Here is a 143,391-nt window from a genome sequence, read left to right as displayed (position 1 = left end):
CCTTGATTCTCTATCTGAGTATGGGGTTATAGTGTGACAAGTATTTTTTCTTTCTGACTTTTAAAGACATTGCTTAGTAATCTTCTGTCATCCATTGCTATTCAAGTTAATACCCTTTTATTTTTAGTTATGTTTATGTGTATGTCCATATGTACAAGTGAGTACAGGTGTCTTCTGAGGCTAGAGATGTCAGTTCCCACTGGGGTTTGAGTTATAAGGGGTTGTGATCTACCTGATGTGAGTACCGGCCACCTTAGTCACTGTGCCATTTCTCCAGTCCTATTTTTTTTTAATAATTTAAAATACGATTTATATACTTACCTGGCAGGGGAGATACCATGATCATGAAGGTGGTATTCCAGGGCGAGGCTTATCCATTGCACTCTGGTTGTGCTGACCCCTGAGATTTCTCCAAATGTAGGAAACTCGGCTGCATAATTTGTGGTAGTGAGGGACTACATTCGCCCTCTCCCCTAATTTAAAAAAAAAATATGTTTTTATTTATGTGTCTGTGTGAGTCCATGCCACACGTGTGCAGGTGCCTGAGGAGGCCAGAAGAGTCCCCCTCAGAGTCACAGGCAGCTGTGGGCCTTCCGTGTGGCTGCTGGGGAAACAACTAACCACTGAACCATCCCACCACCTCCTATTTTAAAACTTCTGTTCTTGTTTTGAGGAAGCAGCTCCCTAGGTAGCCCTGACTAGCCTTGAATTTGCAGTGATTTCCCTGCCTTCCTAGTGCTGGGATTACAGGCATTTATCATTACACCTGATAGTTATTTTAATCTTATCTTTCTGAATGGCATTGCTTCTTCCGGATAATGGAGATGGGGAATTTTTCTGCGGAGGGTGGGGTTCAGGAGGTGAGGATTCTAACTGAAAAGGCATGTGTATGGCTGTGAACCACACTAATTTAGAGCAGGAGGCTTTAGCATATTGACATAGATGCTGGAATAGGAAGTGAGTCGTACTCTGCTTCTTCCTCAGGTGTTCAGACTGGCTTATGGACGAGTCTAAGACTTTGCTTAGGGTGAAATAAAACTGAAACGTAAATATTTCATTTTAAAGCTGTTAACTGATGTATTTGCCTAGAGTAGGAAGTTATAGCCTTGTCTGGGGTTTCCAAGTCTAAGCTAAAAATTGTCTGCACATTCATCAGTTTAGCTTCTGTGTCATGTTCAGATAGGAAAGGTGGATTAGAGATAATGCCTTGTTCTTCACTTGCAGTGGGTGATACCAGAGGTGGTCGGCCATGCTGCTGTCACTGTGCTCATGCTTGTTTCGTTGCACTGGTTCATCTTCCTTCTCAACTTACCTGTTGCCACTTGGAATATATATAGGTAAGTATGGTTTGTTTACCATTTTGTGACAGGAGTTCTTACGAAACTAACAGCTGGGCCTGGTGGTGTATGTCTGGTAGTAATCCCAACATTTGGGAAGTAGAATTAGGAGGATCAGGAGTTTTGAGTCTAGCTTTGTCCATTTAGTAAGTTTGAAGACATCCTGGGCTACGTGAAATCCTAGATAAAAGAAAATAATTAAGAACATTTCCCCCAGAAAATATCCCAGTGAATAAAATAACAACAAAGTACTTATGAAATCAGAATAAATCATTGTTTAATCTGGTATATTGGACAGATAGTAGTTTGCATGACTCAGTCACGTGTTTAATTAAGAGTGATCTGTTGCTAACTTTGGTGGGCAGTTCCCAGTCAGCCCCAGGGTATGTGGGAAAATCCACCAAGGTGACATGGGCTGGACTTTTCTATCTGGGGGTAAATAAGGAAACATGCTTTCTTCTGGTAACCTAAGAGAAAAGGAACATGCACACACTTTCCTGATGGTAGCTAATCTTCTCCTTTACTTTATCTTAATCTGTTGACAATCTGTCTTACATACATACATCTCTCCTGCTCAGTTATGTATTTCAGTTTTCAGTTACAACATCTCTATCACATGACTGCATATCTTTTACATACATTTTTCTTCTTCATCTCTTTTCTATACAGCTTCGTTTTCCTTGTCTCCACACGGTTACAGACCTCTACACAGCATAGTTGTACATCTCATTTACATATCCTCTTCCCATACAGCACTTTGGACAGATCCTAGGCGCAGCTCCTCTACGGGCAGCAGCTCCCACACATAACTCTTTCTCCCTCACACTTACTCACTCACTCACACATACTTCTTTATCATTCATTCATTTTCTCATACTTCTCTCATGCTGCTGCTGCTGCTTCTTCTTCTTCTTCTTCTTCCTCTTCCTCTTCCTCCTCTTCCTCTTCCTCTTCCTCTTCCTCCTCTTCCTCTTCCTCTTCTTCTTCTTCTCTCCTCTCTCTCTCTCTCTCTTTTTTTGGTTTTGGTATTGGTTTTTCGAGACAGAGTTTCTCTATAGCTTTGGAGCCTGTCTTGGAACTAGCTCTTGTAGACCAAGCTGACCTCAAACTCACAGAGATCCACCTGTCTCTGCCTCCGGAGTACTGGGATTAAAGGTGGGCGCCACCCCTGCCCACCTGGCGTCTCATGCTTCTTCATCTCTCCCAGCAGTCACTCTTTCTCTGCCTTCACTGCCCTCTCACAGCCAAACTCTGGACAATTAAGTTACGCTTTTAGGGCCTGACCCCTCTTCCCAAAACCCAAAATAAGTCACGTGGTTTCTCTCAGGCTAGGAATGTCACAATGACTGGACAGTGAGCAGCCATGGCCCTACACATAGCTCTCAGTTGGTGAGCAAGTTTGGGATATCCAGGGCTACACAGAGAAACCCTGTCCTTGGAAAACAAACAACAACAACAAAAAAATTAATCATCCTAGGGAATTTGTTCAGAAATAACCCAGGGGAAACACTCATATTCAAACTGTTGTAGTTTGTTATCTAGTGAAAAACTGTGGAATAATATTTATTAGTGTGTGTGTGTGTGTGTGTGTGTGTGTGTGTGTATCATTTGTGTGGATGACCATGGAGACTAGAAGTTATTGGGTCCCAGGGAACTAGAGTTATAGATGGGTTTGAGCTGCCATGTGATGTTGGGAACCAAACCTGGGTCCTGTGTAAGAGTAGCCAGCCAATGAGTTAATGTTTTTAACCACTGAGCCATTTCTCCTGCCCTAGAATTATTTTTACATTAGTAGATTGCTTTGCCTCTCTGTTTTTTTTGTTTTTTGTTTTTTTTTTAGCTTTTGTTTACTGAGGGGCAAACCCACTTATTGGCTGATTGTTAAATATGTTATAGAATACTATTAGAATAAAAATGAATCCTGTGTGATAGCATACACCTTTAATCTTGTTACTTTGGGTGTAGAGGCAGATAGATTTCTGTGAATTTGAGGCCAGATTAGTCTACATAGAGAGTTCTAGACAGCCAGAGGAGGACACTGAGACCACCACCTCAAACAAAACAAAAAGAAAGGTAAGGAGTGCTAATGACATGCTCTGTGTGTAAAGGCACTGGCTGCCAAGCTTACAACCTGAGTTTGATCCCTGGAACCCACATGGTAGGACAGAGCGAATTCCTGCAAGTTGTCCTTTAACCTCATGTTTGCCGTTACAGAAGCATGTGTCTGCCCCTGCATCCCCTCACACCTGTACTTGTGCTTGAACACACACATGCACACACACACTAAATAATAGAGGAACAAAGGGCTGGAAAAGAGTAAAGGGTTGGAGTAGGCGTGGTGGAACACATTTGTGATGCCTTGGGGGAACTGAAACAGAAGGATTTTGAATGTGAGGCCAACCTGGGCTACACGCAAGACCCTGTCTCAAAAAATCAAACCAAAGTCTTTCTAGGACTGGCCTTGACCAGATTGTAAGGAATCTGTTCCCGGGATGAAGTTCAGATTAGAATATTGGTATATATATATATATATATATATATATATATATATATATATATATATATATATAGATTAATGGGAGAACAATAAGAGATTGAAAAAGGAAAACAATAAATAAAAATTTTACCAGGGAAGTGTATGCTATGCTATAGAAAGGAATTACAAAGACTGGCCAACTTTTCTACAACTGAGGCAGGAACTAATGGAGAAGTCAGGGAGGACTGCTGTCTACTGGCTTGCTTTCCCTGGACCACCCTCCCACATCATCATTAGTTAAGAAAATGCACCACAGGTCAATCTGGTGGGGCCATTTCTCAATTTAAGTTCCTTCTTCCGAAATGACTATCTTGTATCAATGTACCATCTAGTTTTATGTTAACTTGACACGAGCTAAAGTCATCTGAGAGGACGGAACCTCAACTGAAAAAATCCATCAGCCAGGTAATTGGGACGTACACCTTTAATCCCAGCACTCTGGAGGCAGAGGCAGGCAGATCTCTGTGGGTTTGAGGCCAGCCTTGTCTACAGAGCTAGTTCTGGACATCCAGGACTACACAGAGAAACCCTGTCTCAGAGGGCAGAAAAACGTCTCTATAAGATCAGGCCAAAGGCAGGCAAGCCCGTGGGCTGTATTTTAACATTAGTGATTTGTGGGGGAGGGCCCATTGTGGATGGGTACACCGCTGGACTGGTGGTCCTGAGTTCTATAAGAAAGCAAGTTGAGCTAGCCAGAAAGTGGCACTCCTCCATGGCCTCTGCATCAGCTTCTGCCTCCAGGTTCCTGCTCAGCTTGAGTTCTTTCCCTGACTCACTTCATTGATGAACTGTGATATGGAAGTATAAGCCAAATAAACTCTTTCCTCCCCAAGTTGCTTTTGGTTATGGTGTTTCATCAGCACTAGCAATACTAAGACAATCATGTTGATATAAAACTAGCCAGCACAGTAGATGAGGGATGTTCTTGAATCTCTCTCACCTCTACCTCCCAAGTGCTGAGATATCAGGCATGTACTAGTGCTGGGGACCAAACCCAGAGTTTTGTGCAAGCTAGGCAAGCACTCTGCCAACTGAATTTCATCCACAGCCCTATCTACTTGACTGCTACATTTACAAATTCTGGAAAGACACATATAGAAATGAGTGCACAGTCCTTTCTGACTGGCCTCTTAGCATGTCAGAGTTTATGTGTAGCTTGTATAAGCACTCTTTTTTTTCTCCCCAATCTGGGATTGAAGGTATGCTTCCCACAACCAGCTGAACTCAGGGTTTTGTGTATGATGGGAAAAAAGCTGTTCCACCGAGTCACATCTCTACCCTACATTTAATTTTTTTAAAATTTTTAAAATTTTTTTTTTGTTTTCCGAGACAGGGTTTCTCTGTAGTTTTGTAGATAACCAAGGAACTAGGCAATGGAATTTTAAATTGTCATCTTTTGGAGGCTTTTTGGGGGTATTATTTGGATATTCAAGTAAAAATACCCTCTATACAGGTATGGTTAGGCCAGTAGGATTTAGGGGAGAGTTTAAATCTTGTGAAGCTCAGAGAGGCTTTTACATTTCACAGAAATGACATTGAGAAACTGTATGTGGCAAGACTGACAGAATCAAGAAGCCTGGATGTGCAAGTGGGAGGAAGCTGTTTATGGTGCTGGGTTCAGATGTGTGTTACACATGTGGCACAGTCTGGATGGTGAAGTGTAGGCATAAATGTTGGTTCTCTCATAGTTTTCCTTCTCAATTTACAACTTTCTGAGAGCCAGGTGTGATGTTCATATCTGGAACCTCAACACTCAAGAAGCTGGGAAAGAATGATCCTCAGGTTCAAAGCTAGACTGATTGTATAGTGAGTTAGAGGCCAGTTTGAGCAACAGAGTGGAACCCTGTCTGAAAAACAGGGCCGAGGGAGATGACTCCGTAGTCAAAATGCAAGCATGACGGCTGAAATTGAGATCCCAGCACTCAAATGCATGACAGGTGGGCATGTTGGCCTGGGCCTGCCTGTAATCCTGACTCTCAGGTGGAGGCACGTGATCCCTGGAAGAAGCTGGCTATCTAAACTAGCTGAATTAGAGAGTTCTGGATACAAGTAAGAAACTCTGCTTTGATACGGAACATGGAGAGCAATTGAAGAAAGCACCTGATGTCAGCCTTTGGCCTCCACATGTTCATCACACACACACACACACACACACACACACACACACACACACACACACACACACAAAGACCCTAAGAAGTTTCCAAGAACTTAAAAACATTAATTTGGTTTTGGAACCTCTTTTAACTTGTATCTAATGAGAAAGAGCTAAAGAGAGACGGACGATGTGTTAAAAGTTCTCAGAATTTACTAGGTATTACTACATTTGTTTTAGTGGGTAGAAAATTAAATGAAGAAAGGAAAACCGAATGGTAGCCCAAGATGTCATTATACTGCTCTATTTTGTTTGAATTTAAGGCTGCAAGGACTGGTCTACATTTGCGGGTTGATTACTGTTTTTCAGTATTCACGCTGAGATTTAATTTCCTTCTAATGTATGTATCTTTTATCAGGTTCATTATGGTGCCAAGTGGTAACATGGGAGTGTTTGATCCAACAGAAATACACAATCGGGGGCAGTTAAAGTCACACATGAAGGAAGCCATGATCAAGCTTGGTTTCTACCTGCTCTGTTTCTTCATGTATCTCTATAGGTAAGTTTAGACTCCTTTTTACAACATACTGGATGCTGTGCCTGCTTTTGGTTCATGAGGTACTATTGTACTGTAAGATTTTGTCCTGGCGTTGTAAAACTTTATTGTGTCTGTGGAGATTTTTTATGTATGTCATTAATTTAGTGTTCTATCTAACCTAAAAGAGTTTCTGTAATACCTAAGCTGTTCCTTAGCTGTTGAGGCTGTTAATAGGTTCTAAAACTGCCATTGCTGTTTGTCTTCTGTCTTAGAATCTAGCTAAGAGTTTTCACTCTTCCGTTACAAAAAGCTATGGATGTGTGTGTGTGTGTGTGTGTGTGTGTGTGTGTGTGTATTTATTCCTAATGATTAGAAACTCTTGTTCTGCCAGGTATAGTGTTAGCCTGGTGTTATATGCTTTTAACTTCAGCACTCAGAAGGCAAAGGCGAGCAGATCTCTGAGTTGGCCTACATAGTGAGTTCAGGCGAGGAGGGAAGGAATAATAGAAAAAGGGAGTTGAAGAGTTGGCTCAGTGGGTAAGAGCACTGACTCTTTCAGAGGATCCAGGTTCAAGTCCCAGCACCCTCATGGTGGCTTATCTCCATCTCTAGCTTCAGTTTCAGGGGATCTGATGCTGTCTTCTCACCTCTGTGGGTACCAGGCATGCATATGGTGCATAGACATAAATGCAGACAAGAAAAACTCATTAAGTAAAAAATTTTAAAGTGTTTGTTTGTAGGTTGTTTTGTTAGTTTTATTTTGGTTAAGACCGGATCTTGCTATGTAACCCTGGCTATCCTGGAACTCACTATGTAGTCCAGTCAGGCCTAGAACTTAGGGCAATCCTTTTATCTCATCTTTGTGGTGCTGGTATTGTAGGTGTGAACCTCTATTTCTGGAAAGATAATAGTTTGGTTTTGGTTTTCAGTTATTATAGTTTTATGTGTTTGTTGTTTTGCCTGCATTTATGCTTGAGTACCACATTTATGCCTGGTGCTCTAGAGCTCAGAAGAAGGCTTCAGATCCCCTAGAACTTGAGTTACAGTTAGGAGCTGTCATATAGGTGTTGGGAACTGAAACTGGGTTCTCTGCAAGTGCAAGAAGTGCTCTTAAGCACTGAACCATGTCTCCAGCTCCAAGATACTGGTTTTTAAAAACCATTATTTTAGCCAGGAATAGTGTTGCACATCTATAATCCTTGCCTTTGAGAGGCTGAGAAAGCAGAAACAACTTCAGGACCATCCAAGACTACTTAGTAAGTTATAGCAAGATACTATTTCAAAAACAAGAAAACAAGGGCAGTGGCTCACAACTTTAATTCCAGCACTCCAGAGGCAGAGGACGGTGATGTCTATGAATTTGTCCTCCCATCAAGTTCCAGAACAGCCAGAGCTGTTACACAGAGAAACCCTGAACTGAAAAGAAAAGCAAACATAAAACCCAAAACAAACAAGTAAGAAAACAAAAAAATGGAAGTAGCATTTTAGGGGCAGGTTTAAGATGTAATTCTTTAGAGCCTGTGTGACTCTTGTCTAGAGTGCTCTCCCCTTTTCTAGCCTTCCTTTCCCCTTGTTAGCTTAAAAGCTTGTCATTTTTAGCCACATCGTTGTTGCTTTACCTCTGAATGTCATTCATAGTTGAAAGGGTTAAAATGGATGCCTTTGTTCAAAAGTGATGTATTACCAATTAATCAGCTTTTATTTCAGGGGTTTTATGTTTCTCTCACATCTGCTACAGTAGCAGGCATTCAGGGATTGTTATATGGAATTAAAGTTTTGAAAAAAATTTTCCCATGTTTAGAGAATGGTGGAGTTCAATGGGCCTTTGGCTTGTAGGTCAAGGTGTTCACCTAGTGGGATCTGGGCTCTCCTACCTAGTGTGAGATTTAGGAAGTGCTTCTTAGCCTCTGTGTGCTTTGGGTTTTCATCTGAAATGGGCTGTTACTAATTTACCTAGTGGATTATAGCATGAACGAAATGCATGTAAAGTGCCTAAGTTACCTATAGTAAACTCAAAAATCTTTTCGCCTTTAATCTGCACTGTATACCGAGTAAGTTTGAATTCCTGTTTGTTAGTAGCACCAAGATTATTTCTGAGCGTTGCAGTAGTTTTGGTATGTTAATCAAGATTGATCTTGGTCAGTTGTTCAAGAGCAAGGTTGATCCCTGTCATTGAAGGGAAGGATTATATTTCATTGTGATATTCTTGAGTATTTCCTGTCTTTATGTCAGCTCAGGTGACAAGAAGGAGCAGCATAAATTTCTGTGTGGAAGCATTGAGGTTGGTAGTTACAGTCTGGAGTAGTATATAGAATGGAAGAGGGGGCCTGGGTCTTGCTGTCCTCACAGCTCACTAATCAAGACTAGCTTGCAAGCCATACCACACAGGAGCATTTATAAGGTCAGCTTCCCAAAGGAGGTGCTTCCAAGGCTCCTTGTGAATAGAAACTACTGGGTTAATAGCAGAATGCTGGGACTCTGCACAAGGCAGACATCTGGATAGGGAGTTAATGTGTGCGGTTGACTGGCCTTAGCCTTTATTTTTATTTTTATTGATTTTTTTGAAACAGGGTTTCTCTGTGTAGTCTTGACTGTCCTGGAATTTGCTTTGTAGACCAGGCTGGCTTCTAACTCAGCGATTGCTTTCTTCTGCCTCCTCAGTGCTGGGATTAAAGGCATATGCCTGGCCATATTTTATTTGTAAAGAGTTTATTGTTATTTTTAGTGTGTGTGAGTGCTTGTGCATGTGGATATGTGCATGTGAGTGCAGGTGCCCTTGGAGGCCAGAGGCACTGGGTCCCCTGGAACCGGAGTTACAAGTAGCTGTTGCGAACCACCTGACATGGGTCCTCTGAAGAGAGAAAGTGTTCTTACTTAGCTGCTGAGCCATCTCTCTAGCCCCACATATTTTTTAATGACAATACCAAATTGGTTTTAGATTTTACTCTCTTCCTCTTATCTCAGTTTGTTTACTGTTTTAGTGAAAACATTAGAGGCTTTTACCTGAGTATTGCTATTAGGTTTAAGTGACTGCAGTGAGTGTGCCTTGGTGAGCCTGGGGATGCAGGGCTGAATAGACCGGATTCCAGGAGAGTCCTAATGAAACATTAGTAATTATGGTTTCTTCTTTCCACAGTATGATTCTAGCTTTGATAAATGACTGAAGCTGGAGAAGTCGGGGTTGAAGCCAACCTACACTGCACTGCACAATTGAGGAGCCAGAGACTACCTAAATCACCCTTAAAACCATGACCATAGCAGTATATATTTTGGTCTTTGAACAAAAAAAAAAAACAAAACCTATTTTTGCTGTATTTTTACCATATAAAGTATTTACAAAAAATGAATTGAGTTTTTGTAGATTTCTGATTCTTAACCCCAACACATGAAGGTGTTTCGTGTCCTTTGTGGCTGTTTGGTAAAGGTAGGAATGTGTGCCAGTTTTGCATGCCAAAGAAATAAAGGACACACCTAAAAGAGCCCTTACTAAATGAGCTGGGTTGCCTTGAAGTCTGAAAAGCCAGAGCAGAGAGCAATACAAACCTGGACAAAAGAAGAAAGTTAATTACCCCTTCTTTATATTGTGGCAACTTCATGTTAATGTGGCTTAATGATTTTGGAGACTTTTGAGCTAAACCTTTCAACAGAAGATGACATTTTAAAATATATTTCTTTACAGTATTTGAAACCTTATAAGGCATGTGCCCAGGTACAATGTAAGTCCGGCATATAGAAAGGAAAAATAAATTTTAAAATCAAGATTTTATCAAGAGCTTTCATTTTAAAGCTTGTATCTCCATGATTCCCTCCCCATCCCACCCTCACACATAATTGTTCCATTTGTATTTCATCTCTAGTAATATTTTTTAATGGGTTTGGAGAGGTGACTTGGTAGAAGGCACTCAGAATTAGGAAATTGGTTGGTCATTGTTAGTGAAACAACCTGTGAGTACTCACTTGGTGCAGGGTTAATCTCACCTCCTTTTCTTCTGCACTGATCACTGTGTGGATTGGGAAACCTAGTACAAGCCACTGCATGCACACGACAATACCTAAGCCCTCTTTAAACTCTGGCTCAGGCAAGAGCAGTTCACTTCCTACTCTGTTTATCAGGTCTTGCAGTGTAGCGTGAATCTGGCAATTCTTCCTCGGTCCTATTTGCACTTTAATGTTGGTATCTTAAGCACTGATATTTAAGAAAACATGACTGTTAACTTTGGCATGATGAACCCTAGTGGTAAAATAGTGTGTGGTTTCCCAGAAGATTAAATGTTTAAATGTTGCCTGTCTTATTGAGTGAGAATTGGTAGAAGCAATTCAGCCAGGAAGTGATATTCCCTGTCAGAATGGGAGAGGTGCTCTGTCTACACTGGACAAAAGGATTTGGGATGGCATGCAAAATAAATTTGGATCTTTGGGACTTTGAAATCATGGAAATTCTCCCAACAGTAATCTTGTGTTTCAGCCTGGGAACAGGCTAAGAAGCTTTAACATTGTTACAGTTACTTTGTGTTTACCTTTTCATACTTTTCTCCCTGGGATACCTTCTGCTTAACGTCCTACCTGCCATTGCCTGTCAGTGTTAGTTACTCAAGCTTCCCAAGCAGACCTGTTGGAGAATTCATACAACTGAGACAGGCTGTCATACTTCAAGTGGCTCCAAGGTATTGAAGGACTTTGGGCTAAAATGTTTCATCTTCTCCAAGTATTCTTCACCCGAACTGAAGGCAATGTAGTGGGGCACCCATGGGCTGTCACTTGTCTTTCAGGCACAAGCTGCCTAGTCTTTAATAACCAAACTTTGTTCTTAAACACTAGTTACAGACAAAACCCCTTTGTTTCTCATATTGCTTGTGTATATCAAAGCCAGGAAGGGGTTGGGAGAGCATTCCTCTGGAATTTTTGGAGAGGGGTGTTTTCTATAAACACTGAAAATGACGTAAGCACTGGCCCTAAGTGGTTGTGCCTACAGTGCTGCTGTACAGTGATGAGTGTTGCAGGGGACTGGTGAGGCTCTACATCCTAGCACTCTCATCTCCAAGATGGAGACAGAGGTCTCAGAGTGGACATCTGAACTTCAGTTCAGTTCCTGTCTTCCTGTGCCTGCTGTAAAGGCTTTAGTGTCAAGGGCCTGGCCAGTGCAGACTGCCATTGCGTGCTTCTATGCTGGGCCATATCCCTTTTCATGCCTGCTACTCAAGAGCAGAATGTAGCAAGAACCCAGAGGCCTCCCTCTGACGTGGTCTCACTTTAAACCTCTGTACTGTCTCCTGGGAAAAAAGTGCTCACAACTTTCCATATGCTGTCACTTGTATGCAATTGGTCTCTCTAGATTGTGCGCTCCTGGAGAGCAGAGTCCACTCTGATCATGTTTGTGTTGTCTTCCTTTCTCTCCTGGCGCCTAATACAGTGCCTTGCACACAGAAACAATAAATGGCTATTGAATAACAAGCTAATCTGATTGTGTTGTTCTAATGCTCTTTCATTAAGAAGTCTGATTGATGTCCTTTAATCCAGAGAAGCAGCAATGGAACAGCAGAATCAAAGCCCACCACTATCTTTCTCTTTTTTCAAGGCAGTTAACTTTAGAAGTATTCTTTTTCTAAAATGACATTTTTATTTTAACCACATTGATTGTCTAGCTTGTATGTATGTCGTTGTGAGGGTGTCAGGTCCCCTGCAACTGGAGTTACAGACAGTTGCAAGCTGCCATGTAAGTACTGGGAGTTGACTTTGGTTCTCTTGAAGAGTAGCCAGTGCTCTTAACTACTAAGCCATGTCACCAGTCCAATAATGTGCTGCATACTAGAAGTATTGTAAAATCTTCTGGGCTTATAAGGGAAACTGTTGTATTGGATTTACTTCAGTCTGCTGAAATTAATTTTGCTTACAAGTAACATTTTATCAGATTATGCATTATCACATACTAGGTGTAACTCCAATATCTAGATAAACTTGTTTTAATAATACAGAAGTAGCTGGGCAGTGGTGGTGCATGCTTTTAATCCGAGCACTCTGGAGTCAGAAGCAGGTGGATTTCTGAGTTTAAAGCCAGTCTGGTCTATAGAGTGAGTTCCAGGATAAACAGGACTACACAGAGAAACCCTATCTTGAAAAAACAATGATGATGATAGTAACATAGAAATAGGCTGAATTGGGGTGTGGCTCGGAGTTAATGCAATTTTCCAGCATGAGCACGGTTATGGGTTTCCTCTCCAATATCACAGAAGGGTGGAATTTGAAATTATGTTTGCCATCTAGGGTCAGCAATCGAAGATCTTTTTTTTTTTAAAAAGTATTTTTATATGTATAGGTGTTTGGCCTGATTGCGTGTCTGTGCACTGCAAGTGTGCAGTGTCCCTCTTAGAGCCAGAAGAGGACATCAGGTCCCCTGGAACTGGAGTACAGCTGTTTCTTGGCTACTGAATACTGACAATCAAACCCATGTCCTCCAGAACTGGAGCGTCATCCCCCTAGACTGGTCTAGAACTCGGTATCAACCAAGCTACATCCCACATTTTGTTCTTTAAACCAGGTATAGCCTGTAGTAGAATAGATTGAAATATTTTTGATGTAGTAAAGTTGGTTAGGAAGGCTGTTCAAAATATGGCTATCCTTGAAGATTTTCAGTGAAGCCTTTGGATTTAGCCTACTTTTCTCAAATATCTTAAAAGGCAGAAAGCTAGCTAATGACTTGGTCATTCAAAGCCTCAACTGTAGTTACCACATAAGCCATAGCACTAACTTGGTACTACACTCAGGTTGCTTTTTAGAAAGGTCATTTCAGTTTAGAAAGACAGCTTTTCATTTGCTCCCTGTGAGGCTGGGTGGAGAAGAGGGTGTGATAGGTGGGTGATCACAGTCCACTTACTGAAGCAGAGGTTTGGCTTCCTGTTGTCAATCTGCTCTGCCATATCTGTTAAAATGCCATTTTTTATCTTGGGTCCCACTTATGTATCAGTTTCCACTAAATACTAGAACCTAGTCAAAATGTGTGATTTAAAAGCTAGTGGAAGAGGTGGACACCTGTAATCTCAGCACTCCAGAGGCGGAGGCAGCACTGCTTCAAGGCCTGCTTAAGCCACACTGCTCAAATATGCTAAGTTCCTGTTTTTTTTTTTTTTTTTTTGAAAAAAATACTTGTTTAACTTTATTTTATGTGCATCTGGTATGGTGTTAGATTCCCCGGAACTGGAGTTACAGGCAGGTATGAGTGCTGGGAATTGAACCCATGTCCTCTGGGAGAGCAGCCAGTGCTCTCAATCGCTATTTCTCTAACCTTAAGTTCCTCTCTGTATCAGATTGGAAGGTTAAGTTTTTGTTTCTGCATTGGTAGGCAATGAACCCAGGGCCTTGCACATGTAAGGCAAGTATTCTACCACTGAGCTATACACCCCAGCACTGGTAAGATTGAGTTACTATTCCGTGACTCTCCTGACATCTCTACCTCACAGCCCACTCCCTGGGATCTGTGATGTCAACTTAGGGGACTTGACCTCACCTTACATCCATTACCCCCTAACCATTTACTTGTGGTTGGCACTTGAACAAAGGCATTTTGTCCATTCCCAAAGCTAGCTTCACACTGATCATTCTCAGAGGAAGAGAACATGGATCCAACTGCGAGAAGTTTCCTTGAAATCTCTGGAACTGGTCTACCTCTGGGCCTGCTTATTCCACAGACCGGACTGAACCTTATTTGAGGGCAACACATTGGCTGCTATGACCGACAACAGAGATCTGTGGAACAAGGCAAGTCCTCTAGCAAATCTGTACATTCCTTTTCTGGGGCAAAGGGTTATGGATGTCAATGGACAACTCTGTGGAGTCAGCTCTCACTGTCCATCTTGTTGAGATGGAGTTGTCTCATTTGTGCCACCGCACAGCATACTCCAGGATAGCTAGCCTGCTACCTTCCGGATTAGTCTCTGCTTCCCAGTCTTCCCAAGATTACAGATACACAGCACCATATCCGGTTTCTTATGTGAGTCCTGAGGACTGAAGTCAGGCTTATAAGGAAGTGCTTTTATCTGCTGAGCTATTGCCTCCATAATGTGTTTTAGTGTTGGGAATTGAGGTTGACTTCACAAATGCTAGTAGGCAAGTACTGAAGTCACCAAGCTCCATCTCCAGCCGCTATAGATGACCCCCCGTGTTTCTCAGCTGATATTTTCTACCAGTTGTAATAATCAGTGCCTTGTACTGATAACCTACCTCCTTCCCTGCCTACCACACTCTGAAGCAAGTTCAAGATCACTTTAGGTTTAGAATCTTAAAGCATACACAAATATAATGCCAATACACTCTATATAAACTATCACGGGGGGAGGGTTCCTTATGTAGCTCTGGCAGGTTTAAATCCACAAACCTCTTACCTTTTCTTCTAGAGTTAGACTGTTTACCATTTCTTTATATTAAATAATCCACGAGGGCTCAAAAGTTGTGTAGTTTGTTAACATAGGCATCTAAACAAGGCCTATACATTTGGAGAATGTCTATAAAGCTTTCATTTCACTGCAGAAGTCAGAAGGACTGGAGTTAAAGACACTTGTGAGCTGCCATGTGGGTGCTGAGAATTGAACCTGGATCCTCTGGAAGAGCAGCCGGTGTTCTAACCTCTGAACCATCTCTCCAGTCTAGAACTTGCTATGGAGACTACTAGGATGACCTTGAAGTCTGCTTTATCCCTTTTGTTAAGTCTTAAATCACTGTTTTTGAAAAGTTTTTTCAATTCTCAGTTCAATGTCTGGTGGGATACTATTAGTTCCCTTCTAAGATTAGTGACATAGCTTTGACATACTCCAGGATAGTAGATAGACTGGGGACTCTAGAAAACTGAAGTATTTAATTATATGGATACCTCCTGAAATCTTTTGTCATTTAATTTTAATGACACTAACAAATTTTGATTTTTTTTCCAAAGTGGCCACCTGCAGACTAAGGGGAGACTATGGTATGACTAAAAACATTAGCTCTAAACTAATTATAAGTTAAATTATATCTCTTAAGGTATACAGCTTCATACCTGTTCTCCCTTATCTGTAAGCTGGGAATTACCATCTCCTTATACACCTGTGCTTATATTATCAAGTGGCTTATTCTAGGGGCTGGAATACACTAAGAACTGGGTATATGAGCAGTTTATCAAGATCATATATGCACACACAAACAGATTTTCTCCTATTATTTATTTCGGGGGGAGGAGGGAGGCGGGCACATATTGTTGCAGGAGTTGGTTGTCTTCATGTGTGTTCTTAGTAACCAAACATGGGTCATCAGGCTTGGAAAAAGCCCTGCTGAGCTATTTCAATGGCTTTTCTAAGTACAGGGTCTGGGATCTAACCTTACCATGACTGGCTGCATAATGGCCTTCTTCAAGGACACTAACAACTGTTTCCTTAGGCTCCACTCACAAACCCTAGTCAAGATATGGCCACCAGTTCAGCAAACTAGTCATCTGAGATGTAATACAACAAGAATTAATTATTCATTCTGTTTATTGAATTGAGAGAAGGGAATACAAAGGACTGGGCAAGTGCTGTGCACTGACATGGAAAAGGTGTAATTAAAATAAAATTTTAAAATCCCAATAAAGCAAATCTAAGTTACTGTAATTTCAACCAAACAAAAAAATTTAAAGACATTTAATACACCACACATTTATAAAATAAATGTCAACCAAAAGGTGTTTTGTAAATAATTAGTAGAACAAGTGAAAATAAATATGAGACCTGAAGTTTTTAAACTTTAATGAAATAATAAAGAAATTTAAACTACTAAATATAATCTGAGAGGCAGTTAAAAAAGCAAACCCCAAAGTTTAAGAACACAATCCTCTGGAAACATCCATCAGTCCACACCCACAGCTGTGTGAGCTGCACCACACAAGCCGTATCACTCTCCAGAGCAACACCAAGTTCTTCATGGGATCTCTACAGCATGGTTTGTAAGCACATACATGCTTTTGTGATCCACTCCCCTAAACACGCCACCCACACACACCCACACGCACCCACAAGCACTCTCACTCTTTTACTTTCAAGGGACCAATAACATCCCCCCTCTGAGCCTAAGAATGTTATGATTAATTCTAGCATATTGATCCTGATAACGTAAATGTCTAAGTCAGATGGGACACAATTTCATTCTTATAAAAATAGACAAGTATTAACCAAGTCTTAAACTAAAGAAAGTGCACTTTACATGTGCACTAGACTTTCAGTAAAAATGACAACCTAGTTGTTTCTAGGATATTTTATGAATCAAGTTCTTTCTCAAACACACAAAATTTTATACGATTAACTTCATTAACCCAGGCTGTCTGGATTAAATAGATAGGGGATGGGTTTATACAGCTTGTTTTTTTTTTTTTTCAATTCTAGAGCAGCTACTTTAACAACAGCTCAACACCGCAAAGTTTAGATTAAATTCACCCTGTTTTTAGAAAGTGTCGAAGTGTAAATGCAAATTCACCTCTTTAAGTTAGCAGTTTAAGTGAAATCAGGTATGGTTTTGGAAATGGAGATAATGCTTTGGCCAGCAAACAAAGGGAGATTTGCTGAAGTCTAACTGAGACATTAAAGTAAAATTACTGATATATATTTAAAAACTGGGACACAAAGGATATTAAGACAGATTATCTTCTTTCCTCCCCATTCTTCTGCCGTAAAGTAAATGACATGGATATGTTCCCTTTCAAGAGATATGCGATATACATTTACCCAATGGGAGGCAGAGGGTCAGTTCTTGTTTGCAGGAACCAATGTCCTAAAAAAGATTTCAAGGTGGGGAGGGGTGGGGAAGAAGAATTTTCTATTAATGCCACAGAACGCCAGTTGAGGCAGAGCATTCCTAACCACTGACCTTATTGAATTACTGTTTGCATTTTCTCAGCCTAAGGAAATAGTGATAAAATTGCTCTTGGTTTGTCTAGCAGGTTATTTTAATTACTTATAGTCAGAGAATTCCTTTTTTGTTCTCCCACCCAATAAAATGGGCCAACATATGGGGACATTGTAAACAAAACTTCCTGTCTTCAACTACTTACCTGAATTACTATACTAGACTATATACTGGCCAGCAAGAGCACTGAAATACAGCTGGCATGAATACTAATAAAGTATAAACCTCAGTCTGAAGCTCTGTCATCTCCCAACTCCCATTCATTTGCTCACCACCCACACAGCAACCTCAGTGACTCCCAAATCCAACACTTTACCACTAAAAACCAGTTATTTAGAGGAAAAAGACATTTAATTTCATTCTTGCTCTAGCCCTTAATCAATGCAATAACAACAACAAAAACATTTTTAAGCACATGGAATTGAGCCTACTAACCTGATTTTTGGAGCCAAAAATTCTCCACTATTTTGATCTATGTGCAAAAAGTATTGGTACTTTTCAGTTTATACATTGGTTAGTATCTTGTGACAGGGTTGACAGAACTTTCCCTCTTAAGCCTTTGTGTTGTTTATCACATTGTCAGAAAATTTCAGTTAATAGGTAAGGGTTAGAAAAATCCTGCCACCAGGTTCTTCCATCATAAAAGCCAGGGTTTCTTCACCATCGTTCTCACATATTCACTTCAGGGGAAATATAGGAAGCAGACGCTTACAGCAAATTGGCACAGTGAAGTACCAGTATATGCAGGAAACTGCCAGTTAGGACAGACCTGACAACCAAACTCACCTAGCTGCTATGAACACCTTTGCATAGTTGCAACTCCACTTTAACAGGAGTTATGGTCTTGTAAAATGTCCCTCCCTTTCAGTCCATGTTTTTACTTCGAGGTGTTTTTAGCTGTACTTCAGACAGATCTAGGTGCGGCTTGGTGTACTAGTAGAATCTGAGTGGGCACAGATCTCGGAATATTCCTTAGGTACCATGTAGGACAATGTAACCACATTTGTAAACATCTGTGGAGTTGTTTTGCCCACATTTTGTTAGAGATTGTTACTGTAGAGACTGGGGTGTATGTATTAATGGCTTCAGGGTATAGCAATCAAAATACGGTTTAACTGCACTGAGGTAAAGAGGAGTTGCCACTTAATTATATACATTAACAAATAAAAGTTTTTATTCAAGCTTAAAGTAAAAAGTAACTTCAGTCAGGAAATGAAGTACCAGATAAAGGGTAACATACTATTTTAACTTAGAAGTATCAAAACAGGATTTCTCTGATTTTCTAAAGTGGTGGTCTCTGGAAAATGAAGCTTAAAGAAACCTTTTTACACATCAACTTGATAAAATAATCACCGACTACGATCTGCCATTTTCTTACTATGGGCTTTGGGAAAATGAACACTATTTTAAGGCCAAATGTGTTTTCTTCTCCCTTTTCCTGACTTTCTCCTCCCTGCTACCACCCCTCATGACCTCTACCATCCAAGCCTCTCTTCTCTTAGGGCTGTGAAGGGTATGATCATGGTGAGAATGCCATAGATTTGGCTCAGCCTCAAGGGCAACTTGGTACAAGACGTTTTTTTCTTCACTAGGATCTTACTTTGGGAGTGATTCCACTTCTCCTCATAGCTGTGGTCACCCTCATTATCCTCTACTGACAACAGGGCAATTCAAGGGAGACTGTTAGAGCCAGTGGCTGTGGGTTTAAAAACACCGTGAACATCAGACGTTGGATGTAGTCTTCAAAATGAATAGTCTTTGCTCCCATAAGGAAACCGTCCCTTAAACTACAAGGGGGAGGAGAGGGAAAGACTGTCCACAGCACCAGTTTGAATGAGGTTCAGTATGGCAACATCTGAAAAGCTGAGAAGGAATCTTCTTTAAATTCCAGTGTCCCTATGTGTTGGGCATTAAGGGCAACTCGAAGAAATGACTGAGGTTTTAATCCCAGTTTATTTATGTTTGTAACCTGCTGAATTCTTCTAAGTCTCAACTACACTATAAATTCCCAAAGTAGCCTATCTTCTGATCTCTACTTTTACTAGATCACACCAAGACCAGAAGAACATGGAACAAGCTTTCTTGAAAACCTAGACTGATGGCTGATTTTTATGTTGGTATATTTATAAAATTCTCCTTTTGAATCTTGAATTTCTTCAACATCAGGTACTGATGTCCCTTCGGGAACAAAATAAAAAGGGGGAACCTTCCAAGTATCTCTCTGGCTCTCCTGTGCCATGTCCTTCTGAGCACTGTCTTTGACCATGCCATTTCAGGTGGTACTCCAGAAGAGCATCAGTCACACTGCATATCTGAGTCACAGAGGAAACTCTTTTTAAGCTGGTTTAGATTCCAAATGTATACAAATGAAGTCACTTTAATCCTATAAATACTTCTTAATTTATTTTTAAAAAATTGTGCTGTTAACCCTTTTACGGGGCAACAAGCTATGTGAAAAGTACAAAACTTTTTGTCAAATGTAATATCGAGAGTGCTTTTGACATAGTTCACTGTTTATCATCTGATCAGTATATACTGCGCAACGGGCAAGGCTAGAATCCATGAACCAAGCTGCAAAGATCTCAAGCTAAATAAGGCGGAAAGATTTTAAGAAACAAAAGGAAGTTCTTTCCTGTCCAATGTATACTCTTCAGACTAATGAACTCTTCCTATCAAGCCTTCTAAACTGTTAAATAAAGTTTCCAAACAAGCATTTGAACTTCATTACACAGAAGAGCAACAAGAATGGTATCCCACCAGACAAAAGGCAGGAGGGAAAAATATATATATACTGAGTTCAATGGGTAAGCCTGAATGTAGCACAGTTCTTCACAACCGATGGGGAATAATTCAACATGGTGTCCAACAACGTTCTAACGACGTGCTTCATCAACTGGTTACTATGAAGCAAGGTGTAAATGTTTGGCCCCAATCGGGCTTCAGAAATGGTTCTTTTTTCATGACGAGCATGTCTGTCCAGCTATCAATCATGTTTGTTTGCACCAAATCCCAAGCCATTAAAATACGACTAATTTTAAGTTAAACAGAAGTCGTCTGCTCCAATTCGCCATCAACTATCCATGCTACTGCATTCCTCTGAATGAAGACAAGATGAAAACATGCAGAGAGAAAAAGAAAAGATAAAAAGATACCAGTTAGAAAGTTTCAAAATCTGCATTAGTATATAATAACAGAATAAGTAACACAAATAAATAAATTCTTGATACTTTCATATTCCTTAATGTATCTCCCTCAGGTTTTAGGTTATATCTTAATATAACCTCATGATTATTTTGAATAATGCAGAAAAGGGATGATATAACATTAGAATTTTATAATTTTGTTACTTTTTGACCATCTCACTGTGTAGCTAGCTCTGGCTGGCTTTGAACTTTGAATTCTACCTGCCTCTGCCTCCAGATTAAAGGCGTGCATAACCATGCCTGACAGAATTCCCTATTTTATTTATTTTATTTGGTTTTTCTTTTCTTTTCTTAAGACAGGGTTTCTCTATGTAACAGCCCTGGCTGTTCTGGAACTCACTCTGTAGATCAGGCTGGCCTCGAGATCAAGAGATCACCTGCCTCTGCCTCCTGAGTGCTGTGATGAAAGGCGTATGCCACCACTGCCTGGCAGAATTTCCTATTTTTAAAATTAACCTTGAAATAGATAATTGGGATAAGAAAATTTTGCTAGTTTACAACAAAAACAATGAAAGAAAACTAATAATACAAGGCAGAGCTGCAAACTCTACATATTCAATCCCTTCAGCTGCTAAAGCTTGACTTCTCCTGCATCACCCAGCTCCATTTGGGAGCAGTGTACATTATGACCTGTATAAAGACAGAGTTCACATACCATAATAATACACTCATTTAAGTACTTAAGAGTTTTAATATATTGATAGCTTATATAACAGCAGCACATAATTTTAGACCAACTTTACCATCTTGTAGCAATCACACAAATCCCCATTTAAAACAAAACAAAACAAACAAAACCAAATATTCTTCTAGTCTCTGTGGATTGGCCTATTTTTAAACCACTTCAATATAAAATACAATTACAGCATATTGTGTGTCTGTATGTTTTTTTTTCTGGTGTGTTTCATTTACTATACTTTTTCAAGATAGCATGTATAAATACTTCATCCTATTCCATTTTATACACCCCACACACAAACAAAACCCAGAAAAGTAACTAAGGCAATCAATCTTGTAACTCATTACAAAAGATTACAAATTAAGCCAGGAGGTAAAGTAATGATTCAGCAGTTAAAAACCAATGGTTGTCCTTTTAGAGGGCCCTGGTTCAATTCCCATAACACACATGGTGGGTTTTTAAAAGTTTCTAACTCCAGTCCCGGGGAATCAGACAGCCTCTTCTGGCCTCCGTGGGCACCACACATGTGGTTCAGATTCACATTCAGGCAAAAAATCCGTAACACATAAAGACAAATTTAAGAACAAATAAGAGGGGGCTAGAGAGATGGCTCAGAGGTTAAGAATGCTGACTGCTCTTACAGAGGTCCTGAGTTCAATTCCCAGTAACCACATGGTGGCTCACAACCATCTGTAATGAGATCTGGCACCCTCTTCTGGCATGCAAACATACATGGAAGGAATGTTGTATACATAATAAATAATTAAATCTTTAAAAAAAAAAAAAAAGAAGGAACAAATAAGATGGCACCACCGGTAAAAGCACTTGCTGGTAAACTTGAAGACCTGAGTTCAATCAACTGAACCCATATACATGGGGGATGGATACCAATTCCAGCAAGCAGTCCACTGATTCAACATAGATGTGTATCCACCACCCTCCTGTACCCAACAAATGTACAAACTTTTTATATCACATATATGGTTTTGTGTTAAGTATTTAAATGACATATAACCTTAGACTACATTCTTTGAGTGTTATTTTTAAGCCATTTATACTTCCAAATTCTAAAAAGGTATAATTTACAAAAATGTTTTCATTGTATGTGGGAAAAAAGGCTACAAAGGATATTCTCAAAAAGTACTTCCTTTATTTGAAATGAGAATGGCCATATCTTGTAGGGTCAGACCTATGTTGGTGTAGCATAATGAACATCGCTGAATTTGTCCTGATCTGGGAACTGAGCCAGTATTTGGCACACCCACTGAAGTGAGTCACATTAACCAAAGTCACCAAGTACAAAGTGCAACTCTAATCCCACTGTGCTGCCGGCACCTCTTATGAGACGAAGCTGCTACGTAGACAACTCCTGTCCTATTTCTTCCAATCGCATTCTGACTGACTAAGAAAATAGAAAAGTACAGATAATTACAGATGCAGATGTCCAAAGATCATAATTTGCTCTGCAGACCAGCTAGCCTCAAACTTAAGAGGTCCGTCTGCCTCTGCCACCTCCCAAGTGCTGGGATTAACGGCGTGCGCTGGCTTCAACTCTGTCATTTAAACATTTAAAAAAAAAAAAAAAAGAAAAAAAGCTAACTTCCCTCCAATGAAAATCATTAGTTGAAACTGTTAAATGTTTTTATTCCTAAATCGTTTAGGTGGGAGGTTGGAAGAGATAGATGGCTTTAGCAGTTAAAAGCACTTGTTGCTCGTGCAGAAGACTATTATTCTGTTCCCAACATGCACATCAGGTAGCATGGGCACAAAGCACACAGGCACACACAACAAAAACAAAACAGTAACAATCATTTGGTGGAACATACTGAACAAAAGTTCAGTAAGTTCTGTAAGTTTTTCCTTCTAAATGAGTCTTTTACTTGTTCTCTTTCAGTGAAAAAAAAAGGACATTTACATGTCTTATTCTCTCTAATACTATTATATTTAATCATCTGTTAGCTTTATGACTTTCTTCATCAAGTATCAAAGTGGTGGGAAAAACCTTCTAGACCTAGACTTGCCAAAATGGCGGCATTCAACAAATTAACGAGATCTGCCATATTTTGGTTCCTTCCCTATAAAGTGAAAGTAAAAATGTTTCTCTTATAAGACCATGAACACACGGAGAGCAAATATACGCTCAACATGCTACTTGGCACATAAGCAGCACAGAAATTTCAGTTCCTTCTTTCCTTCGCCATAAGACAGTTATAGTTAATGTTAGTATGGGGGCTGGAGAGATGGCTCAGAGGTTAAGAGCATTGCCTGCTCTTCCAAAGGTCCTGAGTTCAATTCCCAGCAACCACATGGTGGCTCACAACCATCTGAAATGAGGCCTGGCGCCCTCTTCTGGACTGAAGAAAGTTAATGTTAGTATGATATACAGTGCTAACATATTAGTAAAACCCCAAAATGATGATCAATAAAATGAAAGTTTCTCAGAATTTACACACTGTTTAGTTCTCAAGTACATAAAACATTTCATATAGTATCACATTTACATAATAAGATGAAGCATCATTTTAGTAAAATCTGTATGTGCATTCAAGTGTATACCTGCAGGTACAAGATGTGTGGATGTCAGAGGAAAATCTTGGGTGTTAGTCCTTGCCTTCCATGGAGAGACAATCTCCCTTGTTCTCTGCTGTACATGTCTGCCTAGCTGGCCTAGCAGCTTCTGGTGATTCCCATGTGTCCATCTACCATGTTCCATAAAAGCAAAGGGATTATAGACTCACACTACTATACACCAGCATTACATGGGTTTTGGGATCCAAACTTAAGTCCTCGCACTTATGGTGCTAATACTAAGCATGTTCCCACCTCTTAACCCCCAAAATTCTTAAGTACACTACAGTTAACTTGATTCAAGTAAGAAAGTACATTGTAGCTTACTTTCTTCATTGCCTAGCCAAAACAACAAATAAAACTTAATCTTAGATTTTTCAAATTCTTTTTATAAAGTGAAAAGGTGAAATAAAAAAAATCATATTCTATATTTAAGCTGCTATTTAAAAGTACTGTCACTCAGAGCACTGCTTGTTTGTCTGGAGAACACAAGACTGTGTGCGCCTTACCTTCAATATTCTGGTGGTCTAGAAAAGGTGCTGGTCCCCATATTCTAACAGTGCCATCATCTGAGGCACTGGCCATCATAGATGGAATCTGTGGGTTCCAGCTAACACAATTAACTGTGCGCGTGTGCCCTGTCAGTTCTGCAATTGGCAGTTCACTTCGTTTGTGCCAGATGTAAACCTTGTGATCTAAACGTAGAGCAATTCAGAGAAGTGTTAGAGAGTTATGCCATCAATAAAATTACCATTTACTGTACACAGAACACGATTCTTCAATAGCATATCTTAAAGGGAGGAAAAAATAAAATAGTTTATTTAATAACTTCTGTGAAAAGCCATGTTAATACCTTGTAATTTGTTCTTCCTGTTCAAGGTACCTAGCTCTGAAGCCACAAAAACAGCTACTCGCAGTAGTCTGTTCATTTGTAACTAATGCTAATCACAACCAGTTAATGCTTACTGCTCTTGTAGAGGACTGGAGTTCAGTCCCCAAGCACCCGTGTAAGGTGGCTCCCAACTTCCCAACAGTCCAGACCTACACAAGACACATTTGTTAACAGAACAACTCCAGATACAAAGAAGGTATCTGAACATAAACCAAACCAGAATAGAGATGATGATGTACTCTGTGGAGGTGACAGAGAAACAAGGTATCCAAACTGAAAAACTGCAACAATTAGAGGAAAAAGCTTTACTGGGAGCTTACAAAGTACTTGATGTGTGTAATGAAATTTTCCTCATGCTAGGAGGTGGGTACTCTGCTTCTCCCACACTGTAGAGATGGGGATTGAAGTAATCTGAAATAATGGAAAACTGATCTCTCTACTTTGCTGTTCAGGCACATGTTTATCTAAAAACACAAGTATCTGTCATCTACAAACCAAGTTTACTAGAAAGACAATTGTGTTAATTTGAGGTTTTTCTGAAACCACAACAACTATCAGCATAAATGTGTTGCTCAGACACATATACTATCTTAAAAAAAAATCACTATTATTATTTTCCATAGCCTTAGTAGAAATAATGATTCTGTTAAAATATAGGCAAATCATAATAACCAACTTTTGGTTTTTGGAGACAGGATCTCTTCTCTATATTGTCCTAGCTGGCCTCAAACTCACAAAAATCCACTTGTTTCTGTCTCCATCTCTCTCGAGTGCTAGGATTAAAGGCACATGCCACTGTGACCAGCGAGCCTGACTTTTCTGACCAATTATATAAAGACATAATGATTTAAGTAAATTTTGATTTGATTCAAACATCAAACGCATGTCTAAAACATGATTAGGACAGGTTCCACTAATCTGGAACAGGCACACAACACTAGCAGCTTAATGCCCTGGGTTCCATCACCAACAACATAAGGGAAAATGAACAAACAATCAAAAACAAAACAAAACATCAAGGATTCAAGCCATTCCCCAAAAGGTAACATTAAGACTATATTGGATAATCTACTAAAAACTTTAATCTTCTGTCACCTGCTGAGAAACAAGCTACCCTGATAAACTGGGAGAGAACCACAGACCTACGCAGTGAGCCAACAGCGACAAAAACACTTTACCTTCACTGCCACTAGCGATGAAGTCTTCATTATGGCCTCCAAAACATGAATGGATTGTATAAAACCCTTGGGTAACACCTTGGTATTTCCTTACTAAAACTCTGTCTTGCAAATCCCATAAATGAACTCCCTGCAGACAAAAAGAAAGAAAAAAGAAGTTTTTGTTGCTTTTTTTTTAAAAGATAGGGCTAGTTCTACCTCCCATCCGTGACATACATACATTTATTTATTTATTTGTTTGTTTGTTTATTTATTTATTTATTTATTTATTTTAAAAAAAGATGGGACAATCCCACCAAATACTCTAGGGTAGCCTGGAGCTGATAGATCCTCCTAGGTTTGTTTGCTGTGCTTTTTTGTTTGTTTGTTTATTTTATTTTGTTTTTGAGACCAGGTTTCTCTGTGTAGCCCTGGCTGTCCTAGAACTTGCTCTGTAAACCAGGCTGGCCTCAAACTCAGAGATCTTCCTGTTGTGCCTCCTGTACGCTAGGACAAAAAGTGTTTCCCACTATACCCCACCCTCAAGTTTTTTTTTTTTTAAGAGTTCAGGCATGTATGACATCATGAAGCTTAGTAGTTTTTTGTTGTTGTTGTTGTTTTATTTATTAAAAGGCAGATAATCTAGCCTAGGGCCTAGGGTCTTCTAATATAGTGCCTCATGTTGTGGTGACTCTAACCATAAAATTATTTTCGTTGCTACTTCATAACTGTAATTTTGTTACTGTTATGAATCGCAATATAAATATCTGATATGCAGGACATCTAATAAGTGACCCTTGTGAAGGGTCATTCAACCCCAAAAGGGTCTTGACCCACAGGTAAGGAACACTAATCTAGTCCAATGGCTTGGAAACACTCTTAAATTCAGAGAGATTGACTATTCTGCCTTCTGAGCGCTGGGATTAATGGTGCAGGCTATACACCCAGCCTCAACAGACTCTTTAACAGTAATTTGTGAATATTCCATTGCCCACTGGAACATTTTTATTTTCTATTTGTGCAAAATGCTATTATTTCAGTAAAATTATTGCTTATTCCTACATATTTAAGCATTAAACACATACATTAACAGCTAGACTAAAAACAACAAAAGCACATTTTCACTAAGCTGAACTTTTCTGAAAGTTGTAAAAAAAAATACAAAAAAACATACCTGAGTTGCTACATTTAACAAAGCTAATCGGCCATTTTTTGAAATAGTAAATGACATAATAGGATGATCTTCTTGTACTCTGAAATCAGAAATAATTTTTCAGGAAAAGCAAATGAAGAGTAAAGAACTTCAAATTATGAGACTATATAAACTATGTTAGCTTAAATGACATTTTTGCCTTACATACATGTCAATAAGAATGAGTTAGTAAGTACCCCTGAACACCAATTCAAATCACCAATAAAAACAATAATCAAACAAAATCCCAATTATATACGCATTTTTTTTGTATAAATTAGACTACCCCCCCCCTTTTCGAGGGGGGGAGGTTCAAGACAGGGTTTTTCTGTGTAGCCCTGCCTATCCTGGAACTTGCTCTGTTGACCAGGTTTGCCTTGAACTCAACAGGCTGGCTGGCCTCTGTCTCCTGAGTGATGGGATTAAAGGTGTGCCTACCACTGAGTCCTGCTAAATTAGACCATTTCTACTGGAAACAAAATAATAGTTACATGTTCCTATCTGTAAGGTCCTCAAAGTTGTAGCCCCGGATTCTCTGGTGTGTGTCAGAAGCCAGTACAGTCTTGCCGTCACTCAAGCACCATAGGCATTGCACTCTCACCCCCTCCCAGGAGTCCAAAAGATTTCCATCCAGGTCCTAAGCAGGGAAACAAAACAAAAAAAAAACCAAAACCACTCAGAAAGCAAACCAGATGTAAATACTTGACAATGACTTACGAAAATAGCTTTGCTTTTTTTCTGAGGCTGATCTAGTCAAACTACTCTGCAAGTATTTTAACTTAAGAGAGTTTGACTACAGGCCTGCAAACACTGTACTCTGACATGCAAGGCTGGGATATGAGAAAAAGAGAACTAGGAATAGCTTATAACCTACTAGAATAAACCACAATGAATTCCATAAGATTCATTTTACTAGAAAGGGGCAGCTTATAATACCAACCCAGGGAGGTATTAAATTGTCAGTGAGCTGCCCTGGAAATAGTTTAAATGACCTACCCAGAAGAAATGAAGCCTACTGTACAGCCTAGTAAAATGTGTTTTATTCCGTAGAGGTCAACTACAGACAGTTTATCTAAATAAACACCCAACTGCAGTGATGCAGTGGGGGAAAAGATCTGAAAACATGTACTAGAACCCCGTGAGAAGAGACAGGTGTGACATGTGGGCCCTAGACAAAGCTTAGGGACACTGCATTTGTATGGCACAGGACAATTTACCTTAGTTTAATCAAATAATTTGCAATTGCCAGGTGTGGTGGTACACGCCTTTAATCCCAGCATCTGTAGGAGGATCTCTGTGAGTTTGGGGTTAGTCTGGTCTACATGGAATGATTGGATAGTCAGGGCTACATGGTGACCCAGACTCAAAATCGACATCAAAATCTCAATCAACACAGCAGCTATTGACCATAAGATTCTTTAAATCACTGAAAAATTGTCAGTAACCATCGCTTTTTAAAAAAGGGTTTATTTTTTTTTAATTAAGTCTGCGTGAGGTTGTATGCACATGTGTATAGCTACCCACAGAAATCAGAAGAGGGGGACACTGAATCCTCTGACAGCAGCAAGAGTGGTTGTAAACCACCCAACATGGGTGTTGGGAACCCAACTTGACTCCTGTAAGAGCACTGCATGCTCAGCAGCTGAGCCATCTCTTCGGCCGCAGCATTGATTACTTCTATTCCTCAGATACTTTTCGGCTCAGTCGATTCATGAAATTCAACCTTCTTGTGGGTTTGTTGCTGTTCCACAGTGGGTCTCCTATAGCCAGAGCTGATCACAAAGCCAAGGAAGACCTTGGACTTATGATCCTATTGTTCCTATCTCACAAGTGCAATTAGTGTGTGCCATCATGCCCTGTTTGAGCTGAGCCACACCTTCAATTCTACAGCACTGTTAACTGTTTCTGGAGACAGTGGTCTCACTTTACAGTCCAGGCTGGTCTCTAACTCACTAGAGCCCAGGCTACTTCTTTTTTTCTTTTTTCTTTTGGTTTTTCGAGACAGAGTTTCTCTGTAGCTTTGGAGCTTGTCCTGAAACTAGCTCTGCAGCCCAGACTGGCCTTGAACTCACAGAGATACACCTGGCTGGCCTCCCAAGTGCTGGGATTAAAGGCATGTGCCACCACTGCCCAGCTCCCAGGATACTTGTTAACTCTTGGCAATATTCCCACCTCAGCTTCCCATACCGTGCCTGGCTAGCACCGTTTCTCTTACAAAAGCCTAACCTCACTTAAAAGTTATTGCTGAATTTTTCAGTCCTATAAATTAGTACATTTTTTTTCTGAGACACAGTCTCACTATGTAGTCCTGGCTGGCCAAAAACTCAAGAGATCCACCTGCCACTGCCTCTCAAGTGCTGGGACAACAGCCACCACGCCCAGGTAATTTTACATTTTTTATGAATACCAGAAATGGTTTTAAAAGTACAAAGAAGTAATAAAAATTCTACTAAATACTCATAAGAGGTTGGTAAGTAGGTTTTCATATTCTATGTGTCGAGTGAACCTTCATTTTATTTAATCTTTTTTTTTTTTTTTGAGATGGGTCTTACTATGTAACCTTGGCTAGCCTGTAGAACTTAGAGATCTGCCTGCCTCTCATATGTAATTTGAAGTATGTCCCACCATGCCCGGCAACTGTAAATTTTAAACACCATTAAGCAAACAGTTCAATTGACTTTTAAAATAGGAATACCCTGGTGAGGAGACACTCAATACTTACACACTGATAGAACTGCCCGCGCTGACCTCCAGTCACAAAGCGTTTCCCATCTGGATTCCAGGCTACACTGGTCAAACTGTCTTCATGAGATTGGCTCATTTTTGTTCTTAATTCTCCCGTCTATAAGAAAATAAAACTGTGGATAAGATGCTCAAGATGTCTCTCTAAGGGTATGTGCAAAGAAAGAAGAAGACTAGAAAGAGAGGAGGGGAAGAAGAGGAAGGAAAAAGAAAGGGGGAAGGATGTAGAAGGGAGCCAGAAGAATGGAAGGTGACTGTGTATCTTGCTAAGGTACCAGTCCTATTCAGAAAGATGGCTATTTTAAATGGCCTTACCAAAAAACAAGACTACAACACTCAAATAAAAATTAAAAGTTCAGATGCAGTAAGCTTTAATAATCTTCTCATCTTAATAGAATTAAACATGTAATTTTTCACAATCAGGACAATGAAAAGCCCAAAGCTACAAAGCTAATTCTTCTGAGCTTCTCAGTGCAAAATTCTTTATGAATTTTATTCTAAAACTACAGTTAATGCAATTAATAATTCTTCAAGAACACAATTAATAGGTAGTAAGACTATGCCCTTAAAACCACAAAGGGCAATTATAATTATGATAACTATCATATTCAAATGCTCATAATAACACAGCGAAAACGGAAAAAACCTTTTTTCTAATATGTAACTTTACTTCAATTAAAAAGAGCACAGAAGGGGCTGGAGATATGGCTCAGAGGTTAAGAGCATTGCCTGCTCTTCCAAAGGTCCTGAGTTCAATTCCCAGCAACCACATGGTGGCTCACAACCATCTGTAATGGGGTCTGGTGCCCTCTTCTGGCCTGCAGGCACACACACAGACAGAATATTGTATACATAATAAATAAATAAATAAATAAATAAATAAATAAATATTTTTTTAAAAGAGCACAGAAATAATCTCTGTACTGTTTAGCATAGCATTCTACAGTGCTTCCAACTAAACAAGCTTGTTTAGTGCTGAAACCTCAGACATCCTCCTGTTACATGTTCTAAGTTATTCAACTTAGGTGACATTACACATACCATTTAATCTAGTCTTGTTCCATTTTGTTCAGGGATTAGAAACAGGATCTGAGAGGTAAAGCTGCCCTTGGTATAAAAAAAGTACATGGGCATAATTTTCCTGTGAGAAATGGGTAATCAAAAGTAAAAATCAAAGAGTGAAAACAAAGGGTATGATTAGGAACCTGGGGCCAAGTGATAAAGGCACAAGAGGCACAAAATAGAAAGCTAAATGTCTCCCTTACGTGAGAGGAACAAAAAACAATTCAACATCTAAATCCTTCCCCAAACTCTTCACTAGTCTCAGCTATTTAATTACCGTTTTAGTCACTTGACCTGTACAGCTAAAAGTTTAAATGCAAATACAAAAAGCATCCAAATTGGGTGTTTACTTTTAACAAATATGTTAACACAGTAAGTTCTGAGGCAGCAATGTTTTTCTTCTATTTTGCACAGAATTGTGAGTATGAGGTTATTAGGTTAGAAACTTATCTGAAATTCAACAGAAATAGCTTTCGGACTTCTTAAAAGACAACCCTACTAGAAAAGGCTTCAACTTATCAAGTAGTGCATAATGACAGTTAAACATAGACATGATTTAACACCCAGGAACTAAAATCTGACTCAAGTAAAGACCACACAAGTATCAGCCACTGTGTCTCTAGTAAGGTTGTATAAAGTTAGGAAGAAGAAAAAGAAGCTTTAATAGAAAAGAAGAAAAAAGTCTTCTAAAATCAGATTCACTTTAATCTATATTTTATTCCTATTTAATTCCGTGCTTCGCCATTTCTCTAAACCCAGTTACAAATACAACAGTGGCTAATTGCTAGCTTGATTATAAAAGACGTTCTTGGAACAAGATGAGATGTGGGTTAGGTATGAAAAAAAAAATAAGGGCTGGAGAGATGGCTCAGCAGTTGAGAGAACTTATTGCTCTCCCAGAGGATCAGGACTTGATTCTTAGCACACTCACTGTGATTCCCTACCATCAGTAACTCTAGTACAAGGAGATCTGATGCCAGTCACACAAGTGATGCACATACATACATGCAAGCAAAAAATAATGTTATGAAGGATAATGTTATTTTTGAGGATACATACTTGAATATTTAAGAATTAAACATATCTGTAATTTACATTAAAATACTTTGGCTTTGATGTTTAAGTGTTTGTTTGTGTATTTCTGTACATTGTGTACACAAATATCACAAACATAACAACAACTATCAAATCCAGGGTGGTGGGCATATATGATCACTAGACCACCATTTCCTTTCTCTGCTTTTGGGAAACATACTGGTCTCTAACTTGCTACGTAGCTGAGGATGACTCTGAACTCTCAATCCCCCAGCTTTCTCTCAAATAACAGGATTACAGGCAAGCAGTGTCACAAGCATCTATACCATTTCTCAACTTTTCTGATTCCCAAGCTGGATCACTCACTCTATAACAGGTCACCCGGGATTCACTTTACCTCAGTATTCCCTGCCTCAGCCTCCTAATAGATGAAGGATTATAGGTTCGAGACACTATGTTTGGCTTCACCATTTCTCTCTCTCTCTTTTTTAAGATTTTTATTTCCCAGAGCTGGAGTTATAGGTATTTGTACGGTGATTGATTTTGGTGCTGGGAACCAAACTCTGGTCTCCTGAAAGAGCAGTATGTGCTCTTAACCACTGAGCTATCCCTTCAGCCTCTCAAATTTTCAGTATTTGAAAATTCTCTTCAAAAGTTAGGGCAAAGCTGGGCATGGTGATACATGCCTTTTTGGTCCCAGCACTCTGTGAGTTCAAGGCTAGCATGGTCTACAAAACGAGTTCCAGAACAGGACAGACAGGGCTGTTACAGAGAAACCTTGTCTTGGAGAGAGAGAGAGAGAGAGAGAGAGAGAGAGAGAGAGAAAGAGAGAGAGAAAGGACCTCTTACTAAGACAGCACTAGGAGTATGTATTGTACTTGCAGGCCCACCTTAGTATTCACTCTGTTCACGCCACCCACACAACTGCTTGAGTCAGCTCTGTGGAGTATTATTATTACTACTGAATGTAGTCCCAGCTGCCCCGGAGCTTGCTATGAAGACTAGGATGGCCTTGAACTCAGAGACTCTACCTCTGCTTTCCAAGTGTTGGAATCCAAGGTGTCCACTACCACATCCTGGTTGTGGTATTGTTTTCACTCTGGTATTGAAAGTCCCATCCATGAAGCTTTACTTTTAAACTCACACCATGGATTACCATTCCTTTACTCAAAGTTTACATTTTAAATAGGATATTCAAAACCACATAAAATGGAATGAGCCTAATACCAAGTTTTTCTAAGATGGGGTCATAAAGTCTAAGTAAGTTTCCAGTTAGAAACTGTAACATAAAGTATGTTCTGAGCTGGTGGAACTAAACAGGCTCAGACTACTAAATGTAGGTGAAGAGACTGCATACTTGCCATTGAGGTGTGAAATTTTATTTAACACTGAGATTTTACTGCTTGAAAAGTTAACCTTCGCGCACAATGATGAAAAGATAACTACTATAGTTTTTTTCTGGCTAAACAGTATGAATTCCACTGAACAAAGCAAAACATGCTGGAAATGCTTGTTGTCCATCCTTTTAATAAACTTTACTATCCATAATAAATTAAATTTATAAATCTTAACATGAGTTCTAAACATTTGAAGCACTGTAACTTACAAGAGACATGTTACAGTAATTTAGCTTAAATGGTTCTGTTGTAAAAATATTTTTAATTTCTAATATTGTCTTTTATTTTTCTTCTCCCTTTCTGAGACAAAGAGTTTCTCTGTGTAGCCCTTGGCTGCCCTGGAATGTGCTCTGTAGACCACGCAGGTCTTGAACTCAGAGATCCACCTGCCCCTGCCTCCCAAGTGCTGAGATTAAAGCTGTGTGCCACCACTGGCTGGCTAAGAATAAAGTTTTAACAAATGTGTGTTAAGATTATGCTGGACTTAAACCAAGGATAGAACTTGCTCACTTGTACATTCCAAAGCCAAAGCTCAGAGCAGTCATCTGGTCCACAAGCAACAAGATAGTTGTCATCTGGACTCCATGCAATATAAGAAACACCATACGCATGTCCTTCTAATGTTTTAAGCAACTTTAGCAGGTGTGTATCCTAAAAAAAAGAAAAAAGAAAAAAAAAGACAACTTAGTTAACTCCCATTCCTAAAAGCTACCATTTGCTAGCACAACAATTTAAAATGTAAAGAGCTACACTGATAGTATCATTTATTCTGTGAGGTTCTCTGTGTCAATACGGAATAACTAAGCTCAGGCAACGGGCTTCATAGAGATTCGCTCACACCTATTAATCACCTACGATACAGAGCATATTAGGTAGAAACATGAAACTGTCACAGAAATTGACCTTAGGGAGCTTGAAAGGAACTGAAAGTAGATGTGCACACCAAAAGCTATCTCTTTTTATTTAAAAGATGTAAATAACTTCATAGACACATAACAGCACAGAATAAACACTTTCAGGTTATAGAGTTCAACAGTTGATGTAGATCCATAGTCTCGTGGAACAGCATATAAGAGGTTATAAACTCTAAGTGTTATAAGGTTCTCTAATTCTGTAATGTTTTTAACACACACCCCCAAAAGAAATTCCATATCTATTGGTAATCAATTCTCTCCCTGTAGTTCCCAGAAACTACTACTTTATTTTTATTGATTTGTGGAGTCTGGGCATTCCGTATAAATGAAATTAAATATAATACAGTCTCTTGTAGTTGGTTTATTTCATTCATTCCAAAGTCTCTATGCTTCATGCATGTCACAGTATATATTTTCTCTATTTGGTTTCTACATTTTTGAATATTAAGAATAAAACGACAAACAGGTGGTGGTGGTACATGCCTTTAATCCCAGCACTTGGGAGGCAGAGGCAGGTGGATCTCTGTGAGTTTGAGCCAACATGGTCTACAAAGCGAGTTCCAGGACAGCTAGAACTGTTACACAGAGAAACTCTGTTCTCAAACAAACAAACAAACAAAAAACCCACTAAGAATATGTATGTGCTTTTCTGTGGACATGTTTTTATTACTCTTAAATATATACACAGCAGAAGAATTCATGGGCCATTTGCTGTTTAATACTTAAAAAATTGACTATATCATAATATGTTTCCACTAACAAACCAATATCAATACTACTTACGGATATTCACTGAATGTTTATTAAGTCTTTTAAAATATGATAGCAACACAATATTATTAAGAACGACATATCCCAGGGAAGAAAACTAAGTTTTAGTAACATTAAAAAAAATCTCTGTGGGGCTGAAGCGATGGCTCAGCAGTTAAGAGCACTGGCTGTTCTTCCCTGAGTCCAATTCCCAATTACCACATGGTGACTCACACCCATCAGTAACGAGATCTGGTGCCCTCTTCTGGCCTGCAGGAATACATGCAGGCAGAACATTGCATAAACAATAAACAAACAAACAAATAAAATAAAATCTGTACAGGAAGAATTTTCATTTGGGCTTCCTGACTCAAAGGACTATTGCTCTAAGGGCTGAACTATATAGTGCAAATGTGTAAGAGACAAGACTGGAAGAGGTGACATGGTTACTTCACAGTAATGATTTGGTTTATCCAGAGCAAAAAGTCAAGACAGTCTAGGGAATATCTAATAAAATATTAAGTTTTAGCAAGCGATGGGAACAACAATGCTGAAGATGAATCAGAAGGAAAAGACTCAAGAAACCTGTAACAAGCAAACCTAGCAGTTAAAAGAAAAAAAAATCCACCTATCAGAACTAAAGAGATGCGATAAAGACACTTTAGAGATAAAAAATGCAAGTTAAAATTCCAGCTAGCATGTATATTGCCTAGGTCCAATCCCCAGCACTCGGGTGGGGTAGAGGACAAACTCCAGATTTCTGGTTAAGTGAAAAGAAGAGAAATTTTGAAAAATCTAATTATCAGGCAGTGGAGTGCATGCTTTTAATCCCAGCACTCAGGAAGCAGAAACAGGAGGATCTCTGAGTTTGAGGCCAGTCTGGTCTATAAAGCAAGTTCCAGGACAGTCAGGGCTGTTACACACAGAAACCCTGTCTTAAAAAACCAAAAATCTAATAATATAGAAAAGTACTGAGCATAGCTAAAAAAGTCTTATTTATGTGTTTGTATGTGTGTAGAGAGGGTTTGTATATTCCTGTAGAGGCCTTGAGCGAGTAGGTCCCCTGGAGCTGAAGTTACATGCAGTTTGGAGTAGCCTGAATAGACTGGATATTAGGGCTGAGAGCAGAACTGAGGTCCTCTGGAAGAACAGGAAGTGTTCTTAAATACTGAGCTGCCTCTCTAGCCCCTTGTGCCTAAATTTAAGCCTGGGGGTAGATAAAGTCCACTAGCGATGACCTGTAAGAAACTATAAACAGGTCTTAAACTAGTTTGATAAAATTGAAACCTTCTGGCTTCAGAAACTAACTATGGATTGTTTATTATGCTGCTTATTCATAGGACTAAACTCATCTTTTATGACAGTACATTAACAATGCAACTGCTGATACCTCTTTGAAGAGCTAAGAAGCACCTATATCACATCAACAATAAGAGGTCAAAATGGCTTGCATAATTTTACATCTTTTTTGACTAGCTTAACATTGCCAAAGAACAAAATTTAGACAAAACAATACTCCAGAGGAACACAAAGATTTTCTTCTAAATTGACAATAAATTACTTTAGAAATACTTATCCAGAAAACTGATTGTTTGAACATGCCTGCTTTTTTCGTACTGGAGAGGTTAGATATAGAAGACCACAAGTTAAAAGGCCTGGGTGGGCTACACAGCAAGATCCTGTCTCAAAAAAATCTACAGTAGGGTGGGGGGGAAGAGAGACAAAAAAGGGAGGAAAAAAACTCAATTGTTTTATATACCTCAATAAGAATGAACTCCATACATCATAAAGATATTGCTCTTCCACAGGACTCCTGTTGGGGAATATTATTTTAAGGTGTGTTGCTTTTGTTTATGTTGCATTTGATTAACTGTGAAGCTGTAATTTTTTTGCCTAAAACACCTGACAGTCATAATAAAGAGATGAACGGCCAATAGCAAGGCAGCAGCAAGGATAGGCAGGGCTGGCAGGCAGAGAGGATAAAAGGAGAGGAACAACAAGAGAACAAGGAGAGGAGGACATCAGCAGCCAGTCACGGAGTAAGAAGGAAAGAAAGGTACACAGAAAGAGAGAAAGATAAAAGCCCAGAGGCAAAAAAGGTAATCGTGATAACATAAGTTAAGAAAAGTTGGCAAGAAACAAGCCAAACTAACAAGCCTAACTAAGAATAAACCTCCATGTGTGATTTATTTGGGAGCTGGGTGCTGAGTCCCACAAAAATACAAGGGAGTAAAACAACACACAACAGACTTCGTTTGATTCCCAGCACCAATAGGGCAACTCACAACTACCTAACTCTAGTTCCATGGAACACAACACCCTCTTCTGGTCTCCACAGGTAGCAGGGGCACAGATACACACACACTGGGCAAAATACCCATATACATTAAAAACAACAGCAACAAAACCTTAAATTCTTTTTTTCTACACACTAATCCCAGCATTGGGGAGGCAGAGCAGAAAGATCATGAATTCTAATTCAACCTGGAATCCAGTTTAAACAAAACAAGTAACAAAAATGGGCATAAAAAATACATATTCAAGCCGGGCGGTGGTGGTGCACCCTTTTGATCCCAGCACTTGGGCTCACAAGTCTTTCACCCCAGAACTAGGGTGGTGGAGACAGGAGTGATGGGCAGAGAGAAATAAGGGAAGGAGTGCAGTCCAGTCTGAGGTTTGCTGGAGACAGATGCAGTCTGGAGAAGCAGTCTGGAGAAGCAGTCTGAGGACAGGATCGCCATCCCCTTCGGTCTGACCATTTGTAGAGGTAAAAGAACTCTCTAGTTGCTGGGCACCCTGCTTCTCTATCTTCAGCATTAACCCCTATATCTGACTGGGCTTTTTTTTTTTTTTTATTAAGACCAATTAGAATTTGTGTTACAAAGGACAATTAGGGCCTAAATAAAACTATTGTCTTAAAAAAAAGAAAGAAAAGACAAAGAGGAAAAACAGTGCAGTCAACTTTTCTAAATAGTATCTGACATAAAAAAAAAAGAGTTCACCAGTCTCAGAGGACTTTTTCTGTAGTACGGCCATCTGAAAGTCATCCTTCTCATTTCAGACTGGAATCTAAATATTAATTCTGCATTCCTAAATTAATAGGGCCAAGAAAAAAATTCCTTTTACCATAAAAGAAAGAAGAAAATAAGACAGGCAGACAGACAGACAAAGAAAACCCTATTATATTCTGCACACCCAGTAGTCAAGAAAAACCCATTCTGCAAACACTGGCATCAAGTCTACACCCCTCAGCAAGAGATGCAGAAGATCTGCTTCATTGGTTCACCTCCTGAACTTCCACTCTTCTTCTCCCAGACGGCCCTAGGATATTCTCAATCAGTTTCACCTAAGCAGTTCTTTGATCTTTCACCTAAATTCTTTTCTTACTTTCCTTAGCTTTCTAGATGTAGCGAGATCTCTTCTGAGCTCCCACAGCGTCCATTATAGAATCATCAGGGTTTATTATCATATGCTTAGTTGCCTAGATTAAAAAAAATTAACACACAATAGGCATTTTATACTGGCTAAATAAAGTGGGAATCTCACAACTGCTAGCAAAACAAACTTAACAAAATCCCTCAGAATTCAAAGGTCATGTGTACATCCCAGAGTCTTTCTAGTGTCATTTGTGACTCTTTGCCATCACTAAAAATAAGTCTATTTTATTTAATGAAGGGGTCAAGTCACACACCTTTTCTACCAGAATGTCTTTGTTGTGTCCCCATCTGTATGCTATACCATAGCTCTAATAAGGTTCCTTTATGTCCTCATACTTCAATTGAAAATAAACATAGTAACATTATTTAATTGCATCTTATTGTCCTTTCTAACCTGTACAATCCTTTGATGGGCTTCTTAACCTGACATCTACAAGAAAGGGTCCATGGACAGGAGCAGGGTCTTGGAACACAAATGATTAAAGGTATTATCTCTAAGCAACCACTCCCTAAAATTCAGCATCCCCCCCCCCGCTTTTTTTTTTTTTTGAGACAACAATTTCTCTGTGTAGCTCTGGTTGGCTGCAAACTCAGAGATCCACCTGCCTCTGCCTCCCACGTGCTAGGATGTGCACTTAAAGGTGTGTGCCACCACTCAGATTCCTTCCATCTTGAATGTAGGTAAGAAACAAAACAACAGTTTATTAGCATACTGTGGTGATAAATTATAACAAAATTATCTCTTGGTAAGTGGAGGGAATAGGAAGGAGTGGGAACTTGGATTTGTATATATAATGAAAAAAGATAAGTTTGTCTTTTTTAAAAAAAAAATTAAAAATAACAAAAAACCCTCCCAAAACAAACAACAACAACAACAAAACCCTATCTCTTACATTCTAAAGGACTGGAACTTCTGCTGGACCTTAAGGTCATTTATGATTGAAGATTGCTGCTCTACTGTGTACTCAGCCCATGTGTTTACTTAAGAGCACAATGCTACCAGGCATGATGGCCTAAGTCTTTTAATCCCAGTGCTCCCGAGGCAGAGGCAGGTGGAGCTGAGTTTGATGCCAGCCAAGACTACATAGAGACCCCTCCCCAAAACAACGAAACAGAGAGCCATGTAAATAACCAAACTTACTGGCCTTGCCATGGAATCGACTTTCACAGCCTAAGCTGACATTTTAAGTGACAATTTTTAGTTATGTACTCTTCCATACCCAGACCCAAGGTAACACGTGTGGACATATGCTATGATAATCATTTGCTGAAAATAATATGAAAGTGGCCTTATAAAATAAATATCTACCATAAATGTTGATTACAGCATACAGATATTATTGCTGTTAGCCTTTGATATCTGTGATGCCTTTGTTAGAGATAGAGTCACAAAACAGCATTAAAGCAAACAGATCAGATTCATACAGCAGGCAGATGGGGGAGAGATGAGAATTCAAATCTGGGCTCATTGTTGGTTAAATTACTCCAAGGAGAAGCGTTTATTATTTCTTTTCATTAATGGATGCTGTGGCAGTGGTCTGAAAGAAAATGGTCCCCAAAGGGAATGGCACTAGGAGGTGTGGCCTTGTTGGGGTAGTTGTGTCACTGTGCGGTGAGCTTTGAGGCCTCCTATGCTCAAGCTATGCCCAGTGTGGACAGATTCCTGCTGCCGCCTGCTGATCAAGATGTAGAGCTTTTAGCTACTTTTCCAGCACCTGTCTGTCTGCATGCTGCCATGTCCCCCATGGTAATAAACTAAACCTGTGAACTGTAAAAGTCATCCCAATGAAATGTTTTCTTTTATAAGGGTTGCTGTAGTCACAGTGTCTCTTCACAGAAATAGAAACCCTGACTAATACAGAAGCCAATGAACTATTTGTGACTTAATCTATCACTAATGTATTAACGAATCAATCCCACACCAGTTATGTTTTAAGGGGTTATTTATTTGGCGGGGGGTAAAACTTACATACACCATAAACCGTCAGGAAGGGAGCCTAGTCGCTGGAGCAGGAGCCGGGAGCAGCAGCTGAGACCGAGCACCGGAACCAAGAGCCGGAACCAAGAGGGCCTATTCCGGATATGCTTCTCTTTTTAAAAGAGAAATATACCACGCCCCAGTGGGCTGGTATTTTAGCAGCTATTGGCTGACGGAGCAGAAGTCGCTCCCCGCTGCACTGTGGGCTCGTATTTCAGCGACTATTGGTTGAGGCAGCGGAAGTTACTCCCACAACACTAATGCATTTAATCTGATGCAACATACATAGAAGTATTAGGTAACAGTAAATTCAGTATGCCTTAACAATAAATTTCAAATACTCTTATTTCATATTGAAATTGTTGCAGATATCTTACAATATTATTTAAGTTTACTAATTCAGAATGCTGGTAATCATTATCTGCTACTAAAATTATTTAAGGAATATAACATATTGTACCTTTTTATTCTAGGTAGAGAGCCCACATTTCAATATAATTAGGTTCCTTAAATAATTAGTGCATAGTTTATAATTAAATCATATATGGAATTATATGTGTGTGTGTATATATGTCAAACACACACCTGAGGTCAGCTATGTGTACTTAACAGTATTATTTTAAGATAACCAGTAAGTCTGTCAGGATGCTAACTAGTTATTAAGGCACAAAAAGGTAAGAGCTCTTTTTTTTTTTAAAGAAAATTATTTATTTATTTTTATTTTGTGTGCATTGATGTTTTGCCTACATGTACGTCTATGAGAGGATGTTGGATCCTGGAGTGATAGACAGTTTTAAGGTGCCATGTGGGAGCTGGGAATTGAACCTCGGTCCTCTGGAAGATCAGTCAGTGCTCCTAACTGCTGAGCCATCTCTCCAGCCCCTAAGACCTCCTTCTTCATAGTAAGGAATGCTGTTCTTTCCTGTCGCCAGTTACAGCATATCACAGGAAGGTATTCAAGAAGTATCTGTCTCAAATTTGTATTTTTCCTTCTATGGTGCCTTTTATTAGTTATGTATGTTGTATGTGCATGATACTTGTATGCGGGCTGACATGCCATGGCCTGTATGTCAGGACAATTTTGTGGAGTCATTACTTTCTACCTTACAAAAGTCCCAGGGAACAAAATCAGGTCTCCAGAAAGCACATGCCTTCTTCAGTCGCTGAGCCATCCTATTGGCTTGTAAGACTAATCTGTTGTTGTCTTACTCAAATTTGGGGACAATATATTTATCCAAAGGCAAAAGTCTTGCTTTAGTCCTAAACCAAGTTTTATTTACTTTAGATCTTAGGTGAATGGCTCCTAAAACAAGTGTAGTTCCTTAACCTATTTGGATTTATGTTCTTTTTGACTAGTAGATAATGTTCAATTGGTTAAAAGAAATGAACATGTTTATTTCTACATATCTGTAGGTTATCTAGTGATAAAGACTCTTCTGATTAGAGAAAATTTAGTTCTTAAAATCCATATGCAATAATTTTCAAATATTATCATTGGGGAAAACTAGGTAAGACTCCACAGGAGATCTGCAAATTATACTGGGGACTTTAACATTTCTACCCCAGTTTCCTCATCTCAACACAAGAGGTTTAGCACCTCAGAGTCTTTCAGAGGATGAAAGAATGCACAATGACTTAGCACAATCTCTAGCATAAACCCTGAACAACTAGGATAATATTAACCTACAAACATATATATATAAACACAAAGAGGAAAAATTTATAGAAAAAAATGATCAACATAGACAGATATGATGATACATCTCTATTTGCCCAGTGTTCAGGAAGACTGGCTGGGGCTGGAGAGTTCCACACCAGCCTGGGAAACTGAGTGAAAACTTGCCCCCCAAAATAAGTAAATAAATAAAAACAAATCAAATGACAAACATGACCAAAAAAGGCACTTGCAGAAGTCAACTACTTCTACATCTGTATATTAAAAACGGTAAGTTCCTGGGTGTGGTGGCACACACCTTTAGTCCCAGTACTCAGGAGGCAGAGGCAGGCAGATCTGTAGTTTATCTACACACAGCAAGTTCCATGACAGTCAGAGCTACAGAAAAACCCTGTCCCGAAAAACAAAAACAAACAAGTGACCAGTGAGTTAAGATTCAAAAGTAAAATAGCCCGGGTTTGACTGCTATCGTCTGTACCATGGCTCACAACCATCTATAGAGCTCTGTATCAGAAACACTCCAGTCCTGTGCAAAAGAGGCACACACGTGATACATACACTTATGCTGGCAACACACATAAGATAAACCTAAACAAATAAGTACCCCTTTTTGCGGTCTAAGAACTCATACAGGAATACATACCGGATCAACTTGCCATATGATAACTGTGGTGTCCTTTGATCCTGTTGCTAGTTTAGTGCCATCATTAGAGAATTTACAGAACCACACTTCATTACAATGCTCCGTAAGTATCTGCTGAGTGTAACAGGGGAATTGCCTCCTAAAACAAACAGATCCACACATAATTACTCTTTCAAAGCATTTTTAGCAATATTGAGAAGGGCATTTTAACAACCGGCAAAACTCCTTTTGGAGTTCTCAAGTATAAAATATGAATGAATGTATTTACAAGTCTCAAGAATCAAATTTATTTTGGTTATGCTAAAATACTATGATATCAGGCACTTTTTGTTCAAGTCAACTTTAGTTAAAATCTGTAATATAGAATCTACTTCCACCTAAAGTTTACTTTTTTGCTGCCTTTTGAAAGCTTCCTGGTCTGATTAAGGCAATTCATATAAGTAATTATTATTATTCAGGAATTATGTTTACCACTTTATAGATAAATGGCTTTAGTTGGTTGTTCTACAAGGAGTAAGAAATAATGTAGCATCTTGAAGCATATAATTCAGTTAAGCTATTATTAAAAGCTTTGGTATGACATAAAGAAAACGGGGCCAGTGAGATGGCTCACAGGGTAAAAGTGCTTGTTGATCAGCAGACAATCCATCCTTAGAACCCACACAGTACAGAGAACCGACTCCTGAAGTTGCCCTCTGCCTCCACACATGCGCTGTGAATCACATGCACACACTCATTAATAAATAACGAGAACTGGCCAGATGGCTCAATGGGGGAAGTGCCTGCTGTCAAGTCTGATGACCTAAGTTCAATTCCTGGGACAAACATGACGATGGAAGGAGTAAAACAACTCCTGCAAAGAATGTGTCATGAGCATTTTACCTACATGTATGCATGTGTACCATATGTGCGCCCCATGTAGCATATGACAGCCAAGAGAGGGTGCTAAGACTCCCTAGAACTGGAGTTAGACAGTTATGATCCACCATGTGTGTGCTAGGAACCAAACTCAGGTTCTCTGCAAAAATACCAAGTACTCTCTTAACCACTGGGCCATCTCTCCAGCCCTCCTGCCCATTTTGACACCGGTTCTTATTACTGTAGCCCAGGCTTGCCTGAAACTCTTCATCTTCCTGCCCTGAGTCTTCCAAGTACTGGATTGATAAACAGGCAGGTATGATCTTGCTCAAGTCATACTTTTAAATTTATCTTCAAAAGTTCTTTTTAAGTTTATCTTCCAAAGACTTCAGTCTTCTCTATTTTTCCTCAACCAATAGTACTAAGAGTCCAGCAGAGTGGAGTGAGCCTACAGTCCCAGCACTCGTGGAGCTCCAGCAGGAAGACTGACTGAGTCCGAGAATTTGAGACCAGCATGGGCAACACAGCAAGATCCTGTCTCAAAAGACAAAACAACTAGTGTGCACCAGTATGCACACAAGGAAAAGTATACTGTCAACTGATCAGCCTGACAGGTGGCAGGCAATTAGCCTTAGCAGGTAATACTTGGCAACTTTATATTTTTAGGTTACTTAACTAAGAACTGCTTTAGTATTAAACTGTTATTTTACTCTGAACATAAATAATGCATAATTGTATTTTATTAAGCACTTTACTAGGTGACAAGCACTGCATGTGACACTTTCTATAAGATAGTCTTTTATTTTTTTCTTATGTATATGGGTGTTTTGCCTGCATTTCTTTCTGTGTACCTTGTGTGCAGTGCATCCACACAAGCCAGAAGAGGGAGCTGGAAACCTGGCAATGGAGTTATAAACAGCTGCTAACCATGCAGGTGCTGGGAACCACATCTGGGTCCTCATCAAGAACAACTACTCCTAACTGCTGAGCCATTACTCCAGCCTCCAGAATACTAATTCTCGAAACTAATTTGACAAGAGAAATTTTATCACTCCCATTTTTACAAGACTCAAAAAGTCATTATCTTACCAGATTTTCACAAAACTAGCTAAACTAAATTTTGAACCTATAATTGACTAAATTATGTTTCCAAATGTCAACTTTAAATACTATTTTCAAAGACTAATAAAATTGTAATAAAAATCATATGCCTGAAGTTGATTTGATTACAGTAGAAAGATTCATTTAGATTAGCAAATAACCTGTAAGGACTGACTCAAAATTACAGGGCATTAAATCACTTAGTCTCTTGACAGCTGTCAGTCAATTTAAAATTATCACTTTATCTTCTTGTGTTGTTCCTCTCTCCCTCCAAGACAAAGTTTCTTTGTGTAGCTTTGGAGTATTGTAGAACAGGCTGACCTCGAACTCACAGAGATCCACCTGCCTCTGCATCCCCAGTGCTGTGATTAAAGGTGTGTGCCTCCACCCCCCAGCTAGCATTTAATCTTTTACTAAGTCTAAGGGGGGCTGGAGAGATGGCTCGGTGGTTAAGAGCACTTGCTACCCCTGTAGAAGGCCTGAGTTTGGTTCCCAGCATCCATATAGCTGCTCACAGCTGTCTCTAACTCCAGCTCCAAGAGAGCCAGGAATCTCTTTAGGCTCTGAGGACAGCAGGCACACACACAGTGCACGAAGGCAGAACATTCACACACAGAAAATAAAATCTAGAGAAAATTAAAAATAAAGGCTACAGTAAACTGCAAATTTATTAACATCCTTTTCAAATACATAAGTGATGGCTGATGTCCTTGTTCTCAAATAAATTCAAAACTTAAGATGGTATTAAAAACCAGTACTGTATGAAAGAAAACAGTAAATGTAGCACTTTGAACAAATTCAATCTTTAACTTGTGTCTACAAATATTTTATAAAAATCCTGTACTAAAAAAATTGTACTTATAAAAGTAGTATATAAAAACATACTTCCATTAGTTATCAGTGTGAAAAAGTCCAGAAAATTCTTTCTTTAAAATAAAAAGTTCCTTACTGATCACATTTAAACCAAAAATATGCACAAACTAGTTGATAAAAACTTGTGTACAATCTAATAAAAACTCTTCAGTGTTTACATGGGTTTCTCAAAGTCATAATCAGTTATTCATAATCAATTCTCTATTCACCAGAGAGGAAAGAATGGATAGTATGTTTACATTTTATTTCAGAAAATATCTTTCTAACTCCAATGCTAAAATGTAGTTTCTAGAAGAAAATAAAGTAGATGGTTAAAAATGATCAAATTTTCTTTTGAAGACCTCCAGCTAAACTTAAGGAATTAAATTCAGGCTCTACTTTCCAGTCTGGCAATGAAGGGACAACTTACTGAGTTAATGCCTGGTGTTACTCTCTTAGTCTCCTTAAAATCTACCTCTAGAATGAACAGCTGGGGACGGCTCCTGGTTTCCGGCTTGGTGAACTGGGTAGGTAGATCCTCCCTGAGATAGAAAATGCAGGGGAAGATGGCTTGGCAGCTGAAGTTCTTGCAAGCAAGCAAGAGGATGGGAAGTTCAGATGCTCTGAACCCCATGTAAATGCCAGGTTGACATGGTAACCCGTCTGTAACTCCAGCCTCTGAAGGTGGAGACAGGGGATCTCTGGAGCAAACTGGCTAGAGACTTGCTGAGATTGGTGAGCTCCAGGTTCAGCCAGAGACCCTGTCTTAAAAGAATAAAGTGGAAGAACAACTGAGGAAGATTTCCAGTATCAACTTTGGGCCTCCACACAGATGCACCCATATGTACATGTGTACCCACAAACATGTGAAAACACATATACTCAAGCACATACATCATACATGTGACAAATAAAAAAATATAGAACTCAAGTGTAAAAAAAACAAAAACAAAAACAAGCAGACTTAGCAAGCCTGAGTAAGAGGCAGAGAAAAATCTATTTGGATCTGCTGTGTTTAACTAGAGCAACAGCCAAACTGTACTCAGACCTAAGGCTCAGGAGAGAAAACTGTAGCTCTGGCCTATTTCCAGGAGACCCTAGATTCGTGGAAGTATAACCTATGGAAGGAAGATGAGAAAAGAGGAACCCTGGGACAAACTATTAAAAGGACAGACAGAGAAAAAGAGCCCTTGGAGGGTTCAGAGTATCAATCTAGAGCCTAGAATATTTATAGAAAGCTATAATGCTGTAGTAGTGTAGAAAGCTTGAGAAAACCTGGAAGGCAGCTGCTGAATCAGACAGACTATCCTCGCCAACATCAGCAGCAGTGACACTAGAGGGACTTGGTGAAGAAAAACAAGGACAGACCAAAGAACTGCACAGCGAGCAGGGAACGATTTGAGAAGTTACCCTTGAAGGAGGGAAGTGATAAACAGAAGGAGCAATGCTGTTTTTAATTTACTGTTATATGTATGAGTGTTTTGCCTGCAAAAGTAAGTCCATGTACCACGTGTGTGAATTTTTTTAATCATAAAGAAGATCTGAGGAACACTTTTAAAAAGCAAGAGTTTCAGTTTTAGTAAAATGTCAGAGTGCTTTACACATGGTCTGATGAGCACCCCACCCGAGGTGAAGGACAGAAAAAGGACTAAGTATTTCTCATACAGTTCTCCAAATAGTGACATCAGGAACTAAGGTGTGCATACAGGGGGGAAAGATCCTCCTGTCATGGGTTTCTGTTTCCATGCATGTAGGAAAGGCTCTTATTTTCTGACACTTCTGGCACTATCAGGTATACTTGTCACCTTTCAGTTCCCTCAGCAGAAATGAATTTATGAGCCACAAAGAGACCTTGGTCTACAAGTGACCTAATTTTAACAACAACCTAAAGGAGCTATGAAACAAGGGACAGACTATATAGCCTTTAATCTATCCCCTACCCACCTACTCATTCAACTTAAACAAAAAAGCTCTAAAAGTTCTCCCAAAGAAGTCAAAGAACAGTGCCAAGGAGTGAGTCGGGCTAAGGGAAAAGGATTACTAATCACGTCCTATGCTAGCACAACAGTAACTCACACCAAAGCACAATCCAGTACTTCAAGAAGAGCACCATTTCTAAGGCCAATAGCTCAGACAAGTGCAGTCAGCGATGACACAACTACACACACAAGCAGATTATAGGGCTGGGGAGAGGGCTCAGTGGTAGAGCTTTTGACTAGCATTTGAAAAGACCTATGTTCTGTTTCTAGCACTGATGAAAGAAAAAACAAAAACAAAAAAAGCAAAGTAAAACACTTGGTTTAAACACACCTCAAGGGACTGGAGAGATAGCTTGGCAGTAAGTAAGAGCAATGGCTGCTCTTCCAGAGGTCCTGAGTTCAATTCCCAACAACCACACAGTGGCTCACAACCATCTGAAATAGCATCTGATGCCCCCTGTTGGCATGCAAGTGTACATGCAGAGCACTTATACATAAGATATAAATTTTTAAAATAAATAAATATTAAACATTCCTGAATATTATTTTAAAGCAGTATCTACATGTATGCATAGCATTTCTGGTTATTCAAAAGCGCCTTATTGATTAATATATACACTCTGTCTTTCACCATCAAAATTCATTTCTTTCATTACTTCTTCAATGAATGTGAGAAGGAACGGAGTATGTGCACTACAGCAGCCTGCTTTCAGTGTTTGACTGATCAGAACCAAACCACTTCTTTCCTCAAGTTTGGAAGGGTTCACAATTTCTATCTTGGTATTTTAAATTTAAAGTTATGATTTAATTTTGGAGAGCATCATTAACATAGAAGGGAAATTTTTACTAAAAAGTATTCAACACCAAAAGACAAGCTTGAATTCTTCCAACTTCAATTATGTACATGGTTTGGTAAACATAAACACAAAGTTAAAGCCTATTATTCTAGCCTTTTTGAAGCCATTCTACAAAAAGCAGAACTTTAACTTAAGAAAAAAGCATTTCAATGATTTATATATGTAGAAAATAACTTTGTACATAGTTAAAATGTTGAACACAGGAAATAACTAACCAAACCCACAGGTAAGAAAACGAAAAATTGGCTTTTGAGCTTCAGGTCCCAACTGTGACTTACTACACATAAACATAGGCTTACATAGTAGAAGCTAATTTTCTATTTTTTTCTACTAAGTTTCAATTTTAGCAGTACTGGGTTTTACTGTGAATAAATAGTAAATCAGATATGAACTGTTGTTATACAGCTACACAAAGAAACCCTAGAAAGTTCATAATTCCATCTGTAATACACTAACATTTGAAAATGTAGGAAAATTTTCTCTTACCTACTACAAACATGATCTATAAGTAGAGACACAGAATCTAGATTATTGTCAAGTTTGGTATTGTGATATAGGCACCGATCCCTTTGTAGCTCCACCGCCTGCCGCAGAAGAGTCTGTAAACGCCGTGGGGGAAGCATCACTGATGGTGGTAAATAGGCTTTAATAAAAGATATTTTAAAAAAGAGAAATAAAAATAATAATAAACTGTAAACTTTTATTTAAGACATTCAGTTCTCTTCTGCTGTACCTTTTACCTCAGTATTACTGTTTCTGCTACACAGACAAAAGCTCCAGGGACATGACATAAGGGAAGTCGGAGGGACATTTTCAAAAACTACAGTGATATTCCCACTAGAAAGGAGTAATTGGGCTATATCCTGTAGGCGGAGTTTCTGCAGGGAATAACACCACATACAAAACACACTACAACAGTAAAAAAAGATGGGACAGAAAATACAACGATGATTATGTATCAGTAGACGATTATGTATCTCAGGATGAGATAAATTTTTACTTAACAAAGAGTAAGCCAAAACTCTGAGGCTACTAATGCCAAAGGTACCATGTTAATTCAGAGAATAGAATCAATACAAACTTATTCTAATTCTCTTATGCTTTACATTTATCCCAGGTATATGGAGTATGTATTTTCTGATTCTTGAGATTTCTACTCTGTATTTGAATAGAAAAGAGGTATTTTACATAAAGATATGGTAAAAAATGATCCCCTCAAAAAACTAGAAAGCGAGCTAACACAGCTGGGAGAAGCATAAAACAATTTACCTAAAGAACAGAAATTGTAAAATGCATAGGACTTGAAGCTGTGGTTCACTTTTTTTTCCTCTATCCTTAATACTTTTCATCCAAAGAAAAGAATTTAAGAACATCACTAAAGGGGCTGGAGAGATGGCTCAGTGGTCAAGAGCACTGGCTGCTCTTCCAGAGGTCGTGAGTTCAATTCCCAGCGACCACATGGTGGCTCACAACCATCTGTAATGAGATCTGGTGCTCTCTTCTGGCATGTGGGCATACGTGGAGGCAGAATGTTGTATATATAATAAATAAATAAATCTTTAAAAAAAATCAGTAAAGAATACAAGCATGCTAGGCATTGGTGGTGCACACCTTTAATCCCAGCACTTGAGAGGAATAGACAGGTGGATCTAAGGAAGTTCAAGGTCAGCCAGGCTCCAAAGCTACACAGAAACAAGATAAGACAAACAAAGCACTCAAACATAGGGGAGTTGATATGTAAAATGTAAAGAAAATGAAAAAAAGTTATTTTAAAAAGAGAAAACAAACACAAGGGGTTGGAGAGAGTGCTGGCTGCTCTCTGAGAGGACCCGGATTCAATTCCCAGCACCCACATGGCAGTTCATGACTGTCTGTAAATCTAGTTTCAGGGGATCTGACACCTTCACACCAATGCACATAAAATAAAGTTAAATAAACAGTAAAAAAAAAACTATAAAAAAAAAGATTACAAACCTAAGGAGAATGCGGAGTCCAGCACCTCCACATTGACTCCAGGTTCCATCTGGTGAATGTGAGACTCTTTGGTGTAAAGGGCTCTTTAATGGACCCCTTCCACAAAAACTTAGTGAAAGTGTGTCTAAGTACAAGCTTCCTATTTGATCTTTATTACCTTACCCACTTCCAATCTAAGAGGAAATAAACATCAAAAACTCTTACTCTGAAGCTTGTCCAGCAGTTTGGACCGAGAAGCTGTCCCCTTGCCTTCCCATTCAGCTTTTGCCCTTAGGTCTTCTGCATGGCTACACATTAGATACCTATAATAAAAAAAGCACCAAATCTCAAACCCTTTTGAAATATAATTTAAAAAGTAGCTGATTATATTTTCACAATCAAGTTCTTGTTCATGTCAATCAAGAAAAAACATTTTTACAGTGAATTCAATTAATACAAACTGGTACCTTCACAAATTATTAAAAGGCAATAGACTATTATCAAAATACGCAATGCAATTAAAAGAGTGCTCCCTTCTGCTATGCATAATATATGTAGCTTACTTTATGTCAGGTTATTCCAAATCTTCAGCACATGCTTCACTGAATGCCACAACTACCCCGTATGAAGCAAACACTATTATTCTAATTACATAAATGAAGAAATTGAGACGTAAAAAGCTTAGGAAATAGGGGAAGTTAAGCAGTGCAGGAACACAGACTGCATCTTGTTCTTCACAACTGAGCCAACTTCACAGATTCTCTGTGATGTAAGTACCAAAAATCACAAGTCAAAACAACATAGAGGCTGAGAAAGTATTTTAGTGGGTAAGAATGCTTGTTTGGCATGAGGACCTGAGTTCAAGTACCCAGCATCCACCAGGGAGGGCTGCCTATGCCTGGAATCCAGCATTATTCCTCACTATGTATAGATAGTGGTATAAATGCTCCATTTCCTCAGCTCTGGGGAATATATAATGACCTCCTATAGGGAGGATACCTCCAAACTGGCTTTTCTCAGGGAATAGAACTGTATAAAAGAAGTAAAGGCCATATTCAACTCGGAAGTTAAATCTGATGGGTAACTCTCCTGGGTGCTCTGCCAATATACCTTCCTTGTCACTTATATAAAGGACAATTAAAGCCGGGAGGTGGTGGCACACAACTTTAATCCCAGCACTCGGGAGGCAGAGACAGGCGATATCTGAGTTTGAGGCCAGCCTGTTTACAAAGTGAGTTCCAGGACAGGCTCCAAAGCTATGTGGAAAAACCCTGACTCGAAAAAACAAAATAAAACAAAACCACGTATTCACTCTGCTCCCTGCTACACAGGTAAGGCAGTGATACCTCTCAAATACCAGGGTCAACGCCCCTCCTTTCCTTAACTGAAAAAAGTATCAGAGTCTAAACAAACAGCAGAGTGCCTTGCCTTCTTGCTGTAAGTATGGATGTAGCATTTTGGCTAATGGAAACATGTTTTAGAAAGTGTAATTATACTTAACAAATCTCTGAAGAAACTGGATTATGAAAAATTTTGTCTCTTAAATAATTTTGGGGAACTAGTGAGTCAAGGCTCCACAAGCCTGCCTGCCAGCCTGAGTCTGATCCTTAGAGCCCACGGCTGGAAGAACAGACTCATGAGTTGTCCACTGACCTCCACATATGCATGTGCACAACACAAGAACAAGTGGCGGTGAACACCTTTAATCCCAACACGCGGGAGGCAGAGGCAGGTGGATCTCTATAAGTTTGAGGCCAGCCTGCTCTACAGGACCACCAGGACTATTATGTAGAGAAACCCTGGGGGGTGGGGGGTGAGGTGGATAATGAAAAAAAGGGAATACTGAGGGAGAATTAATGTCAGTAGCTAGGTGGGAAAATTGTTCACGTTTTAAATTTTGCAAAATTGACATGTGGTGGCACAGGCGCACAACCCAGACTGCTCTAGAAGCTGAACTACTCAGGAATATTTGTTTCCACTGTGAAAATATTAGGTGTGAGACTTCTGGGGACAGAGGACTCTGGGAAGAAAAAAGGAGCAGAAGTGAGGAGAGGCAGAACACACGAAATACAGGAGGAAAGGTAACAGTCACAAGCCATGAGGCAAAATTTAGATTAATATAAATGGGTTAATTTAAGTTATAAGAGTTAATTAGAAACAAGTCTAAGCTATAGGCTGAGCTTTCATAATTAATAAGTCTCTATGTCATTATTTGGGAGCTAGCAGGACAGAGAAAGACTTGTTACACTGAACCAGCCAATTAGGGAAATTGTCTAAAAATAAAAGGAGGGCTGGGGACATTTACCTCAGTGATAGATGCTTACATGCTTACCCATCACATAAAAATCCTGGGTGGTACACACCTTTAATTCCAGCACTATAGAGGTAGGCAGATCTCTGTGAGTTCAAGGGCAGCCTGGTATACAGAGCAAGTTACAAGACAGGCTCCAAAGCTAAACAGAAAAACCCTGCCTCACAAAACAAAAGCCCCAAAACTAACAAAGTCCTTGGTTTAATCCCAGTATAGCCACTAAAAAAAATAAAAAATAAAAATAAAAACAAAGAGGACCTATGGTTATTTCTGTGCCTTTACAGGAATATGGGTTTAGACAAATGTGCTTATGCCAAGTGACATGGTAAAACGGAAAAGATACAGCACGAGCAGGAAGTAATTTTTTCTTCTTTCAAGATCACTTCAAAGAAAAAACTATGAATTAAATCGTATGTTCTGGCCCTGTGTGGTGGCGTGTACTTTTAATCCCAACACTTGGGAAGCAGAGTCATGTGGACCTCCCCCCACCCCAACAGGGTTTCTCTGTGTAGCTCTGGCTATCCTAGAACTCACTCTGTACATCAGGCTGGCTTTGAACTCAGATTCAGCTGTCTCCATCTCTTGAATGTTGGGACTAAAGGCGTGCACCACCACTGCCCAGTTGCACATTCCTTATGAATCTTAGGTCATCTATGTAGGGAGTTCCAGGCTAGCCAGGTATATGTGATAAGACCATGTTTCTATATAAACAAACAGATAAATAAATGTAGCAGATAAAGGACATGCTAACAGTTAAGCAAATAGTTTTGTATGCAGCACACTTGTATGCTGTTCATTGCTTGCTGTGATCCAAAGCCATGAAGTTTTCTTTCTTTCTTTCTCTCTCTCTCTCTCTCTCTCTCTCTCTCTCCCCCTCCCTCCCTCCCTCCCTCCCTTCCTTCCTTCCTCCCTTTCTTTCATTTGTTTATTTATGGTTTTTCGGGACAGAGTTTCTCTGTGTAGCTTTGGAGTCTGTCCTAGAACTTGCTCTGTAGACTAGGCTGGCCTTGCCTTCACAGAGATCTCTACCTGCCTCTGCCTCCTTAGTGCTGGGATAAGGGTGTGCACCACTACCGCCTGACTGTTTTTATAATTTTGAGCAGATTTTGAAATAGTATCACATTGGCTATATGGATTTCTTCTCCTTTTCACCTATTAAGTATCTCAAATCGTTTTTTGTTTTGTTTTGTTTTTTAAATTTGTTTGTTTGTTTGTTTGAGATAGGGTTTCCTGGCTGAACTGGAACTCCGTCAGTGGACCAAACTCAGAAATACACCTGTCTCTGACTCTGAGTGCTGGGATTAAAAGTGTGCCACCACTGCCCAGCTCTCAAAACTTAATACAGATAGCTAAATAGCTTTGTGCATACATAAGTGAATTTATCCAGAAGAGTTTAGCAAAATCCAGGACTTTCTCAGTAAGAAAGTTAATTAATGAAATATAACTTTGATTATTAGTAAACTTCTATAAAAATAACAGACCCTTCATTAATCTGGAGTCTTAAAAACTCCACTTCCTTACCCACTAAGAACATGAATGCGTTCTGTATTGTATTTCAGTGGCGTCAGTTCACAGCGTAGAACTTGAAGTGCCTCCAGGACCTTGCCATCCTCCAGGTATTCCAGGTACTTCTGCTGCAGCAGCAAAAACTTCATCCTCTGACATGACAGAAAGCAGCAGTCAGGGGAAAAAGGTTGATGGAAGGTTCAGAAAATGTTTGTGCCTAAACAGAACAGTAGAAACCATTCTACTATGCCTTTTGAAAATAATTTTATAAAGCTTCAAGATGACTCAAAATAATTTGTTTTACGAGTCATAGTAGATTAAATGAATGTTCAAGTCTACATATTAATAAAACTCTTTGAAAAATCTCCAGTTAGGATCATTAGTGACCAAGACATTATCAACTTAAGAAAAAACCAAAAAACAAAAACCCAAATTCTGCTCCTAATTTCCTTAGAATTTTATGTGTCAACATTTAAAACTATACCAAGTATTCCTTATTTGTTCTCAAAATTTCTGACTATCTTAACAGGGCAGTAAGAGCGTGCAGCAAGTTTTGAAAACACTGGTGAAAACAGTTCCAGTTAGTGGAAGTTATTTTGAAGCTATGATGTAGCAGGGGTATAGCTCGGTTGTATAGGACTTGTATAGTATGTAGAGGTCTGGATTTGATTCTAGCATCACAAAAACAACAATTAAAAAAGAATCAACAACAAAAACCCCAAACAAAACAAATCAAAAAGAGAATGTGGAAGAGAAACTAAGGTGACTGGAAGGCAGAACTACAGTCACTAGGCAGAAGTTGAAAGTACCCAAATTTGGCTTATCTGAAATAAAACTGGCTTTCTAGCAGATGCATACTGCAGGCTGGTCTGCAAGCATCTGCAGACCCTGTGACTAAACTGGGAGAACACAAGCTCATTCTCTCTGCAGTTATGAAGAGACACCCACATGAGAAGGTTGGATTTAAGGGTCTTTAGAAGATTCAGCATCTACTATGTCTGTATATTTGTAATAATCTGCTCATTGATGTGTTTAGCAACAAAGCACAGATAAATATTATTTATTACTTGCCCACAAGGATAAAGCACTTTTCAGTTATGAGACACTCTCCCATTTATTCCTACAGAAATGTTTGGTTTTAATATTTTTAATGTTACATTGCCATCTTACTCTAAACTTGAAAATGAAGATCATAACCCTAGCAGTTTTTCCACTAGGCAAGCAGTTTATCTATGAACTATTCTATCTATAATGTCTTCTAAACTTGAAGCGTAACTGAGGACCACTGATTGGAGGACCCGCTCATATTTGTTACTCGTGCGTCAGCAATCATAATGACAAAAATGTCTATCACATTTAGAAGCTCCACTGAATGTAGATCTAATGTCCATTTAAAAAAAAAGTAAATTATCCTGTAGCAACAGAATTAAGAGTGTGATGAATTGCTTTGATTTTATATTAAATAATATCTATAACGGGGTTGGAGAGATTGGATGTCCTTCCAGAGGACCCAGGTTCTGATCCCAACACCCACGTGAAGTTCACAACTGTCTATGACTCTAGCTCCAGGAGATCAGACACCCTCACATAGACACACATGTAGACAGAATACCAATGCACATAAGAGAAACATAAGTAAAAACTAAAACTTTTTTAAAAAGTAGTATAAGATATAAACTATTGGCTTATTCTTACTGTGACTCAATACAACAGTTTACTTAAACCCTCTTATATAGAGCAGGACAACTATTTAAATGTATCTGCTGTGAGACCTGTTACTCCTGTTTGATAATCTAATCTTAAAGCTTTAGGTAAGACAAAAACAAAACCCAACAACAAACTTTAGAAACTGAGACATATTCCTGTAACTAGGAAAACTGCACTTACCAATTTTACACATAAGGCTAGGCTAGCTGGTTTCAGAAGCAGACTAGTCAGCAAGATATTTGAAAAGTACACTGTATAGGTCCACTTAAGATTATTTTTATAAGCCAAGTAAAAACACTTTCATGTGACAAAAGTCCCAAAATTAAATTTAAAAGTCTTAAAATGGGGGGAATTGGGCTCTATATGTGAAGTTATTAGGCTATTGTCTTCACCTTCTGAAAAAACCATTTAATTTTACAAAACGAAGCTTCTATGCTATCAACTCTGTTGGGTTCATTAATTTATCGTATTTCTAAGTCAAACTTAAACGATGTCACATTCAACTAGTCGGTATGGATTTCATTTCCTCACTAAAGTTTCTCAGTAATTGGGAATTTGAAAACATTTTTTCCTTTTAATTCCAGGCAAGTCTTGTTCATTTACTATTAATCACAAGGCCCCATACCCTCTCCCTCCCTCAACCCAGTGTGTACAGGGACATTGCTAACCTCTCCCTCCCTCGATCCAATGGACAGAGTGGCAGCGCCCAATGCTATTTCTCCCTTACTTTCTCACCAAGACCCTGGCAGAACATATTAGTGTGTTCTATGGGCAAAGATGGGGCAGGAGAAAAAAAAAAGAAGGCAGACTAAACCTTTGAGCAAAGACAATACAAACTCATATTCCTGTATATACAGAGAATGCTATAAAAGCAATACAAGAACATTTTTTATGAGTCATTTCATCTATCTAAGACAATGAACACCCTCAATGGGTACTAAAGCTTGGCTGGAACACTGCGACTGATACGCTGCTAGACAGTCACAGCTGGAGAGCTTGAGGAAAAGGGTTACCCATCTGAACCTCAGCTCAAGTAGCTGACACACGGTGACAATAAAAGCATATTTTACCTTCCCAAATTTAAAGCTCAAAATTAATATAATCTCAAGAAAATAAAGATCTTTTAATGCATAAACAATGTTGATCCCTGAGAAAGTTAAAAATCAGGCAATACTGAGTCTTGCTTAGACAGGGGTCTTCTTTCCTCTCTTTTATAAAGATGGAAACTTCCGAAAGAAGCCAGAGGGCGAGAAGCAGGACGAGGAAATAACGCCCTCCTGGGTGGAAGTTAGACCTCTACCAGACTATTTCAATGACTTCAGTCCCAGCAATGTTTTCTTTTCTTTCTTTTAGAATCTAATAAAAACCTGAAGCTGAAATCTCTTCTTGGACCCTTCCCCACACCTTACCCAGTATCTGAACCACTGCTCTTTTCCCACATTGTCAGAATGAATTTCAACACTGAAGAAAAACTTTGAAATAATAGTATCCATGGAGCCTAGTTACTGAAGGCAATCTCCTAATTTTGCGATGGCTTTAATACTAAAATAATGTTATAAGCAAATTTTGCTATTAAGTCCTGATTCCAAGGAAAGGAGAAATTATATTTACAGTAAGGATCTCAGAACTCTTATTTGACTTTACGAGTTAATTTTTGTCAAGTCCATATTTGTCCTTTTTGATAAAATTATTTCTATTACATTAAAAAACAAAAGAATGAGACTTTGTAAACATATTGCAATTTTCTGTTGTTGGTCTCAAATGCCTACCTAGATTCTCAGACATGGCATTATCAACTCAAACTGAAAAATGTTGATTCATGACTTTAGCATCCAAAAACCCCACAACATGTGCTATTCTGAGTATCATTTGACTAGAAACCATTTTAAAGTGTAGGGGGAAAGTGAGGGACGTCAACTAGATCAATAAGTGTTCAAACTGTCTTCAGGGCAGGGATGCAGCTGAGTGGCAGGGCACCAGCTAACCCAGCCAGGCTCTGGCCTTAGTCCCCACTACTGGGAACAGCAATCGTGTGCACTCTGAGACTGTGCTGTCATCAAGGGTCTGAGTAGATAATTAAGTAATTATGTTAAAAACCCACAAGGTTGGTGTCTAAGATACTACAATTTCAACTTATATGATGATCTTCTAGCAATAAAATCAGGAAGAAATAAATGATATTAGAAAGGTAAAGAATGGCTTCAAAAAATGTTGAACTGTATCTCTTAAAGCAATTGATTCATCAATGCTTACGGGAGACAAAAGTGGGACCCTTGCTTTGTATAAATACCTAAACAGTTTGATGGTGTGAGGCTCAGCCAGAGATTTAATCTTCATCTTTTATTAGATCCTAGAATGTTCTACAGACTGAACAGGCTGTAAAAAGAAAGGATTCCTCCTTATTATCTATAACTACCTTTTTCCAAAATACTTGTTGCTTCTATTGAAGTTTCTAATGAATAATCTAAATCCAAGTCTCAAATTACTACAAATAAAATTTTAAAGGAAGTGAATCATTAAAATTTTACTATTAGAGTACAGATACAATTTGGATAAACTTAAAAAAATGAAAGCATACTGTAAAAAAAAAATCACATCAAAATACTCCACAAATAAAATTTCTTTATAGTCACCAATAAACTTCAATTCTTATTTTGGCCATTTTATTTTCTTTGTTTTTGCTCATTCAGACTGAGCCAAAAATTTGTGAAAAACTGCTCAATTAAAATATACTCAGGTTTTAAGCCCCAGACATACCAATTGAGAATACTCTATTTCCTGGAAAAATTGAATTCCTTCAAATATGGATGCTAACTTTAGTTCATTTTTATTTTTAAATTATCCTATGGAATTGTTTATTTCTTAGTTAAATCATTTGACTTTATACTCATTTAAATTTTTTAATACTTTGGGTATTGATTGAAAGACCAGAACCATGAATTTACTATACCTTTATTGTACTTCTTTAGACATTTAATTTTCCTGAAGTCCACTTTCTAAGATTATATTATTGTACAGAATTATATGGAGAATTTGAAACTATTTTGTAATAAGATTTTTTAAAAAAGATTTAAAAAAAAAACCACAGCTCTATTCAGTTTATAGACAAAGGTAAAAAAAAGTTAATGTTTGACCCAATTTAAAAAAAAAAAAAAAAAGAACCAAAATACTAATGGTCACTAATAGTTAACAAACTACTACACCTCTATCCCACTTCCTATTCTCCTTCTCTCCCCTCCCCTAGCAGACAGGAAACCGCTTTTGACAATAAATGAATCAGCTAGAAGTTTATAAGCCAGCAGCTGATTTTTCATGCTTTCCAATCACTAGTGCTTAAAAAACAAACAAAAATGTATCCCTTCCTAAAGAATTAAAACCCATCAGCATGAGAAACCAAACCAAACCAAACAAATAAAGGCTAATGAAGGTTAACAGGGTAAACTACTAAGCTGATTTTGACAAGGAAATAAGGGCGGCCAGCAGGGCCCAATAGTCAAACTTGCACCTAAACTCCTCAAAGTGGCACATATTATGCAGACTCTGGCACTTATCAATTCATATAACTTGAAAAAAAGAAAATGGGGAGCACAACAACAGTAATAATTTGGCTTAACTATGTAATTTCAATGTTCAAAAAAATAATGTACCAGCTTCTTCAGGCTGTATGGTATACACATACCCAAACATTTTCTCTTCAAGCATATTCAGTATTTTGAATGATATAAAAGTATAATTTATCCTTGATCCTAACAATATAAGGCTCCTATTAACAGCACTAAAAGCAGGAAGATGTTTAAGTTTTTAGAGCTTAAATTACAGTTTCAAATGACACATTTACTAAGTATGACATAAAACATTTAAAGTTCATAGCTTACAACCATAAACAACTCATCCTTATTTATAAATTATATAAAATTTACTTTCAAGCCTCTTAAGATCAGATGCCTATAGTTATCAATAACCTAAAATAAGCATAAATGTGAAACTAAGAACAAAAGTGTATTTACCACAATTATTCCCAACAAGGTTTGAGAGATTTCAAGTGCGCCTCTTACCACAATCGCATGAGGAGAATGCACTAAAGGCTTTAGTTCATTCAGGTCATTTTCTGCCTGCAAAAATTGGCATAAAGAAAAACAAAACTGTCACAACATTTCCACCAAATACATAATTTTAGCAGCAGTCACACAGCTCTATGTGCCCTACGTTACCTTATCCCAGTCTCCTTCCATGACATGATTTCGGAATTTGGTAGCAGAAGGATGTTCTAAACGACATCCTGACTCTTGCATGAGGAGATCAACAGTCTGGCTGCAGGAGAGATACAGTGTAAAAAAGACCTGACCAACTTTAGGGATTCATGCTTCCTAATACACTAGTATCTACAACTTCATGAAGAAGGAAAAAAAGCTTTGAAACACTTGGTTAAGTAAACGATTTCAAATGCCACCTACATTTAAAGTTGAAAACCTTTCTTGAAACCATAATGAAGTTCTTCCTACTTCTGCCATCTAATGCTTCAGAAGTTTAAAGGAGTATACAATTTCTAAAAATGTTCTCTAACCAACTGGTCAAATAAAAAGTAGGATCCAGAAACTATCTATGGCACAGCATTTCGAAAGATAAAATGCAAGGTGACAGATGGCCTGTGTTAGGTAGAGCTTTCCTTCCAGATATTTTGCTTGTATGGAAATTCTGCTAGGTCAATCTTTAAAATTAAAACAAATCTAGCATCAGAAACCATTTCCTTTCTCTCCACACTAAAAATAGCCAATTTACTATGGTGTAGATTCCAAACAGTCACGGGTTATTTCCGCCTGCTGCTGTCAGCTTGCAGCTTCCCTCAGTAATATGTTCTGTTAGCATTCACGAGATTTATTTTCACGCTTACCCTTTTCCTTTAGGGAATAAAGTGAAATCTTTCTAGATTTTTCTTTGGGAGCTTACTCATCAAATGAGGTTTCATTTACCAGATACTTTGGCATCTAAGAACCTTCATTCAGCAGCCATGTATTTGTGTTCATGGCTTTACTTATGTGGTTTTTTTTAGTGCTCCTCATTTTTCAGCTCAACAGTGCAATCAATGCTCAGCATGAGAATTAAAATACTTCTGTCCCTCTGAGTAAGAGCAGTTCTCCCCATTTTCCAAGAAGTACATGCATGTGCACACATCCACACACACACACCCAACAGCAACAATCCCGGCACTTCAGCCTAAGAGTTTATTTTAAATTTCCCTTTGGGGCTAGGAAACTGCTGTGTGTTTACTCCCATCAGCTCCTTCTGGCTCTGGCACCTTCATTCAGCTCCAGGACACTCCCACCAACCCTACTTCAACTCCCTTAGTTTTTCTTTTGTGTGTGTACAAAACAGTGAGTTTTGGTTAAACCCCCTGCCTATCTTCACCCAAAGTTAAATGCCACCCAAACTGTGTTTGAAAACAAATGATTCACCAGACCAGACATCACTTTTTCAGAGGCAATCTTCTTGGTTTGGAAGTGGGATTTCACTAGTGCTAGGCCTTCAGTACACACAGCCTCGGCATGACTTTTAACTCGTATCTTTCTTCATTATTCCCATCAGATTTACTCTGACAGTCTATTTCCAAATTACCCCAGCCCCTTAGTTCCCATAAACACTTGTAGGCGACTGTCCTTCCTGATTGGTAGTTTGCCTGGGCTGTTGTCGGTCAGGGGTGGGGGTGGGGAGGTGTCCCACAAAGATGCCTCTGAGACACACTTGAAAAACAAATCCTCCAAGGTTCATTATTTCCACCGCTCTGATCCACCCCTCCCCCAGCATAAACACCCTCGGTGTCCGCCTCCTCGGACCGACGACCTAGCTCTGGAGGTGCGAGGGGAGGGGTCGCTCTGGGCTTCCACCACCCCTCCCTAGCCCCGACGGTCCGGCTGGTCTCACGACACTAAGCCGATTCGTTTCCCTCGACCTCCCTTCCGTTCCTCCCGGGGCTGTCTGTCCGCGGCCTCCTGCGCACTGGGCCCCGGGGCCCCCCACAACCCTCCCGGCGGCTCGGCCCGGCCTGGCCCTCACTGGTTGTCGGACGGACACTTACTTGAGCCCTAAGCCATTGAGGTGCTGTCCTATGAGCCTAATGACATCCTCATCGGACTGCGAGAGCCGCTTCTTCTTCTTGAGGCTGCTGCCCAGCTCGGGGGTGGCCAGGGCGGCGGCGGTGGCGGAGGCCGCGGCGGCCCCGCCGGGAACCCCGTTATTGACACTCAGGCTGTTGCTATTGTTGCCAGCGGCGGAGGGGGCGGCAGGCAGGAGCCCGTTGGCGTGGGCCAGGTCCCCCGCGGACGTCGCCGAGGGGGACGACTCCCCGTTCTGCGCCGACAGGCAGGCGAGCTCCGGGGTCTGGCCCTGGCCCCCGCCGCCCCCGCCGCCGCCTCCTCCCGCCCCGTTGGCCTGCATGCTGCCGCCACTGACCAGGCTGTGGCCGCTGCTCCGCTGAGGGGCGGCGGGGGCGGCCGGAGGCAGTCCCACCACCACCACCACGGAGGAGGAGGCGGCGGCCGGCGAGGGCGAGGGCGGGGGGGGGAGGCCTGCTCGGCCGGCCGAGGCCCCGGGCTCTCCTGCTCCCTCCGCCGCCGAGGCTCGGGGCTTCTTCCGCGGGGGCGGGGAGGCTCCGCCGGCGTCCGAGTCGGAGGAGGAGGAAGCGGAGGCCAGAGTTTCCTCGCCGAGAGAGGCCGTGGTGGGAGGCCGGCGGGGCGCGGCGGGGGTCGGTGGGGCGGGAGGAGGGGGAGAAGGAGGACCGGGCCCTTCCCCCCCCCTCCGGAGGCGCTCGCGGCGCGGCCCGGGGACTCGCGGGCACTGGGGGGCGCGGGCCCGAAGCTGGAACCCCGGCGGCAGCGGCGAAGGCGGCGGCGGCGGAGGCAGCAGCCGCCTCGGTGCTCGGTCCGTGCCGCTCCGCTCCCTGGTGTGTTGATTCTTCCCCCAGCTGCTGCCTAATGGAGTCCGGGCGCTGGCGTCACAGGAAATGCCTATACTGCCCTCCTCGCTCACTTCCGGCAGCAGGTATGGAACCTATAGGGGGCTGTCACCCAGCACGTGTGTGTCCGGCAGCCGGGGTAAGGCCGTGGGGGTGAAGGTGAGGGCCGCCGGGGGTCCGGCCCCGGGTGGGATGTGACCCAGCACGACCTGGCCCAGTTGTGCGAGGGCCGCCCTGCTACCCGGGCCTGGCGTGCGAGCTCGGCCCGCAATGAGTTCGCAGCCAACCTCCGAGGCCCTGCGGGGTGGGAGGTAGAGTTCGTGTCCCCGCCGCGCACCCGGAGTGACCCCGAGAGGAGCGACCAGCTGGCCTGCAGGGGACCGCAGACGCACTGGCACGGGCCAGGGTGTGGCCGGCCGGCGGCCTGCTTTTGCAACTGCAACTTCAAGCACAAGGGTGTGCTAGGCCCTTGTCCCCTGGCTTCAGGCTCTGCACCCAGGATTAACAACTGCCTCGTTTTAGGGCGGAAACACTTGAACTTCCCTCAGCCAAGCACTACACACACTTGTACCCGTGTCACCAAAGGACAGGGGAGGTGACGAGCCGAGGAGACTGTGCTCCACCCCGAGAAGGCGAAGTCGTCTGTCACTGCCTGTCTGGTGGGGCAAGAAGTTACAAAGACTGAGGGTGTGTAGAGGAATGGAGGCACTTTACTGGGGAGTTTTACTGTTTTTGTTCTGTTTTTCTTTTAAGCGTTCGCCCAGATGCCTTAGTCCTGGTTCCTGCGCCTTCTCAGACAGGGAGGATTCAGGCATTGATGCAGATCCTGGCTTGACATTTTCAAGTGGCCTGTGTTTCACTGTTCCAGTGCTGTATGCGGCTTTCTTGGTTGGAGAAATACAGCAACAGAGAACTGAGCTGAATGGTCCGCAGGACCCCCTCCCTCATCAGTTACATGTATATGGGTGGTGGCATGTAGACCTGCTACGTACAAATGTTTTCTCTGAAGTTTAGCAAATCCTCGGTGACTTCCCTTTGGGAGGAAAAACAAAACAAAACAAAACAAAAAAAAAAAAAAAAACCCAGCCTCGAGCAATACATCCTATGTTCCTAAAATTTACAGTACTCACAGCTCGGTAATTTTGAGGCCTTTGGAGGCAGCCCTTTTCAAGTTAGAAGTGCAATAAAAATTATCCTATGATTTGTCAAGAATCCTGAGCTCTATTCATCCTGAGACAGGGAAGAGAGACAGGAAGCTACCAGGGCCGAGTCTTCCAGTGTTTCTCATGCTTTAAATATGCTTTCAGGTGTCAGCCGTAATTGCAAGGTGACTCATACCGCGTTTGTCTTCACCTGAGACAGACCTTCGTTCTAGCTGAGGTTCAGAGGGCACAGACGGTAGGTATATCCAGCAGAGCCAGAATTTCTAGGTAGTTGATGCCTTCACAGAGTCTTGTACAGTACCTTCAGAAATCTCATTATCATACAGGTTGTTTTTGTTTAGGCAAAATTTGCGTTGTGCAAAATGGTTTATAGTAATCTAGTAGTAATCATGAAGATGGACCAGGTCTGCAGCCTAGTTTAATTAAAATCTATAGGTTTTATAACGAGAAGAACCATTTAACACCAGACTAGGCTCACACTCAGTAACAAAAGGAACAGGATGAAAGGAACAATGAATAGGATCTCATTGCCACCGACATTCAATATGTATATCTTGGCTTTTGTTCCTTTTGGGGAACCAAAACTTCTAAGAATGTTTGAATTTCTGAAGTTCATATATATGTACACATTTTTATTTATAGTAAAATAGAGGTTGGAAGCGTGTTGTCTAAACTCTGGGCCTTTTCAGAGAAAGATTTTAGCACCACTTACCCATGAATAATTTTGAAATACTACTCTGCACATTCACAAACCTTGAATAACATCATGTTACCCACAGGGTTTAAAGATCTATGCTTTCCATAGATAGATCCGGTCTTATCTCAGTCTTTCTTTTTGGCTAACTCTCTTCTTAAAAGCTTCTTATTTTTATTTTATTTTTAGTTACCTCATAAATTATGTGCTACATATTGTACACTGTGCATATTATTTATAGAAAGGTTTTATCTCTTGCCATCTCTGTGAACCCTTCTTCACTGTCACTGAATGTGCTGGCCTTGTTTCTTCTGAAGACCTCCCGTCTTCTCTGGCAGTCTGATTGTATGGAGCTTCTCTGTCAAGACTCAGCTCCTTTTGAGCCTCCTTTGTGGAGCAGTTCCTCCTGACTTCCAGCCTTTACTGTGAGTATGACCTATTGGTTCTCCCCAATACTAAAGACTGCATATAGTCTCATTCATTGACACTCCTTGAGGTCACTAAGGGGACCTTTTTGAGACCTCTTGTCTCCTGGCTTTCTCTTTCTATTCTCCTACAAAAGACTAAGCTGTGTCTAGGATTAAGTCCAAATTATCCCTCAGGAAAAAGTTACATGTTTGTTTAGGTGCTTGATTAACTTCTGCACTTTTGTATGGGACTCTATATAATGGTAAGTACCAAATGAAAGGTAGCTTCTTGTCCTGTTTGTTTGGTAGTGATAGGGAAGCAAGGACTTCGTTTGTGTAAGCTGTGTTCTGTCTCTGAGCTTTGCTCCTGCCCCTGGAAAGCAAAAGCTTTGGGGTGTGTCGCCCTGTAAGGGATGCTACAGAATCTGCTACACAGTAGGTTACTGAATTAATTCACACTAAGGCCATTCCAAGTCTTGAGGTTGTCGAGGGGCTGTGTGTATTTGAGACTTCCAGCAAATACATGAATACTTCCAGGTAGGAATATGTGTGTACTCATCTTACTGCAGTGCTTTTCAAACCATTTGTGAAATCAATGTGCTGAGCCAAGTAAAGTAGAAAATTATACAAGCATAAATATACAAGTAAATCACCTGAGGTGAGGTGGTTATTTTGTGAACCTTTTGTTTCAGTGATGGATGCGTGTAAAATAAATGCATTTATTTTCCCAGAAAGGTTTGAGGGTTGGAGAGATGGCTCAGCAGAACACTTTGTGCTCTTGCTGAAGACCCAAGTTTGATTCCAAACGCCCGAAGCATCTGTAACCCTAGTTCCAGGGGACCCAACAGGCATGCCCATGATGCACATACATTCATTCAGACAAAACATTCATACACATTTAAAGGGAAAATAAATAAATAAACCTAAATTTTTTTTTATCTGAAGAGTTTGAAAAACAGTCGATGGGTGGTGGTGTACGCCTTTAATCCCAGCACTTAGTAGCACAGAGTAGAATCTCTGTGAGTTTAATATCAGCTTGATCTGCATAGTGAGTTCTAGAACAGCCAGGATCCTGTTTGAAAAAAACCAAAAGTATGAAAGAAAATGACAACAAACCCGTCTGTATCAGTCCTGATTGGCCAGAAAGCAACTCAGGAGACAGAAATGACAAATAACTGCTGTATTCCAAGGCAGCATTTCTCATTCTTAAAACTAAAACAATATAAAAGCTTTGAAAGCTGAGATGTTTTGAATATGTAGGTATTTATAATAAGACACAAAAGTAAATTTTCACAGATGTTGGTAAAACTGGTAATAATTATATTTCTTTCAAGATTTAAGTTTTGGAGTTGGAAGTAGAGTAACTTCTGTTTGGCGTACAGAAGCCGGGTCTAGCATAGAACTCCTGTCCCTGCCTCCCCTTCCTGAGTGCAGGAATCCCAGGCACGCAGCAGCACACACCTGTACAATGGCAAGGCCGACTGGTCAGACTGGGGTGGGCGGGGAGAGTCAGGGGTGAATGTGGGAGCATCCTGGAGCCCGAGGACTTGGTCAGTTCCTGACTGCAGAAGCCCTTTGTCTTCACTGCCCTTCACACACGTCATTGTTTTACATTTATCTTTATTTCATGTGTATAAGTGTTTTTGCCTGCATATATATCTGTAACATGAGGGCCGGCTTGTTGGGGTTTCTGTCCCTCCTGGTACCCCAACAGCCGGCAAGCAACAAAGAAAATCACACACAGGACTCCATAAGGTTATAAACTGATTGGCCCATTTGGTCAGGCTACTTATTAGTTCTTATGACTTATCTTAACCCATTATTCTGATCTATGTTAGCCACACGGGCTCAGTACCTTTCTCAGTGTGACAGCTTACATGTTGCCTCTTCGGTGGTCTGCACAGGAATGGCAGAGGAACTTCTCTGCTTCCCAGAATTCTCCTGTTCTCATTGCATCACCTCTACTTCCTGTCTGGTTTTCCCACCTATACTGCCTGCCTGACCAATCAGTGTTTTATTAAAATATGATTGACAGAATACAGACAATTCTCCCGCATCATATATCTGTGTGAGGGTGTCAGATCTCCTGGAACTGGAGTTAGAGATAGTTAGGAGCTGCTGTGTGGGTGCTGGGAACTGACCCTGGGTCCTCTGGAAGAGGACTCTTAACCAGTTGGCTCTTAACCACTGGGCCAACTCCTCAGCCCACAGTGTCATTTTTTTAAAGTAACTAATAATCCCTATCAGTTTGTGTGATGGAGTTGGTGGATGGGTGAATGAGATTGGAAAAGGCAAACACACAAAAAAAAGTTAAAATGTTTCAAGATAAATTTAAACCTTCCATCATTTAAGGATTCGAGGGCACTAAGTACAAAGATATCAGATAACTTTATTATTGAGCTAAGGACTTGAGCCCCTTTCCTACCCAGTTCTGCCATTCAGCCATGGTCGTGTGCAGCCACATGCAGGCAGTCTGTCTGTCACACTTCATGTCAGCCTTTGTGAGAGGAGGAGGGTCCAGTCACTAAGCTGGTTCGTCCCCTGTCCATGTGCGGCTCTCCAGCCCTTGCTTATGTCCCTCCTCTCTGCAAACCTCCGTCCATGCAGTGAGCAGTTAGTAAGCAGGGGCTGAGGACACCAGGTGTGTCCACCTGATTGGGAACTCACAAGTGAGCATGCATCCACCTTTGTCCCCGAGAGAAGTAGCCTTTTCCTCAGTAGTTGTCTCCAGCTGTTGAGAGCCATTTGCTATAAACAGTAATGTCTAGGGAAGTTTTCTGAAGGATATGAACTACACTAACAAAGTAATTATTCCCTACCACACAGCTCTGAGGGATGGCTTGGAGTAGTTTTATAATTGTTACTACATCCTTGTAGGTTTATGTGGGTTCGAGGCCATCCTGGTCTACAGAGCAAGTTCCAGGACAGCCAGGGCTACACAGAGAAACTCTGTTTCGAAAAAACAAACAAAATCCAAAACCCAACAACTAGTTTTTTTTAAAGAATACTCAAAAACAATCAGAATATGAGAAGTTAATCCTAATAAAAACATGATAGATTGATAGATAAAGCAGTGTTGTGTATTCTGTATTTGTTTTTAAGAACCTCCTCTCCATAACCCGACTCTCCTATATCCTCAGGCTGCTGCCTCCCACATACACATTGTCATAGACACACACCATCACATGTGGCTAAATTTATCTTGGGGATAAAGAGCAGAAGGACATTTCTATTTATTAACTTTGAAAAGTAGATAAATAATTAATTGCCCTGGGAGTCCCTGCGTAGATTCTTAGACAACAGGTCCTTTGGGCAACTTTCCTTATTCGTAGCTCAGATGTATCTTTATCTTCCTGGCATTATCATACCTCATAAATAATTATGGGACAATTATAACAAATTCTGGTCATTAAAAATATGTATACACAGTTTGTATAGAGATACTAAACTAGTAGATATTTAAAATTGAAAATTTTGAAGTAAGTAGTTGTTTATAAAGTTTTTAAAAGTTGGATGGCGCAGTGGTGGCTCACATCTTAGTCCCTGCACTTGGGAGGCAGAGGCAGGAGGATCTCTGTGAGTCAGAGACTAGTTTGGTAGGCTACCTAATGAGACCTGTCTCAAAAAAAAAAAACCTTTGAAAACATTGAAAGGATATCTAGACTTTCTGGTTCATTATTTTTATTTTAAAATAATGTAAGGGTCTGGAGGGTTGGCTCAGGGGTTTAGAGCACTTGTTCTTACAAAGGAATTTGGTTCCTTTCCCAGCACCCATGTGGTGGTTCACAGATACCTGTAACTGCAGTTCCTGGGTGTCTGACTCCCTTTCCTGAACTCTGAGGGTACCAGGCATACATATGTGGAGCAAAGCATTCACACATATGAGATTAAATTTTAAAAATGTAAGATGGTTGCTGGCGCTGTAAGTCAGTGGTCCAGCATGTATAAGGCCTTGAGTTCAATCCCAGCACCAAATGAAATATTAGAACCATGCTCTTCAATATTAAGTGTGCTCTTTAATAATATTAAACATATAGGCAAATGTGAAATGGAATAGCCTAAATTAAAAGAGATAGTTTGTTGAATGAGAGGTCATCAAGCCATTTCTGTGACACTGGTCTAGTCCTTGCATTTGGGAGCTCGAGGCCGAGAGGGCGAGAGGCACAGAGTCATCCTCGGCTGTAGAATGAGAATCCCCTGCATGAGACATAGTTCTGAGTGCTTTGCATGGGTTTCCTATCTTAATCTTTCTGGGTCTTTTTTTTTTTTTTTTTTTAATGAGGGAGAGAGGCCATAATGCCAGTGAATGACAACAGACCATAGCTGGGCCCTTCTTGGGGCTAGGTTAGACTAGGGCTTACAGATCCTATTTAACAATGATGGGAGTTGCTTCTTCTGAACACAGACTTTCTATATGCATTTCTGAAAGGTGAGAATGCCTAGTTTCCTGATACTCCTTTGAGCCCTTATAATGTCTGCTTCTAATGTTAGGTTATTGTCAAATACTATGGCATAGGAATAAATGTGTTGGTAAGGTTTAGCCAGAATTGGAACAACACCATTCTTGTTTCCTGGTGTCTGCAGGCTCTGCTCTTTTTTAGCAGCGTGTTTTGTTTATTTGTGTGTGATGGGGCCATTGTACTTGGTGGAGGTTAACGACAACTTTGGAGCCAGCTCTCTCCTACCATGTGGGTTCTGGGGATCAAACTCAGGTCCTCAGGCTTGGCAGCAAGTGCCGTTATCCCCTGAGCCATCGTGCCAGTCCCTGCTTTCATTTTAGCCTTTGTTTCCTGTGATGGAAGATGTCTACAACAAAGCTTCCATAGTAATTAAATAAGGTTAAACACCAACACTATTGGCCAGGCATTGTTCTAAGCAGCTTACATATATTCTATTTTGCTTTTCCCATCAGCCTTATGAAATAAAATTGGCCCCATTTTACAGGTGAAAACTGAAGCCCAGAAGATTTGAGGCCACACAGCTTGTGTATGGCAGAGTAGGGTACTCAACCCCACAATATGCTACTTTTCAGAGCTAGCTGCTGGTAGAATAGGAAAAAAGGAAAGGAAGGAGTAAGCCCTATAAATTTTTGTGCCTGGCTGTTTTTGTGTATTTGAAGCCTTCGATGCCCATACCATTTTGCCAGACTGCTTAAATAAATAAGGTGACCACTGAGCGACAGTACAAGGATTTTTTTCCTTCAAACACTGCCACGGGGCGCCTGAGGTGCCTTTTTGGAAATGCAGCTCACTTCTCCAAGGAATCCTGGTTGGAATGCAGCTGTTCTGCCTGGCAGAGACTATACAAGAAGCCAGGTGTAACCCGTTGACTCAACCAACTCAGGACACCAGAAAGTGACAAATGAAAGCAGGAAGAAATTCCTCTTCCCTGTAAGTAGGAAAGCTCTTACAGCTGAAGTCTTCCTGAGAAACACTAAATCAGGAGGCCCCTATCAAGTCTGTTTTGTGTTTGCATCTGTCTCTAGACCTCGTGTTTCAACGTAGGATTCTGGAGTTGCAAACAAGTCAGACTAGATTCATTGAGGAACTCATACTTGTTTTCTCTTCCTTCCTTCCTTCCTTCCTTCCTTCCTTCCTTCCTTCCTTCCTTCCTTCCTTCCTTCCTTCCTTCGTCCCTCTCTCCCTCCCTCCCTCCCTCCCTCCCTCCCTCCCTCCTTCCCTCCCTCCAAGGGGTTTGTCTCTGTAGCCCTAGAACTCAGCTCTGTAGACCAGGCTGGCCTTGAATTCAGAGATCCACATACCTCTGCCTCCAGAGTGGAGTGCTGGAATTAAAGGTGTGCCCCTCCAACCCCCCCACCCCCCTGCTCATACTTGTTCTGTTAGCACCTTGGCCAGGTCGGCTTGCGGAGGAGGTTCACTTGTCTGAGATGAAGCTACTTAGTCTAAGTTTGGTGTGTAGTCGCAATGTGTAGGCTAGGTCAGTTCCGGAAGCTGTGGGTGCTCAGAGCTCTTAGAATGGTGCATACCCCAAAGAAGGTAACTGTCTTAGTTTGGTTTTTTATTACTATGGTAAAGACCATGACCAAAAACAACTCAAGGAAGAGAGAACTTAGTTCATCTTACAGCCCTCAGCCCATTATTAAGGGAAGGCTGAGCAGGAACTCAAGGCAGGAATCGGAGCAAAGGGCATAGGAACACTGTTTACTGACTTGCTCCCCCTGACTTGCTCAGTTTGCTTTCTTATATATCTTAGGGCTGTTTGCCCAGGGGTAGCACTGCCCACAGAAGGCTGGGCCCTTCCACATCAATCATCAAACAAGAAAACACACTGAGTAAGCTTGCCTACAGTTCAGCCCGATGGGGACATTTTCTCAGTTGAGGTTGTTCTTGTGACTGTCTAGCTGTGTCAGGTTATCAGAAACAAACAAATCGTCAAATCGTAAGCAGCACAGGGTCGGTGGTCTTTCTGTTACAACTGGATTCGCCCTCTAAGAGTAGTCACTGTGCCACTGCTGTGCAGATCCATGTGCAGCTTGGTTTATGCTTTCTATTTCAGACATTCTGAAAATGGGTGAGAGTGAAGATGCATTTAAAAATATTTAGTTTATGTGTATGAGCGTTTGCGTGAAAGTATGTGTGTGTACTCTGTGTGTGTGTAGTACCCATAAAAACAATGTATAATCCCATAGAACTGAAGTTATAGGCAATTGTGAACTGCCTTGTGGGTGCTGGGAACCAAATCCTGGTTCTCTACAAGATCAACTAGTACTCTTAACTGTGAATGATCTCTCAAGTCCCCAAAATGCTCTTTCTTTTCTTTCTTTCTTTTCTTTGTTTTGTTTTGCTTTGTTTTGCTTTTCAAGACAGGGTTTCTTTGCGTAGCCCTGGAGCTCACTCTGTAGACCAAGCTAGCCTCGCACTCATAGATCTGCCTGCCTCTGCCTCCAGAGTGCAGAAAATAAAGGTGTTATTTATTTTTTATTATTATTTATTAAAACCTGAATTGGGTTTTGTTATTGTTATTGTTTTGTTTTTGTTTTCCCTTTTGAGACAGGCTAACACTACATAGCCCTGGCTGGTCTGCAACTTGCTATGTAGACCGGGCTGTCCTCAAACCGCAGAATCAGAGCTGCCTCTGCTTCTGCTTCCCCAGTGCTGGGTTAGAGTCTTGCACACGCCAGGGAAGGATCCACCACCGAGATCTATCCCTCAGCATGCTTTACTTTTCATTTTGAGACAGGGTCTCTCCAGTGTGCACATACTGACCCTGAATTTACTCTGTGACCCAGTCAAGCCTTGAACTTAAGATCCTTCTGCTTCAGCCTCCTGAGTAGCCTGATTTTGTAGAATGCTGGAAGCTGTAGGTTCAATTCCCAGTACTGTCAAAAGCAAAAAAAGAAACCATTGCCGTAGCACCATTATGACACATAAACAGTTAATAGCCCCTTGATTATCATCAAATGTGCAGTTAGTGTTCAGAATTCCCCCAACGGCCATAATTCTTTTAAACAGTTGGCTTGTATGAAACAAGATCCAAACAAGGCCCACACATCACATTTCTTTGAAGTAGTAAGTCTCTGTCTTTTTTAGTAATGATTTTAATTAAAGTACCATATATAGAGAGGAGTATATAAATCCTTAAGTGTACAACTTGGCTTTTTTTCTTCAAGTGAATATGTATGCAGCCATCTCCCAGGCTGTGAAATAGAACAGTACCCAGATGCTGGTAGTAAATAGTTGTAATTTTAGTGTGCATTTCCCTTAGGACTGGTGTTGACTACGTACACATATGCATATATGCTTGCTTTGCTTTTAGCACATTCTCATTTTCTCTTGTGAAATCTTTTTTTTTTACTACCCATCCCTGCCTTTTTTTTTCTTTTCCTATTTTTATTTTTTATTTATTTTTTTGAAACTGAATTTCACTATTTATCCCTGGCTAGCTTAGAGCTCGATTTATAGTCTATGCCATGAATTCACAGAGACCCTTGGACCCCTGCCTCCCAAGTGCTGGGTTTAAAAGGGTGTCACCATAACCAGTCCTTACTCCTCCCCTTTAAAAACTGTTACCTTACTGATTTTTATTATTTTATGGAATTTTAAAAATGTTATTCTTATTTTGCACATATGAGTGCTTGTCTTCATGAGTGCACCACATACGTACTTGGTATCCACAAAGGGCAGAAGAGGTGTTGGATCGCCTAGAGCTGAAGTTATAGACAGCCGACATGTCAGTACTGGGACTGAGTGCATGTCATCTAGACGAGCAGTCATGCTCTGAACAGGAACCATCTCTCTAGCCCGAGTTGTGTAATTTTTTTTTTAAGCAAGGTCTTATGTAGCCCATGTTGGTCTTGAACTTCCAGTGTAGCTGAGGATAACTTTGAATTCCTGATCCTCCTGCCTCTACTTCTTGACTACTAGGAGTATAGTGCTGTAATTACAGATGTGAGCCACCACTTCTGGTTTTTTGTGGTGCTGGGATGGAACCCAGAACTTACTGCATGCTAGATGAGACTGAACTACACCCCCAGCCCTGAATTGTGGAATTCTTTGTATATTCTGGTTTTGAATCCTTTTGTAGATTTCTTCTCCTATAGTGTGATTTGCTTTCACTTTTAATGGTGTCTTGATGGAACACCCCCCCCCCCCCCAGCCGCCTTTGGTTTTTTGAGATGGGGCTTTTTGTGTATTCCTAGCTGTCCTAGAACTCACTCTGTAGACCAGGCTGGCCTGGAACTCAGAGATCTGGCTGCCTCTGCCTCCTGAGTGCTGGGATTAAAGGCGCGCACCACCACTGCCCAACCGGTTTGTGCTTTTTATGTTCTACTTTAGAAGCCATCCTGTCCTCAAGGACGTGGATACTCTACTACATTGTCCTCTAGGTTCAGCATTTGTCCTTCTGTTTCTGCAGCCTTTGTGGACTAATTTTTTGACAGGTGTAAGATAGGAAACTCATTCTATTGCTTTTCTACATGGGTGCCCAGCTGAACATACCATAGTTTTTTAAAGGAAAAAAAAAGCCCTCTTTCCCCCATACCTTTCAAGTGCAGACGTTATGATAAACAAAAGGACAGCATGCACTGAGCAGGTTTCTAAATGAGCTTCACAGGTGTGCTGTGTATAGCTGTGGTCACTGACAAAGTACCCTCCTGACTCACACCTGGTAGTGAGGGAGTCTCTTTTCCTTTAAGATCATCTTGGCTATTTTTAGCATTTGTGTTTTATATAAAATATAAAATCATCTTGTTAATCATCACAAAAACATGCTTAGATTTTATTGTGGTTGCAATAAACCTGTAGATCAATTTGGGGTAAACAAGTTTCTTTGTAATGTTGAATCTTTATTTCAGAACATGGAAAGCCACCCTGGTGGTGGTGTACACCCTTAAACCCAGCACTAGAGAGGCAGAGGCAGACACATCTGAGTTCGAGGCCAGCCTGATCTACAGAGTAAGTTCTAGGACAGCCAGGGCTACACAGAAAACCCTGTCTCAACCTCCTTCCTCCAAAAAAGAAGATGGAATATTTCTCTGCTTTTATAGCTCTCCTTCCCCTTTTGTTTTTCTTTTTCATTTCTCTTCTTTATTGTTTTTTGACTGAGTATTACTGTAAGGTTATGCTCCCAGGGCTGGGATTTCAGGGGTGTGTTCCATGGACATCTATTTTTCTTTTATTTATTGTTTTATAGGGAAGGGGCATATACATGCTAAGGTGTGCATGTGGAGGTCAGAGGACAGCTTGTATGAATTGATTCTCCTCTTCCACCTTTCTGAGGGTTCCGAGGCAAACATATTCATCTCTCGAGCCATCTTAGTGGTCCTAACTCTGCTCCTCCCCTCTTTTTCTTAATGATGCTTTATGGTTTTCTTTCTCTTCTTTTTTTCCTTTGGTTTTACAAGACAAGGTTTCTCTGTCTTAGCTGTCCTAGAACTAGCTCTTGTAGACCAGGCTGACCTCGAACTCACAGAGATTGCCTGCCTCTGCCTCCTGAGTGCTGAGATTAAAGGTGTGCTCCACCACTGCCCCGCACTTTATGGTTTTTTATATAGGAATTTCACATCTTTTATTGGTGTTTTTTCTAGGTGCTAGTTAAATATATCACATTTGAATTTTCAGTTTCTTTTCTCTGTCTTAGTGCTAGGCTATGGACAGGTACATACTTCATCATCAAGGATAATTTAAAAGCCTGTATCAGTACTGTTCTTCAGTCTTGAATTCATTGTGTCTCAACAATTTATAATTGTCTTCCACTGCCAAACTTCAGTACAGATGGTGCTGGTTCTTCTCAAAGCTCCAGCATTCAGTTCATCCTTTGAGGAGATTGAGAAGAGGGACTCTGGAGTCTGCTAAGGATGAAGGAGTTACCGATGGGCCAAGTGCATCCTGAGGGAGCTGGAGCCAAGCTGACCCCACTTGACCCCTTAGCAAAGCTCTAGGAAACGGAGGACTGCATGGTGCCTGTCACTCTTGCTTGTCTTCTAGCCTAGGTGTGAGTGGACTTCTGTCTTTCTTAGGTCTTCTGGAAGTGGGTGTCATGAGCAGGATTAGGGGGTACAGCAGGTGAAAGGTCAGCTGTTGATAAGTTCAGAACACACGGTGTAAGCTGTGGTGTTTTCTTATCCCCCTGGCTTCATATTACAGAAGGAAGTGCATTGGCTCTTACTTCATGATGAGCTCCTAGAGCTCTGGTACTTTGTGACAGGGCCAGCCAGAGGCGTCCCAGGGCCATCAGGCACCACGGCAGTAGCACAGTAGCTTATATTTATTGGGTGCTTGCTATGTGCCAGGTGCTTTATTAGCTACTTTATAAATATTAGTAATTTTAGTCATCACAGTTACCTGCATAAGGTAGGTCAGCTAGCACTGTTCATACACACACACACACACACACACACACACACACATATATGGATGTGTCTGTGTGAGTGTATGTCACATGTGTTGGGGTGCCCAGAAGAGGCTGTTGGGTTTTCTGAGGCTGAAGTTATAGGCCTCTGTGAGCTTCAAGCATTGGTCCTGGAACCTGCGCTCAGATCTTCTGCGAAGGCAGCAAGAGCTCTTACCACTGAATCATCTGTTTATCTCCACTCCTCCTCCTCTTCCTCTTCCTTTTTTAAACAAGGGCAGAAGCTGCATCTTAGAAAGGCTAATGACCTGTCCCCTCCAATCACATAACTCATAAATGGCAACATCAGTATTCAAACCCAAGGTGGCAGGTCCCAGCGTCCATGGTGTTCAAGTTAGATGACCTTGCAGTGGCAGCTGCAGATGAAGCCAGAGGAGGACTTAGGAGAATTTGAGGATCCCTGCAGGGTGTCTGCCCAGACAGCCTACTGCACTTGCTCTGAACTTGGTTACCACCAGTGAGGTATCCCATGAGGATTGCCAGGAATATCTCCCAGTGGGTTGAGGCTGTAAGAAGGCAAAGAGTGACTTTAGCCACCAAGGTCAAGAGAAATGAAACATAATGGAGGTAATCCTAACTTAATCCTTAGATCAAATTGACAGGTGGGAGAAGTAGTCATTGATTTATCAATTCTATCACCTTAAAATTTCCTTGAAGTAACTGGAAGCCTGACTTCTGGTCCTTTGTTTCTCCAAGGCTACAAGCACATCTATATTTAGACCAATAGTCACACTTCTGTGGTGATGGACCAGTGTGTTCCTCCAGAAGTGGCTGTGAGCTGAAACCACATGTGTGTCCTTAGCAGAGAAGTCGTCAGCATTGTAAGTCTGGCATATCCACGCCAGAGGGACTGCGGTACAAACTTACTCTGTAAACAGATAAGCAGCTTCGTGAGGCCAGCAGAGCACAGATCTGTCACAAACAGGACAGACTCCGAGCTTCAGAGCCTTTTATGTTGAAGAAAACATCAAAATTTCTCCCAGTGGCACCAGCAGACCCTGGAGTCTCTTTAGCCCCATTCTCCCACTCCCATGTCTCAGGTGTCGCTGAGCTCTCTTCCTTTGCCCCCTCAGCTTTGAAATCCGACTCTTTTGTCATCATTGCCATTAAGAGATTGCATTCTTTGCCATTTTTTACTCATCTGAATTAGACAACAGCCTCCTAAATGCTTTGTGTTTTTTTTCCTAATTAGTTGGCCTTTACTACTACCGAGGTCATCACAATATGAAACCATCATGTCACTTGGAACTCGTTGGGTGGCTCTTTGTTCATAGAGATCACAGTTCATTCAGTGCTCAGAGACTTTTCTAAGTTAGCTCACACCTATTTTTTTTTTTTTTTTTGTGGCCCTCTGTCTCCCACAACAGTCATATCAGATCTCCTGGGACTTTGTGCTTAGCACCTCTGTCGTGATTGTCCTCACTGGCTGATTCCTAACCTTTCCATGGAGATTGTTCTAGAGTCATCTTGGGAAGAAGGGTTGGTACACTTTGGACACAGTCCTCTTCCCTTACCAAGGTCTGGCCTCCCTGCTAGGTTGTGAGGCCCCTGAAGGAGACTGCCCCTTCTTGCAGCCCCAGTCCACCACAGGCACCTTGCAGGCACCTGCCAAATGGATTCTTCTGTCTCCCAGCCTTTATCCATTCTGTCGACCAGTTTTTAAAGTACTCACTATATATCTAAGGCAGTATTCTAGACCCTGGAAATATGAACAAGACACAGACTCCAAATTCCTGTGTAGCTTATGTTTGTATGAGCTCATATCGGTTTAAATTGTTGCATTCGGTTCTGTCTTCTAAGGAAAACTCAAAACAAAAACAAAGTAGGACATCCATCAGGTATTTGGTGTGAGGTGCTAAGCTGTGAGTTAAAGGTTGGATCCCATGACACATGCTTTATGTTGGAGGAGCTCTCCTAGAGGTACCCTGAAGGCTAGATCTGCATCGACGGCTCCTGAGATCATCACGTAAAGAGCATTCCAGGCAGAAGGGGAAAACTATAGAGGCTTTAGAGCAAGCACCCCAGCTACCAAAAGGCAGGTAGGAGCAGAGCACTGTGAGGAAAATGCCTCCAGGACATTGAGAACTGAACACGTGGATCGCAGCTAGTCTGGGGACCAAACACAATTGTTCTTAAAACGCTGGATTCTTGCTGGCAGCTGCTAATAGCAAAAGAAAAGGGCCCTGTTGTTCCTAACTGATGCACAAAGCCTCCGAGTGATGTAGATTCCATATGCCCTTTTCTTCATGTTAAAAAGACCCATGTGAAGAAGGTATCTGGGTATAGTTCACACACGTTTCCATCATTCCATCCCTTGGGCCTTTATTTTGCCTAAGATACATGATTACTATGATCACGAGGAAGTGAATACCTCCATTTGTTTGGCTTATTGTATTGTATTGTATTGCTGCAGTGAGTGGCTTCCAGTTTAGTATTTTTGTTTCCTTCCTGTACACTTTGTAAAACAAGGTACCATCTCCTCCATCTGATTCACTGGTGTGCAGGCCACACCACGTACTTACACATGTGTGGGCTTTGTCTGAGTCTCAAATCACATGAGCCTCTCCTACTGTAATTGGTCCCTGCCAGAAGCCCCAGCGTGACAACACTCATCACAGGTGGCTGGCATGAGTTGCCAAGCAGGAGGCCCAGCGTGGTGGGGGAGGGGAGGTTGGTCAGATTTGTTCTGATTGGGAATTTTCCTTTGAATCCTTGGAGCTGGCCTCACAAGACCAAGAGGGTCTGTCACAGAGAAGGAGTTTCCACTCAGTGACAGTGGTCCCTGATGGCTGGTGGGTATCCTCCGGGAGATCTACTCTAATGAAAGCATGTTTATTCCTGTGATCCTATTAACCAAGTGTTTGCCACACCCAGGCTGTGTCTCTGCTGCATATAGAACCCCTGTGGTGCAGGAGCCAGTTTTTAATTTGTTTTTCCCTTCTACCATGTTCTAAGATGTACTTGTGGGACTGGCCTCCTAAAAAAGTTGTTCAGTCCAACACTATAGCAATTAAGGATTGGAAGAAATTTTGAACTTCTAAACTTTTGAGACATGGCAGCTGAGGCACAAAACAATGAATGAGGTGTCTTGCTCAGGGGAAGCGTGGGCTGGTATCAGAGCTGGATCTACCAGTCTTGGGTTCTTGGTTTCCAGGGTGGTGGTTCTGTCTCCACTCATACTGCCGCCAGCCAGTAGACACATGGGTAAGCCTGGTGGAAACAGTCAAGCCAGGAGTCCACATGTCAACATTCAGAGAGTGAGTGCACGTGGGAGTCTGCTTCTGACAGGTGTGTGGTTCACACTTAGTCCAACGCCTGGGAGACAGACACGGGAGGATAAAGAGTTCTAGGTTATTCTCGACTATGTAGCCAGTTTGAGGCTAGCTTGGGCTACTTGAAACAACCTCTCAAAAACAAAAGAGAGAGAGGATTTGAATTTCTGGTTTTTCTCTTCAAAGCCTTGAGTACAAATATTTGTGAGATAAATGATTGATGTGAGCAGTGGCTTCTGCCCCTAACAAGCGATGCGGCTCCTGCTCACCTGTGTCCCTACACCCTGCCACCTTCCAAACCTCAGATTGGCTGGGCAGTGGCAGCACATACCTTTAAATCGCAGCACTCGGGAGGCAGAGGCAGGCAGATCTCTGTGAGTTCGAGGCCAGCCTAATCTATAAGAGCTAGTTTCAGGACAGGCTCCAAAGCTACAGAGAAACTCTGTCTCGAAAAACCAAAAAATCAAAAAGTAAAAAAAAAACACCCTGATTGACAGTCAGCTCAGATCTGTGTACTTGCACTTTTGTATTTGTGATGGCCAGAGTCAGAAGAAAGTGATTGATTTCCTCTTCTTGTGTCTATTAAATGTAGGCTGTATTTCAAGAAGAAATGGGTAGTTTAGAAAGCACAGTGTTTGGGGCCAGAAGAACACAGGTACTTAGGAGAGTGATGTGAGCACATGTGCAGGCACCGGGAGGTGCTGAAGGTTGCCACTGTCTTAACCTACAGCACCATGATCTGAAGATGGCATCTGAGTCTATGACTTGTTTATTTTTACTGCGAGGCCTTTGACAAGTGTTGAAAGTGGGTTTTCATAGCATGAGAGGAAGAGGAGGAATGGAGCAAGGAAGAAATGGGACGCTTCTCTTGCCTTTCACCTAGGATATTAGGACCTGAGATCCATTTCTTTAGACCCTGGGTAACACTGTCCAAAAGATGGTGGGTGCAGTGAGAATTTCTTAATTTCTATGGGATTGTCTGGAACTGTGCTATTGTGATCCAGCCAAAGTCCCAGAGGAAGTGTCATGAGGAATTGCACTGTATAACTCTGAGAAGCAGAGGGTACCTGGAGTGGCCCATTGAGTAAAAGATGCTTTGCTCTGCCCATCCACATCAGAATAGTGCTGTTTATTGGCCTGTTTTATTGGCAAGCCCCGCCTCTGCTTCTGTCTATCCTTCAACTCCCTCAATTTTCAAAAAGTCGGAAGGCTCTATAAGGTTAAAAATAATCCAGCTGTATTGTATTGAGCGTAATTGAAATGTCACAAGGCACCCAGCAAGCACAGGGACCCATTCTCTCCATTTCCACTGGTGTAGTCGGTTTGCTTTTCTCGCTGGCATGCTGGCACGACAGCAGAGCTTGAGCTGAGACCTGCTGAGGAATGCTTCCTTCCGCATTGTTGTGCATGTCAACAGGCACAGCTATTTGTCACCACCTCAGAAGCTGTGACTGTAGCTGAGGAAGGCCACCTGCCCGTGTGGGAGGGATGCTCGTGACCTTGTGTGCCAGGCTGGCATCGGATGCAGGAAGTGCTGTTTTGTTCGTTGCCCTCGGCAATTTCCTGACTCACTCTCTATAGGGACATGCCCCACGGTCCTCACTAGGAAACTTTGGAGATTGTGATGCTGGCCTTTGCCTGGCTGACCATGGGATTTGTAGATGGAGCCACTTAGGAAGAAGGACTGGCAGAGGATGGAGCTGTTGTCATTAGGATGCCACACGTGACAAAGTCAACATGACTGCCCCACCTCTTGGATGACTCACAGGCCTAAAGCATGATTAACTAGGAGGGGGGGCAAGCAGGTATTTGATTCAGCAGGGTGGGGCTTGATCCCTTCCTCTCCATTCAGCACCCACTGCTCCTTCTCCAGAGTTCAGGTCCATGTGGACCTGTGAAGTCTCTGTTGGCCCGTGGAACCCTTGTCATTTGAATGGCTCAATGAAGTGGCACTTGTGACTGAAAGCAAGGCTTTTCAGATCTCTGGATGCTCTTTGGCTTTCCAGGGATCTGACTGGCTCAGTGTCATCCAGGGGTCACCAAGCAATTGATACATGGCCAGCAAGGGGGACAGCTGGATCGGCTTAGCCTCCCTCTCTTCGTGGAGCACATTCTTGGCACCCTCATCAGGGCTCGAGTGTGGGTGATACTACAAGAGGTTCTTTCTCCCACACTTCATGCCTCACATGTGATAGGATAATGGGGGGTCCTAGTTGCCATTCCTTTGTAGGCCACATCAAAGCAACAGCTATTACCCTGCATGGTGAGTTAATGTCCGTCCCAATGTAAGCATTGTTTTATCCCGTTTATATTATTACATGAAGCACTTGGCTCGTACATTATGTATGGGGCATCAAACATCCTGTGTAATCTTATTTCGGTGTGAATAGAACCTATGTTTTAATAATAACCAGCATTTTTACTATGTGTATGGCATCACAGATGTGTCATTGTAAATTATGTATATAGCTTTTAAAGTGTAGTGACTAAAATAATTACAGTGCTTCATGTGGCCTATATAGGATATGTCAGTTAGGCAGATATGGACATTCAACTCACATAAAAAGGTCACCTGTCATGCCTGTCAGAAAGCATGCAGGTCGCATCTTAAGCAGAACTAGGATGACCATCTCCTGTAAGGAGGACTCCTCTTACGTCCTCCTCATACATTCCACCAGTCCCTGTCTTTCCACAGGCATATGGTTTTGCTCTCCCTCAGTACTAGTGGGTCTGAGTTCTGTGTGCATCATCTAAGGTCCAGAAGTAGTCCAAGGAAACCCCTAGACAAATGCCCACTGGGACAGCACATAAAAATTTGCCTGCCTTGCCCATTGTGGTGGCACATGCCAGTAACATTTGCTGAAGGAGGCAGAGGCAGGAGGTTCACAAGTTTGAGGCCAGCCTGTGCTACACATTTTACAGCTGAGAGGTGGTGGTGCACACCTTTAATCCCAGCACTCAGGAGGCAGATGGATCTTTGTGAGTTTGAGGCCAGCCTGGTCTACAGAGTTCCAGGACAGCTAGGGCTACACAGAGAAACCCTGTCTCAGGAAAATAAAAAAAAAAAAAAAGAAAAGGCTGCCTCTTCAAGACATTTCTGCTGTTCCCCAAGGGCCCACTGTACCCTCCCAGAATGAGGTCTCTCATGCTGGAGCCCCCCTGTAATTGTGCCCTGTCCCCCTTTGGATGCTGGCAATCCAGGGAGGTGCAGGAGAAAGCTTGCTTCTAGGAGTCACTGTTCCCCACAACGGGTCAGCTCTATAGAGGGACCCGTCAGGGGCTCAGCAAAGGAGGACAGAACAGCAGCCTGGGAGTTGTGAGTGGGATGCCCCCGTGCTGCCTGTGGGGGTTGGGCACTGTTCTACCAGCATCTGGAGATGGCAGCCTGGGCCTGGACAGGAAACTTGTGCTGAGTCAACTAGGAAGTGGCAAGAGCTTCTGTTCTGCTTACACAGAGCTCTGTCTACCCAGAACGGGATGTCCCTCCTGAAACAGGCTGGCTGTGGGTGAGCCCCTCCTGTTCCCCAACTTTGGGCAGGAAAGATGTCTTGACTTCAAAAAGCAGCCTTGCAGTGAAAGGAGGACTGAGCCCGGGGATGTCCCGGAGATTTGACAATTTTGAGCAGTTTCTCTGGAGAGCAGGGAGGCCAGCTGAGTGTGAGTGCATGGCCTGACAGCCTGGTGTTTTTCCGGAGCTTCCTTTGCTAGAGCACCCCTAGGCCAGTGGGTGAGACATTGGGGCAAAGGGCCCAAGCAGCTGCCTAGGGAGGCGTCGCCCACGGTTTCGGTGGATGCTTTCCCTCTTGTAACTTTCCAGTCGCCGGAATTCCTACCGGCAGTTCTGACGCCTGGTGGTCACTTCAAAAACTGCACTCTGGGAGAATTGTCCACTTTTATTGTCCTTAGCTTCCAAGTTCAATATAAATAAGCTGCATCTTATACATTATCAGTCATTATTGTTACTAAGTGAACCATTTATCAGAAATATTCCTGCAAATGCAGTCAACAAAATTCACGTTTGTAGAAGATTCTAGAAAACTATGCCAGAAACTTTGTGATGAGCCCCAGGGAGCATTGCTGTGGGAAGGAGAAACATTTATTTTGCTTTATACCTGTGCTTCTCTCTAAAATGTATTTCATTTTTCAGTTTTTAAAAATTTCCTTTTAGATTTATTATTTCATGCACGTGGGTGTTTTGGCTGCATATATGTATATGTACTGTGTACATGCCTGGTGCTCATAGAAGTCAGAAGAGGGCATCAGATCCCTGAACTGGAGTTGCAGATGGTTGTGAGTGACCATGTGGGTGCTGGGAATTGACCCATGGTCCTCTGCAAGAGCAGCCAGTGCTCTTACATGCTGAGCCATATCTCTAGCCCCCATTTTCATTTCTCTCTCTCTCTCTCTCTCTCTCTCTCTCTCTCTCTCTCTCTCTCTCTCTCTCTCTTTTGAGACAGAATCTCTTTATATAACCATAGCTGTCATTGAACTCACTATGTAGACCAGGCTGGGCTCAAATTGACAGAAATCTACCTGCCTCTGCTTTCTGTGTGTTGGGATAAAAGGTGTGAGCCACCATGCCCTGCTAACATCTATTTTAGACAAAGGCAATATGCTACTCCAGTATTACAGTTAAGTGCTGAATTGGGCAGGCCCAAAGTCTAGGGCTGTCCCTTCCAGGTCTCCAGATTTTGTATTCAGGAGCCTCTGAAGTGTTAAGGGAATGAAGTGTAGCTGGATTCTCTAGTCTCTTTCACTAACAGCAACAGAATAGCTCAGAGCTGACGAGGACAAAGCAGTTTTGGAGAACACTAGGACCAGAAAGCCCAAACCAAGAAAATCTTCACTATTGAACAGATCCTCCCATCTCCAGCCATGGGTCAATTCCCAGCACCCACATGGTCACTCACTAATTTCTCCAGCATTACTCTTTATGACAGCCCACCTTTATGAACTTGTGGACCCAATAACACTTTTTGAGACTATGAGTGGGTTGGGGACTTACTCAGTGGTAGAGCACTTGCCTAGCAAGTTCAAGGCCCTGGGTTTGGTCTCCAGCTCCGGAGTGGCAGTAAGGTGGGAAGTTTTGTTGAAAACAAACAAACAAACAAAAAGAATATGATCATAGACAAGAAGCCCTCCTTCTGTTTCTGCCCCATAGCCTAGAAGCCCTGTGTGGCTTTGTGTGCTCACAGCCTAAAGGCAGCATGTGTTCAGAGGAGGTGAAGGCCATTGGGACTGCACATCAGTACAGGCATCCAAAGCCAGTTTCCACTGCAATCCTGAAGGCTGGTCCACAGCTTGGCAGAGTTGCTCTTTCTGCAGCTGCTCTGCAGGGAAAGAGAAGCCCCCTCCAAAGATGGGGTTCTCATACTGGAGCTGTGCTGTTTCAGAACCTACCTGTTCTGAGTCTGCCCTGTCTCTGACCCCAGTCATTAGACACCTGCCCTTCTGATGGAGTGGTACCATTTCCTCCTTTTCTTTAACCTGGCAGTGTCTGTCAAGGTGATCAGGCACTTCCCTTAGCCACTCCCCGCCCTCCAGCCTCCTATTGCCACTCAGAGCAGAACCTCAACAGCCATCATGTGACCTTGAAGATGGAAGTCACATGCTAGAGAAGGCAGAAGGCAGAGACTCAGATAACTTCAAAGAGCCAACTAAATAGCGCCTGACTCCTGGTGTTTGTAAAGTGAAAAGAATAAATCCTCGTATGTAAACGACTAGATTTTCCAACCCACGCAGCTGAACCTGATTATAGCAGATAAGGTGATAGCCAAGTGTTTTCCTGTTCTCATCTACACTTGTAAAAGAGCAGAAATAACATGACTTATGACTTCAATCTCTGGTGGGGCCTCCCCTCTGGCAGAGCTCTGTAAACACTGTAAAACTGGTCTGTCTGTGCTAGATTTCATACAGTCGTTGAATCTGATGCCTTTCTCAGAGTAGGGGTGGGGTGAAGCTGGGCTTTCCTAAGAACATACCGTCTCCTAGCTGTCTAAACATGGGGACAGGATGAGGAGGAGTGATAAGGATTCAGAGCAGGGAGACAGGCTGCTCGGACGGCCTTTGTGAAGTGTTCATTTGGAGTCTGCAAGGCCCTGGCACAGAGCTCAGAGGAAACAGGGCAGGACCAAGCTCCTGGTTCAGCTTTCTAAGCACAGCCTGGATGGCAGGAGGTGGCGAAGTCAGAATCACGAATGCACGTCTTTCTTGATTGTGGAACCATCCTTTCAAAGTAGCTTTATTGGGGGTATGGCTGAGAGACAGCAAACTAAATACTAAAGTACTAAAAGTAAATAATCTGACATTTTTTTCTTATGTATTTGGGAAGGTATCTCTATAGTCAGTAAGTATTCATAACCATTAGTCCTGAAAGTTTACTTAAGCCTCTTGTAATCCATCACCCTTCCGTTGACAACTAAGCCACTTGCTGTCTATGACTATGAATTAATTTGCATTTTCTTTTGTAAGTTTTTGAGATTATAATATAATTACATCATTTCTTCCTTTCCTTTTCTTCCTTCAAGCCCTCCAATACCCCCACCTTGCTCTCCTTCAAATTCATGTCCTCTTTTACTTTAGCTGTAATTCCATACCGTGTGTGTGTGTGTGTGTGTGTGTGTGTGTATGTGTATGTGTGTGTATACATATTCCTAAATACAACCTGCTCAGTCTGTCTAATATTTACTTGTATGTTGTGTTTTCAGGGTCATTGTAGTATCATACAGAATAGTTCACTTCCCTGAAAATCCATTATGCTATGCTTAACTTATTTGTTTGTCTGTTTCTTTTTGAGACAGGGCTCTCTCTGTGTAGCCCTGGTTGTCCTGGAACTAGCTCTGTAGACCCAGGCTGGTCTCAAACTCACAGAGATCTGCCTGCTTCAGTTTCCTGAGTGCTGGGATTAAAGGGTGTGCCACAGGCCTGTGCTTAACTTTAAAAAAAACTTCTTAAAGGTTTTGCAAAGTGGCTGTGCTATTTTACATTCCTTTCAACTATGCAAGAGTCCAGCATTCTTTTTTATTTGCTTTCTTTCTTTCTGAGGAACTGGGGATCAGCCCCAAGCCTTTTGCATGTTAAGTAAATGCTCTGCCACTGAGCCGTACTGCCAGCTCTCCTCTATATTATTTAACAACATTAGAGATAACGAGACTTTTTAATGTTAGTTGTATAATGTGATGTTGTTGCAGTCTGAGTATCTTCTTTGGTGAAGTGTTTGAAGTATATGCTAAGAAGGTTGTTTTTTTTTTTTAAATCCTTGACCCATTGTTATACACAAGCCCTTTCTCAGGTATTTGCTGCACAATGACTTTCTCCTAGCTTGTCTGTTGTCTTCATTCTGTCAGCAGTGTAATGGTCTGTCCTGTCTCTTTAAGCGATAAGCCCCGCCCACCCCCTTCCCCATCCACCCTTGAGGCAGGCAGAGCTTCCTTCTACTTCCAGTCCAACCTCTTTCTTTCCATCTCTTGCCCCCCCCACCAGAGGTAGCTGCTGCTGTGGCTCCTCTCCTCTCCCCTCTGGTTCTCTCTCTCTCTCTCTCTCTCCCTGCCCCTCTCTGCTCGGTTCCCTTCTCCCCTTCCCTTCTTTCCCCTCCATAACTTGCTAAATAAATATCCAACCTTACTCTGCATGGCATGCCTCTCCATCTTGGTCTCTCACCTGCCACGCTGCTCCCTGCCTGGGATCCGCTGCTCCTCATGGCCTATGGGCCACTCGGGGACCTGCGGCATTTTTGTTTTTACCATAACAAGCAGTATCTGTTTTTTATCTTTTCTGTTGTTTGTTGGTTTTAGTTTTTTTGAGACAGATTCTTGCTATGTAGCCTAAGCTGGTCAGACTAGAACTTCTGTCTCTTCTATCTCAGCCTCACAGGTGTGAGATGTACTGCCATGCATGGCTAGTTTTAAATTTTGATGACATGCTTTATAATATTTGTGTGTGTGTGTGTGTGTGTGTGTGTGTGTGTGTGTGTGTGTGTAGGTGTGTGTGTGTATGGGAGTGTGTTTAGGAGATAAGGCATGGGTGTGCCACAGTGCCTTTGTGGAGGGCAGAGGACAACATTCTTTCCACCATGTGAGTTCTTGGGGGCATAAGCCCAGGTCAGCAGGAGCTACTTTACCAGCTAAGCCATCCTGTCCTTCCTCCACCCTTTCTGGATGGTGGTAAGGGATTGGATCCAGGCTAGGCAAGCCCTGTACTCTGAGAAATGCCCCATCCCTACACTAAGCACTGTTTTGATTCCTTTAGCTTTTTAATAAATCTGAAAGTCAGGCAGTGGTGCTCTTCAAGGTTGTGTGACTACTCTGTAAATTCCTTGCTTTATCATATAAATGTTAAAACTAGATTGACGATTTCCATACAGAAACCCTAGGTGTGGTGGCACAGGCCTCTAATCCCAGCACTTGGGAGGCCCATGGGAGAATTGCCAATTCTAGTGTGAAGTCATGGAGGCCTTGTTTTAAAACAAAAAGAGCAAACCAACCAACTGAGAAAGCCTTCTCTGAGACTTAGGGCGTCCAGCCGTGGCCAGCTGACCTTGATGTTTTGAACAATGAAGTACATCATGATACAAGTGCATGATGGGACAGAACCACTCACTCCTTGGCCTGAAATAAAAAGAGGATGATGAAGGGGCCAGGGGCTCCCAGTCCCCTTCAAGGGCATTCTCAATCGCCCAAAGTCTCTCACCAGGCCTTCCCTCATCCCAACAGCAGCATGCTGGGAACCAGTCCTCTAAGACTTGACGAGGCCTTTAGCAGAGTTCTCGTTCTCCCTCTCCCTCCCTCTTAAAGTATTTTATGAATCCATTTATGTCACTTATTGGGTTGTTAGCTGTAATGTCTTGTTATTTTAGTGGTTATTTCAAGTCCTGCAGTCTCAAGTCTGGCTCATCACAGCCTGCCTTTATAGGCCCCAGCCATGACAAGCTCAATAGAGACCAGAGTCTCAGTAGTTTACACTAAGGCAATACCTGGTTCCAAGAGAGACCACAAACTGAGACCACCCAGGCACCACCCAGGAACAGACCGTCCAAAGGAAATTCCTAACGTTCCAACCATTGTAGACAGGATCACCTGCCAGCACACACCCATTGCTTTTCACCAGGACACCCTTAGGCAATGTCAGTCACTCAGGGGTCCTGAACCTTAGAAATTCCTCACTCCTACCTTTGCTATTATAAAAACCCAACCCCAACTGACTTGGGGCTGTCTGACCACGCCAACACGTTGGACACATGGAGAGCCTGAGTTCACTACCTTATGTAAGAATAAAGGCTCTTTACTGTGTTTTACAGACGGTTTCAAAGTCAGTCACCTAGTTGCCTTTTGGGGGACTACATGGTCTGGGCATAACACTGTCAGATGATATTACACTTTGTATATCGTAACCTCAGAGGGATGCACCCTCATTTCCCCTTAAGTTTGTTGCAGTTGCAGTCACATAGTTACTTACATATTTGTTGTAACTCTATATTGTCATTTTTCTACACGGAAAGATAACTTTTCCATATACATTTTGAAATAAGATTGTTTATGTCTACAAAAAGCCTTGCTGGATTTGTTTGTTTGTTTTGTTTTGTTTTTCAAGACAGAGTTTCTCTGTAGCTCTGGAGCCTGTCTTAGAACTAGCTCTTATCATCCAGGCTGGCCTCAAACTCAGAGATCCACTTGCCTCTGTCTCCCGAGTACTGGGATTAAAGGTGTGAGCCACAACTGCCTTGTCTTTTAGAGAAGGGTAGGTTTGAGATCGAGTTCCCCTCTATATAGCTCAGGCTGGCCTCAACTTGTAATTCTCCGGTCTAGGTCTCTGAATGCTAGAGTTTGCATGCCTACGCTGTCATGCTGGAGGAGTTTGCGACCTCCACTGCCTTGCTGGGCTCCACTCTCTGCTGTAAAGCTCTTTCTATTTCTTCCCTGTATCTTCTGCTCTCAAAATGATTAATTATTCTTTCAGTGTTTCTCCTTTGTTCTCAGCTATTTCCCTTTCCCCATCCTAGGTAGATCCCCATTCTTCTTTCTTTCTCCTTTATTCTTTTAAAACTTTCATTATGGAAAAGTTGAGGCATGCGCCAAGCCAACTGGTACGATGAACTCCTCTGTACCTTCCAGCAATTAGGAACTTGTGAAACTGCAGTTTTCTAATGCTTCTACAGAGGAATTGTGTAGAGGGGAACACACAACCCTTTCCATCTTGGGTAGCTGAGGATTGTTGTCCCTTTGAGGCCATTTATTATCTATGTTAAGATGCATTCAGTATGAAAATTTAAGAGTCTCCAGGGATTTCAGTAGTCACCACAAGCTTTCAAATTCTCTCTTCATGTTTTATGTATAATCTTTAAATGTAGCCTTTAGCTTTCACTCTGCATGTTGAGTCTCTGGTTGATCTGAGCATACTGCAATAATTGAGCTTTATACTTTCTCAGTGCAGTTCCTATAGTACACACACAGAAATTTATCTGTCATCTGTCTACTTACCTATCATCTATCACCTAACTACCTACCTGTCATGTCTATCTACCTATCGTCTATTTTCTATATCATCTATCTATTATCTACCAATCATCTATCATCTATCCATCCATCTGTCTGTCTGTTTGTCTATCTATCTATCCTCTATCACACTTTCTTTCTCTTTTTTGGATTTTTGGGACAGGTTTTCTCTGTATAACATCTCTGGCTGTCCTGGAACTCGCTCTGTAGACCAGGCTGGCCTCAAACTCACTGAGATCCTCTTGCTTCTGCCTCCCCAGTGCTGGAATTAAAGGTGTGCGCCTCCACCGTTCAGCCTATCACTCATAGCTCAACTATGCTTAATGACTGAAAGCAAAGTAGCCTAAGTCAGTGAGCGGCCGCTGACAGATCATAGCTCCGCCACCTACTAGCTGATCTTGTTGCTCAAACTCAGATCCAGTGTCACCATCTGGAAACTGAGCAACACCCACTTCCAGATGGTTGTTAGGATTAGAGACAAGCAGGTGAGGTGCTTGATAGAGCTCAGTGTGACGTAGTAACTCAGTAAGTGACAGCCGGAGGAGTCTAGGGATGAAGAGCTGCTGTGATGTGGACAGCAAAGTGCCACCCCCAATGGGCTGATTACACATGCACCAGGGAGACTGAAGAAGCCACTTAAAGAGTCCGTGACAGATTCAAAGCCAAGCTCATAAATGCTACTTCCTGGATGTTGAGGCGCCTGTAAACATACCCTAATCTAATTTCTGCTTATATCTTTATGATTCAATTCTATTTTGTAACAGAAGCAGACATTCCCAGCAACTCATTTCTAGGAGATTGGCAAAATTTATGGCCCAGGCATTGAGTCTCAGTCTCTGTGCCTGGGTCCAAGAGCTTACACCAGGACGAGCATTTCAGATCAGTGCATCCCTGTCTGGCTGTGCTGTGGAGTTTCTCTGTAGACAGGTATGTTTTCAGGGTCATAGCATCTTATGGACAGTCTGGAAACTGAGTAGATGACTCAGGGTCTATACAGAAAAAGGAACAACAGGAGTTTCTTTCTGTGTGAGTCTCTGTCCCGTTTTCTCTCTCTGTCCACCCCACCCCATAGATATCTATATAGCCTAGGACTTGCTTTTCTTTGTTGTGTTCTATCATATTTTACTGACTCATAAAAAAATCATTTGGGAAGTGAAGGCAGGAAGATCAGGAGTTCAAGGTCATCCTTACCTATGAGACCCCTCCCCCTCCCCACACGGCAGAAATGATGGCTCAGTGGATATAGTTCTTGCTGCATAAGCTTGAGGACCTAAGTCCAGATCCCTAAAATCCTGTGTCTGTGATCCCAGCACTCCTGTGGTGAGGTGCGAGGCAGAGACAGAAAACTTGTGGAAACTCTTGGCCCAGGTAGCCTTGGTGCACATATCTTTAAACAACGAAAGACCCAGTCCCCCCAAAAAAGGTTAAAGGTGAAGACCAACACCTGAGATTGGTGTGGCAGTTTGAATGTAATTGGTCCCCATACTCTTATAGGGAGTGGCACTATAAGGAGGTGTAGCTTTGTTGGTGTAAGTATGGCTTTGTTGGAGGAAGTGTGTCACCTTGGGGGTGGATTTTGAGGTTTCCTATGCTCAGGATATCATCCAGTGTCTTAGTCGACTTCCTGTTGCCTGCAAGATGTAGGATTCTCAGCTGCTACTCCTGCCTCATGTCTGCCTCATGTCTGCCTACATGCCATCAAGTCATGATAATAATAATAATAATAATAAGTCATGATAATAATGGACTGAACCTCTGAAACTGTCAGTTGCCACTTCAACTAAATGTTTTCCTTTATAAGAGTTGCTGTGGTCATGGCTTCTCTTCACAGCAATAGAAACCCTAACTAAGACAGTTTTTCTCTGAATTCTACACATACACTGTGGCACAGAGGCATCCAGAGTTGCACACACAAAAAATGCACACATGTGCACATGCACACACAGATTTAAAATAAGTAGAAAACCTACTAAAAATTTTAGTTTATCAACTCTAGATTATCTGAAAGCCATGGTTTTGCCTGAAAGGTGACAACAATATCAGGTAAAAATAATGAAGCTGGGGCTGGGAGCCTGGGTTCAGATCAGATCCCCATTACCTACAGAAAAGCCATGTCCAGTAGAATGCTCCTATAACCCCAGTGCTGGGAGCAGGTGGGTGGAGACAGGCAATCCTTTGGGCATGTTGGCCATCCAGTCCAGGTGACACAGTCAGCTTCAAGTTCAGTGGAATATCTGTCTAAAAAATGAGGTGGAGAACAACTGAGAAAGATACTTGCTATCGACTTTTGTTTTCACACACACACCTAGAGAGTACACAATGCATGCGGCAGTGCACACACACACTTGTATAAAGTTGTACAGAGAAGGCTCCCCTTCTGCTCAATATGAACACGGTTGGGGGAGAAGAGGACCATTTCATTTGGAGGGCCTCTAGACAGATGTCCCTGTGACTGTGACCTGCTGATATGAGAGCCCTTCATACTCTGAACTCGATTTGACACTGTTTTATTAGGACCACCATACAAGTGCATTTAAATAATGATGAGTTACCCAGAGGCTGCTGGGTACATTTTCTCCTCAGAAGAAGCGTGAAGGCGACTCCCTCTAAGTCCCGTTCCTTCACTCAGCTCAGTGTCTGTAGCTACAGCACTCTCGCACCCCCACCGCTGTCAGTGGTCTGTCCCTTCCTCATTTCTGGTCCTCAGTAAATAATTATTTTGATGCGGTATGTATGAATAGGTATTAACTGGTAGTCTCCTGTATGGTCTAACTTTTTTGGCTGCTTCACCAATTATTACAGAAGCATGAGTCAGAATTACTGGCTTTCCTTATGTTTACAATCTAGTGGCCACATGGCACTTTGTGTAAATGTTTGATTATTATTTTCTCAAGTATTTTGACTGTCCCTTTATGTTCTTTTCTTTGGACACATGGCACAAGACTGACTCTTTTGACAAGGGTCTGGAAAGATGACTCAGCAGTTAAGAGCCCCTGGGCTCGGTTCCCAGCATTTACATGGCAGCTCACAACCACCAACCACCTGTAACTTCCGCTCTAGGGGGTCTGATGCCCTTTTCTGCATTCTGAGGCTACCTGCACTCATGTGCACATATCTACACAGAGGCACAGATATGCATGCACATACATAATTATAATTAATTTTTTAGGCAAGGTCTCACTATGTAGCCTCAAACTCACTGTATAGATCAAGCTGGCCTCGAACTCAGAGAAATTCTGCCTGTGCTTCTTGTATGTTGAGATGTAAGAAGTGTTCCCCCAGGCCCATCAATAAAAATTTATTGATGAGGTTGAATAGGTTCCTGAAACATTGTCAATTTTTAAAAAATTGTTATCTAACATTGTTCATTTTATTAATTTTAGGAAGGATTTGTTATTTTTATTTTACGTGTGTGTTTGCTTGCAGATGGGTGGTACCATGAGCACAAAGTGCCCTCAGAGACCAGAACAACAAGTGTTCTCCACCATGGAGCCGTCTTTGTAGCCCCAACATTGATAATTTTTTAAAAAATTTTTCTTTATTCTATGCATCATATATCTTGGTCCCATTCATTTCCTTGTCCTGTTGAATTATTTTGGGTTGAGAAATACCAGGAGAGAGAGAGAGAGAGAGAGAGAGAGAGAGAGAGAGAGAGAGAGAGAGAGAGAGAGAGAGAGAGAAAGCAGGAACCCTGGGCAGGGCCACTCTGCTAACTTGGTCCCACCTCTTAAAGTTCATTGGCTGACAGAGATTCCCCTTCACAGTCGCTTTGCACCTACCCTCCACCCCTGTACCCTCCCAAAAATAAAACAAAATTTAAGAGAAAAACGGAAAAAAAATTAAAAATGTCATCATGGAAGCTGCAGCGAGGCACTATGAGTCCTGCAGTAAACCCGTGCATCTTTACTTGCAAGTGTTCTTTGCATAGAGTCATTGGTCTGGTTTGAGGCCTCTGGTTTCTACTACACTGTGGATGCTGGGCCCTAGTAGAACTCCTCTTGATTATCCTGTTGTTGCCCCTATATTGTGCAGATCCTGCATCTTTGAGTCTTCTGGTCAGGCCCCTTCACGAGCTCCAGCAGATCATAGATGGGCCAAGTCGTAATGCTGGTTCTGGGCCTGGGCAGCTGTAGTGTCGATCCACCAACATTGTTCATTCTTAAACAATCTTTTATTTCATACTTTTCAGGTTAGGTTAGTAATCTAGTAATTCAAGTTCACCAACTCTCCTCTTTCGTTGTTATAATCATTGAAAAATTTTTATATTTTTAAAGGGTTTTTTTGTATTTTTTTATATTTTATGTATATGAGTGTTTTGCCTGTCTGTACACATGTGCGCCATGTATGTGTCTGGTGCTTGCAGAGGCCAGAAGAGGTATCCGATCTCTTGGAACTGGAGTTACAGACAATTGTGAACCACTATGTAGGTGCTGGAAATTGACCCTGGGTCCTCTGCAAAAGCAGCCAGTGCTCTTAGCTACTAAGCCATCTCTCTAGCTCCAAACCTGATTTTCTAAAGAAAAAATAATTAACTTTGTGCTTTATTTTTCCTTTCGGTGTGCAGTGGTCTCCCCGGCCCCACTATTGATGACCTGCAGCTCAGGGAGTGACGTTTCCGTGGTGGTTACAGTCGCAGTCTCTCTCTCTTGCAGACTTGATTTCATAAATTCTGGGATTTTCTGACTCAATATAACTTGTTTATACCTTTGTCTTACATACCTGACTGCTTTTATTTACACAATGTATCAAAGAAATGGACACAAAAAGACATCCTTGTTATAGATGAATAAAGCCAGAGCCTTCTGGCTTGAGACTTAACTGGCAAGTCTTCTGCAGTCCTGTACACCTCTATGTATTGGACTATCTGCTGAGTGGAAGGGAAGGAACCCTCAGCACGTCGGCAGCTTGTCCTTCTGCAAAGTTCTGCCTGTGTTTTCCTAAAGGACACAGTTTGTTTGACACCCTCAGTTTTATCACTTTTCTGAGACACTAGGGAATTTGATTAGCTTTGTTTTTGACAGTCTCTTCTGTAGCTCAGACTGACCTTGAACTCAATAGGTAGCCAAGAATGACCTTGGTTCTCTGATCCTCTTGCCTCCACCTCCCAAGTGCTGGGATCATAGATGAGTGTGACCAGGCCCAGGTCAAGGATATTGTTTCCTGTGTGTAAAACTAATATTGAGAAGACCCAAAAAGTGGTCAGCAAGATGGCTTAGCAGGTAAGGGTGCTTGTTGTAGAGCTTCAGGTCTTGAGTTTGATTCCCCAAACCCACTTGATAGAAGAGAGCTGTGACCTCTAATCCCCACACCAGTGTGTGTATGTGTGTGTGTGTGTGTGTGTGTGTGTGTGAGAGAGAGAGAGAGAGAGAGAGAGAGAGACTCATACTTTCTCTGTCTCTGTTTCTGTTTCTCTCTCTCTCTCTCTCTCTCTCTCTCTCTCTCTCTCTCTCACACACACACACACACACACACACACACACACACACACAAAGTTAAATTAATAGGCCTCAAAGTAGCCTGTTGGTGAGTACTGGCTTGCAAGAACTGATTTTATAAACAGTTTATTAAACATGATCACTATTAAATATTGAACCCAATAGCTTACAACTAGATTATATTGAAAACACAGCAGTATGTCCTCAACACACCCCACTTAGCACAGGTTGTCAGCATTTCCTTTTCCCTCTGCTCCAGGGTTTTGAAAGGATCATGTCTTTCTGGTGGACTTTCTGGTGGTGTGGCACGGCTTATCTTCCCGCTTCCACAGCCGGCTGTACCGGTTGGGATCGGATTTACGCCACAGGAGAATTTACACCACAGTAGCTGCATGTGCTACAAAACAACATCTTGTCCTCTTTGGTAGAGGCTCTTAACCCTTGCCAATCAGTCACCACCATGAGAGACAGTTCTCCCATGGCCTGCAAAGCACAATTGTTCCTTGGTAGTGGCTTGTTATATTCAATTAAGCAAGGGTTGTGTCTTGGTTATTGTTGCAAATTTGATTAACCCAGTTGAATTATTAGAAGAATGTATTTCTGCTAAGCCTTAGTAAGTTTGATTGTAAAAAAGAAAAATAATTTAGAATATAAAAGCATTTGAAGAATTGTTGTACACAATGGTGTACACCTGTAATTCCAGCAGTTAGGAGGCAGAGGCATGAAGGTGATAAGTTCAAGGCCAACCCAGGCTACTGGACAGTCCCGGGCTGGGTTACACAATGAGGTAGGTGGTCTCTTTCTCCCCAAAAGAAATCCCTTTGAATAACATTTAATAGTTGCTTTTGGGTAGTTTGTAGCTAGTCTATAAATACAGAATATTAATATCTTGAAAGTGTTTTTGGTTTCCTAATTTAAAATATATACCAAGAATTTTCTCAAGAAGCCTCCCTCACTCCACTTCTGAGTAGAGATGTTGGGCTCGTGACCATCAGAGCCTGTTTCATTCTTGTTTGCATAAGTGTAGCCTGTAAAATTTATAATCAGAAATAAAAGGACTGTTCCCCAGGAAACAACGAGAAATAGAACCTAGCCACGTGGAAGTCCATTTCCTTCACACCCAGAAGTCCACTTTTGTTTCCCTCTACTTGGGCTGAGCCATTCGTGTTCATGAAATCACTTGTTCTGCCTGGAGTTGAAGGTCCTCACCCAGGGCGGCTAGAGACCGACAGGCGTGTGGTCCAGCACCGGTTCTCGCCGGCAGGCGTGTGCTGAGGCTGTCAATACTCGCCGCAGCTTCTCCTGCTTCTCCTTTTGGGTCTTCTTTCAAAGGTTGCTATTCTTTTCTGAGTTTACAATCTTCAGTCAAGCTGGACAGTAAAAGCAGACATCTATTGACAGTGAAACTGAATTGCTTCGGCTATTTTCATATAATAATCGACAGGGGCAGGATGGTGATCAGCCATCTAATGGCTACAGAGCCAGACCTTTGTGTCTGTCCAGAGGTGCACAGCCAGGGTGTTAGCAGGACACCTGTGGTGGCTCATAGGCCACCCAGAGCGGACAGAGAGCAGGTGAGCTGGAGGCTTTCAGTCAGATTACACAGGAGTGCATGCACTTGCCTGTGTCTGAGCTCATTTGTGGGGTGGATCTCTGCTCACTGCTCCCTGCTATGGGAAAGCAGCTTTGCAAGAGGCAGACTCTTGCCTCCCTCCATCTGTGTGAGTAGAACATGTTTACAGCTGCTCTATTTTTAACTTGGGGCTGCTTGTGAGTCCGGGGTCTCTGTTTACGTCTGTCTGACTTTGCGGTGAAACCACAAAACAGGTATGGTCCCTGTGGGGTCCCTTCTCAGGCTCTGGGTGGTCCCAGGCTTTCCCATAATACAGGGTTTTAGTTTAATGACTTCCCTGGAGAGTGAGGGCGCTGACCCCAGGCCCTTAATCATCTCATAAATCTTGTTTACTTGTTAACAGCTGACAAAGATATTTTAAGCCTAGAAATAAAATCCTCCCACTTTTAAATTTTTTATTTTTGGCATGACTGGGGATTTAACCCAGTCCTCATCCAGGCAAAGCAAATGCTGTTATTGAGGTACATCCCCAGCCCTTAATTTTTATTTTATTTTTAAAATTAATTGATTTACATTTTTATGTATACATATGTCTTTTGTCTGAATGTAGGTGTGTATCATGTGTATGCCTGGCTCCCAAGGAGGCCAGAAGACAGTGTTGGATCCTCTGGAACTGAGTTATGGATGGTTGTAGGCCACCATGTGGGTGTTGGGAATCAAACTCAAAGGACTCAGGCCCTTTGAAAGAGCAACAAGTATGCTTAACCACCAACTCAACATTCCAGTCCTCTTAATTTTTTTTTTCTTCGTGTTTTGTTTTTCAAGACAGGGTTTCTCTGTGTAATCCTGGCTGCCCTGGAACTCATTTTGAAGACCAGACTGACCTCAAAGAGATCCTCCTGCTTCTGCCTCCCACGTGTTGGGATGAAAGATGTGTGCTACTACTGTCTAGCCAATTTTTTTTATTTATTATGTATACAATGTTCTTTGTGTACCTGAAGGCCAGAAGAGGGCACCAGACCTCATTACAGAGGTTGTGAGCCACCATGTGGTTGCTGGGAATTGAACTCAAGACCTTTGGAAGAGCAGGCAATGCTCTTAACCTCTGAGCCATCTCTCCAGCCCCTAATTATTTTTTTTTGAGACAGCTTCTTTTTATGCAGCCTTGGCTCTGTAGACCAGTTTGGATTTGACTCATAGAGATCCCCCTGCCTCTGCCTCCCATGATAGATAAAGACATGTGCCATTACACCAGCCTCCTTAATTTTTTAAAGGAATCATCTTACTGAAAGTTATTTAGTTTGCTTTTGTTTACATTTGATGTGATAAGTAATAAAGAGGTTATTAGATAGGCAGCTGATTTATGTGATCAACATTCTTGACTTTTTAATTGTTGGAAATATAAAGATTTGCAAGCCACCTATACTGTCAGTAATTGTCTTGCCTGTTCTCTTCTGGATGTAGTCATATTGCTGTTGTTTCTGCACCCAAGCCAGTAATCGTCAGACTTTTAAAATAGAACTTATTACAGACTTATAATTTACATTTTAGCTTTAAAGATTAAATTATAGACTGCTTCACTCTATAAAATTATGTGTATATGTGTGTGTGCCTGTGTAAATTTATATGCACCATGTATGTGCAATTGCCTAAGGAAGCCAGAGGAGGGCTTGGATTCTTTGGATCTGTAGTTACAGGTGGCTGTGAGCTGCCTGACATGGGTTCGGCGAACAGGACCTTGGTCCTCTGCAAGAGCAGTAAGCTTTCTTAACTCTGGGCTATCCCTCCAGCTCCATCACTTAATAAAGTTTGGATTTATAGATATAAATTACTTGTATTCTATTCCCTTGTGTAGCTATTGCCACTTTTATTAAATTCTACTCTAAAATTTTATCTTATGTGCATTATGTTATTTAAAAATTTAATCATGATACAAAAGCAGCTTGACAGAAATTTTTTTTCTCTCCATACCAATTCAGGAACATTTTTCATGTTGCTCATGGCCTGTGTAGCGCTACTTTCCAATATTTGCTTACTGCAGACTTTCTTTGATCAGGATGCCTTCTTCATGCTTTTCAAACATGTTCCAGTTGATAAAACCCAAGGGCACAGTTTCCAGGGATGCAGCTACTGGGTGGAGTGAAGCGAACCATGAAGAGCTGAAATAAAGGTTGGTCATCCCTTTGTTAGCAGGAATGGTGCATGTGAACACGGGCTAGAGTACATGAACACACTAAATACCTTAACTTCTCAGCCCTCCACAGTGTCTTATTTAGTTGTAGTAAATATATTAGAATTTGGGGTGATTTGCTTTGATCATAAATTGGGTACAGTTGAGGCCTCTCTCATTCCTGGTATCTTTTGTTTTGTTTTGTTTTGGGACAGGGTTTTTCTGTGTAACAGCCCTAGCTGTCCTAGAACTAGCTCTTGCCAACCAGGCTGGCCTTGAACCCATAGAGATCCTCTTACCTCTGCCTCCTGAGTGCTGGGATTAAAGGCGTGCGCCACCACCACCTGGCTCTCATTCCTGCTTTCTTATATGATTCGAATCTCAGTGGCATAGCTAGGAGCAGAGCTGGGTGTATGAGTTGGAGGTGAGGGAAAGAGGGAGGAGGCTCAAGATCCCTCTGCCCGGCAGGTCAGGGAGGCCAAGGCCCTCAATTAATAGTGCTGTGATTGTCTCTGCCCAGAAGCAGCCTCACTTCAGCAGTGAACAAATTTAAATGCACTGAAATTTAAATGCACCGAAAGGATGAAAACAGAAAATGTGGCACCTTGGATCGTGTGTGTGTGTGTGTGTGTGTGTGTGTGTGTCTGTCTGTCTGTCTGTCTGTCTGTCTGTTTTGGTGTATGTAGAGGCCTACTATAGGCCAACCTTTGGTGCTATTCCTCAGGTGCTGTCCACTTTGTATTTTAAGTCATGTCTCTCATTGGTTGGGAACTCCCTGATTAAACTAGACTGTCTGGCATCCAGCCCCAGAGATCTTACTGCCCCCCCCCTTTAGCACAATCTGGGCACCACCATGCTATGACTTTTTCTCATTGGTTCCTAGGATCAAACTCAGGTCCTCACACTTGAGTAGTACAGCCCTTTCCTGGATGAGACACCTTTCAGCCTCCTGTCTTGTTTTTCAAGAGACAAGATTTCACCATGTTTCCCTAGGTAGCCTTGAACTTCTTGAACTTCTGAGCTCATGGGATGCTCCTGCCTCAACCTCTGAAATGGCTAGAATTCAGAACTCACACCACTGTTCTAGCTCTTGGATTTTTTCTTTTTTAAAATCATAGTTACTTTACCCTAGAGGACTCTTAGGTGATTCTGTCCAAGTCAAAACTGAGCTCCATTCTCTCTATACTGTAATAACAAGTGACCCAGGTCTGGGGCTGGTAAAGGGAGCACATTTGACCAAAGTGCCCACCAGCTTGCTCTGTGCTGAACCCACACCTTCTGCATCTTTATCACACCGACTCTTTCAGAGGTCTTAGAGAGATCATATTGCTGTGACAAATTACCCAAGGCAAAGCTGTATTTACTCGGAAGAAGGTTTGTTATCTTAGCTCATGGTGTCAGAATCTTCTGTTCATAACTGATGGGCCCTGTCTCTTTAGGTCTGTGGAGGGATGAATATCACAGCAAGGAACATATGTTGGAGTAAAGTTCCTAAATAATGGAGGCCAAGAAGAAAGGGGGATACAGGGAGGGAGGGAAGGGTAGGACCAGCACCCCTTTTGAAGAACATGTTCCCCAGTAACCTAGCTTCTCCCTATGAGGCCCCACCTCCTAAAAGTTTTACTATCACTCAATGGGGTTATCAACTAGGAACCAAGCATTCAATACATGGATCTTTGGGGGAGCATTCAAGGCTGAAAAACTGATGTCCAGGAAGTGGCTTACTTTCTTCGGCAGCCTCTCCCTAACTCTATTTCTCCAGCATTGGGGGTGCCACTAGTGCTTTTTCTCAGCTCCCAGAGTTCAGATACACACTCAGGCACACTCATTCATACTGTGTGCACACATATTCTTGTCTCAGAGACCTGCTAGACATGCTGGGTGTGCGAATGCTTCCTTTCTCAGGCTTGTATCAGACTCACCAGTTTCGCTTCAGATCAGGACTTGGGACCATCTCACACAATTCCTAGAGGCCTAATCCTGAGTTCCAATTCCCACCCAATCCAGGCAGCATTCTTCCTGTGGCAGAAGAAAGGGTACCAGGATTCACCTTGAACATTTCAATCTGCTTGGATTTTTGTTTTTTTAACTACAAGATCAATGGGAGGAGCTTCTTTGCCTAATTAAGGCCTGACTTGCTTCTTTTCGGGACAGAGAAAAGGAGGATTCATTTGCCCGTTGACTGTTGCCCTGTCGGTGTCAGTCCAGGTGCTGCAGTCATACAGTCGCACAGTGAGAGTGCAGAAGAGAGGCGCGCACAGTGTGTGACAACATATGTAAGGAAGGACTCGGCATGAATGGGTCCCTTCACTCCCTGTGTGCTACTATGACAGAATACCTGAAACGAATATTTTATAAAGATAAGAAGTTTGCTTTAATCTCAGATTTAGAGGTTGAAATCCAAGAGCATGCATCCTCATCTGCTTGGCTCCAGGGAAGCCTTTTGGCTCCATCACACTGTGGTGGGTGTCGCAATGGAAGAATTGCAAGCACAGTCTGAGGGAGGCCTGAACTAGGTTTGCTGACTTTGTTTTGTTTCTTATTGTTGTTGTGGGTTCACCCCCTTAAATAATGGCCTTCTTTTAACAGAACTGGTTAAGGTCCCAGAAAACTGTGTTAACTTCTTCAGAGGGTGACACCCTTGATAACCCAACCACCTCTTATGTGGCAGTTTCTCCCAGGTTGGATGTGGTCATTGCCATCTTGAATTAGCACAACTCGGACCGCTCACATGAGGCCCCTGTAAGGCAGGACCTAGTATTCCCATATGGAAGGCAAGAAGGACTCAGAGGTGAATGAAGATTCACAAGGTGCATAGGCTGTTTCCCCACACCGAGGATACAGGAATGGTTACTTTACTGCAGGGAGGGAGGCTCTTCCTCGGTGGTGCACCTGCTTGTGAGTCGTCCATGTGAGTAATCCCAATAAACTCATTGGTTCACCAAGCTAGACTTGGTGGGATAATTTCTTTGGTCTGTCTTTGTCGTCTCTGGGGTGACTAGAAATGTATTCATCAGGAAGAGTCATATGACAGCCTTCTATAAGGCCCATGACCCTTAAAGTTTCTGCCACACCTCCATATTGGGGATCTAGCTGCCCGCATAGGAATCTGGGGGACAGTCCACATCAATGGATGTAGATAACTCAAGATGCTGGGCTGAAATACAGGGGGGACAGGATTCAGTGGTGAGAGACCGACTACCAAGTCTTATTGAGAACAGGTCTGCCCTAAACACACTGTAAGGAGTATGGCGTCATAGCAGATAACATTGCGTTCTATAGGTTTGTCCATATTTCAAGTGTATAAAAACCGCAGAGATTCCAAGACCATTGAAAATAGACAACAACACAAATATATGAGCCTATTCATAGCAGTGTTCATAAAAGCTAAAGGTGGAGCAGCTCAAGTGGACACTGACAGATGCCAGATAGAATATGATGCAGTTGGAATACTATCCAGTCATAAAGAAGAATGAAGCTCTGGTCTATGCTCCAGTATGGGTGGACCTTAAGAAGATTCACAGAAACACAAAGTAGATTTGTGCTTGTCAGGGGAGGGAGGAATTGAAAGACTGTGCATAGGTACAGTGTTTCCCTTTGAGGAATGTATGGTGGATATGAAAACTTCTCAGTGGTGAATTTCAAGTTATGAGAATAATATTTTAATTTTTCTGAGACAGGTTTCTTTGTAGCTTTGGAACCTGTCCTGGAACTAGCTCTTGTAGACCAAGTTGACCTCGAACTCACAGAGATCCGCCTGCCTCTGCCTCCTGAGTGCTGGGATTAAAGGCGTGTGCTACCACCACCTGGCTAATATTTTAATTATTTTAAAGCCTAGCAATTACATGTGCTATAATAGAATATAATATCTTAACTCAGAAAACTTGAGTCAGAATTCCTCATGGGCCCTGTCTGCAGAATCAGGAGCTGTGCTTGCTACAGCTTTCTTGAGAAAGACCGTGTGTTGCTATGTCCTGCAAGGATTTTGGGTCTTGGTGTGGGTTGGGGGTTGTGGCTGACTAGGGTTAGTGAGGGCGTGAAGAAGGAACACACATTTGTACAGTGAAGCTAGAATCTGGTGGGGTTCTCTAACACACCATCTACCTCCACCTGGAACCTTGGTATGTTTATTAGGTACAGCTGGGGAATGCTAGTCTCCACAGGAGGACTCTGTAGGCAAGCAGTGTCGGGTGGTAAACATCCCAGGGGCAGAAGCTGCAGTTCCTAATCTGTACACTGATCAATCATTTATCAATACTTAGACTCTGTCATGGCTACTCTTGGTTGTCAACTTGACTTCATCTGGAATTTACTAAATCCCAAATGACTGGGCATACTTATGAGGGACTTTTGTCAATTAAACCATTTGAAGTGGGAAGAACCACCTTTAATCTGGATCTTTTGAGGTGGGAAGATCCACTTTAAATAGGACCACACTTTGCTGGAAGCTTATATAAAGGAAGAAGGAAGCATGCTGTGGGATAATGCTTTTGTACTCTGTAAAGATTTGTCACTCATATTGGTTTAATAAAACACTGATTGGCCAGTAGTCAGGTAGGAAGTATAGGCAGGGCAGTCAGACTAGGAGAATTCTGGAAAGAAGAAAGGCAGAGAGTCAGTCACCAGCCAGATGCAGAGAAAGCGAGATGAGAATGTCTCAATGAGAAAAGGTACCCAGCCATGTGGCTAAACATAGACAAACATAATGGGTTCATTTAAATTGTAAGATCTGGTTAATAATAAGCCTGGGTTAATAGACCAAACAGTTTATAATTAAGATAGGCCTCTGTGTGCTTCTTTGGGACTGGACAGCTGCAGAACCGGGCGGAACAGAAACTTTCATCTACAGAAGCGCTTGCTCTTTGCCTACTTGCTGACACTCTCCCTGGCAAGACCACTCCTTCCCAGGCATCAGAGCCTACTTCTTTGGGATTCTGGCATGTACTGAAGACCAGATGAGACATCCAGCCTCATAGACTGAACTTCTGGATTCTTGAACTTTCTTTTGGTAGACAGTCATTGTTGTACTAGCCTGTAAGCCACTCTAGTAAGTCTATCTATCTATCTATCTATCTATCTATCTATCTATCTATCTATCTATCTATCTACATATCTACCTACTTATATATATTTTATGAGTTCTGTTTCCTTAGAGAACCTTAGCTAATGCAAACTGCCCAGAAAAGCTTTGCTATTTCTCTTGAGCCTGGTTCATATGGCTAATGTCTTTGCCATTTGGTCTTAGAGTCCTTAACAGGCCGTGCCTATGTAAAAATACACATTTAATCCAGATATTTGAGGAGGAAAGATACACCTTAAATCACACAAAGTACATACTTTCTTAGGACTTGTTCACTCAGAGTCTCCACTCCCTACAGTGCCTGTGAGAGGCAGCTGCAGGGAAACATGACAATGTTCTTTGTCATAATTGTAATATGGATGGGGACCCCTCTGTCACCCCTGGAAGCATCTACAGAGCAGCTTGACATTGATGCTCACCAGGACCACCACAGGGATCTTGGGATTAGAAGACATCTCTAAGATAGCCTCATGCCAAGGAGGAAAGAACTTCCCACTGACTCTGCAGCCATTCCTGGGCCTGGGCAGAAGGGTGGCCGCTTTGCTCTGGCCTAGCAGTCTTTGGGACTGTGACTTAGCATCTCATTCTCCCCTGTCTTCTCAACTGATGAGATTTTCCCAAATGGGTTCATCACATCCCTGTTTATGGGCACTGTCTTATGCAAAGACTAAAGTCTGCTAGTGAAGGTGTTCTGGCCAGACAGAGGAGGTTCCCCTGGAACTCTTGACTTCTGGCTTGGTCTCCTGCCCTCAAGGTCAACCTCTTGTGTCCCGTGCTCCCAGCTGCCCATCTGGGTGGCTCCAGCTATCCTGGAGACAGCAGCCTTGGTGGTAGCAATGGCAAGGGTGTCATGACACTAATGAGTCACTGCTGGGCCTGGTTCTCTGTGACTCAGACAGGAAGCCAGTAACCAGTGAAACCAGAAGCTTCTATGGACCTCTCTGGGTTGGAAACCCCTGAGTGTGTTTTAAGCTTCTATTTCTAGAAGCCAAAAGGGAAATAAGCCTCAGAAGGACTGACTAATTTACCCATATTCAGCCGTGTAGAGAGACTGGCTGGTAGAGAGTTGTGGGAGCCAGGGCTCTTGTTTCTTACCAAACTAAAATGTATCCTTTAGTAGTTTACAGCTGGAGCCCAGTGAGGGAGCAACTGGAATTATGCAAAGGAACAGTTCCACACACAGGTGGGAGGCTGTCCTGGAATAAGGGAATGAGTCAGGCTGAGAAGAGTGGGCCCCATGGTTCCTCAGCAGCACAGGAGAGAGAGAGAGAGAGAAAGAGAGAGAGAGAGAGAGAGAGAGAGAGAGAGAGAGAGAGAGAGAGAGAGAGAGAGAGGTGTGATGCTGCATGGCTCTGGCAGTGTCAGCCCAAGGGATGGCTGTGGCAGTAAGGAGTGGTGCGGCAGCAAGTCAGGCCCTAGAGACCTGGAGTCAAGAGTTTAAAACAAGCTGGGCGGTGGTGGTGCATGCCTTTGATCGGGAGGCAGAGGCAGGTGGATCTCTGTGAGTTGGAGACCAGCCTGATCTACAGAGCAAGTTCCAGGACAGGCCCCTACAGACAGCTACAGAGAAACCCTGTCTTGAAAAACCAGAAAAAAAATAAAAGAGTTTAAAACAAATCTATTTGAAGTCATTTTATCTGATCATATAATGGAGTGCAGGAGAAATCACCAAGGCCATTAAAAAAAAAACCTGTAAGGAATTGTTTTAAAATTTAAAGTGATGAGTTTTCTGTTTCTTGAAATGTCTAAACAACTAAATCCCATCTTGAGTGTTACTGGAGTTTTCAGGGCAAAAGTCTGAGCTCTGACAGCCCTGCAAACCAGGCTCCACCTCCTCCTTTTCGGGTACACCAATGAAGGAGACCAGTAATGGTGAGAAGGAGAGATAGAAGGTTTCTGGAGCTGTGTTAGGAAGAACAGATAAAGGGGTCCAATGACTCTGAGGTAAATAGAGGAAGAATTGCTATAGGGACAAGAGGTCTGCAGAATGGAGCAGTCCTGGTCAGGGTACGCGCTGGTTGGCAGTGTCTCAGTCCCATTCTGCAAGGTGTTCTGAAGAAGTCCTCCCTTGTGGGGCTCCCTCTAGCCCCTTGAGATGATCACTTCTGCCCCAGGGTGCAGCCTCACAGAACAGATAGAGGGAGAGTGGTCCTCGATGAGGGAGGGTCTCTTCCAGGCTTTGCTATTCCTGGCATTCAAGGTGACGGTAGTTTCAGATAGTGATTTATCTCTGTGCCTTCAGTCTCAGGTCAGATAGACACTTCCGTGGTGAACTGCACACCAAGCAGCAGAGCTAAGCTGGTGACTCAAGGGAGATAGGTGCAGTGAAGGCAGGGATGCCAGGCTCCCATCTTGCTTTCAGTTGCCTTGTGAGCCCAAGTGAGTCCATGTTCTTCTTCTTCGGCAGCAGCAGCTTCTAAGTGCCCGTTCTCTGAGGAGCAGCAGTGTGGGGTTTTGACCTCTCTACTGTGCACTACAAACTCTCAAGGGAGAAGGGGGAAAGGCCCTTGGCACTGATAAGGTGTTGCTAAAGGAGCTGCCTGCTGGCTGACTCCCAGCCATCCACATCTGGGGCAGTTTGATAAAATGCCTAGGCTCATTATTACTCCAAACAAGCTTCTGGCCAGGAATGGTGGTGCAGGCCTTTACTCAAGCGCACTCAAAGAGTCAGAGGCAAGTGGATGTTTGTGAGTTAGAGGTCAGTCTGCTTTCCATAGCAAGCTCCAGGCTACACAGTGAGACCCTGTTGCAAACAAACCAAAATCAACAGCCTGCTCTTTTCTTCAAGTCTCCTTCCTATCTGTCATGTGCTGGCCACCTGAGCTAACTTCCTAACACGGTTTCAGCCATGCCATTTTCTCTCCTCAGCCATTTTTAGCAGGGCTTCCTGTTGCCTACATGAAGCTCAATATTTTGGCTTGGAGCAAGGGAAAGCTGGATGATTTAGCCCCTCTAGCCTCTAATTTCCCTATTGTGTGCAACACCTCACACTCTTGTTATACTGTGACCCCGATTCTGGGTCATTTCTTCAACACTGAGAAATTGAAAAAGTCAAGGATCAACCTGATTTATGATAATATACAAGGATTTGTTCATTCTTGGACTGGGAAAAAAGCCTAGCATCAAATGAGACTTCAGGCAGGGCTCGATCCGGCAGCTAACAATTTTCCCAGAAGCTAAGTCCGTTTGTGTCTAACTTAGTCCCCAGATGTTGCCAGCAGCCACTGGGACTTAGCTGCTTTGTCTCTGAAGAAAGAATGACTGTGCACAACATTCCTAGCCGATCTTCACTCTGAATATATAGAGGTGTCACGGCTATCTCAGGTACCCGGATCCCTGTGGCCAGCGGAAGAGGTGCACTGCCTTACGCTAGGCTTTTCCCCCTGGAGTTTCTCCAGGTGGAGAGGATACCTAGTGTCTTAGTTAGGGCTTTTTATTGCTGTGAAGAGACACCATGATCATGGCAGCTCTTATAAAGAAAAACTTACTTGGGGTATCTCGCTTCTAGTTTCAGAGGTTCAGTCCATCATCATCATGATGGGGACTATTGTGGTGCAGGCAGACAAGGTGCCGGAGCTGAGAGTCCTACAGTTGGAACAGAAGGCAGCAGGAAGTTGACTGAAGGTCATACTGAGGGAAGCTTGAGAAAAGAGACCTCGAAGCCCACCCCCACAGTGACAAGCTTCCTCCAACAAGGCCACATTCCTAATTCCTAATAATGCACTCCCTTTGGGGGCCATTTTTTTTTCAAACCACCACATTCCACTCCCTAGCCCCCAAGGCTTAAAGCTGTATCATAATACAAAAAAATTATTCAATCCAACTTCAAAAGTCCTCATAGTCTATGTATAACAGTCTTAAACTTATTTCAAGTTCAAGATCCAAAGTCTCTTCTGAGACACATGGCAAACTATTAACTTTTAGTTTTTATCACCTGCAAAAATCAAAATCAAAAAGCAGATCACATACTTTCAACATATAATGTCACAGGATATACATTACCACCAAACATAGGGAAGGGTACATAGCAAGGAAATACTGCACTACAGCAAGACCAAGAACCAGCTGACCAAACTTTATTCTCTACATCTCTGCGTCTGACGCTAAGACACTCTTCAGGTCTTTAATTCTGTTCAGCTTTGTTGACTGCAACACACTTGTTTCTCTTGGGCTGGTTCCACTCCCCGCTAGCAGCTCTGCTTGGCAGGTGTCCCACAACTCTGGTATCTCTAACGTCTTGGGAACTCCAAGGTTCAACCAGAAGTTTAAATTCACAGCTTCATGCAGAGGCCTCTCTACAAGGCCTCCATTCAGGGACACTCCTGACACATGCCTGGCCTCAGTAGCTTTCTTTAGGCATGAAGGTAAATTCCATAACCCATTTCTTCTGTCCTTAACTCTAAAGCTAGAACCACATGACCAAAGCTGCCAAGTTCTGCTGCTTACTGGAGCAGGAACCTGGCCCCCTTGTTTAATTACATCTTCATCAGCTTTCTGTTTTCCTTCACTGCCTAAGCTTGGCTGTCCTTGAACTTGCTCTTTAGGCCAGGCTGGCCTCAAACTCAGAGATTTGCCACCCTCCACCTTCCCAATGATGGGGATTAAAGGTGTGTTCCACCACACCTGGCTGTAAACTTTTCTTTAGTTCCTTTTCACAAATTGGCCATTTAACTGGGTGGGATCTTGCCCTGAGGTCCCCACTCCCTTTATTCCATTTCTTAAATCCATTTATCTCCTTGAACATAGGATTTAGTTCCATTCTACTTCCTGGTGCTCTTTTTCTCCTCAAACTTTACATTAGTAATTTACCCTGCTCAGCTTGCTCCTCTTCATTATAAATCTTCATTAGAGTTACCACTATTAGTCACATGACAGAGTCTACACTAGGTTGTTTTGAGATTTCTTCTGCTAATGGAATTAATTCAAAACTCTTTACTTTGGCCTCAGGCAGAGTCTTTGGACAAAGGCAAAAAGCAGCCATATCCTTCACCAAAATATCACAAGAATGATACTAAATGACACTAAAGAATGACAACATACTAAAATTCTTTCATGAAACCTCTTGAGCCAGCTTCTGACATTTCAAATAATTATCAACACCATTGTCTTCCATGCTCCTACTAGTCTGCCCCATTGGACAGTACTTAAAGCATTCCACTGCTTTCTTAACCCAAAGTACCAAAGTCCATATTACTCCAAACAAAAGCATGGCTAGGCCTATCATAGCAATATTCCAGTCCCTGGTACCAGCTTCTGTCTCAGCTAGGGTTTTCTATTGCTGTGAAGAGACACCTTGACCACAGCAACTCTTATAAAGAAACATTTAATTGGGGTGGCTCGCTTATAGTTTCAGAGATTCAGATCATCATCATCATCATGGTGGGGAATATCGTGGTGTGCAGGTAGACATGGTGCTGATTATATCTTACCAGAAAGGCAGCAGGAAGTCAACTGACTGAGAAAGGAGACCTCAAAGCTCATCTCTTACAGTGACACACTTCCTCCAACCAGGCCATACTCCCTAAAAGTGCCACACCCTTTGGGGGGGCATTTTTTTTCAAACTGCCACACCCAGATGAACTGGGGTATCAGGAAAGAGTGGGAAGCTAAGGAAGCATCTAGGTGTTGGGTTATACTAGTTAAAGATGTATTATATTCTTGAGTGCTGCGGAATATTGGTTTAATGATGCAAAGATGTCTTGCATTCTTTTATGTTGCATTTGTTTAACTTGGTGAAGCTATATTACTTTGTCTGCCTAATATACCTGATTGGTCTAATAAAGAGCTGAATGGCCAAAAACTAGGCAGGAGAGAGAAATAGGCGGGGTTTCCAGGCGGGGAGAGTAAATAATAGAGAAATCTAGGCTAGAGGGGTGAGAAAAGGAGGAGAGGAGCTTGCCAGGAGCCAGCCACAAAATAAGAAGGAAAGAAAAGATATATAGAAATAGAAAAAGGTAAAAGCTCAGAGGCAAAAGGTATATAGGATAATTTAAGAAAAGCTGGCTAGCCAGGTGGTGGTGGTGCACAATTTTAATCCCAGCACTTGGGAGGCAGATGCAGGAGGATCTCTGTGAGTTTAAGGCCAGCCTGGTCTACAAAGCAAGTTTCAGGATAGCCAGGACTGTTACACAGACTGTTACTGTCTTGAAAAAAGAAAAAAAGCAAAAGTAAAAAGAAAAGCTTGCTAGAAACAAGGAAAGCTAAGGATGGTTATTTATAAGTAATAATAAGTCTTCATGTGATTATTTGGGAGCTGGGTGTTAGGCCCTCAAAGAATAAAGAATAAAACAAACAAAAACACCCGACTACACGTAGGCTCGACTCACTGCATAATCTCTTCCTTCCTGTGGCTGACTGACAACATTCTAAGTGTCTATTTCATGAGGTCACATTAAGCACAGATTAGGGGGCCAGTGACCTGCTCCTCCATCAAAGCCATGCTAGTGATGCCAGTGATTAGCAGGACATAGTGAGCTCTTTGGAAAGAGTTCCAGGTGCTTTTTCCTTTCTAGGAAAACTCCAGGTTTTTATGTCCTGGCACAAGTAATTGGACAGAGTCATGTGGACACTAAGTTACAAATAGGAGAATTTGGAAAAGAATATATTACCACAGGTGAAAGTGGGTTGGAGAAGAAAAGAAGTTCAGAGGCACCAAGCAATGTATAGGAAGGAGGGGTGATTTTGGCGTTACATTTCATGAGCTTTCAGTCATTTTCATAGCACAGGCTTTTCAGTGCACCCTGTATCTGCCACATGTGGTTCTACATGCAGTCTCCACCCAGATGCGTGCATTGTAGGAATATACTGGACCATAAGTTCCTTCTAAGCACTCTGGGTTCTGGGCAGGCTCTAGCAGGATGGGGGTGGAGCTCAACAGTTTCTCATTTGCTAATTGTGCGCTTGGGTCCAGCCTCCTGGACCTCATTCCCTGCCTGTTCCTCCTGCTTCACTTAGCTCCCTTGGGAAGAGAGAGTTGTGGGTGCTGTCCTGGGGTGGGAGCTGTCCAGCTGCTCTGCCTGTTCTCTTCTCTGGAAAGATCAGCCTCCATTCTCTTCCTCCCCGACGCATGCCCCTATTCTTTGTCACCTACCTGTAATGGTGTTTCTTAATTCTGTTTTGTTTTGATGGTGGTAGGATTGAGTGCAGGGAATTCTCCCATGGAACTACAATCCTCAGGCCACTTCTGTCTTTCTTCATATCCAGTTGTTTGTACACTCAGCTTTTTCTGTGAACAGAAAGACTCTAAGGCAGGGGGATTCATACTTGTTCATTGTAGGGGTTTACAGGCCATCATTACTGACAGTTGAGTGTGTGAAAAGCGTTTTGCTAAGAACTTTTTGGGACTGGATGGGTGGTGCATACCTTTGATCTCAGCACTCTGGAGGCAGAGGCAGGTGGATCTATATAGAACATTCCAGCATATGTGTGCAGGGGTGGGGGGTAGGAGGGACGGTATTTTAGTGTTTTACTGAAGCACAGATCCCTTTAAGTACTCTGGAGGCCTCTGTCCCTGTGCAGACCTTGTATCAAAACAAACCAAACAATAACAAAAAACTCAAAACCTACCACTACCCGCCAAACAAACAAACAAAACAACAAAATTCCCAAATCACCACCACCACCAAAGACAAATATTCTTCCTATGCAGCCGTTGATAGAGTGCTGCCTTAGCTCACATAAAGCCCTGGGCTACTCTCAGTGCAGTTTAAACCAGGCAGGGTAGTGTGGCTGTAATTCTAGCACTTAGAGGGTGGAGGCAGAAAGAGCAGAAGTTCAAGGTCATTCTTGCCTACCTAGTGAGTTTTACACTAGACCCTGTCTCAAACAAACAGTTTTCCTCCTGTGCTGGGAATGTGGCTGAGACAGTATAGAAAGATTGGAAACTAGGGGTCATGGGGAGGGGAGGGAGTGCTTTATTCTGGAGTCTGGTGGAAGTCTTCTGCCAGCTAAGAGTTCCAGAACAGTTAACAAAATTTGTGGTGAGATTACTAACACAGAGACAGTGCTCACTTTATACATATATTTTTTTTTCCTTTTTCGTTCTATTTTATTTGAGACAGAGTTTCTCTGTATAGCTCTGTCTGTCCTGGGACTCACTCTGTAGACCAGGCTGGCCTTGAACTCACTGAAATCAGCCTGCTTCTGCCTCCCAAGTGCTGGGATTAAAGACGTGCGCCACCACTCACTTTGTATGAAGATATTAAATGGTAGTGACCCATGCTTCAGACCTGAGTGGGTTTGGACTTTCTCCTTTCCCCGCTATAAACCTGCAGTTTTCTAGAAATCTCACCAGAAACCCCATTTACAGCAAAGGGCATTGTCTTAACCCCCTTGCGCAACTCTTGTGGCTTATGGTTTTATCATCTTTTTCAGATAGCAATCCTATCCAAGGGGCCTCTGGAACCACACTTATTTAAAAAAGGGGAGAAAGGAGAAAAAAAGGTTTCTTAGTAATGCTCTGAGAAATAACTTCACAGCCACCAAAACTGTATCTAAGGCTACCACTAAAACATTTCAGGGAGACTCCCCCTTGAAAGGCCCGCACACCTGTAGTTGGGTGTGCTCTCTGACCTGAGCCCCTCTTTTTTACTTCTTTTTTGTTTTTGTTTTTTTGGGACAGGGTTTCTCTGTGTTGCCCTGGCTGTCCTGGAACTTGCTTTGGAGGCCAGGCTGGCCTTGAACTCACAGACAGCCACCTGCCTCTGTCTCCAGAGTGCTGGGATTAAAGGCGTGCACTACCATGCTCGGCCTCTCTTTCTCTTATATCAGACATGTCTTCTTAATAATTCCAACTCTGCTTCATACTGGCTTGCCCTAAAATTCTTTTCTGCTGTGACATCAAGACTCTCACCTTGCTTAATTGGCAGTCTGTGGGGAGAGTTCTTTGGGTAGCTGTGTGGAGGTGTGTCAGGCCAGCTGCCAGGACACACAGTAGCAGGTGCTATGCATGCCCTGGGCTCCATCTGCAATAAAGAACTTGTACATACTCTCTCTTAATATGGGCAGCAGGCAGCACTCTGGCACAGGTAATATATCCAGTTACAGGCGAGGAACTTGGAGTTTAGTAAGTGACTTGCCCAAGCTCACATCATTAGCAGGCAGTAGCTTAGAGGCTTGAACATATGTCTCCTCTAGCATGTGATGTTTTAATGCAGACGTCTTTCTCAGGCTGATGTCTTTCTGGAGGATGGTCCTGCTCCAGGTGATTCTCTAGACACAGATTGGAAGGAAGTAGGGAAGAGGCATGGGGGAGCTTGAGTCTCCCTGAGGACAGGCAGTGTTAAGGCACACATGACTCTCTTCTTGTTCTGGGTGGTTGCCAGTTGGGGACTGCGGACCACCAGACCCTGATTTTCTTGTAAACTTGTTTTCCTCTGCTCTGAACAGCCTGCAGCTGCTCTGAGCATGAGACCTGATGGCAGACTGGTGGGTTTGCAGCTGAAAGACCCCGAGAGCTTTGGCGTGGCCAGAGCCCGATATAAGCTGCTCCTGAGCGTAATAAAGTGGGCCTTCTTGGCATTCTTGTCTCAAAGATGTAACCGGGGTCCCGGCTGTCTGTCTGTCTGTCTCTATCTGTGTGTGTATGTTTTTAAATTTTCAGCCTACTTCCCATAGCATGTAGTGAGTAGGGCGTGGAACAGAACTGGTGAAGTTTTACAGTTGCCTGGGTAGTTAAGAAGGGACTTCCCTAGGTGACCAGCTGTGGACAGATTCCAGGAGCACCTCTGAGAATGGCCTCAGGGACAGAGGCTCTTGTCATCCTGGGGCCTCAGAAGTTGGAATCATGCAATTTTATTTGCTGGAGGAAATGGAAATTGGGAACTTGCTCAAACTCTGCTGGAATATACAGGTGGCATGAGCAAGCCGCTGAAGCTGCCTGGAGGGAACAGAGCTGATTCAGGAAGGGTCAGCAGTGGACAGGGACGGGGAGGGCGGGGGGGGGGGGGGGGGGGGGGGCGGGGCAATAGCTCAGCCCTCCAAGTAAAAGGTCCTGATCTCTGGGCAGGCACATGGGAGCTATGACCCGCTGCTAGCCTCCTGAGCCTTCTAGCTGAGAGAGAGAATGGACCAGCCTTCCAGCTGGCCTAGACAGCCTGCCTGCCCAGAGAGGAGAAAGGGGAGGGAACAGGGTTAAGACCCGGGTGCCTTCCACCCAGAAGACAGCTGGTGGGCGTGAGGCTGGTGGGTGGAGGTTACCGGGCCACCCCTCCCCCTTCTCTGCAGAAGCAGTCGAAGACACTGTCCGCTTTTATTGTCTTTACCACTGGGTGTTTTCGGAGGCAATTTAAACACTGGCAAACACCAGCCTTTCGTTCTTTCTCTGGCCACTGAAAGGAAGCGGTGGACTTAAGAATCATCTGAGTGGCGAGGCCAGGGCCAGGAAGACGGGAAGGGTGGGGGAAAGAGTGAGACGATGGTGAAAGTATGTGGTTTGGCGGGTGGGACCAGGCTCGGGTAATGGGCTGAGACCTGCGGCGAGCAAGGGAGGAGGGCCCAGGCCTTGCTGGGCGGCGACCTCAGCCCGCAGGAGGCTCTGGGGAGGGCTCGGGGCGGGGACAGGAGGTCTGCCAGGGCCCAGTCACCCCTTCCCCCTCTGCGGGAGGATGACAGGAAGGAGGGCGGCTTTTATACTGTATTAAAATCCTACGCTCTACCTAGGACACGGTGTACCAGCTGTGCAATCAGTCAGCACTTGTCGGGCAAGAGACTGGTGCTCGGGGCCTCGTGGATGTATCTAGTTGTGCTGCGAGGGCGTAGACCAACGAACCCCCCTCACCCCCCTCCCGCGCCCCTGGCTGGCTTTAGCCTTCTACCTCTCTGCTTTCGTTTCCATCTGACACCAACCCACCTTTCCATTTCCTTCCTTGGGTTTGGACCCCAGGAGCTTGGATCCCGCCTCCCTTCCTTAGTCCCAGATCCTGGGTGAGGAGATGTTACCAGCCTTAGCCAGTACCACCCGGAGGGTGTCGCGCAGGGCGGGTCTTTCCTAATCTTGCCTCTGCACAACCCTGATGATTGTACAGGGCAGCGGGTGCTGTGTTTGGGAGTCTGGAGTAATCCTCCCCAAAGGTGTCCCGGTGGGTAGCACAGCTGCGGAGTGGAGATAGATGGACCCGGGCCACGGGTCTGCCCACAAGGCCAGTGGCCTGCCGCCTCCTGCAGGCTCTCTGTACCTCTGGAGTCTGCAAGCAAGGACACGGTGCCAGGAAACTTGGTTTAATCATGAGCAAAGTGAACCTGCCAGAGTCCATTCTCTCTCTCTCTCCCTCTCTCTCTCTCTCCCTCCCTCCCTCCCTCCCTCCCTCCCTCCCTCCCTCCCTCTCCACTTGCAAAGCTTGAACAATAACTTGCTTGCTTCTTGCTTCTTAATCAGGTTATTTGGGGGCTGCAATTAAGCCAGTCCTTCTCAAATTAGTTCTGGGTCCAACCCTACTCTTGGCACATGACAACTGACCTTGGCCTCTGTTTTCCAGTCTGGGAGGGACAGTAACAGAACCACACTCATTGGGCCCAGCAGTGAACTCAACTGCTGAGGATTTGTAAGTTGCCCAACACAGGTTGCCTGTCGTCATAGTCAAATGGGACATTTTTGTGCAAGTAATTTGTAAACTGTGGTGTGTTCTTTAGAAATGTAGGCGGTTACTCAGGTACAGACTAGGTGAAATTCTGGGCTCTGCCCCATTTTCTACGGGAAATCCATCCTCAGCACCCTGGAACTTCCCCCTCCTCAGTACTATCCCCCCCTCTGAGGTACACACACACACACACACACACACACACACACACACACACACACACACACAAAGGAGAGATGTGAATTCGCGTGAATTCTAATTGGTCTTAATAATAAAAACCTGATGGGGGGAGGCAGGCAAGCTGTCTCAGAGGTTAAGAGCTACTTAACCTCTTAACTCTTTTATAGGTCCTGAGTTCAATTCCCAGCAACTACATGGTGGCTCACAACCATCTGTTATGAGATCTGGTGCCCTCTTCTGGCCCGCAAGCATACATGCAGGAAGAACACTGTATACATAATAAATAAGTCTTAAAAAAATAATAAAACCCCGAATGGGATAAATGCTGAAAGATCAGAGAAGTAAAGGAACAGTCACTAGAGAGACTTTTTACCTCTACCGAATCCTCAGACCAAAGGGGGCAAGATCCTGTCTCCATGAATTCTCAAACTGAATGGGCTATCCTGTCTCTACAAGTCCTCAGACTGAACGCAATGCCTTGAGCTCCTGTCTCCTCCTGCCTTGTGTTCCTCTTTCACCCAGCCATATCTCTTCCTGTCTCCACCTCCCTGGCATTAGGATTCAAGGTGTGTGACTCCCAAGTACTGGAATTAAAGATGTGAGCCACCACTGCCTGGTTCTGTTTCTCTTTGAGACTAAATCTGTCTAGTGTAGCTCAGAGTGGCCTTGAACTCACAGAGATCTGTCTGCCTCTGCCTCAAGTGCTGGGATTAAAGGTGTGTGCCACCACTGTCTGGACTCTATGGCTAACTAATGGCTTAGCTCTGCACTCTGATCCTTAGGCAAGCTTTATTTGTTATAGCACAAACAACAAGATATCACTACAGAGAAAAGCTGTGTATCTCTGCTCTATCATCTCTCTCTCTCTCTCTCTCTCTCTCTCTCTCTCTCTCACACACACACACACACACGAGAGAGAGGCAAGACAATATAAATAAAAAGAAGCCTCAGTTTAATCATCTGGAAAATGGGAAGCAGCAGTAATCAGGAGCATTAGAGGGGGCTCCACATCTGAGGAGGTGGCAGGAGGGGTGAGGAGGGGGTGGGAGAAGTGCAGTGTCTGGCACCGTGGTCTGCAAGTTAGAGGCAGTTTGTGTGCAGCCAGTGCCTTCTGAGCACCCTGCCTCCCCGGGCAGAGTATGAGCTCTTCGTCTATCCCGGTGCTCATGCCTTGGCTGCTCAGTAGGACTGTGACCTCACCCCCTCATCATGGCTCTCTGCAAATATGCAGAGTGTTACTTAGCAATAACGACTTTTTTCACGTTTATGCAGGAGCAAGATTTACTGAACACAGGCTTTTGCAGGTGCCAGGCACTTTCCCTGTTATGATCAATGAGGAAACTGGAGTTCACAGAGATTGACGAGATCACCGGCCCGAAAGAACTGGGATTGCAACTCAAGGTCGGTCTATCTCTAAGATTTTGCTTCTTTTTATTTTTATATTGTCTTGCCTTTCAAAACAGATTTTAAACTTTTATTGTATTTGCTGTTTACAGTGACACCACATGGATCTTTGCTGGTCAGTAAAGTGGATGAGCTGACAATTGATTTTTTAAAAAAGTCTGCAGGTACAAAGCACTTTGAAGACGCAAGGCTTTAACTGTAAGCTCTTGATCCTGTGATCTAGAAGTCTGGCTCTTTCTCTTGAAATGATTGGCTTTAGGGTTTAGTCTTACTTGTTACTTTGAAAGCACACTCTCTTTTACTTCCAGTAAGTTTGTGGTAAAGGCCCACAGGCAGCTGATTACAGAATTGTGATCTTCTGGAAATGCTAGTGAATCTTTGGGAGATGGAATTCCTGTATAACAAAGGCAGCCGGTGGCTGCTGAAGGAGACCAGAAAATGGCCTGTGAAGTGCTGTGATCATAAGACAGGGACCACACTCTGCTGGCCACACACACACACACACACACACACACACACACACACACACGGACTCACTTGGATTCGCAGTCACACCTCTGTGGTCACAACTCCGGGCAGTGAGGAAGCAGCACTGCCCCTGTTTGTCTCCCCACTCAGCCAGCTCTTGCTCTGCCAGCCCCTGAGCCTCTGTTCTGTGATGTCCCTTCTGGCCCCAGCAATGCGGGGCTGCCCTGAGTTGTCAGCTCTGCTGTCTGGAGGAACCGGCTTCAGTGCTGAGTGTGGCCCCGTGGAGCACTTGCAGGTGGGGAATGGTGGAAGAATGAAGAGAGCATTGTTCTTGATTAGCTCTGATTAATCCTTTCAGGGGACCCAAGATCAGAAGAAAATCAGCAGCCCGTGTCCAGCTGCCACCCATGGCAAATGAACTTGGTTGTTTTTACAAAGATCCTTTTCTTCATTGAACAGTCACATGGGTTCACCAGTCAGATTATGCCCATCAGTGGACCAGAGAGAAAAGTGATCACAACTGAATTCTCATGTAGCTCATTATCTAAATAGGGAGTCCTCTTTTGCATAAACAAGGAAAATACCAGGTATCAAAAATAAAACAAGCAAATAGGCTGCCAGCAGGCCAAATAAAGAATCGGCGTAGCAACCCAGACCACATGTGTCTACGCGGCTAGACAGATCAGGTGCAAATCTTGGGTCTGTTGCTCGATGATTGTGACCTCAGGCAAATCAAGCCCTTTGTGCTCCAGTCTTCTCAGTGACAAGTGAGGGTTGTATGAATATCAGTGGGGTCTTGCCGTGAACATTGGGTCAATTAAAATGGTGCCTAGGCCTTGAACATTGAGGCTTGCATGAACACTGAGCCAATTAGAATGGTGACTAGGCCATAATAAGTTCTCTAATACCTAATACATATATCATTATATCATGGCATTTGGTGTAGCTCAGAGATTGGTGTTGAGGTCTTCCTCTGTTGCTCTCTTATGGGGCTATGAAGTCCTGAGTGAATGTGTGTTGCTGACTTGGGCATGGCCGTGTCAAAGACCCCAGTGCCTCAGACCCATGGGAACTGGCAAAGCTCCTCTAGTCTGTGTTGTGGATATTGACAGTGTATGTGGGGGTGCGGAGGTCGGGGGTCTAGCATCCTTTGCACCTTCCTTCTCCCTAATGACTGCAGTCTGAGATTTCCCTCCCCTACAGACGACTAGTTAACCTTCCCTTGAGTTTCCGGGTTGTGATGCGGTAGGTTCCCTCCTTCAGAGTGAGCACAGACCACGCGGATCCCAGCTTTTCTGCCCTTTCTTCAGTGTCTATCATTTCTTCATCCCCTGCTGCCCCACTCGGGTGTCCAGGATCAAGCTGTGCTGGACCCAGTGCTTTTCACCTGAGTTTTGGGACAGCGTCTCTCACTGAACCTGAAGTTCACTGTTTCAGCTAGACTGGGTGATGGGTGAACGCCAGGGATCTTCCTGTCTCTGCCTTCCCAGTGCCAGAATCCCAGATATAAACCATCAGGCCTGGCTTTTCACATGGGTGCTGGGGATCCACTCTTATCCCTGTTCTGTTAGCAAGGCGGCTGCCAAAAGGTGTCCCTGCTCTCTTCTTATGCTATGGTCTGGCCTGCCGAGCTGCGGAGACCCCGGAGAATTACCACTGAGGGAGACCAATTTATAGATTTATACCTTACACTTCTATACACCTGTAATGCCGGCACTCTAGGAAGCTGAGGTAGGAGGGTTGTGAGTTCAAAGCTGGCCTGGGCCTCCTTGCGAGGCTCTGTTTCTAAATAAACAAACCCAAACCAACACCAAACAAAAGAACAAAGAGTGAGTTACGGTTTCACAAGAGGTTGCTTCTGTGAGCATTTCCTGTCAGAAGTCAGAAGTATGACTCTCTGCACGGCACTACGGCACTACGGTGACCTGCGCCAGAACCAGTCCTTGCTCAGGAATGCTGCCTATGTTCTACAATGAATAGGATGCTGCCTGCCAGGGATTAAGCATGGCTGCAGAACCGGGGTGACTCCTTGCTTTATAGGCCTTTCTCCCTGAAAGCCAACTCTGTTCCCTGACCCTCTGGAACAGGAGAAGGCCCTCCGGCACACACAGCAGTGAGTGAGTGGCATCTCTGTCCTCAGCTCCATTCCCAGGTCCTTTGGGAAGCCAGGCCTGGAGTGTGCTTGGCAGTGAGGAGGTTTATTGAACAGAAAGCAGCTCCACGGCTGGAGATAAAACCTATCCCTCTCCTCGTTCTGTCAAGCAGAGACTTCTCTTTCTCTCTGATTCGGCAGACATGTTGTTTCAGATGATGGTCATTAAAGCCAGATGTGAGCCTCTTCAAACTCACAACCTGGCAGAGTTGTGAGTGCTCTTGGCGTTTCCACGAGTGAGCTTTTCTAGTGAAGATGAACGTGCTTGAGCTGGCACAGTTGGATTTTCATGCTGTGTTTGCATGTGTCTTAATTGGAATTCCCAAGTATTCTTTTTTCTTTTTCCTTTGAGATAAGGTTTCAGTGTGTAGACGTGGCTTGTTTGGAACTCTCTGTGTAGACCAGGTTGGTCTCAAAACTTACAGAGCTCTGCCTGCCTCTGCCTCCCGAGTGCTGGGATTAAAGGCATATGTACTACTTTGTCCTGCTTTTGTGGTACATTTTAAAGTTAAGGGTCCAGGCTGAGAATAGGGCCTTGGGCATTATACTACATACCAGAACCCTTTATTAGAGACTTTTTTGCTATTCCTTACTAATCTTATTTCCAGATCCTCCCAGCCACGGTTCACTCAACCCCTGTAACTGGTTTAGTTTTCCTAAGCACAGCTCTGATTAGATTTCTCTTTTTTTCTGCAAAACTTCAACAACTCCCCATTCCTCATAGTAGCAAGTGTACCCTGCCTTCAGTGTCTTCCAGAACATGGCTCAATTTCTTCTGCTATCATCTATGCTTAATCAAATCAGATATGTTTCTGTATTTTAGCCAATGAGGCCTCGTTGATTAAAAACATGGTATGTGTTTGCTTTGTTTTGCTTTTGCGACAGGGTCTCCTTATGCAATCCTGGCTGGCCTGGTACTTACTGTGTAGACCAGGATGGCCTCTACGTTACAGTTCTGCTACGGTTACAAGCTTGTAAAACCTGGATGCAGATTAGGTTCTTATTGTGGAATGACTTATAGTTTCTTAGTGGAATTCGTCATTAGAGCAAAAGACGGAGACAAAAATGTGCTCTCTCATAGAGGAAGGATTCTGTACTATCTAATGTAGAACAAATTTCCCGGTAAATAAAGTCCAGGGACTGTTGGTCACGAGCCTCTGTAGGTGGGGTTTCCTGTTCCACCAACCAGATCCCAAATAGCCACACAGAAATTTAATGCTAGTTATAAATGCTTGTCTGATAGCTCATGCTTATTACTATCTAGCTCTTACAACTTAACCATATATATTAATCTACATTCTGCCACATGGCTTTACTTCACTTTCATCCTGCACCTCCTGGTTCCTCTCTGTGTCTCACTGGTGACTCCTCTGATTCCCCCCTTCTTCCCAGCGTCCTTAGTCTGGTTCTCCTGCCTAACCCTATCCTGCCCAGTTTTGGGCCTGTCAACTTCTTTACTAAACCAATTACAGTGACATATAGTCACACAGTGTAAAGGAATAGTCCACAAACATCCTTCCTCCTGATTGTTCCGTTCTCCCTTTACCTCATTGACTACCACCCGACCTCAGACTCAGTCCTGACTCCCATGCCCAGTCCCTCTGTTATCCTTTCTTCCCATGACAGGCTCCCACTGATGCCTTTGGATTCTTGTTCTCTTGGGAGTAATTTTTCCATCTCAAACAGTGGCCAGAACGGTCCTCCTTCAACTCCACTTGGATCCTGTAATGCAACCATAAAGCTGTTGCCGTAGGGCCAGGCAGTGGTGGTGCACACCTTTAATCCCAGCACTTGGGAGACAGAGGCAGGTGGATCTCTGAATTCGAGGCCAGCCTGGTCTACAAGAGTAAGTTCCAGGACAGTCAGGACTGTTACACAGAGAAACCCTGTCTTGAAAACACAATCAATCAATCAAATAAAAAGATTTGTCTATATAGGACAGTATGCTACTGCTGTGGCTAGGCCTGTCATTACCACAGCCTGCTTTGATTCTGGTGCCCCTGTGTCCCTTCACCCTGGATTTTAGCAGTGTCTCATCTTGGCCTGTTGGGGTGTAGACAGCCTGAGGAGCCATATTGGTATCTCCCTTAGGCCGTGCAATGGTCCAGAGAAGGTGGAGGTTTCTCTGGAACCCTGCTGCCCCTAGCCCAGGAAACACAAAGGAAGTTAGCTCTAGGGCTGACTCTGGGTTTTTTGTGCCTGGCTTTTCCCAAGTTCATTTCTGGGGTCTTTTTTTTTTTTTTTTTCCAGTTTGGAACCCTCTCTTTGTCACTTGGCCCAGCTTCTTTTTTTTTTTAATGTCTTATTTCCTCCTTTATTTTTTTCTCTTTTTTAAATTGATATTTATTGAGATCTACGTTTTTCTCTGCTCCTTTCCCTGCCTCTCCCCTCCCCCCTTCAACCCTCCCCCAAGGTCCCCATACTCCCAATTTACTCAGGAGATCTTTTTCTACTTTCTACTTCCTATGTAGATTAGATCTATGTAAGTCTCTCTTAGTGTCTTCATTGTTGTCTAAGTTCTCTGGGACTGTGGTTTGTAGGCTGGCTTTCTTTGCTTTATGTTTAAAAACCACCTATGAGTGAGGACATGTGATAATTGTCTTTTTGTGTCTGGGTTACCTCACTCAAAATAATGTTTTCTAGCTCCATCTATTTTCCTGCAAAATTCAAGCTGTCATTATTTTTTCTGCTGTGTAGTACTCCATTGTGTAAATGTACCCCATTTTTCTAATCCAGTCTTCAGTCGTGGGGCATTTAGGTTGTTTCCAGGATCTGGCTATGACAAACAAAGCTGCTATGAACATAGTTGAGCACATGTCCTTGTGGCACGATTGAGCAGCCTTTGGTGGATATATACCCAAAAGTGGTATTACTGGGTCTTGAGGAAGAGTGTTTCCTAATTTTCTGAGAAATTGCCACACTGACATCCAAAGGGGTTGTACCAGCTTGCATTCCCACCAGCAGTGCAGAAGTGTTCCCTTTACCCCACAACCTCTCCAGCATAAGTTGTCATCAGTGTTTTTGATCTCGTTGGCCCAGCTTCTTATCTACCTTGTTTAAACGTGACAGTGGAGCACCCGACATGCCCTTTCAGCTGTCTGCAGATGTTGCACCAGGAATTGCCCATGAAGCACAGTTTGAATATGGTTACTTCTCCATAAAATCTATAAGGCTTTAGGAAGCTGCATGAGGCAGGAACTTCTGGAGAAAATTAATCTACATATGCAATGAACAGGTTAATGGACTATCTAGGCTGTGAGTCGCTAGGTTCCCTGGATGTCTCTTGCTATGGATGCCCCATGCCTCCTCCCAACCCTGCAGCAAGTGAGCCACCACCAGATGTTGTCTTTAACCTGGACCAATCGACTGCCAAAGTTAGCCTCTCTCCTTTGCAACTTGCCTAGCCTATGCTACTGTGTTATCAGCAACAGAGAACAGACCAAGGCAGAGAGAGGAGGCGTCGGTCTGAACCAGTAGCCTTTTGCCACATGCAAAAGAGCTTAGACTTTATCCCTAGCCATGGGGTTTGGGGTGGAGAGGTGCAGGTAGGGCAGGAAGGGAACAGTATTTCAGTGGGGGGTTGTAAAATAAATTCCGTTTGTCAGGAGCTGTGGGTGTGAGACTGAGGACCGAGGTGAGGGAGGACATCAGTACTGAGTCCTGGCCTTCATGTCACAGGTGGGCAGATAAGAGAGTAAGAAGGTCGGGTTCTGGGTCTGCACAACCAAAGCTCACAGACACTTGTGGGTCTGTGGACTAGGGGGGGTCTCAGACCTGTCTCCCCACATCACGCCTCGCTGCATCCTGAAGCTGGCAGAGCCCAGCACACAGCAGGACGCTGCCTTAGTTTTGCTCAATCCGGAACCTGTCGGTCTCGGAGTTGCAGTCTCAGCTCAGCCTGTAGCTCTGCCGGTGCTACTTTCTCTGCCAGTCTGCAAAGTGCTCTGCTGTCTCTTAGGAGGTGACAGGAAGTGCAACTAATTGGTGTTTGTGGAGTGCTCGGAAGCCCCCAGACAAAACACCGTAAGCTAGGGTTGCTCGTTCAGGGCGGGGCCTGGGCTGGTGTGCTCTGTGAGGGCTGAGTGGGTGTGCTCTGTCATGATGCCACATGAAGATACTCCTCTCCTCCCAGTTTCTTCTCTGGAAATATCATTTAGGAAAAATTTAAAATATAGAGCTATACAGAGAATAAAATAATGAACAGCCATGGTACCTTTCAACCCCAAATGAACAAATACCAACAGTTTCACAATTAACATCTTGCTAGAATTTAGAGAGAAAGAGAAAGGAGTGCGGAGAGAGTGAGCAATGGGTTAAACCCAGGGCCCTGCAACTTTTGGGCAAAGGCTCCAACCCTGGCTCTTAAAATATCTTCTCCATTCCATCTATGTGTTTGGACTTAAAAACTAATTCTTTATTTTTAAAGGAATTTATTTATTTAATTTTATGTATATGAGATAGATAGTCCTCTATCTGCATGTACACCTTAATGCATGAAGAGGGCATCAGATTTCACTAGAGATGGTTGTGAGCCACCATGTGGTTGCTGGGACTTGAACTCAGGACGTCTGGAAGAACAGCCAGTGCTCTTAACTGCTGAGCCATCTCTCCAGCACCCTAAAAAGTAATTCTTTTTATGATTAAATTTCAGTGTGTGTGTGTGTGTGTGTGTGTGTGTGTGCCCGCGCTGGCACCTGCAGAGGCTAAAGGAGAGTCTGGGGTTCCCTGAAAATGGAGGTACAGGAGGCTGTGAGCCAACCAGTGTGGGAGAAGCCCACTCTGGTCTTCTGAAAGATCAGCAAACCACTCTCGATGGCTGAACCATTTCTTCAGCCCTGACCCTTGTCTGTTTTTAAAAGAAAAGAGATAAAGCATTCCCGTCCTGCTCTGCCCTGCTGCCCATCTGTCCACTCACCAGCCAGCCACTCACCCTCAGGGTGACCACTGTCATAGCTGTGTGTCCCCTACGTCCTCCTTTCATGTGTATAACAGGACAGTGTGAGCAGACGGTGCGGGGTTGAAGTCAGTTCGTCAGGTCTGGAGATCCGGGGGCTTCTGCTTTTAACTGTGTTCTCTGGTCTCTGTGAACCTAAGTCTCCCCATCTTTACTGGGGCAGTTTTGGGCCAGTGACATTGCTGTTCTTCTTGGAACAGCAATGAATTGCAGTTCTTCATACTGGCAAATTGCTGGGCTCAATAAATGACAGCATTTCCCTTCTCTCTCTTTTTTCTATATGGAAAAGTCGTGGAGAACTTTCTGGAACCTGTAGTCCTTTGTACCGTTCCTGGGGTCCCCAGGTCACTGCAAGGCTGAGTGACTGTCCCTTAAGGAATGTTTGGACACTTCCGTGCTTCAGGTCAGGCTCACCTAGGTTTAGCGCAGAAGCTAATTCTACTTTGGAGACCCTGCTAGAACGGTTGGGGTGTCCTGAGAGGAGTGGCTGCCATGAGAAGAGGTTTGGAGTCTTCCTCCCAGGTCCCGCTCCATTTCAAGCTTCAGGTGAGTTGTGTGGTGGCATGGGAGGCAGAGACTCAGAACTATGCCGGTCATTTTGTTTTCCTTAATTCTACTGTTGAGGGTTCAGGTGATTTTCTAACCTAGCAGCCTCCAGCAGTGAACCTCCAGGGAACAGATGTCTGTCTCCAGCAAGCGACAGTAGGGGGCGCCAAACCCGCACAATTTGGCCCGCGGACCCTGCCTGGCAGTGACTGGCCCCGAGGCACCCCCTTTTCTGGACATTTCGCATAGATTCCCACAGCGGTGCAGCAGAGAACACACTTTGTGCAGGCGACAAACAGCCCTCTTGTCCCAGCCGTTGCCTTAGAGAGTCGCAGGGGCCTTCACCCCACAGACAGAATCATCGTGTCAGCTTAGATTTCTGTTAGCTCTTAAGGCAGGTCCAGAGTCCAGGACCCCGGGGATGATGTACCAGAACCGGGCCATGCTTGTCCAACCCCTAAAGTTATTTCAAAGGCTTTGCAATGTTTTCATTTGTACACAAACTGGGAAAAGCTGCGGAGTTTTGGCCCCGAGCGTTTAAGGCTGTCCTTGGTCAAACACATTTCCAGTTCTCCTCCCCGGGAGTTGACACACAAATCTACTTGCCAACATTTGCTTAGTAATTTATCTCCCAGGCTTGCAAAAGTTATATAAAGAAGCCAACTACCCCGGGTGAGACTTTTATGTTTTTGAAATATATATATTATATATATATATATATATATATATATATATATATATATATATATATATATATATATATAATTAGCATTGGGACCCAAGAGACAGTTCAGCTTTAAGAGCCAGTATTTAAGAATTGTTGCAAGCACAGGACCCAGTACTCACAAGGGGAGTTCATAGCTGCCTGTAACTCCAGCTCCGGGGTTATCTGGATTCCTTTGATTGTCACAGGCACCTGAGCTCACATACACCTGCCTACCCCTCTCTACACATAATGTAAACAAATCTTTAAAAAAAGAATCAGCATCAATATAGAAGCTCCTCACCCCCCATCCTCCTCCTCTGCACTGCTTTCCACAGCTTTGCTTTTCTCCTGTGGGGCAGAGGCCTGAGGGAGGACTGAGGCGGAGGACTGAGGCGGAGGACTGAGGTGGAGGACTGAGGCGGAGGATTGACGTGTCTTAGTTCTCCCACATTCACATTTCGGTGAGTCACAGATCTGAGATCTGGCTGGAGTCCTTATGACTCCAGCAGGATCAAAGTCCAGTTAGACTGGCAGGGTTTTGACAGAGTTCTGAAGTAACCATTGCCCGGACTTTGCCTCCTTTTGCAGTGTTGGCGGTAACTGTTTGGACAGATAATAATTGTTCCTCTTTATGGGGAGAGTTTGATCTCTGAGGATATTTATGTTCCTTATGATATCCATTCTTTTTGTGAAAAGAAATTCAAAATATCTCCCAGCTACTTTGACTCCTATAGCAGAACACTGCTATCCTGCCATGTGTGACTCGGTACCAGAACCTTTCTCTTTCTCCTTTGCATTCTCAGCTCGTGCTTTATTGCTAAAACACATCCGTACAGGTGCAGAAACTCTCACCTCAGGTTTCTTTTCCAGAGAGGCAGATTTCTTCCAGACTCCCGAGGACGCAGAGATTAGGAAGCTGCCTTTTGTAGCGCTTCAAACACTCAGTGCGGCTCTTTTCACGTGGCTTCGCACTCCAGTGGAATGGAAGGTTCGTAGAAGAGCGGGTGAACAGCAGCGCCTGTACTTGAAGGGCAGACGTCCTACCACTTTCCGGTAGATTACGTGCATATCCTTAGTCCTTTTTAGTTATAGGGATGGGTGGGTTTAAGGTTAATGCCCAGACTAGTTATGTTAAAGACTGGTAACATGCTAACAGAGTATCAGTGCTGAGGCCTGGCCCCGGGGCCTAACTACGTGTTCAAGAGCTATATCCAAAGCAAAATAAATAAGTAAGTAAATAAATAAATAAATTTAAAAAGCATATTTAAATTAAGTACACAGCACACCATTACCAAAGGTATCAAAATGTTTTGGAAATCATCAGTAATCATAACTATATTCTGACTTAAAAGGTGTTTAGAAGTCTGAGCTCTACCAAATACACGTTTAATTTTCCTGTGTGATGTTTTAATTGACTTTGGTAGACTATTAGGAAGAGTGTGAGAATTAAGAACTCTGACCTTACATCTTTAATGGCCGGCAGATAGGTCAGTAAGTGGCAAAGAACATTTCTATTTGGGACACATTACCACCTTTTTCTTTTATGGGGCTGAGACCGTATCCACTAGCCAGTCTCTTTTTATCCCTCCCCTCCTGTTCCTGACCTCTGGACCACTGTTCTATTTTCTACTTCTGTGAGCTCAGCGCTTTCAGAGGTGTGAAGAATGCAGCATATATCTTTCCGTACTTGGCTTAGTTCACTATTATGATCTCCAGGTCTACCTATGTTGCCCAGGTGATGGGATTTTATTCCTTTATTACAGCTGAATAATTATCCCTTCCTGTGTGTGTATGCAGATGTGTGCACGTGGGCCACGTTGTTCTTTCATTTGTTACTAGACAATTCAGTTGATTCCATGTCTTGGCTGTTGCGAATAGAGTTACAGTAATGTAGGTGTTGCAGGTGTTTCTCTAGAGCGATTCATATCTCTCAGCTATAAATCCTATAGTGGTAATGCTGCACCATGTGGTATTTCTATTCTTAATACTTTTTGAGGCAGGGTCTCACTGTGTAGCCATAGATGGCTTGTAATTCACTATGTAGACCAGGTTGGTCCCAAACTCACAGAGATATGCCTGCCTCTGCCTCCCGAGTGCTGGGGTGTTTTTAATATGTTGAGCAATCTCCATGTTTTTGTAGTGACTGTACTGGTTTATCTCTTTCTCCACGTTCTTACTAACATTTGTTGCCTGATTAGACCCATTCTAAGTGGGGGGGATATCTTATTGTAGTTTCAATTTGTATTTCTATGATGATTTAATGGTAAATATTTTTAAATATTTTGGCCGTTTGCATGTTTTCTTTGAGAAATTTCCATTCAGATAATTCTCCATCTATCTATCTACCTATCTATCTATCTATCTATCTGTCTGTCTGTCTGTCTATCTATCTATCTATCTATCTATCTGGTGGTATTAGGGATTGAACCCAGGGCCTTGTGCTTGTTAGGCAAGCAGTCTGCCAGAGAGCGATATTCCCAGCTCTTGGGCCCACTTTTATTGATTGATCATGATTTGTTACTGTTTTTGAATCTTTGCACATTCTGGTACCGTCTGGATAGCTCACAGAGCTCCGTCTGTAAGTTGCCTCTTCACTCTGTCTATTGTCTCTTTGCTGTGCAGACACTTTCAAAGTGATAATGTCATCCCATTCGTCTATTTTGGTTTTGTTGCCTGCGCTTTTATTTTCCTGCCTAACAAAAATACTTGCCCAGACTACTGCCATAGGCCCTTTACCATATTTTTTCTTTTATTGGTTTCTATGATTTGGGGATTTTACATTTAAGTCTTGAAAACACTTTGAGTTCTTCTTTCCTATACTGGAGGTCGAACCCAGGGCTTTGCCCATGTTAGGCAAACATTTTACCACTGAGTAATACCCCTGGCCTATTGATTAGATTTTTGTATGTAGGGGCCTAGTTTCATCCTTGTAGCATAATTAATAAAAACTCAGAGACAGATATTGGGGTTCAGCCTGAAGGTCAGAAAGCAAAACAGTTGGCTATTGGCTCTTACCTCTACCTCAGGATCCCAAGTCTGGCGATCCTGCCTTCAGGAATCTCAGAATGAGACTGTGTGAGAGCCGTCTCCTCCTGTCTTATATTCCTCTCTAGGGATGGGAGTAAAGGCATGCACCACTACTGCCCTGTTTCTATGGCAACTAGTGTGGCTACTGGGATTAAATGTCACCACTGCCTGGCCTGTAAGGCAGCTGTTTCACTCTCTGATCTTTAGGCAAGCTGTATCTATTAAAATACATATGAATTATCACTATAATCATAGCACCATTTATTTAAATATGTTATTGCGAAGGGAGTGTCTGGACACCTTTGTTAGAAATATTTGGCTGTGCGTTCTTTCTTTCTGGGTCTTCCCTTACATTCCATTGGACATAATGGAATATTGTATATACAATATATATATGTATATATTATATATAATATATGCATAGTATATGTACATATAGTATATGTATACTATATATACTATAGTATATATAGTATATTGGACACAATATACTAGCGTCAGGCTGTTTAGATTACTGTAGTTTAGGAATTTGTTTTAAATTCAGGCCATAAGATTCCTCTGTCTGTATGTTGCTTTGCAAGCTCTTCTTTTTTTTTTTTTCATCCAACATCCAAAGCTTTTTTTTTTTTTTTTTAAATAACAGTGAGATCCAGGGTTACAGGGTTAGTTTTTATAGCCACGGCTGGCCCTTCTGCCTCTGGCACGTTCAAACTTCAGGCCATTGGAGCAGACATTGAGTTTGGTATGGCTGCGTAGAGTTCCTGGGGCCTTGCCAAATGCTGGTACACATCTCTGCTCTTCCGAGGTGCAGACAGTAGCACAGTGCCACGGCCCTTAGGAGACTCCAGGGTCAGCTGGTCAAAGGTGAGGATCTTACCCCCAGCCTTGAGGATGCGACTTTGGGCCCAGCTGCTCTCCCGCAGTGCACATACCTTCAGTTTGGACCCTTCAAGAATCCTCACATCATCTGTGACCGTCCCCACAACCACTGCTGTCTTGTTTCCTCGGCCAGGAAGCTTCATCTTTCGGATCATCCGGGACAGGGACAGAGATGGCCGGTTAGTACATTCATAAATAACCTTTTCAGCCCAACCTGACTGAAGGTGGAGTTGGTTTGCCTGGCCAGAAACCTGTACAGCTTGGCTAGCAGCTGCAGGTAGATGTCCTGGCCCGTGGACTCCTTGCGCCGAACCTTGCGGTCCTTGTGGCGAATGTCAACACCCATGATGGCGTCACCTGCTCAGCCAGGTCCGGAAAGTCAGAACTACTGCTGGAGTGGGCAGGAAAGGGTTCTCAGCGAGACTCACTCCTGACGCAACACCGCAAGCTCCTCTTTTAAATAATTTTCTTCCTGTTGCTCAAGATGGCAAAAAGGTCCCTGGCAAGAATGGGAGGGTTTGGCTGGGCAGTGGTGGCATGCGCCTTTAATCCTAGCACTGGTGAGGAAGAGGCAGGCTGATCTCTTTGAGTTCAAGGGCAATCTGGTCTACAGAGCAAGTTCCAGGGCAGGCTCCAAAGCTACACAGAGAAACCCTGTCTTGAAAATAAAGTGGCGGGGGAGGGGGGGGTTGGATGAGGCTCATTGATTTCAAAAGGTGTCTGCCAAGCCCCTTTTATCCCCCACTGTTGCCTCAAGCAGCTTTGAATGTGAACTCCTGACATGCACATGTGCATTTAAGGTAAATTTGTGCCTTTATAATGGTTTGTTTCATTGCTGTCGTTAGCTACTTAGGATGAGATCTCTCATTTCCGATATGCAGAGCATGGTAACTGACATACTTTTTGGTTAACTTGTGGGACCTGAATACTTGCCAGTGTTGTCCCTGGGGATGTGACTGATACAGACTCGCCAGCTCTCCCTTCCTCTCATCTGCCTTGTGCACGGAAGTGTACTTCAGCCACGGAAGTTTTAGAGCGGAAAACCTTTCTACATCTTGCACAGTTTGAGATGTGTAGGAAGTAGATCTTGTGTAGACCCATTTACCTGGGCTGTCTGTGAGGGTTGGTTCTCACTGGGGAGAGAAGCAGGAGGTGAGGCTGCCGTGTTCCTCAGAGTCCCACAGGGTCCTGATGGTTTGTGAATGGTGAGGGTGGGACCAAGTGAAGCCTTGAAGGCCATTGCTTATAGCAAGTAGTTCTTGATTTTGGCTTAAAATTTTTATTAATAATTTTTTTTTTACTTTGTTGGACATAGTGACACTGTCTTTAATCCCAGCACTCGGGGGCTGAGGCAGGCAGCTCTCTGTGAGTTTGAGGCCAGCCTGTCTATATAGCAAGTTCTAGGCCAGTCAGGTATACACAGTGGGATACGCTTCCAGAATTTGTTTTAGGGCTGGAGAGATGGCTCAGAGGTTAAGAGCACTGAATGCTCTTCCAGAGGTCCTGAGTTCAATTCCCAGCAACCACATGGTGGTCTACAACCATCTGTAATGAGATCTGGTGCCCTCTCTGGCCAGCAAGCATACAGACAGACAGGACACTGTACACATAATAAATAAACAAATCTTAAAAAAAGCAACCAGACTTTGTTTTAGTTGTTTTATAAAACAATGAGTTCCATTATGACATTTCATTGTGCTGTCCTCATATTGACCCCTCTATTCTCTTTTGCCAGTCTTCTCCCTCTCACTGGTCCCCAAAGCACCCCGTAATCTTTCTTCTGCTTTTATGTCAAGTGTGTATGTGTATTTATTGTTTGGGTCAGTTTTTTGGTGTTTAGTTTTTGAGTTCTTTATATATGCTAGGTATTAATATTGTGCTGGCTAGTTTTCTGTCAACTTGACATGTGTATATATATGTATGAGTGTGTATGCATGTGTATATGTATATATCTGTATTTGCATGTGCATGTGTGTATGCATGTGTGTATATGTGTAGGTGTGTAAGTATGTGTATACGTGTGTATGTATGTGCATGTGTATGTGTGTATATGTATACATATGTATATGTATGTGCATGTGTGTGTATGTATGTGTGTGCATGCATATAGGTCAGAGAACCTTGTGGAGTTGTTTTCTCCTACTTTTTTTGTGTGTGGTTTTTCAAGACAGGGTTTCTCTATGTAGCTTTGGAGCCTGTCCTGGAACTAGCTCTTGTAGACCAGGCTGGCCTCTAACTCACAGAGATCCGCCTGCCTCTGCCTCCTAAGTGCTGGGATTTGATTAAAGGCATACACTACCACTGCCCAGCTCTCTTTCTACATTTAAAGGGTTCTGGGGATTAAACTCAAGATAGTCAAGCACGTATGGCAAACGCTTTATCCACCGAACCATCTTGCTGGCCCTGATATGCATTTTCTTGATTTCTAAGGATGTTGAACTTTTAAAAATATATTTATTGCCCATTTGTACTTATCTTTTAAGAACTGTATTATTTATTTCATTATTCCATTTATTGTTTGGGTCAGTTTTTTGGTGTTTAGTTTTTAAAAGAGTTCTGTATATGTGCTAGATATTAATATTGTGCTGGCTAGTTTTCTGTCAACTTGACACAAGCTAGAGTTGTCTTAGCGGAGGGAGCCTCAACTGAGACAATGCCTCCATAAGACTGTCCTGTAGATTATTTATTGATATGGGAGGGCCCAGCCCTTTATGTATGGTGCCACCCCAGGCAGGTGGTCTTGGGTTGTGTAATGCCATGGGGAGCAAGCCAGTAAGCAACATTTCTCCATGACATTGCTTCAGGTCCTGCCTCCAGGTTCCTGTCTTGAGTTCCTGCCCTGAATTCCCTCAGTGATGGAGTGTGGCCTGAGAGCTGTAATATGAAATAAATCCTTTCTTCCACAGATTGCTTTTGGTCATGGTGTTTATTACAGCAGTAGGAACCCTAACCAAGACAAATGCATAGCAGCTAAGATTTTCTCCCGTTCCATAAGCTGTATTTTTACTTGATTAATCATTTCATTTTCTACGACTTTTTGAAATCAATTTATTTGATGTGTATATGTGTACCTGAGTTTGTGCCCCATGTGCATTCAGGAGCCTGCAGAGATCAGAAAAGGCATCAGATTCCCTGGATCTGGAGCTACAGACAGTTGTGAGCTGCCTGTGGCTGCTGAATAGAAATCTGGGTCCTCTGCAAGAGCAATAAGTGTTCTTAACCCCAGCGCCATCTCTCCAGACCCTAAGGAAGCTTTTACATTTCACGAAATTCCATTTGTCACTTCTGGTGCTATTGTGGCCTTTCTTAGGAAGTGCATGTCTATGCTGTTTCTTTGCAGCAGTGTCTCAGTATCAGGTCTTACATGAGGTTGTCTGATCCATTCTGAAATGACTTATTTATGGAATGAGTGATAAGAATCCATCTTCATTTTTCTATGTGTAGAAACCCAGTTTTCCCGGGGCATCTGTCACAGAGGAATCCCTTTTTCTTTTCCTTTGGGACCTTTATTAAAAGTAAGGTGGGTTTATTTCTGGGTCTGCTATTCTATTCCATTAGTCGACCTGTCTATTTTTGTAACAGCACCATGCTGGTTTTGATACTATGCTCAGAGGTATAATTTAAATCAGGTATTGTGATTTTTGCTCCTTATACATTGTTCTCTGTACTCTTCCTCTTTGGAATTGCTTTGGCTCTTTGAGTCGTCAGTACTGCTGTGTAGACTTCTAGATGGTTATTGCCAGTTCTGTGAAGACTGTCGTTAGAATTTGATGGAGGTTACCTTTGATAATATAGCCATTTTCAAAATATTAACTCTGCCAGTTTATAAGCTTGGAAGGTCTTCCCATTGTCTGTTGCCCTCTTAACTTTTTCCCTAGAGTCTTAAAGTTTTCACTGTGGTGTCTGTGGGGTCCTTTAACCTCCTTGATTAGGTTTATTCCTAGACTGTTTTTAAAGGCACAGTGAATGTGACTTTTCCTGGTATCTTTTTGGAAAGTTCGTTATTGGTGTTTAGAAAATTTACTGAATTTTGCATGTTGATTTTTTTTCTTGTCCTGGTACTTCTCTGAAAGCATTTATCAGATCTATGAGTTTTCTGGTAGAATGTTTAGGAATTTTAAAGTATAGGAAGGAGCATATCATTTGAAAATATGAACAATTTCAGATCTTCTATTTGTATTCTTTTTATTTCTTTCTATTATTTTACCAATGTAGCTAAGACTTCAAGCAACATAAGAGTGGAGAGGGTGGGCACATTGTCTCATTTCTGATTTTAAAAGTAATAGTTTCATTTCTTTAATAATCTGAAAAGTTTTAACTAAAGTAGAATTGCATTATTTCCTTTTCCCCCCTCCAACTACTTTCATGTCCTCTCCTTCCAGTTCCTCTCATGTTGCCCCTCACCTCCTTTCAAACTTGTGTCTTCTTTTTCTTAATTATTGTTATTTATTAGGGACTTGTTCCAGGGAAAGACTACTTCTTCCTCTCTCAGTTGTCAGTAGTTGCTTGTGGTTTTTCGTTTAGAGGTGGCCCCTTGAGATTTCTCCCTTCCGTGTGAACACGTGTTGTCATTATTTGGGTCTTGTTTAGGAGGCCATATTGTTATGGTGTCAGGTGTAGCTGCCCTGTCATTTCTAGGAGACACAATCAGCTAACAAACTCTCGTTCCTCTGGGCCTTACAGTCTTTCTGCTCCCTCTTCCTTATGTGCACTGATGTGCACTTGATGTGCTCCTTGATATGCACTGAGCCTTAGGTGTAGGCGATAGTTATGCTGTAGGTGTACCTGTTGGGTTGGACTCTCTGTGACTAGTTGTTCTCTGTGTTTTGACCTGTGTGGCTTTCTGAGACGGTCTCTATCTCTTGCAAAGAGAAGCTTTTTAGATGAGCCGTGAGAGCTACATCAATCAAGAAAAGGAGGCTCATAGACAAGAAGAAATGTTTTAGAATTTCCCTGTTAGTATAATTTGGCTTTAGTTTCCTGGTATACAGCCCTACCATGTTGAGGTCTGTTCTTTGTATCTCTAGTTTCTATCATGAAGAGATAATGAACTTTGTCAAGAACCTTTCCTCTGTTTATAGAGATGATTTTATGATTTCTGCCTTTGAGTTTATATATGTGCTAGATTACATTTATTGATTGTGTACAAACTGAAATGAAACCAACTTGGCCATGGTATATTATCTTTTTAATAAGTAGCTGAATTCATTTTGCCAGCATTTTATTGATTTTTTTATTTATATGTGTGCTCATCAGGGGAATTGGTTTATAGTTTTAGTTTTCTAATTTTTGTGTGTGCTATATCCATATCCAGTTTTGTTATCAGGTAATATTGATTTCATGAGATAGGTTTTTGTCTGGCAGCAAGTCCATGTGATCTGGGCTTTTCTTTGCTGGGTGACTGGTTACTGCAGATTTGTTCTTGTTGCTCACTGTACGCCTTAGGTTATTAATATCCTCTTGATTTACTTTGGGTTGGTCATAATGTGTAGAGGAGCTTACCTGTTTCTTCTGAATCTTTTTTTTAATTTTTATTTTTTGAGACAGGGTTTCTCTGTAGCTTTGGAGCCTGTCCTGGAACTAGTTTTTGTAGACCAGGCTGGCCTTGAACTCACAGAGATCCACCTACCTCTGCTTCCCAAGTGCTGGGTTTAAATGAGTGCACCACCACCGCCTGGCCTCTTCTGAATCTTCAGCTTTTTAGAACACACAGTTTTAAAAATGCTTTCTAGTGATCCTCTGGATTTCAGTGGTATTTACTATAACACAATCCCTAATTTATTAAATTGGTTTTTCCTCTCTTTTATTTGGTTAGAATGGTTAAGACTTATCTTGTGTATCGTCACAAAGAATTACCTATTTTGTTTTATTTTGATTCTTTGTATTATTGTTCTAATCTTTACTTAATGAATTTTTGCCTTGGTCTTTATTATTTCTTTACATTCACTGAGTTTGGGTTTGACTCATTCCTGTTTTTCTAAGAACTTGAGTTGCATCTTTCAGTTACTTACTTGAGTTTCCTCTGATTTTCTTCAATGTTAGTATTCATATCCATAAACCTACCTCTTAGAACTGCCATTATTGCATCCCAGCCATTCTAAGTTACACTTTCATTTCCATTTGGTTCTAGGAATTTTTAATTTTCTTCCCGATTTCTTCAGTGACCCATTGATCATTTAAGAGTGTTTGTTCAATTTATATGTGTTATTAGTCAGGGTTCTCTAGAGGACCAGAACCAATAGAATGAATTCATATAAAAGGAGATTTGTTAAATTGGCTTGCACAGAGAGATCTGGGTAGATAAGTAATGGCTGTCTCACTCTGGAGAAGTCGAGAACATAGTAGGTGCTCAGTCCACAAGGCTGGTTGTCTCAGCAGTTCCAATCTCAAGCCGAAGACCCCTGGGGTCCTGGAGAGCTTCTGGGTTTGAGTCTATGTTGCAAGCTCAAACACGCTGTTTCTAATGTCACAGAAGGAACAGTGACAGAAACGATGAACTTGCCAGCAAGAGTGTGAGCAAGCAGGCAGAACACAGCTTTCCTTCTTCTGTGTCCGTTTAGCTGGACTGTCAGCAGAAAGCACTACCCACGCTTAGGCTGGGTCTTCCCACTTCAAACAGCATGGTTGAGAAAGTCTCTTATAGGAGTGCCCAACGGCTTGGTTGTATCGATCCCAGATCCATCCACTCAAATTGACAACTAAAATTAACCATCACATTGTGTGTTTGTACAGTTTCTTCTGCTATTAGTGTGTCCCACTGTGATCTGATAAGATACAAGAAGCAATTTGTCAGTCTTAGTGGCCACACCTTTAATCTTATACTTGGGAGGCTGAGGCTGTCTCAAGTTTGAGGTCAGTCTGATCTATGTAGTGAGTTTCAGGCCAGTCAAGCTACACAGTGAGACCCTGTGTCAAAAAAGAAAAGAAAAAATGTTGAGTCTTCTGTATTTGTTAAGATTTGCTAGCTTGGCTTAGTGGCCCAGCAATTAGTCCTAGTTACTTGGGAGGCTGAGACAAGAGGCTTGCAAGTTGCAAGCCTGCCTGGGCTACAGAGAGAGTTCAAGACTAACCTGGGAAAGTTAGTGAGGACTTGTCTCAAAATGCACAGTAAAAAATGCTCTGTGGAGTTGGGTGGTGATGGCACCCTCCTTTAATCCTAGCACTCAGGAGGCAGAGGCAGTTGGATCTCTGTGAGTTCGAGGCCAGCCTGGTCTATAAAGGAAGTTCCAGGACAGCCTGGAACTGTCTCTAAAAACCATAAAAAAGGATAAACGAAAGTTCTGTGGGTTTAACTGAGGTCTACAGTGCTTGCCCAGCAAATGTAAGGCCCTGAATCCAATCTGCAGTACACACATGCACACGCGCACGCACGCACGCACGCACGCACAAACACACACACACACACACACACACACACACACAGGGAGAGGGGAGAGGGAGAGACTGACTTGTGGCTCAAGGTGTGGTCTGTTTTAAAGAAGAGCTCCGTGGGCTGCTGGGAAAGACGTGTTGTGTAGCTGTCGATGGGCATGTTTTACAGATTCCTGTTGTCTGTTTGGTCTCTGTTGTAGTCAAACTCCGAAGCTTGTAGATACTTTGGTTTGGATGATCTAGCTGTTGATGAATGAGGTTTATTTATTTGCTATTCTGAAGGTAGAGTTTATTGATCTAGTATTAGTTAATGAAGATGAGCAGCAAATTTAATATAATTTCTGCCAGACCCGGGGCTCATTTTCTACCTTCCATGTTTAGGAAGATATAAAAGGGGGGGAAGAGCATTCCTGACACTTGTGTGCTACCGCGGATCAGGCTGATCCTGTGGTGTGGTGCTTTCTCCTGGGAAGGGGAGTTTTTATTTATTTTTATTAAAAACATTTATTTTAAGTTTTTGCATCTAGATACTTTGCCTGAATATATGTCTATATGCAGTGCCTGAGGAGGCCAGAACAGGGTGTTGGATCCTCTGCAACTGGAGTTACAGATGAGTGTCAGCTGCTCTGTGGGCGCCGGGAACCAAACCCCGCCCGGTCCTCTACAAGAGCAGCCAGTGCTCTTACCACTGAGACATCTCACTTGTCCCCAGATTTTGCTTCTTTTTATTTTATTTTTAAAAATTCTTCAAGATAGGGTTTCCTTGTGTAGCCTTGGTTGTCCTGAAACTCACTTTATAGACCGGGCTGGCCCTGAACTCATAGAGCTCTGCCTACCTCTGCCTCCCAAGTGCTGGGATTAAAGGCAGGCGCCATTACCACATGGCAGGTTTTGCTTCTTAATCTAATCAGATAGTTAGTGTCTTTTAACTGGTGTACTAACCCTATTTACACATAGGGCTATGATTGACAAGGATTTGCTGATTCTGGAACTTTGGTTAGTTATTTCCTGGTTCATATATGGTTATTTTATTTCTCTTTTATTCATATTATGGATTTTATTTACTGAGTTAGACATAATTGATTCCTGTCTAGTTCTTATTTATTCACATATTCCTTTCATGACATTTATTCTTTCCTGTGCTCTCATAGTTAAGACTTTTCTTTCCTCCTCTGTGTGTAGGATTCCTCTGAGTGTCTTCTGTAAAGCTTGTTTCGTGGCCATTAATTCCTTTAGTTTATTCTGTCTTGATATGTCTTTGTTTTTCAATATATATATTTTTTATACCTAGTCTTTCTGTGTATCCCTGAATGACTTCTATCTCAATATGATGCCCAGAAGGAAGTGCTCTTAATCACTGAGTCATCTCTCCAACCCTAAAGTCTTTGATCATTTTTAAAGTAGTCTTTTGAATTCTTTGTTTGGCATGCCATCCACTCCAGTATATCTGTTTCAGTATTTGGGGATCTGAGCTTCGGAAGGCATAGTGTTGGGATCTGAGCTTCAGAAGGCATAGTGTTGGGGTCTGAGCTTCGGAAGACATAGTGTTGGGGTCTGAGATTCGGAAGACATAGTGTTGGGGTCTGAGCTTCGGAAGGCATAGTGTTGCTTTACTCTTTCATATTTCTTCAGTTTCTGTTTGTGATTTGTGTATCTGTTTGTATAGTCATTTTTTTCTAATTTATTTGAGGATATTTTCAGTGGGCAGACTACTCTTTTTTGTTTAGAACTAAGTTAAATTCTTTTTTAAATTAATTTTTAAATTCTTCTCTCATACATGACGCCCCATTGTGGTTTCCCCTCCCTCAACTCTTCTCAACTCTTCCCCCACCTTCCTTCTCCCCCAGATCTGCTCTTCCCATTTTCCTTAAAGAAAAAGGCAGGCCTCCCAGGGATAGCCACCAAATGTAGCATACCAAGTTACGATAAGACTAGGCACAAACTCTCATATCAAGGCTGGATGAGACAACCCGGTAGGAGGAAAAATGTCCCAAGTGCAGGCAAGAGTCAGAGACACGCCCCATTTCCATTGGTGGGAGTCCCACAAGAATACCAAGTTACACAACCACAATGTATATGCGGAGGATGAGCCGGCTTTTCTTGGGGGTCAATCCACAGTACAAGTTAAAAAGAAGAAAACAGCTCATGCAGCCGAGCAAGATACTCAAGGAAAAGAAGGTCAAGGGGAAAAAAGAGGCCTGGCCCCCTCCGTTGTGAAGAAACAGGAGGCCATAAAGGTAGTAAATCCTTTGTTTGAGAAAAGGCCTAAGAACTTTTGGGGAGGACATTCAGTCCAAAAGAGATCTCACATGCTTTGTCAGATGACCCCGCTACATTAGGCTGCAGCGGCAAAGGGCCATCCTCTATAAGCAGCTCAAAGTACCTTCTGCCATTGACCATTTCACCCAGGCCCTGGACTGGCAAACAGCTACTCAGATGCTTAAGCCTGCCCTCAAGTACAGGCCAGAGACAAAACAGGAGAAGCAAAGGCTGCTGGCAAAGGGGATGTCCCAACTAGGAGACCACCTGTCCTTCGAGTAGGGGTCAGTACAATCACCATCTTGGTGGAGAACAAGAAGATGGTGATTGCCTATGATGCAGACCCCATTGAGCTGGTGGTCTTCCTGGCCTGGTCTGTGTCGGAAGAGGGGGTCCCCAGCGCATCATCAAGGGGAAGGCCAGGCTGGGATGACTGGTCCACAGGAAGACCTGCAGCGCTGCTACCTTCACAGAGGTTGACTCGGAAGACAAGGGTGTGGCTGGCTAAGCTGGTGGAAACTATTAGGACCAATTACAAGGGCAGATATGATGAGATCCACCACCATTGGGGAGGCAATGTCCTGGGCCCTACATCAGTGGCTCAAAATGCCAAGCTGAAAAAGGCAAAAGTCAAAGAACTCGCCACTAAAGTGGGTTAAAGGTACTGCTAAGTTTTCTGTACATTAATTATAATTACAAACTTGAAAAAAAAGAAAGAAGAAAATAAGCAGTGGTTAAAGCACTAATACCACATAGCTAAAAAGTTCTGATGGTGCAATAAAGAAAGAAGTACATAAACATTAGATAAAATTTAAGATAACTAAAAGCAAAGTCTTTTTGAAAAGTAAATAAAATAACAACCAAAGTATGCTAAAGAGGAAAGGGGGAAACACAAAGGCTGAAAAAAAAAAAGGAAAATAAAAATAAGACGGGGGGGAGGCTGGAGAGATGGTTCAGTGGTTAAGAGCACTGACTGCTCTTCCAAAGGTCCTAAGTTCAATTCCCAGCAACCACATGGTGGCTCACAACCACCTCTGTAATGAGGTCTGGTGCCCTCTTCTGGCCTTCAGGCATACACGCAGACAGAATATTGTATACATGATAAATAAATTAATTTAAAAAAAGAATTGTTGAGAAAAAAAATAAGACAGAGCATCTTCTTGGGTCTTTTAATATCGGAGTCTGCCAGGTGGAGATGGGGAGTGAGCTTCAGTGGAAGTTGAGGTCTCTTGTCTCTCCTGCCATTTAGGTTGGTGCTCAGCCAAGCTTGGCTAAGTATCAAATGTCCTTAAGGGCTGTGTTTCCTCTAGCGACTTCCATTCTTTTCACGAGGCCACACTTAGCATCCTACGGTGAGGTGGCTTCTCCCATGCTCTAGAATCACCCCCCACCCCCAGTTCATATGCACCAGGTTGGCTAATGGTGTCTCTGAGTGCTTTGGGGACCGGGGAAATGAACTGAAGTGTTGAGATCTGTACAGGAGAACTAACTGCAAGTGATTTCCAATCCCAGGCATCGTTAGGCATCCGTGGGAGGAAGGAGGCTGCAGAAGTCAAGGACTCTGGGGGAGTTTCAGAGTTCTCAGTCTAGCTGGAAGTGAGCCAGCAGTGGGTGGTGGCTCCAAGTGTGGAGCACCTGCCAAGCTCACGCTGGGGCTTATCAGATGCCACAGTTACCCAGCTCCAAAGGGCAAGGTTTCTGGTCAGCATCCTTCTGTCTACGCGTTACCTGCTACTTGAACTTCTTGGCATGTTTGCGTCCAGCCTGCCTCTCCACAATTGTCTCCTCTGCTCTCTTGCCCAGAGGCTGTGCCAGTTTGTTCCTAGCCCCCCCCCCCCCGGCTTGTGATCCATTAGATCTTGTGATCAGGTCCTCAGAGTAACCCAGTGTTAAACACTAGGCCCCCTCTCAGGACGTTCTCTAGGTGCAGCTACCTGAGACACCGCAGGTAGAAATGCGATCTTGTAAGTGTTGACCAGTCACACACAGGAGGTGCTGTCTCCCCGAATCCCTCCATGGAATTAGAGGGTCTTGAGAGCCACGGCTTTGTCCTGTGGGTAGGACTGTCAGTTTCTGCTCACCAGGGACTCTTGGTTTGCTTTTTTCCTGCTGGGGAGCCATGGCCAGGGTGGACACTGGCCACTCCTTCTGCCATACTGTGCTTTCATCCTTCCTTACTCCCCAGCTGTCTTACCAGCTCCTTTGTGGTTTCCAATGCTCTTCCAGTCTTGCATAGGAGCAACCTAAGTTCTCTGCAACACATGAAGCAACTTCCAATCTGCACGTCAGCCTGGATGTTCCTAGACTGAACTGTCTAATTTGTTTTTTTTCCTCTTAAAAGAGTTGTTCCTTAATAAAACAAAATACAGAAATATAGAATGCTTCACGAATTTGCGTGTCATCCTCACATAGGGGCCAGGCTAATCTTCTCTGTGTCGTTCTAATTTTAGTATATGTGCTGCTGAAGTGAACACTGAACTGTCTAATTTGTTATGCATTTAGTTGCATAGAAATACATATTTTTTTAAAAAAAATTATTTATTTTTATCTTATGGGCGTGGGTGTCAGGTCCCCTGAAACTGGAGTCACAGACAGCCGTGAGTCACTATATGGGTGCTGGGAATTGAACCCAGATCCTCTGAAAGAGCAGTCAGTGCTCTTAACCACTGAGCCATCTCTCCAGCTCAGAAATATAGAAATTTTAATGTTTTCTTCCTATACTTCTGGATCAAGCTTTACAACCATCATAAAAGAAACCATGGATGAAGGGATCTGTCCTAAGCCCTTTGGCTTGGTGTGTGAGGCCCTTCACAGTCTAGCCTCAGTGAGCCTTTCTAATTTCATAGTCAATCTGTGGACTTCCCATGAGACTATGAACTTGGGGAGCTCAGGACTGGAGACTGGAACCCTGAGATCTCAGCACGAAAGTGCCAGTGTGTAGGGCAATGGGCATTCTGCTTTTGGATTGGATTGTGCCAGTTCAGTGAGACCCCAGACAGCGAGACTGACCCTCCTTCTATCTATAGACTTTTCCAGACAGCCTGGTCTCCACATGGGTCTGTTTGGCAAGAGCAGATGAGCCGTTCAGTGCTTGCACGGATGGAACAGCACAGAGCAGATGGGGGCGGATTGCAAACTTTGCAGTACGTTTCCCTACCCTCTGCACCGTGTCTTCCCTGCCAGACACTCTGTCTCCAGGTGGTGCCATCACAAGGCCTCCCTGGGCCTTGTCTCATTTACTCAGGAGTCATTGGCATAAAGCAGAATGGCGCTCTCCCTGCCCCCAGCCGCGCTTCTTCCTCACTGTTAAGGGAGTGAAGGATAATTTAGGGTGGTGTGGGGTTGCTTCAGAGATCCTGGAGATGAGGACCTGTGTGTAGTGACTGACGGTCAGGCTGTTCTGGCTGCAGGATGTTTGATTTCTCTATTTTGTAGTCTCTTATGCCGCCCCCACCTCCGTCTGCTCCTCTGACCTGATGGAGGTTGGTGTGCTGGTGGGACCTCCACGAGCCCTGCAGACATGAGCCGCTGTGGAGAAGTGTGCTGCTGTGTGGATCTCAGAGAAAGGCTGCCCACAGGGCGTCGGTTCTGGAGCAGGAGTCGTGGACTGGGAGCTTCGTGCTGAGCTGTCTCATAAACCAGGCCACTTCTACATAGTGTGTGCAGTGTTTCTGTGGACGAACCAGTGCTTGTCTTGTCTCACCAGGCTATTTACCCCTGCAGACTGACATTCAGTGCCTTCTCTCTCTCAACCATTTTCTCTAAGGGAAGATGGGTATCTGCTCAGCAAGTCTTCGCTGTGGATGAACACTGTGGACATCACTGAGAATCAGCGAAGATAAGCCTGGGCCATGGATCTGGGGAGGTGGGTTCCGAGAAAAGTGCCGGCTGGTCATTACTGTGAGAATGGG

General features: G+C 42.6%; 4 protein-coding genes, 2 long non-coding RNA genes, 2 other non-coding genes and 1 pseudogene across 12 annotated transcripts in view; 5 read left to right on the top strand and 4 right to left on the bottom strand.

The window, feature by feature from the left end:
* Positions 1-11,962, top strand: part of Cnih4 (cornichon family member 4) — a 16,552-nt gene extending 4,590 nt beyond the window's left edge. Inside the window, exons 3-5 of one of the 2 annotated variants that reach the window (XM_048439570.3) lie at positions 1,225-1,337; positions 6,387-6,527; positions 9,643-11,962. In XM_048439570.3, coding sequence (XP_048295527.1) covers positions 1,225-1,337; positions 6,387-6,527; positions 9,643-9,670 — 282 coding nt within the window. In that variant the 3' untranslated portion in view covers positions 9,671-11,962. Of the gene's footprint in view, positions 1-1,224; positions 1,338-6,386; positions 6,528-9,642 lie in introns of those variants that run through there. The other variant, XM_048439572.3, reaches the window with a different exon arrangement.
* Positions 314-470, top strand: LOC125403897 (U1 spliceosomal RNA). The gene has a single exon (XR_007233118.1). It is a non-coding gene; the product is annotated as a U1 spliceosomal RNA (small nuclear RNA).
* A 4,023-nt stretch (positions 11,963-15,985) lies between the features above and the next one.
* Positions 15,986-62,635, bottom strand: Wdr26 (WD repeat domain 26). Of its 2 annotated transcripts, none has more exons than XM_048439566.3 (14): positions 61,930-62,635; positions 60,068-60,167; positions 59,864-59,968; positions 54,165-54,301; positions 50,558-50,655; positions 48,866-49,022; positions 42,733-42,871; positions 33,846-33,986; positions 29,822-29,941; positions 27,591-27,736; positions 27,082-27,160; positions 25,929-26,058; positions 24,368-24,553; positions 15,986-20,504 (listed from the first exon to the last, which is right to left on the bottom strand). In XM_048439566.3, exons 1-14 carry the CDS (start codon positions 62,286-62,288, stop codon positions 20,479-20,481), a joined length of 1,923 nt encoding a protein of 640 aa, XP_048295523.2. In that variant the 5' UTR covers positions 62,289-62,635; the 3' UTR covers positions 15,986-20,478. The 2 variants fall into 2 exon arrangements, with proteins under 2 accessions (XP_048295523.2, XP_048295526.2); XM_048439569.3 differs by having other exon boundaries at positions 59,912-59,968.
* On the top strand, positions 62,287-64,017 carry LOC146894817 (uncharacterized). The gene is made up of 3 exons (XM_087905998.1): positions 62,287-62,312; positions 62,470-62,891; positions 63,559-64,017. Exons 1-3 carry the CDS (start codon positions 62,287-62,289, stop codon positions 63,576-63,578), a joined length of 468 nt encoding a protein of 155 aa, XP_087762124.1. The 3' UTR covers positions 63,579-64,017.
* A 33,754-nt stretch (positions 64,018-97,771) lies between these two features.
* On the bottom strand, positions 97,772-115,125 carry LOC125403886 (uncharacterized). 2 transcript variants are annotated; one of them, XR_007233106.3, is made up of 5 exons: positions 114,808-115,125; positions 112,810-112,921; positions 111,049-111,183; positions 107,447-107,543; positions 97,772-98,867 (listed from the first exon to the last, which is right to left on the bottom strand). It is a non-coding gene; the product is annotated as an uncharacterized LOC125403886 (long non-coding RNA). The 2 variants fall into 2 exon arrangements; XR_015001232.2 differs by lacking the exon at positions 97,772-98,867 and adding an exon at positions 105,210-106,701.
* LOC148121976 (uncharacterized) lies at positions 114,742-128,289 on the top strand. 2 transcript variants are annotated; one of them, XR_015737840.1, is made up of 5 exons: positions 114,742-114,881; positions 117,019-117,115; positions 117,211-117,316; positions 124,982-125,238; positions 126,815-128,289. It is a non-coding gene; the product is annotated as an uncharacterized LOC148121976 (long non-coding RNA). The 2 variants fall into 2 exon arrangements; XR_015737839.1 differs by lacking the exon at positions 114,742-114,881 and having other exon boundaries at positions 116,783-117,115.
* A 1,345-nt stretch (positions 128,290-129,634) lies between these two features.
* On the bottom strand, positions 129,635-130,196 carry LOC125406343 (large ribosomal subunit protein eL18). Its single transcript, XM_085687611.2, is given in 3 exon segments — positions 129,635-129,747; positions 129,750-130,037; positions 130,040-130,196. Coding segments are annotated over 3 exon segments (558 nt in total).
* A 9,010-nt stretch (positions 130,197-139,206) lies between these two features.
* On the top strand, positions 139,207-140,139 carry LOC125403746 (large ribosomal subunit protein eL8 pseudogene; annotated as a pseudogene).
* A 1,708-nt stretch (positions 140,140-141,847) lies between these two features.
* On the bottom strand, positions 141,848-141,954 carry LOC125403891 (U6 spliceosomal RNA). Its single transcript, XR_007233113.2, has one exon. It is a non-coding gene; the product is annotated as a U6 spliceosomal RNA (small nuclear RNA).
* Positions 141,955-143,391: the final 1,437 nt, after the last annotated feature.

This window comes from Myodes glareolus, chromosome 5 (assembly GCF_982192425.1).
Source record: "Myodes glareolus chromosome 5, mMyoGla1.1, whole genome shotgun sequence".
Taxonomy (NCBI): Eukaryota; Metazoa; Chordata; class Mammalia; order Rodentia; family Cricetidae; genus Myodes; species Myodes glareolus.
Note: the sequence above shows the minus strand (reverse complement) of the source record. Positions and strands in the feature narration are given on the sequence as shown.

Coding starts and splice junctions, on each gene's coding strand:
- LOC146894817 (XM_087905998.1), top strand. CDS start 62,287: ATGCTGCCGCCACTGACCAGGCTGTG. Junction 62,313..62,469: donor CCGCCACTGACCAGGCTGTG/GCCGCTGCTCCG, acceptor TCCGCCGCCGAG/GCTCGGGGCTTCTTCCGCGG. Junction 62,892..63,558: donor TCGCTCACTTCCGGCAGCAG/GTATGGAACCTA, acceptor TTTTCTTTTAAG/CGTTCGCCCAGATGCCTTAG.
- Wdr26 (XM_048439566.3), bottom strand. CDS start 62,288: ATGCAGGCCAACGGGGCGGGAGGAGGCGGCGGCGGGGGCGGCGGGGGC. Junction 59,969..60,067: donor TGGAAGGAGACTGGGATAAG/GTAACGTAGGGC, acceptor CAATTTTTGCAG/GCAGAAAATGACCTGAATGA. Junction 42,872..48,865: donor ATAGATCATGTTTGTAGTAG/GTAAGAGAAAAT, acceptor TGTTTGTTTTAG/GAGGCAATTCCCCTGTTACA.